We start from the raw sequence: 144,179 nt of genomic DNA on the forward strand, positions 1-144,179 counted from the left end.
TGAAACTTTGGATTCTGATCTTTTATAGTCTTGGTTCTTAGAGGGGAAATGGTTGCACCAAGGAATCCAACAAGATCATATTAATGCAAGGTTGCTGCTTGGCCACTTCAGTGGCCTTATCCCAAGAGACCAGGAGGCAAAGAATGTAGCCACTATACTGGCAGGGATAACCACTTGATCCACTTAGGTTGTTTATGGTAACTATTTGCCCGTTTTTGACAGCAAATGGACAAGTACAGCAACCATGACCTGAAAATCTCATAGTGACCAGCAAGCAGTTATTAGAATTGGTGGTAGAGGCAGGCAAGATGAATAGCCCTTACTGTCTCCAGATAAGTCAGTTTATATACCATTAATAATATATGAAGTCTCCTTAAAGAATTTCTGGCATTGGTATCTTGTTTTTTAAAGCTGGAAATTAATTTTTGTTGTCTAAATGTATTATGCAAAATGGTATGTCAGTTTTATTTAGAATTTAAAAATTAATAGCAAAGTTGAGAATACTCTTATATGTCTATTAGTTACACTTTTTCTTTTGCAAAATGTCTGTGGGCATAAATATTTTTGGGCCTGGCTTTTTACATCCAGTGACTATTTCCTTTCAGCTGTCCCTATTTCTTTCACATTGTTCCTAGAAGGGACAATTAATGAAGTTGTGCAGAGTATTGGGTTGGAAATATGCTAAAAATAAATAGGCATTTTCTAAATTAAGGGGCTATAAACATAATTCATGACTCCTCTTTGTTTGTTTAAGCTCTTCAAGCTTGTGACTTCAGCTTTTCCAGGCTGGGCTATTTTCTCTGGATGCAGGACTGCATATCTTAGGACTAAATGTGCAGACATAGCACTCAGCATCTGTGGTCCTGTACTGAGATCCTCTTCAAACAGACAAGAACTTCAGCTCTTACTTGCCTTCTTAGAAAAGATTGAACAGACTTAAGGATATTTGGAAGCCTTTCAAAAGTCAGAAACACTTTAATATCACTCCAAACTACCACTGACATTTTAAACTTGATTATGCAAAGAACTTCATCTCTGGGACATGGAATTACCTACTGCCAAAAATAGCTCAACTGAGACCTGGAATCTTTTCTAGCTCTAGGAGAACTGATGTCAGTGTAATTAGTTAACAGGCCAGAATCCCCATTTTGAGCAAAGATATTAAACATAATTCATGCTACATTTAGATACAGGCATCTCTTGACTTAAGATGGTTTAACTTGAGAAGTTTAATCTTATGATCCTCCTATCATAAGTAGGATTTTAACCACAATGAACAAAACTTTGCATTTATGATTGCATTGCCTCACAGCTGAAACTAAGGTGTTCTTAGAATGAAGACAATGCAAATTAGTGATAAGGCAATGTGATATGCTGAGTTTAGGGGTTGGCAAAAAAAAAAAATCTGATGGTATGGATTCAAGGTGGACTAAAGAACGTGTTCCTGAACTAAAGTATGAATTTTGGCATAGGCATTACTTGCCTCTTTTAAAAATTCTTACCAAGCTTGGGAATTCCACCAAGAAAAGGTGGTGAGTGCAGTAAAGGATGGTTTGATACTTCAGAAAGAGAATGGGTAGACAGATGATCAGACTGCAGGGAAAGCTGGAAGGGTTGAGTAGAGACAGGGAAGGCTTCTCCAGTTAGCTGGTCTTCGAAGGTGAAGGCTACTGTTCTGTTCAAGATGGATGTTTAATGTTTTTGAAAAGGGACCTAGAGATTATTCTTAGAGAAGTCATCTTTGAAGATTTTCCTGTAGAACTGATCATTCTTGCTCACTAGCTCACCTGTGGAAAATATTGCTCCAGGTGATCAAGGCATTGAACATGTCCAGATGGGTTTTTCTTTTTATGATTATTTGGCATTTTATTTGAAAAGGGTTTTCAGGAACAAGAATTCAATTTGTAAAGCTTCAACTTTTTCAGCTGTCATCCAGAAACATTAAAGTTATGTGGCAACGTCTGCATTTCTAGTTCCAGCTTCTCATTCCTACTGAGCACAGGGAAAGGAAGAGACCAGTGGTAATGTTTATCAAGCACTGTGCATAAAAAGTCTTACTTAGTCTTTATAAGCAACACTGCCCAATAAGTATTGCCATCTGCACCTTTTTTAGTGAAGAATTGGATCAAGGGCAACTAATTAACCCAAGGTCATTAAAGTTAATGCCTAACAAAGCTAAGACTTAATGACAGGTTTACTTTCACATGCTGCTTTGCCAACAATTTATCCAACAAGAAGATACAGCATGAAATTAGTAATTTGAAAATAAACAATGTAGTTCTTATTTCTTTTTATCCTAAAGTCAGCCTGGCTCAGTGCTGAGTATTCAGTCAATGACCAACAGGGATAGGAAAGGAAATGAGTGAGATATGAACTTTGGAACCATAGCATAGGGAATCTAGAGCCATACCCTTCGGTTCAAATTCTGGATTCATCACTAGCCAGATACATAACCTCAGGGAAGTCACACTTTCTCATCGTGTCTTAGTTCTCATGTATGGCAATATGGGATAATAATGTCTATCTTTTAGGATGGTTGTGTGACTTGAGTTGATAATAGTAAAATCCTTACAATAGTATTCGTCACATTATACATGATCAGCAAATATTAGCTTTTATTATGACTAATCAGACAGATTCTACCACATTGTAGCCGTGTTAAACTTGGGTAAGGTTTAGTGTTCTTCACCTGTACAATGAGGAAAATCATTATGTCTACTTTTTTTTTTTTAGCAAGAACACATCTTAGTAGTCCATAGGTATTAACTCATTTCACTTTCATAATAACCTCACAAGGTAGGTACCATTCTAATCCCAGTTTGTGAATGAAGAAACCGAGAAGTTAAATATTTTTTCAATTTCACACAGCTGGTAATGAGCTGAGCCAAGATTCAAATCCAGACGTACTAGCTCCATAGTCTCAGTATGTAATGACTACTTAATGCAATATACACAGTATTTTTAATAACATTTGTAAAGGCTCTGCCAGTTCCTGACACAGATCAGAAGGTAAGATGTCTGCCCTTCTCCTATCTTCTTTCGCTGTTCTCATAGAATACAAAATTATATGAATTTATCAGCTGGCCTGCAGGCCTTTCTAAAATGTCTAAGGTTGTGTAATAGCAGAGCCCCTGTAGTCTTTGAGGGTACTCAGAATTATGCAAACATATCTCTCTCTTATTCGGCCTGTCTTGGATCATCTTTTCTGTTGACACTTTGCAAGCTAGATAGCAAGGTATCAACAGACACTGGTGTGTACAGTGATGTCCTGTAGAGTGGCTGTCAATGATGACAGTTGGGAGCAGAATAGCTGGAGGGCAGAGCAATGCTTCTAATGACTGAGAACAGGTAACAGAAGTAAGGTAGCCCAAAGGATCTCATCTGACAGCACTGTGTACCTTCCCAAGCTATTGTCCAGGATTCCTTGATGGGGACACTATAAGTGTTTCAGATGAGACAATTCCATACTGTGTAAGGCTGTACTGAGCAAATCAACTGGACTATGTCATACATGGTAGGATTTGTAGCATTCGTAACCCCCAGATTCTGAATGCTACTGTCTCTACCAGTCATAGCAACTTCGAAAAGAGCAAAACCAAGCTATACTGCCACATTTTGCACCTCTGAAGGAAGAGGTGGTGTTATTACACTATTGAGATCCGAGCCCTGTGGGGCCTTTGGGGATCACCTAGGCTTATGAGTAGAAGGCTGCATCTTATATTTCCATGATGCTCAAAATCAGAGATGTGGGTGCCCAGCAGAAACACCATCTAAGAGCTTAGTACAAATGCGTAATCTCAGGCTTCACCCCAGACCTATGAGTTAGAACTTGCAGTTTAACAAGATTCCCAGTGATTTGCATGTGCATTGAAGTTGGAGAAGTATTTCCATATGAGAGAGAACATGGACTTTGGAGTTTGAAGGTCTAGGGTTGACATCCAACTTTGCCTCTTTCTAGCTGTATAACCATGGGCAACTCACTTAACTTTTCTATGCCTCAATTCCCTGCTCTCTAAAAAACCTTTATAACAGTCTCCTGCTTTAGGCACATAACAAATATCATTTGCCCTCTCCCCTTCACCTTCTATTAGATAACACAGTCAGAAAAATCAGTTCGGGTTTTTGGATGTCATTAGGGAATTATTGCCATAAAATAGTGTGGCAAGATAAAATCAGATTCTTCTTCTCTCTTTCTCTGACACTTTCTCTCTCTCTCTCTCTCTCTCTCTGGTTAGAGGCATCATACATACCAAATTCTAGATGGGACATGGCAAACACTGGAAGAGGGGAAAATCTGAGTGTGACTAGGGTTGGGAAAAACCAGTGCCCATGGTTTGAACAGCACAGTTAGGAGAAGGAAATTAAATTTCCAAGATGAAATCTAGGACTGATGACAAAGATAAATCTGCAAAGGGAGAGCTTAGAGAACAAGTTCAAGCCCAGGAAATAGATTGGGAAGACAGTGGGGGCATAAAAATCAGAGGAACATCTGGGAATAGAGAAGATGGAAATAAACTGGTCAGGGGACTCTAAAATCCTTTGGCTAATCCTCTTTGTGCTCCCAGAGTGCCCTGTTCATGGCTTTACTCAGGTGCTCGATAGGATCATAGATCAGACTGCTTTATAATTAGATGGAAAGAGTTTTGAGGATGGTTATTATCTGAGGAGATATGTCTTATTTCATAGTTCTACCTAGACTTGTCTAAGAAAGCATCTAGAATGTATAAATGGATACTGTTTGCTGAATGGATGGACAAATGAATGAATAAGTGTTTTGATTCCAATGTAATAATTCCACTGCAGTTGATTCCTTAGGAAAATCTCTGGGTCTCATAACAGGTAAACATTGAGAACATTGAGGCTGTCTGTGAGCAAATACATCCCTGTTGATTTCAAATCCATATGCCTCTAATCAGGTAGCAGCTCAGATTTTCTACCACCACTTTTCTTCTTGTATCTATTATTACAGTATGGAGAAGGAACCAAGGGAAAAAGGATATAAAGTTGTCAGAATTTCTACCTTGCCAGTCCCCCTTTGGTTTTGACTGCGGTTAGACTAAGAGCCTGTTACTTTCCATGTTTTTTGTTTTGTTTTTAAACCAAAGAGCCACCTGCAAACTCCTGGGATGCCCCAGGGAACCAGTGTCCAAGAAGCCAGCTCAAGGATTTACCTGAATTCTGATGGAAGAAGCATTGAAACTGGCCTTTGAGAGATGGATGTAAAACTGCCTGTCTACACTCCTTGGAATAGAAAAGTCAAGTGCTGCTGGGAACCCTTATGAGGGGACATGCAAAAGCCTCACATCTATACTCCCTTGAATAGGGCTGCCTGATGAGCTTGACTGCTTTCCAGAAATGACTTTTCATGAGGGGACAGGAGAAGCCTTCAAATAGTCCCTGAACCTCAGGACCTGAAATTAATTGTCTGGGAATTACTCATCCTATAAAAGCTAAATGCACTTAATTTCACTGCATATCAGCTTCAGAGCTGGTTATCAGCAACTCAGCAAAACCATCTGCAGACTGGAATTTCCCCATGGAAGGGGAATGAGGGGGAATTGGTGGGATGTGGTGGCAGGATGTGGAATGGTTTATGGTACTTATAAGTTGAAAGAGAATAAATTAAAGGAAACCCTGTTCTTACTGTCCTCTGCTCCCCCAAGCAGTTCTTTTTTTTTTTTTAAATTAAGTTCTGTTTTTCTGAAGAACGCATAGTTCTCAGAGGTCCACAAGCTTGTTCAGTATTAGCTAGAGTTTTTCCATGAGAGGTTCTCAGACAAGAAGAAGATATAAAAAGGATAAAGTCACTCTTCTTCAGAAAGCACTGCTGTCAAGTGTGTGGGCAGCCTGGTGAGTTTCTGAGAACTACTCTCTTTCTTCTTGTAGCCTGAGAAATGACAGTTTTCCAGAAACTCCAGAATTTGAGCAGCTACCTTCTGGTGGCTTCCTTAACTTATCTCTTCCTGCTCTTTCAGAGTTTGTATATGACTTTAAGTTCTATATGAAATTCTTAGCTTTATATTAAAAGTTTAGCATATATTCCAGGAATATGCAGAACAGTATTCTTGGTTTTGCTTTTTCCAATAGACCCTTGAAACAGGGCTGAATGTCCTGGCACAGGGCATACCTCCTGACAACACCCGAGTTAAGGCTGATTGAGCTTTTTGATACTCCTCTCAGAAGTGAATTCATGTGTTAAGGGGGAATGGTTGATAGGAGAACAAGACAGTGGTCTAGACTGTGTCACTCCAGGAACTATGTGATGTGGTGACAATGGCAGGATCAACCTAATACTGAGTTGGTGGTGATTAAGTTGGTAACTGCTATGGTGTGAATATGATTTTCTCCCCGGGTTAGTCAGCTTGCCATCATTGTAAAATACCTGATATAATCAACTCAGAAAAGTTTTTTTTAGCTTACAATTTTGGAGGTTACAATTCATGATGGGTTAGCCCATATGTGCCCATATGTGGCACAGGCAACATATCATGATGGGAGGGTATGTCAGAGTAAAAGTACTCACTTCATGCCAGGAACCAAAAGAGAGTAAGGAGGAGGCTGAGGTCCCACAATTTCCAGTCATGTGCCCCTAGTGACTTAAATAGCTCTTGTTAGGCTCATCTTCTTTAAGGTTTCAGCACTTTCTAATAGCACCATCCTGGGGACCAAGCCTCTATTGTGGGCTTTAGGGGACATTTAAGATCTAAACTATAGCATCCAATATGACTTCTCATCAAAATTCATAATGGAATTTGATCCTCATTGTGAGGTATACAGATGGTAGAAACTTAATCTGTCTATGGTATTTAGAGGTGGGGGATGATTTGGATTAGATAAGATCCTTAGGGTAAAATCCCCATGATAGAATACTGGTGGCTTTGTAAGACTAGACCAGAATACACAGACACACACTTCCTGTCTCTTGCCATGTAATGTCCTCTGCTGCCTTGAGACTATGGCAGCAAGAAGGCCGTCACCAGATGAGGCCCCTTGAACTTGTACCCTCCAACTGTGCACCAAAATAGCCTCCTTTTTTAATAACTCACCTGATCTGTGGTATTGTGTCAGTAACAGGAAGTAGACTAATATGGTGACCCTGACTGGAAGTTGCAAGATGTAGATAAAAGCAGTTCTGTCTGCCAAGTTACCAGTTCTGGGGGCTCTGCTATTTTCAAAAGATTCCAACCACTGTACCAACGATCATCACTACACAGGTTTTGCTTATTATAAGCGCCCTTATAATGGGCCACTCCAACCCTTCCTTTAGGGAGGACCTTGCTTTTGCATTGGGTGCCCAAGTATGCCTGTAGGTTGTCTCACATGGACAGGCCTGTCTGAGGGCTTGCAGAGTGTTTGTGTCAGGAATTTCTGGCATGGAGTGAGGATTCTGCATGGAAGTGGTCCAGAGCATGAACTCTGGAGGCCAACTGTCAGCACTTCATTTCTGTCCCACCACTTTGTGACCTTGGGCATGTTTCTTCACTTCTTTGGCTCTTAGTTTCCTGATGTATACTATGGGGATATTAATAATACCTACCTCATAGGGATAATAAGCTATGTGAAGTGCTTAGATCTGGCTTACAGTAAGTGTTATGTGAGAACAAACTTTCATCATTACTACCCAAAGAAAGGACAAGCTGGCCCAATGATGAAGCCACAGTGTAAGGGTGGTGATGATTGCACAAGCAATCGTCCCTAGTCTAGATTGCCATGAATTCACACCTGATTCCTGAGAAGCACAGAGAGGCCACATGTGGAAAGTAAGGAGATTCTTACTAAAATTCCAGGAGACCATAGGGCCTGGGCTGGTGTCTTAACAGGACAGGAGGGAAGGCAGTTTCCTCCATGGCAAAAAACATAGCCTGGCAGGCAGGAGGAGTTAGCAGAAAGGTGACAGTACTTGGCAGGGAACATGCTCTTGGGATGCTGAATGCCTGCCAGGCACGCTTGAGACTACCCAAAATAGTCAAGGAGGCCTTTGCAAAGAAAAGAAGCCCCATATTAGCAGGAGGTGAGAGAGTCTTAAGATCCAGCTTATATTTACATCAGATATCAGCTTCTTGGGTGAAAAAAGACTAAAGGCTCTAGTGACAGAGGAGCTAGTTTGAACGCCACTTACCAAACTATAAATTGGAGATCTTATTCATATTACTCATTATGGACTACATAGGGAGATTTATTATGGATGAATAAATTTTAATATTCTAGGACCTCAGTTTCCTCACTTTAAGATGGAGAGGGTGTAATGACCTCTAAAGCTGATGGAGACAATGCCCACAGACACTAAAATTCCCTGGTAAATTTCAGATTCATTTCTTTTTTTATGGTAAATATTCAATTTCTTGATTAAGTTAGAAACTCCATACATTTGTTGACTCAAACAATGAATAATGTTTCAGGATAGTAAATGGAATCCATTTAACATTTGCCAAAGAATAGATCCTTTAAGAGAAGTGGTCATACCTCTCAACAGGTTTCCTCCAACATGACCAGCGCTTTTCAAGAGTTATTTTTGACACAATGCTTTCTGACAAAGATCAAAACATTAGCTAGTTATTGGTGAGTGCTATTGAATTTTAGGAGAGTGCAAGATTGCAGATAGGATAGTAAATAATTGAAACAGATTATGATCTGACATGGAAAAGCTGTACTATAGTAAAAAATATTGACTTGGACCCAAGAATTTATAATGTGTTAACACTGCACACTCTTGTTTGACTTTTTTTTTTTTTTTGTGGTACTGGGGTTGCACACTCTTGTTGTCTTTTTTTTTCTGTGAACAGTTATAGTACTTTCTGATCAATTTTGTTCAGGCTAGCTTTCAATACTGGGGTCTTTAGCAGGTCCTCAGGGAAACTAAATGTGCTAGTCAATTTTCTAAGGAAGAAAATCTTATTTTGGCTCACGATTGTAGCGGTTTTAGTCCATGGTCAGTTGACCCATTTCTCTTGGGCTTCTAACATCATGGTGAGAATGTGAAGCAGACAAGCTGCTCACCTTATGGCAGCAAAAAGAGAATAAGGAGGGGCCCATATCTCATTATCTCCTTCAAGGTCATACTCCTAGTGATCTAAACTTCACCCCTCCCAACCCCAATAGTGCCACAGACTTGTGACCAAAACTTTAACATATAGACCTTTGGGGGACACTTATCCAAGCTACAGTGTTGAATAATCAATGGAAAGGGTTGGTTTCAAGTTTGCTTCATTCTGACTCTTCCTAGTCAATCCTGAATGCTGTGTTAATGGAAGCCAGGTTACTAGCCTTACTAAACATTCATTCATCACTTAATCAACAATTTCTTGTATGCAGGTCATTCATTCCTCCCCTATGGTGCAAAATGCATGTGATTTGCTGTTGCTATTTTCTTTAAAATCAGAAAATATTTGGTTAGCTTCTGTGGGTTGAAATTATATTCCAGATGACTGAAATTTCCTGTTAGTTAACTGCTAAATAAAGATGAGTATGCTGAGTTTTAGGTTTTGAGGGGAAGTGAGGCCAGTATCCCATGTACTGTTAATGCTAACATGCCTTAAGAGAATCTGATTAGGTATCACCGTCTAATTCATTGAATCAAAGTGTTTACTTTTACCTCTGCTGTATAAGGCACACAGAATATTTGGGAGCAAAATCCCTGCTTGGAAAGTTTCTTCATTGCTGATATTCTTCAATTCTGTTTCAAGATGAGAGAGAACCTTCCTGGTCTACCGAAAATATTATTTATTGATGTGGGATAAGATAAATATTCTTTAAGGACAAGTATTAATATGAGCGCTATTAAGCATATCATCTGAATGGCTTGAATTAAAAACATGTCAACATGTGAATCACCACATCCAGACACAAGCTTTTAACAACTTTAATTGATATAATTACAATTGATATGCAATATGTCTTACAACAAATATAGATACGATGACATCAAATATCAAAGAAGTTGTACATCTTTCTATCTTTCAATGATGTTGGCTAACTTACCCCAAGAAAGAAATCTGGCAATGAACTCTTGGTTAGCACTATTACCAATATCAATGAGCAATTTTAAGATCAAAGTTGAAATGGTACATTCATTTGCCCCCGAAAAAAAGGTTAAAGGCAAAGAAGGTGAATCAACGTGCAAATCAGCATCTGCCCCAGTTACATCACTTCCCAGATGCAAGGGATTGAGCCATGCACCCTTACAAGCAAGAAGGGAAAACAGATGACATCAAAACACAATCAACTCCACAGAGCGCCCAGAAGACCTCAGGATGATGAAAGCCAGAGGTCTACTGTTGATAGTGCTCAGGTACTCACTCTGTGTAACCTGACTTCCTAAATCCTGATGCAAGTGTCTGAGACTTGTGTCTTGGGCCACTTTTTCAGGTGGAGATGGAAACCATTCTGTATAAAACTAGGCACAATCAACTCTGTGTCAATCAGGTGCACGGGAGAGATGCTCTGAGCTTGAAAGCTCTCTGAGTGGTTGTAACATAACCATAGTTTTATAGAATAAGTAAAAACCACACACACCAATATAACAGCAAACAAGAAACTGAGATCACATGTGTATCTGTGTAATACTTGAAATGTCTATAAGTACTTTTCTCCAGAAACTGAAAACACATGATTTCATCAACCCTCACAACACATCTGTGAGGTGGAATGGAGTGAGCTCAATATGAAAACATCACTCCATTTTACAAATGAAGACACAGATGTGCAGGGAGGGCAGAGGAATCCCATTGGGCTTCAGGAAAAGAAAACAAAGTTAAATATTCCTCTGTGACCATTCGCATCTACTGAGAACAGACAGTCTGCTTGCCTCCCTCCTGCTCTGCCTTCATCTCCAGCATTATGACCAGTCCTATCCGTGATGGGATGTGGTTCAGATAAACTTCAGCCATCTCATTTGGGTAGACTTGAACAGACTCTTCCTGAGGTAAAGGACATCAGTTATTGGCATATATTTCAGATGTGGGTATCTGTTTTAAGCAGCATTTGGAGAATAAAGTTGCTAAAAATCTTTTGGCCAATTCAAAAGCAGAAAAAAAATATGGCAAAATGAGGTTCTACCTTTATATATTTTATGCTAATAAACATAGCGAGGAGTATTCTTGCACTTTCGTAAGAAGTTGTAACCTCTCTGAATACATCTGCTTTAGGTCCAGATTCCTCTCTTTGCCAGAGGCATTTGGAAGTTAAACAGAGCAATAAACCTATCGTGCTCTTGTACAGTAGCAGCCTTCAGTATGGAAAATGCTTGCTGCATTCTTGGTTTATAATAGGTCAGGGTTCCTGGGCGCAGGATTTATGATAGAAGCAACGTCTAGAAGCATATTTCTCCAGGGGTGTCTCATGACAATTTGTCAAAACATTTTTGGCTGAAGGAGGGCACAAAACATATGAACTATCCTGTTTTTATTGGCTTGTCCTTTGTTAAATTGAAAGCCCTATAAAGAAGGTAAGCAGGGGGAAAAGGGACAGTTATCCAGGCCAGGCATGACCGAAGGGGGCACCCTTTGTCATTTTCTGAGAATGTCCATTTATGTCTGTGTGTGTGTTTAATATTCAGATATCTTAATTCCTGTAAACCCGTTTGTCACTACTCACTCTGCTTATAGAAGACATCTGGGGTTGCTCCTCTCCTTTGGCACCTAAGGAGTTTATGAATAATGTTTTTCAGAGGGTGGGATGGCAGGCTGTGGGAAGGAGTGCTGTTCCTGGTCTATGGCATCAGAAACCAGTGTATGAAAGCACAGCAAGAGGAGTTATTCTAAACAGAGCAATGGCAACAAGATCCATGTTTAGAAATCTAAATCGATGCAGTTTTCAAGTTTTCTATGACATTGTAAGATGACATAACACATTTTAAAGTGTGTATTTTCTACTGCACGAAATCAGGACTGAAGGTACTGGTTGCTAATATATTTTTATTTCTTTTTATCAAAGAAATAAAAAGTCAACCGTGCACGCCAAAATCCAACCTGTCAGCCAATCCAAACTAAACACTTTTGAGATAAAAATTGGACATTATCATTTTATTTTGTTGAAAATAAAAAATATTTTACTAATCTTTGTGTCTTTTTCTGCCACAGTGGCATTATGAGAAATCAGGTCTTTTCAATCTCAGCACTATTGATACTTTGGGCCAACGATTCTTTGTTGGGGACAGTTGTCCTAGGCATGGTAGACGCTTAGCAGCATCCCTAGGTTAAGTCCACTGGTAGCACCCCCAACTTGTAGCAATCAAAAATGCCACCAGATATTTTCAAATGCCCAGGGTGGGGAGGTAAAATCACTCTTAGTTGAGAATGAATGATATAAATGGATGCCTTCAAAGATGAACAGTTATTTCTCAAAATTTGTTGCACAGGATTTAAGAGTACATACTCAGGGGTTATTTATTAAGGAAAGAATGAGTGACGTAAGTGAATAGGTGAATGAATGGATTATTCATGGTATCTGTTTCCCACGGAAATGCCTCATTAAGCAACTGTAGATAGACTAGTGCCTTTTTTTAAAAAACAGCTTACAGCCATTACCCAATGAACAGTACAATAGTGAACCAGCTGCTTTATGGTTATAAAACAAGGGTTTATATGGGCTCCTCCAAGCAATAGATATCTCTGACAGGTACTGAGAGCTGATTCCCACCTGCCCCAAGCAGGTACACAATGCATGTTAGCTTTGTTCCCTCCTACCTTTCTCCACCACCCAGTGTACTCTCACTCCACTGTGCCTCCCCCTTTATCTTCTTTAAACTCATCTCCCAGCCTTCTCTTTTGGAACTGCAACTCTGTTGAAATCTTTGGGCTAGGATCCCAGTTGCCTTTTGAGTGACCTGGCAGGGGAGAGCAGGTAGAGAACATGCAGAGATCCCACAGAGTCTGACACTCTGCCCTCAATGTGTGAGTTTCATCTTTCATTAATTAGGCAGTTAAGAATTGCAATCCAGCTTGCAGAGCTAAGTAGGCAGCCATCAGATACAACTAGAAAAACAAATTAAAAAAGAATTGGAGAAACCCCTGCTCCCTCCATGCAGGGTGAAATCTTCTGCAGACTTTTCCCTTTCTTTTCATTGAGACTTCAGGTAATTTCCTAGAGAGAAGTTTAAGAAATAACCAGACAAAACTGAAATTAACCCCAACATAACAACCAATCTCTCTTCCTCAGTCCTTCTTAAATTGGGTCCGGTGGTGGTCTGGCTTGGCTAGTGCAAGGTTGGCTCATTTCAGTTGCAAATCAGCCTCCATTGACCTTTAGATAATGTTTCTTTTGTACCAGAAAGGGGACATTGTAGCAGCCAGAGGAGAGAGGGAGGAAAACAAAAACAACCATACCAACAAAACAGGGTTTGAGATTGTCGTTCAGTGTGCACCAGGTACTTGTTATTAATTCTACTGGATAAGCACTTATAAATAAAGGACAGTTATTCCTCATCCCGGACCACCTTCCTTTGTTAGGAGTCATCATACAGAGGGTTATTGTAGTTTCCCCAGGACCCGTAGTCATGGTCATCCAAAAGCCTTCCGTAGGAGGAATGCCTGGGGAGGAAGAAGACAAAGGCTATGGTTACTTGGAGCAGTTGCCCATCTGAGGACAGTCTAATACCCTGTGTTCTGAGCTGGAGAGATTTGGGACCATTTAAGAGGGAAAGACATGATTCTCCCACTAAGAAAACCCTTGGCAACAAACCCACCAGCAGCCCAGGACCTGGCAGGCCCCAGTCTACCAAAACTCTGTAAGTCACAATCTATCCACATGAGACTTCAACTGGCACTTTCTGTTGAGGTCAGCTGAGTCCTCCTTTCTCAACTCCATGTCCAGTGTGGGAAATGGAGGTGGGCCCATTCTCTTGGGTCTTTAGTAAGAGGAGATGGGAACAAGAAGCTTGGATTCCTAGCACTGCAACTTAGGCCCAGGAGTTAATTTTCCCTGAAGTAATACTAGCACAACCACAACCATTGTTGCTGTTACCATCCCTCTTGGCATATATTGTGTTCTATAATTTACAAAGGGCTTCTATATTAAGCTTTTACTTGATTCTCAAAATAAAGCCAAGGGGGAAGGAACGGTTTATTCTTACTTCTCTGGTGAGGAAAATGGGCTCAGAGATGTTAATCGATATGCCCAAAGTCATCCAAATAAGCTATGAGTCAAATCCCTACCTCCTGGATCTAAATCCAGTGCTTAGAGCGCAAGTCTCCAGATTCTGTTTAGCACCTTATTTCAATGGTAATATGGTCTAAACAGGGTTTAGTGATGGGTCATTCTGGGAAGGTACATCTGTAAGAAACTGAAGTCAGATTGTCATCACTCCTTTTCTCAAAACCTTTGACTGGCTTCTCATTTCACATAGAGTAAAAAGCAAAGTCATTATAATGGCTTTAAAATCCCTAATGGATCTGGCCATTGCTACTTTTCTGAGAAAATTAATATCAAAGGCCCTGTTCTCTAGCTTCAACCACACTGGCCTCTCTCTTGTCATCCATGCCTCACACTTTGCAGGGTGTAAGACAACTCAAGCCTTGGCATGCACTGTTCTCTGGCTTGTTCCTTTCCTACCATACTACATAACTGACTTATTTGATTTGTTATTGCCTCTTTAATTAGCCTATATGCTCTAGGAAGGTATGGATTATTTGCCTGTTCTGTTCATTCTTGTTTCTATCTCTAACACATAGAAGAATATCTGGCACACAGTAAGTCATTCATAAATGTTTGTTGAAGAAAAAGTGACTGGAAAAACTACATCCTACATTCCCCCAAAAGCTAATCGTATACACAAAGTTCAGAGATTCCTGGAGAGGGATTTGGTCATTTTAAGGCTGTAATTTTATTTTCGTTAATTCATGACAAGATTGGAAGAACACCATAGAGTCAGCATATGGTAGTTCTGAAGTTTATGCTAGCATGTGAATTATTATATCTGGCCACAGGAAATCATGTCTGCTAGATACAGTGCAGGAAAATGTTTCCTTTTCCTAATCTTTCTCTTAGCTAAATAAGAAAATTAAACAAAATGAAATATAATCTAAGAGATACAAAAAGCATTTGCTCTACTTATATCTGTTGCTAAATAATTGCTATTGTTCTTCTGAAGCTTATTTATATCGGCCAGGTATTTGCAAAGAGATGATATTTTGCAAAGAACCAGGCCCTTGCTGGATTCATTTCAAAGTCTTAGCCTTCAGAATTCTGATTTAGGTCCTGAAAGCTGACTCAGCTGATCCAATCTATATCCCTGGACACTTGAAGATGTTTTACAATGAATGGAATCACATTCATTTCTGTGGGTATGAAATGAAAAGAGATCATAAATAGCAACCCAGATACACCACCACTTTTTTTAATCTATGAGAATAGCAGAGGTAATTTTGGAAAATGAAGGTCATAGACTATCTATGACCAACATCCCTCTCCCACCTCCAATTTAAAACCTCCAATTCTAATCAAATCCTTTATGAGGATGACTGAGAAATGGAAGCCATACTGTGAATAAGTAAAATCTCTGGCATTATAACTGGAGCCCTCCCTACGTCTCAGTATGACTTACTGTTGTAAGCCCGGCAATTATCTACCTAATAACATGAGCCTTCATTATTGATGTGATACTCTTGCTTCACCTTTCTAAGGTAATTTAACTTCTCACAGCATTTTAATATCTATCATATAATTTTATTCCTATAGTATGTCAGTTTAGTCAATAGATATATATCCTTGAATGTATTTCTAACTCCCTGTTTTTTCATCTATAAAATGAAGAATAAAAAATTGCATTAGAGTTGTTGAGAGGATTAAATAAAATAATGTAATGCATTTAAAAGGCTTGGCACACAGTATTGGCTGCTTTGTAATTTTTATCATAATGAAAATTTTAGGAGCAAATTCTAAATCTGCAAATGGTAAAACAGGGCATTGAATGGAAAGTGAACTTCCTTCCCACCAGGAACTCCAGTTTCTATTACTATTATTATTATTTGAGTTTTATAAGTTATTATTATGCCAAAGTGGAGTCAGTGTTAAAAATCTTCTGGCTGTCAAGTTTTACTGTCATGTGGTTATTTTAGGCAATGTTATTTGGTCAATACTGTACCTGACTCTGTTATATTGTAAGAAACAGCTAGTTTCTTTACTTTCATTTCTCTTTGCCTCCCCATTTGAGTGAAGAATGGGTTAAGCGCTGATAGGTGAGGAAAGAGTTGCAAGATGGGAAGCATACAGAGCCTGTGGGGCTTGTTTTAATATATTCGTGAGCCTGTAACAAGATAATTGTGTGTGCTGGGATTCAAGCCACATTTGGCTAAATCCTACACTATTGTAGAAAGAGAAAAGCGAACACATTTTGTGAATATGTGATAAGGGGAGAAGATTCAGTGAGCATGTTAACCTTCTCTCTAGGTCAGAACTTCTCAGATCATGGCACAATTTGGATGGAAATGGAAGGGTTTTTAGATTTGCATTTGGAGATCCTAAGAAGTAACAAAACCAAACCAAAACTTCAACTTCCATTATTAGGAAAGTGGGGCCAAGAGAATTTAGATGACTTTGTTACTTTAATTAATGGTAACACTAATCCTAAAACTGAGGCAGGAGAATAGAGAAGTACAGTTTGGCCAAGAAGGCATGGAGACTGACCAGGTAAAATGTCAAAAAGTCCCCTGTAGGACATACTCCCTTCAGGAGACATGGTTGGGAATGTCCTTGGAATCTCTCTTTTTTTTTTTGTTAACTTAATAACAGCTACATTATGATAATGAAGATGTTTGTGCAGAAGGGAAAGTCCTGGAGCTAGTGCGTGTGCTGAGGGCTGGGGAATTCAGCATCTTGAGACATCTCCCCCGCCCTGTCCACATAAAGCTTCATACATAGGGACTGCATATCATGTATGCAATTTTAACAGAATGCATTATGGACGGGACATGCACAGTCAAAAGTACGTTATGTAAATCCTCCTGTCAACCAAACCTGTCATTCACTGTAGCCTCTCCTGCAAAGACTGCCCAAATTTTTCCTGCCATTTACCCTTACAACCTATAAATTGCTCTTTGAACAAAGATCAGTGCTTCTGTGCCATCTGCCAGAGCCCATTGCTCTTTCTTGTGGAGTTTTCTCTTGTCTATGCTTTCCTTTTCCTTTCAATAATACTTTGCTACTGCTATGCAATCTGTGTCTGTCCAGTGCTTTGTTCTGAGGTGCAGGACCTCAGATCTTCTCGGTCAGGGTCATCAGAACCACCCACCAGTAACAAAACCATCTTCTGATTCTAAGGCAACATTGCTTCATCTAATTTCAAGCTAACAGCAATCTGTATGAATGATGTCGTTGTTAGGTCAAGGAGATTTTGTTTACTCAATTTCTTAATAGAGATTGGCACCTATCCAGCATAGCTATGTTTTCTATTTGCATGCCTTGGCTCCTTTTAGACAGTGAATATCTTAGGGGCAGACTATGCCTTGCTTTCTGTGCAACTATCTGAACCCCTACCTAATATGTTTGTTGCTCTTGATGCAATGGTTATAATATAAAGATTTGATGATAACTATTTACATAGCATATAATTTGTATATGGAGTTTGCCTGGTCAATCAGGGATTCATATGGCCTATAGCTGTTTATTATACAATATAACTAGCAAAGTGAAAAAAATATTCACTAAAGAATGCCAAAGGTCAAAGCCACCATTTTGACATTAAAGTCAGGAAGGGGAAAGAGAATTATGGCTAGATTCCCATGCAATGATGTGGCTTTAAAGCACTTAGCACAGTGCCCAAAATCCCCTTAATCAATGGCACTGCACTTCTTTTCAGTGATTCTACTGAATCATACAGTTTAGTTAGCTAAAAAACAGATCCTGAGAGGGTAAAATTAGGAATGATTTCTTTCAAGCCTTTCTCTCATTGCTCTCCTCTATCCACTTTGCTCTAATAAAAAGCAACTCTTCCTATCCCTGATCTGTGATGCCTTGATGGTAACAACTGCAAATTTGGTGGCATCTGTTTGAGGTCTTCACTACTACAAAATGTCACTTATTTTAAGATAATTGTAAGAATGATATTTAATTGTCTTTGAAAATGAGTAACTTGTTTCACTCTTCTTATGTTAAAAAAAATTATAGTTTAGAAAGGTCCATCTGGTCCTCCACCAAGTCTCTGCCTTTGTTTATGGCTGTGCCCCCAAAGTCCTGTCCTCTTTCCTCAAGCAAGTCTTGTCTTTCAATCATTAGGGATTATCACAGGCTAAGAAGAAGGGATACAAAGAGGATTTTGACTCGGAGTAGTGCTGGGAAAACACAGCTAAACATGCAGCTCCACTCACCATTAGTAATTGAGTGCTAGACTCTTATTTTCCATTAGTAAGGCTGTTTGGTGCAGCTGTCAGTGACTTTCTTTTTCTGATCATTTTCCTGTCTTGTTTCTTTAACTATTCATCAACAACTTACCAATTTAAGAGACCATATTCTAGGATCTGGGGGATAGTAAGCAGATTCAAATCTCTGTCCTCAGGAAGGTTACAGCTGAGAAGGGGGAGTCACGATAAATAAATTATAAATAATACTATGGTAGATGTCAATCAGTGTGATGGAAAAAAAAATTAAGCAAGAAAGGGGGATGAGGAATCCAAATGGGAGATGGGGAATCAATTCTGAATATGGTGATCAGGGAAGGTCTCATGAAGATGTCATTTATGCAGAAACATCTTAGAGGAGATGAAGGAATGAACTCCATGGATGTCTAAGATATGCACTACAGAGGGAGCAAGAAGGGGAAAGGCCTTGAAACAGGAGCAAATGGTCTGCTATTTTTTAAAATAAACTCTTTATACTGGAATGATTTTAGATTTACAGAAAAGTTGCAAAAAGAAAAGGTAAAAAGAGTTTCCATATACCCTTCACAGTGTTGCCTAATGTCAACATCTTACATAATTATAGTATATTTGTTCAAACTAAGAAATTAACATTTGTGAGCCACAATTTCAATACTAAGAAAATCGGGACCATATGGCGTCAATTACAGAAAGTCAGTGGCAGAGTTCACAACTTATGATTTCCTTCTCCTTTCTACCAAAATCCCAATGATGGGCACATTTCCAAACATTATTTTCAACATCCTCTTTCCATGGTCTGTTTTTAAAAGCTATTCCTTTAAACATTTCTTTAAATGGTCATCTCTACTTTGAAGAGGAGGTCAAATTTGTTTCTTTTATTTATTAAAGTTACCTGCTAGATATCATACTATTGACAGGCATTGATCACAGAAGAGGTCTGCACATTGGTGCATCTGACTATTTGTAAACAAGTTCAGTGTTAGGAGGTAACCAGGGAAAGTCTGTGTGGTTGAACAGATGCCCATGGCTTCCCTTTCCCCAAACCTAGTTCTTCCTGATATGGAATAAATAAGTATTGTTGCTGCATCCCAAACTTTCCTGCCTAGAATCATTCTCTTATACAATAAATAAAGCAGCTCTGACATGTCAGGTACTTCCAGGGGCTTCATGGGGTTCTAGTGGAGGGCACGTGGCCGAGAACACACTGAGTCTACCAATACAGGAAAGTAAGTGGAGCAAAGGAGAAATGTACAGCAAAGGCCTCAGAGTGAGTGGGGGAGAAGGAGGCTCCCAGGGAGGTCTCTCTTGATCTGGACAGCATGGAGTTGGCCAGATAAAAAGGGGTAAACCAAACATCTCGGACAGAGGAGTTAGCATGTTCAAGGTTAGAGGTATGAGCAGCAGGCAATATATCTTGGAATCTCCACAGTAATGTGTCTGATAGGAATATTAGTAGGTAAGGACAAAGCAGGGTTATTTGAAGTATGGTCCTTGGAACAGCAGCATTGGCATCCCCTGTGAGGCAGTTAGAAATGCAGATGCATGGGCCCCACCCAGATCTACCCAATCAGATTCTATGGGGAGATTTTGAAAATGAGACCTTGGAAACTGTTTTTAACATGTTCACCCATTGGTAATTGTTCACAACAGAGCCTGAAAAACAGTGAGGTAGAAAATCAAGTAAACTAGACCTGCAGAACTCCAAACGCCAGTTTGAAAAAAATCAACCTCTGATAAATTCTAGGAGATCTTAGTCTTCATATAGTTGTGCCTATTTCTTAAACCTAAGAAGGTTAAAACTGAGAAGAAACTCAGATGTATAAAATGCAATCACTGTAATATATAAAGCAAAACAGGTGAGTTCTAATAAGACACCTTAAAAGCCAGGCCCAGTTGTGTCTATAAATCAAGAACAAATTTATTTTTGTGAAGACCATTTTTCCCGCCTTGGTTACCAGCACACCTAATTATAGCAGCATGCACTTGTATGGCCACAGCAGATTCACTCTCTTGTGCAGGGAGATTATCTCGTAGCTGAAGTTTTGAGCCAACTTAAACAAAACAAAACTGACTTACCTCACTCCTCAATCTTCATTAATTAAAGACACCCTCTGCAAGAGGCAGGCAGGGCCTTTGCTTTCTTTTAAAGCTCTGGAATACAGACTGCCCAGAGATAGTTTCTGTTTATAAATGTATAACATGCATACAACTTCACAGGCATTTCAGAGCAGCACCACCAAAAAAATCTGCCAAAGTGGAATGAATAGAGAAGCTGCCACATCAATACACAATTAGAGAATTGAACTCCTGTGCCATCTTCCTCCTCCTCTCCCTTTCCTTTGAATCCCTGATGCCTACTGAAAGGGAATGGCAAGGGCAGGCTCCTCTTCCATCTCCACTTTGGAAACTACCATCTTGCTAAGTACCTGTGTACCATGCACAGCTGGACAACCACTACAAAAATCACAGCAGTCAGCACCTTTCCAGTACCTTACTTCTCCCTAGAAACTGACTGTGTGTGTGTGTGTGTGTGTGTGTAGAGAGAGAGCACTAACCCTTACAACAATCATGAGTTAGCCATTATTATCATGGTCCCATTTTTCAAATGAATGAACTGAGCACAGACTAATTAAGTACCTTGCCTCAGAATGCTGATGCTATAGTCTAGTCTCTCCAGGTACTCCGTGCAGTACTTCATTTCAACCTCAAACCAACCTTGAGAACCACAGTGGAAAGGTCAGTACAGTATTGAACTTGACTACAAAGCTCAAAGTCTACTGGTTAAAATGGGGTCGATAATAAGAGGACTCTAGGAGGCTTGGGGTGGTTCAGTTTTATAAGCCACATCCTAAAGTGGCTCAAGTTATAAAAAGATACAGCTCTCTTTGCAGGGCACACTGTGACCAAACTAGAGGTCATAGTTCCTTAGAGAACAGAAGTGTGAAAACAGACAACTAATGAATTTACCAATGTCTTTGGAGGAAATAATGTTTTGGATAGAAAGGTGATTGCAAAGCACACTGGTTTTGTTTTTGAGGTCATTCTTTCCCATGGACTCTGCTCTTGCATTTGTAAGAACACTGGCTGATCATGGTTGGAGGCCAGAAGTTAATGGTTTCCTTATAAGCTGTGAATTCAGTCACTTACTACTGCAGCCAAGTGAACTGAAAGTCCATCAGACAACAGAACTCTAGTCATACTACTGTTCTTAGAAGTATGGGATGAGAGAAGCAGAATTTCTAGCCAAGGAAAACCCTCCTCCACATCCCCCCCACATCAATAGTACCAACTGCATTTTTGATGAATGATTAGTGGGGTTTTCCAAGAATCTGGCAAAATAACTCTTGAGGGTGTTTTAGCATAGCCTTAAGATTCATGAGAACTCTTAACCTCCTTATGCTATCATTTTGCCAAAATAATTAATGGAGGAGCAGAAAGGGGCTTTCCTTAGGGGGTTTCTAAAACAGGGATTTGATTATTTCATCCATCTTTAAGTTTACAGTGCCAAATGTAAGTAGCATAATAGATAAATAGCAAACTTATATTTATACCACTGTGAATCTTTCCATGCTTAAGGGAGAGAACATAGATGGGAGAGACAATGATTCACTCAATTTAACCACTTTGCTGAATTTATGTGGTGTTAGGGCCTTGGAGAAATATAGTTTAAAATATCATTTTATATAATTTTAATCAGCACTGATTATAACAAAGTGAAATGGCCTACTAAAAAAATGGTGACAGGACTGTATCTCATTACCCAAGTGTTACCAGTATTAAAAGGAATGTCCGGCACATGTCTGTATCTATCTATCTATCTGTCAAATATCTATCTATGACTAAATCACTAAGGTTTTTTCCAATTTACCATTTTGATGATGATGGTGGTGGTGGCGGCAGTGTTGTGTTCTTGGGAAGCATTATTTATTAATCCTCCCAAAACTGCTATCAGGTAGTTAAAATTATTGCTATTACTTCATAAGTGATGGAAATGAGGCTCAGTATGGTGCTATAACATGCCCAGAATACACTGCTAGTGTGGTAGAGCTGGGATTTGAACTAAAGTCTCCCTGCTTCCAGAGTCTGCATTCTTGTTCACTGTTCTTGAGTTCCTGCCAGTAATCAGTGTTGGTTTGAGATAGTAAATTTGAATTCTTGATGAAAGTCAAGACAAAGATTCCTTTAGCTTATTTCAACACCATTTTTTTTTTTTTTTTTTGGTGTGGGGAGAGTATAGTGAGAGGATGTGTTTCTATTACATGCTACACTCCTGTCATGGTCAGGTTTTCAGTGACAAAGTTCTTCAGAAATCCACCATTGTTGAGTCCAAAAATGATTCCACAGTTTATCTGTAAGTTCCTCTTTTTGAACCCCAGAAACAAAATTTTCAACAGGTATTTTGTTCCAAAGTGGCAATGAGGTTCTCAGAGTATGTTCTTAAAAGCCAATTTAACTCATAATTAAAATGCAGTGATAAACTCATAATTAAACCAAAGGGGAAAAGGTACCATTCAGTAAGATATAATTTATAAAATTAAGTCTGATATTAAAGGAAATGCAGACTTAATGAAGACAAACATTTTTTAAAATTGGAAGGAAAAGTCTGGATGCTTTATGAAAGCTTTTAGATACAGGTCGCTTAGTCTTTTTGTTCCAATTTTTCTTTGGAAACTGGCCTTCCCTGTTCTTTGTATCCCAGGTGGAGGTGCTGTTACAGGCACTACCATATTTGGCACCATTATTAGATCGATTTGATGTACAGTTAGAACAAATGATAGAAGGAAAAGAGACAAGGATGTCTCCCTGGTGGCCACTGGACAGCTCAGGAGATGATAGAGGGCTTCAGAGAAGATGTGTGCATGGGCAGGAGAAATTATATACAAGCTCCACCTGAGGGAACAAGGAAAAAATGGACAGGTGTCGGGGGCGGACACATGACTGTTGAGGAAGAAGCACAGCTGTAGGGAAGACAGGTAACACGAGTATATGTGTGTGCGTGCACCACAGTGCCATGCAATTGCATATTATGTTTAATTTTCACTTATTCAATTTATTAATCATCGTCTTTGTGCCCAACACTGAGCTTACATATAAAGTCTGAGCTCATGGAGCTTAGATTTTTGTGGGGAAAAGAGACAATAAGCAAACAAATATATGAAAAACAAAACATAACAATGATCATTGATAACATCCAGGATGAAAGTACTGAAGGCACTAAGAGAATAAATAACAGGAGCATGTGCAAATTGGAGGGAAGTTTCTCAGAGGAATGTAGATGAAAGTCACTGTACTCTGCATGAGGAAGAGCTCAAGCACAGCAGTTCACAGGACAGAGGCTAGGAATAGCCAAGGGCCTGGCAACGACAGAAGCTGGTAAAGTTCTGAGAACTGGAAGGAACTGGAGCTCAGTGGTTGAGAAGGAGATAGAAATGTAATGAGTGAGAAGAGGTGGGCAGGGGGAGGTCTGTATACAACCTCCAGGACCAAGCTAAGAAGTTAAAATTTTAAGTCTAAGGTCAGAAGGGAGCTTTGGGGGAGATTTTAAGGGGAATAGTGGGTTGAGGAGCTCGGTCATGGCTGCTGGGAGGACGATGTGCTGGAGGCCAAGGACTGGCTATGCTCACCATTGCAAAATGTGTCCCTCTGTCCCTGGTTACAGGTGCTGCACAGACTGGTAAATAAGACTGCCACTTGCCATCCAGCGTTTTACAGGTGGAAAGACACTAGTGTGAGTAATATGGTTTTATATTCTTTCAGATGTCACAAGGCTATAGAAAACAAAAATTGGAGACTGACAGAATATTGCAACTTTTGTTTGGCTAAGAGAGTAAAATCTCAGCTAACCTCTACAATCACTTTGACTTCATAGAAGAAAAGATTTTTGTAAAACTAAAAATATAAGGATATAATTTCAGTTTTATAGCAAATGTTAAATTTTTATTTTGGGGTAGAACCTGAAAACCTCCTTAACAGATTGGGTTCAAATCCACAGATGAGTGTGCAGAATGTCAATGTTTAGGAACTATCCATCCCACCTCTCTATCCCCACTCACAGATGAGGAAGCCTGAGTTTCAGAAGGTGTGTGATTTCCCCAGGGCAATGACTTCACTTCAGGACAGAGCAAGAGGGTTTCTGTTTCCAGACTCCAGGTTAATTTTCATCCCATCACACCTTCATGCCATGGACTTCAATTTCTTTCTTCTGCTTGCTAAGGTTTGAACACTGTACCATTTGCTCCTGTCTAATGTGGAGTTCACCTGCAATGTTCACTTCCCTAACATTATTTTTGATGGCTAAGACATGTGCCAAGAATCAAGCCCTCAGCAAAATAGCACTCAACCTGGAATCCCACAAAATGGAATCACAATCTTTTTAAAGAAGAGTAAGGTGTGTCTCACCTGATCTTCAGATAGGCTGCAACTCCAAACACCAACAATACTACAGCAATCACTGTCACTGTAATGGCGGCGATGCTGCCTGTGAAGGAAGAAGGGCCCAGAGAAGAAGATGAAGGAATGAGTTTAATGACTCTGGAGTGCAATACCTACCCTTCTTTTTTCTGAAACAGGAAAAAGTTATTTAGTTCAGGCAATTCTTCATGGAAATCAGAACACAGTATCTTAATTCTGTTACTTGAATTAAAAAAAAATGCAAAGCAAGATTCAGTAATGGCCAGTATTTCTTTCAGTATTTATCAAGACCTCTTGCTAGCTTGGCAATCAGAGAACCATACATAGTGACATTTGATTACCTTTTTTAAGAGTGACAGGCCAGTTGCTGCTGCTGTTGTTTGCAGTGATAGTGTATTTTAAATCTTTTGATGTTTTCTTTTTTTCTTTTATAGGTTCTGGCTCATTTTTCTAGCACTTGTGAAATATTGAGAGACAGGATTTTTTTTTTATTCCAGGGTCACAACAAAGCCATGTGGTTGGTTTTTAATAAGCCAGAACCACAAAGACTTATCAGTAGTGTCCATTTCAAAAGGTCACTTAGGTAGGAGATGAGCTAATTTTAATTATGCCATCATATAAAAACATTTAAAAAAATTCTTTGGAAAGTGTGTCCAAATTTTATAACTAAATGGCAAGTTTGGTGTACAAAATAAGGTCACATGTACCAGGTAACACTAGTATAATTAGAAAGTAACATGAATGTATTATTCTGCAGTTTGGATCTTATTCCAAAAGCAACTACTAATGGGCTGCTAAAAATAAACAAAACTCCATAGCCTCACAAGAATGATCATACTGCCTTTAAATACTACTTTGGAGCACAACCCTCTTTGTATGAACTTTGAGCTAATAATGTGAATAGTTCAGTTTTATTCCACCTTAGAAATCCCAAGAATCAGTTGGGCTCTTATCCTTGAATATTTCAAGTGACTTTTTTTTGCACTACAGATGGTGTTAGGGAGCTGTTTATTCTTTTAGTACGGTGGGAAATTATTTACTATTTCAACAAACAAATAGGGCTCTTCTTAAACACATGGGAAAGAGCATAAGAGATTTGATGTTGAGTATGTGGATTGAAGTGTAGTTCAGCCATGATTAGCTGTGAGACTATAAGCTACTTACTTAACTCTGCCAAGACAGAAGAATAAGTGTGTCACTCATCTCACATATTTTAAGGAGGTTAAATGAGATGTCATATACATCATCTGAAGAATTATCCAAATATATGACCCTAGACCAATCACATCTTTCATACATTAGGTCTCAAATGTGATGAATCTTCCTCACATTTTTAAAGATTTACTTGCCCTATCCCTTTATTTTCTTCCTCAGTAGGAATGGCTTTTGTTCTTTGCATTATCCCTTCTACCAAAAGAATTAGAGCATAGCTAAGAAGCAAAGCTACTTACTAACTCTTTAGTAATTCCCCCAAAGTTTTGGGTGAAAGAAGACTACATCAGGTATTCATGCTTTCAGTGGCTATAATTTATAAGAGAGAGCCAAAGAGGATCATTGCTAATATGAAGACGAAGACCAGAGCTGTTGTATCCATGGAGATGGACCATATTCAACCATTTCAGAACCTGCATACTTCTGGGCAGCCACATATTCATTTCTTTGCTCCTAGATTCCTTTTGAGTCAGATTAGTATAATTAAGAGTATAATTCTCTTTCCCTTTTTACTACATAAAGATAGAATTGTGGCACTGATTTCTCAAATGTGCAGATTAGGTCAATCAGAAAAAGTTTGAGGTCAGATCCTCTTACAAATTCCCACTCTTACTTTGAAAGGAAACTCTTAGCTTCTTGGCCTCCAAACTGTGCTGAAATTAGAATAATCAAAGTTCAGTAAGCTTCATAACAGATTTTTTTAACAGCTTGTGAAAGGAGGATTATAACTGCAAAGGTAAGGTGATGGGGGTATTTTAAAATCAGAAAAGATTCAGTCAATGCAATTAGAAGCAGTTTAAAAAACTGACCTTTTAATTTAATCTCTCCCCTTTTTAAAAAAATGGAGAAGAGAAGGAATATAGCTGATTTCCCTACAAGACACTTTTTTCTTCCCCCTGGGATAGCTGAGTATAGGAAATCATAGATTTGACCTTTTGCAAAGTTTCTTCCTAACTCTAAGGAGTTGGGTTTCTTCCAACACTGTGGTTTACTGAGTTTATTTATATACCACTTCTTTCTAAAGTCATTCAGGCAGTCCTCAACTTAAGTGCTGTTCTTTTTGTTGTTGTTGAGACAGCAAGTGATAGTCACCTGCTTCTCCTTTATGTGATAGTGGCTGTCCAGCTCTAGGTGTAGCCCCAATCTTAAAGGTTGCCCTTCCTGGTTCACAGATGACATCACCCTGGATAACCAGAGTTGGAAATTGCAAGTGATTTTCTACCTGATAGGCACTTGGGAGCAGCTGGGAAAAGGGACGCTTTTGAGAGCTGGTACTGTTCAATATAAAGCCAAAATGTATAAGATAAAATAGTTTGTACTTAAATGTCTGGAACTCTTCATTAACTATTCTGCTACCCACTGGCTCTTCTAGAGGGTACTACAATCTTCTGAAAGCAGACCTTTATCATGCACCAGCCTAGGAGATCCTGTGTTTGATCATGCTCGCACCTCCCAGCAGCTGCTGCCTCAGAAGTTTCCAGTCACCTTAGTGTGGGAAGTTCCACATCTGAGGGCTCAGTGATTTGAGCATGTAAAGGTGTTGTCTAAGCCAACATTAGCACAATGTCAATGGTAACTGAAAAGGCTTTATTTCTTGCCTGTGAAAACAAGTGCCATTTCCCCCAGACTTTTGTTTAAACTAAGCTGGAATTTCCCTTGTCCTTCTATGCTCTCTTTTTTGAAGGTGGGGCAAGGAGAAGAAAAAATGAGGAAAGTGGGGCCAGAAGCAGGGGAGGCTTTGCCCTATGAGGAAGGTGCAGATATTTGGTGGGATGTGTGCTGGGAATGGAGGAGAATAAATGGGCTCAAGAATAATCATAGCTACTTACCTTTTGGAGGTAATTACTTTGGGCCAGCACTGGGCCAAGAACTTTACAGCTCTCATCTCATTTAACTCTCTATATGAGAGGAGTGGACTTATTCCCATTTTATAGATGAGGAAGTTGAGGCCCATAAGATGAAGTTGAACTCCTTTCTCAGCTTGGTCAGCCCCTATTGTTTCTTCATGACCTAACTAAATATCAAGAACTGTTGAGAAGCTTTCCCTGATACTCCTAATCAAGAGACAGTGCTGTTGTGTGCTCTGGTATATCTATCTCCTTCTTTCAAACACCGTTGTGTTTATGAGCTTCCCTAGTAGACTCTAATCTTGTCCATCTTGCACCTCTTCCATTTTTTTGTGTGCCCTTACTACCAGGCACGGTCTCTACCCATAATGGATCTCTAACTCTTTCATCTAATGTTGAATATTTGAATAAACAAACATAATATTGGTAGGAAAAAAACATAAATGAAGTTTTACCCCCACCCCCACCCCCCACCAATCTCTGTGCTAAGAAAATTCTCAAGCAACAGGCCCTCCATCTATTCATTCTGGAATCCCCTGTTCCAGGTCTTAACTAGTACCTATTCTAGAACTACATTATTGGTCCCACCACCCTAGTCCCTTTCCCTCCACACTGTGCACTTGACTGTCTCCATGGATGACTAAGGTGTTTGGCTGCAGTAGAGTTAATTTAGGAATAACTGAATAGAGTCAGATAATGACCATGAGCCAGCCATAGCAAACTCCTAAAAGGCCATGATCTGGTCAGATCTAGTCAACCACCAATGCAGTCCTAGAGTAAATAGTGAGGTTATTTTAATGGACCTCTCTCTCCATGCCTGCTTCTTACCCACAGACACACACTTTGTCCTTATCACACTCAGAGGCTTCTGCTCATGCCATAACAGCTTCCCCTCACTTGACCAAAGCATTCCTTCCTGTCTTCCTGGTGTTAGCAATATTCCCAAACCTTAAATGTCCCTCTTGAGGGTCTTCTCACTGAGAAATTTTCTTCCCTCCCCTTAAACATGAAAGAAACACTTGAACACTTTGGCAGGAAGACTTTTCAATTGTATCCAAAATGAAAATATTCGGATGTGATGGGGTGAACAGCTTTGGAAAGAAAGACCTTGACTAGGTGCTTCAAAAAAGGCATTGCTCTGAGAGACTATGGGTGGAGGAGTTGATTGTGGAAGGTAGAGGGTGAAGAAAAGGTGAGTTCCTGGTTTCTATCCATAGTTCTGACTTCTGAGCCACATGGCTCCTCAGCTTGTTGGCACATAAGTGTGAATGTCTGACCGAGGTCCTGGGCATGAACTCACACCTCTGATCTGTTTGAGAAGAATCCTTAACAACCCTCTTAACGGCTCTTCAATATTCTTGCTCTTTTCTTCCTTCTTCCTGGTGTGGAGATTTGGTAAGACATGGAGGAGAGGAGTAGGTGATCACTTCAGTGTGCAGTGACTCATTCAGCAAAGGTCACCAAGAGGAAAGGAACACATTGTCTCAAAAGAATCCTTTCTCTTTCATGTGTCTCTGCAGATGTATTGGAGGAGGGGAGTGGGCAACTGGGAAGAATATGTATGTGCTAAATTTCCATTTATTATATCAGGCCCTCCCTTTTTACTCCCAAGAGTAACCATGATAATAAGAGTAATAAACAACAATACAAATAATGGCAACTAATGCTTTTCTGTTGTTTACCCTGTGGGACTTTTCTGTGAGTTTTGTCGTTTCAATTCATTTAATCCTCACAACAACTTTGTTAGGTATCTACTTTTGCTATCTCCATTTTACAGATGGAGAATCTGAGGCACAGAAATGCAAAGACCCCCCAAAATCACACAACTGATAACTTATGAAAATGCTGACCCAGGATCCATGCTGCTACTCACTAGGCTCTTCTACCACCCTGGGTTCTAGTGTTAGAGCCAAGTCCAACTTTATATAAAATCTGCACGACTTTGCTATTGGCAATCTTGGAGTCAGGGCCTAATGGGACCATGTGCTGGTTTGAATCCTCTTGTAGGCATTGGTGAAGGTGGGTCAAACCTCAATAATTCAAGTTTATTTGGGAGTAGAACTAATTAGAAGTAGACACAGGTCACAGAACAGTGACCTGAGAAGGTCTACCTCATTTCTAGCATATGTGTGGTTCAAAATTGCTTAAGAGTGCTGCCAAATGCTGTGTATTGCAGTATGGCAAACCCTCAATATCCACTAGGCATTGGCTCTAAAACCCCCTGCAGATACCCAAACCCTAGGATGCTCAAGTCCCTTATATAAAATGGCATCATATTTGCATACAACTTATAAATATTTTCTGTGTACTTTAAATCATCTCTCCATTAGTTACAACAGCTAATACATTGTAAATGCTATGTAAATAGTTGTTGGATTGTATTATTTGGGGAATAGTAATAAGAAAAAATGTCATACATGTTTAATGTTTGACACAATGTTTTTGTTCAAATATTTTGGATGGGGGAATGAGTAGATACATAAGGCTGATTTACATACTAAATAATGCAGAGTATATGGTAACTTCCATTTGCTTTGGTTGTGATGGTGGTGGTAGTAGGGTGTGTATGTAGGGTTCTGAGATAGAGAAAAAAGAGTGAAAAAAAAAGAAAATCTCAAATCTTGGATACTGATTGGATACTAAATAGATCTTAATTTTGCTAATATTGAAGGTCACTTTGATTTCTGGCCTTGGATTCTGCTTGGATTTCACTATTTTTCTTCCTCCTCTCTTCCAGGCCATGGGAAGCCAAGTTTGTCTACTCCCTCTTACCCCAAATCAGTCCCACAAGGCTCTTCTGAATGAGCAGCATGGTTTTCCTCTTAGGCTAGGAAAGCATGGGCTTTAAGGAACAATAGGTTACCAATTGCAGAGACAAGACTCAGGCCCCAGGAACCAAACAGGAGAGTGAAGGACTGGCTGGAATCACAGGAAGGTAGGTAGGGAGATTGGGTATTTCTACCTGTGACTGAGAGAGGCAGGTCTATAAAAGCTGGAGCAGTCTTATGAAGAGGTGGGAATAAAGCTGTTCTCTGAAGGATGGGCAGGACTTGGTCAGATAGCAATGAATGCTTGAGGCAGAAGCCAGCTAGAGACAATGTTTCTAGGCTTGAGGGTCAACACTGGGCTTGGAGACCGAAGCACCACTACTGGAGCCCTTATCTAAAAAGCTTGGCTAACCCAACTCTCTACCTCTAGGGTTATAAGGAGGAGCAGACAAGACAAAGTGCTTTGTAAAGTAGCACAAAGGTAGTGGGGCTGTTGAACCAGTTGATTGGGTAGTCAGTTCCTTCTCTGTGTATTGGGACCTGAAGCACTGAAGACCCACTGGTGACTTTCCCAAGGTCACACAATTTACAGAAGTGACAAAACCAGGACCTCTGTCCACATAAAAAGGGCTAATGGAAATTACCAGGGACCACCAAAACAGTCTGTGTTTTTAGGGCCAAGTCATGGAGAATTCTGAAAGCCAGACATTGTGTTTGGAGACATGGTCCTTGAACTGGAAGAGGGATGGGATGTGCCTTTTTTTTTTTTTTTGAAAGAACCTTCTTAGGTCCAACCCTTGCTGGGAAACCATCCCCAGTACTGGCCAATGACTTGAGCTCTCTTCCTAGATGCTTGCTTTTACCTTGTGTGACCCCATTTAGTGAGTTTATTATAATGTCCCACTGATACTGACATCTGTAGCTGTGGTAGTTATGCATATAATACATTCAAGGCAAAGATGTATGAGATAGTCTGTTAGACTAAGGAGTTCACGTGAGCACATTCTGCCTGCTTTCCAAACTGGAAGACCCTGAAAGCCAGGAATACCAAATTTGGGCTCTTTTTGTTGTCTAGGCCCCAAATAAGTAATTCATAAAATAACTGCATAGCTCTGATCTTCTGAAGTGTAGCTATTTTTAATTGAACTTCATTGGTATTTAGGATGCAAGAGGGAAAAAGCTCCCTCATGTGCCATACAGCTTGCATGGAAATATAGTATGGAAATGTTTTTAATTAATGTAACCTAAGCTTGTCCATGGAAGTCAGTCCTTTTCACCACCAAACCCCATCAAATCTCCCCAAAAATCTTTAAATCACTAAATTGCAGTAATTTAGTGAAATGTGAAAGGTAAAGCTTATCAAAATTAGTTAACTGTTATCCCAACTGGAATATTTTACTTCCTGTTAATACTTTTATGTAAAAGTTAGTCACTGGGCAGAAATGGGATTCAAACTTTGGGGCAGGACTAATATCTGTACTTTTCCAGGTAATCAGAAGACCTGACTTGGGGACTAGCTTTACTTCTATCTAAAGTCACTTTCCCACATAAAGCATATAGCTAAAAGTGCATTCTAGAAATATTAATCTTGGTTGGAATAACAAAAGGTGTGCACTTTCACAAGTGGGGAGCTTGTTTCCTCTTCCTTCATTTCTTTTTATCATAGGGAGACATCAGCTTACTTCAAAGGTCACAGAGAGCACAGATTTGCAATTAATGCAAACCAGGGCACACACATTGGAACTATTCTAAGTTACCATAGTTTTAAGGTTTTTTTACTTACAATTACAGTCTATTCCAACACAAATGAGACCTCTTTCTCCTTGGAATGTATTTTAACTACCTGTTTAGGTTGCCTGATCTCAGTTGTCCTTTGATATCTGTAATGCGAACTATACGGGGTTTCCAAGAATAGCAAATGATGTTCCCTATCTCTTCTTTCATATTATCGTGCTGTCTTTCACATGGGAACAAGCCAATTGCCACACAGCAGTGTTGAGGAGCACTGCTCTCATTCAATTGGCCTAAGGGTGCTCCCTACATCAGAACCGCAGGAAATGAGGAACATGAAGGGCCAGCTGGGGAATCTCAATTACCAAGTCATGTCTTTGTGAGTGATACCTGAACTGAACAATGTATTACAAAAAACATGCCACCCTCTTGTCATGAGCTGCCATTTATATGAGAGCTGGAAGAGACTTTTTTTGTTGTTGGTACCATCTCCTTTATTTCTTTACTACTTCAATGATGAAAATGAGTTTGACCATGGATAAAACAATACTAAGGGGAAAAAAGTTGGCAGGGCTCTGAGGTGAAAATTACCTACTCTGCTAGGTGAAGGCTCGGTTTCCTTTGGAGCTCTGTAGCCTTTGTAAGCATAAGCACCCACTCTTGGTTTGGATGACATAAGCAAGAAGGAAAGGCAGAACTCTAAGAACCTGAGACAGTCCTAACCCTGTTTGCAAGCACTGTGCAAGTTTACTGTTTTTATCAGGAAATCCAGGTGGGGAGAAGAGATTTACAGTTTCAGGTCACCGGTCTCAAAAGCTTGGCCATGGGCAGTGACATCAACATAATTACTGCAGTCCTAAGGACTCAGGGATTTCCTAGGCTCTATTAGCTAAATTCTGCCTTGTCCCCATGTAATTAATCACCAAAGCCATGTAGAACCTGGTTTTGGACACTGTATTTACCAAGTTTTTCCAGATTCAGACCTCCAAGGTTTTAGAGTAAAAAACACTGGAAAGAAAAATAATTTCCACACTTTGATACAGTTATGGGAAAAGTATAGCTTCTAGGTATTAATGGGCCACTTTTGGAGGCAGTTGGGGCCTATGCTTAATCCTGTAGACCAGTTTTTGTTTCTCCCAGCTCCCCAAGACTGCTTTTCTCCCAGCTAGAAATCTCTAGGTGTTTGGACTCTTAAACCGTTTCCTTTAGATTTTCCATGTTTTCTGAAAGTGTTACTGTTTTAAATGTGAGCATAGTTATTTTTTTCCTTCACACTTTTTGGGTTATCCTTCTCTTTATTGTGCTGTAGGCAGGTACTTACACAGACTTTTATTACCTAATATTTACAGTAAGTATCCCTTTGGGAGTCCTAAAGTGTTTTACAAATATTCTAATTTTTCAAACTAAGAAAATCAAAGTCTGGAGAAGTCTATAAACTCTTGCTGATATCTACACTGAGAATTAGAGATTCAACTGTAATAATAACAACATTAATTTAGTGCTAACTATGTAAGAGGTAAATTATGTACTTGTCTAATTTAATTCGACTGAGAATCCTGTAGAACATGTACAATATTATACCTATACTCTCATCTTACAGATGAGGAAAACATGATGCCCAGTGATAAGTGAACTGGCACTCAAATCTCCCACCTAAATAAATGACTCTGGTGAGATTTGAGCCAGGCAGTCTAATGACAAAGTCTGTTCTATTGCTGACATTTCTACTGTCCCAGAGCTTACTTTTGAAATGACTCTATAATTTCTCCAAATGGAAACATGTCAACAGTATTTTTGGTGGTCTATTTTCATGGACTTACTGAGATTTTATGATTTTAACATAAGTTCACCTTCATCTTTGAGCCAATAATTCAGCTCTTTTAGGCCATGTCAAATAAAATGCCATATTTCATTGACCAATATTTTTCCTGGGACCCAAGAAATAAGACATATTGAAAACAATATCAACTTAGTATCTATTATGTGGTTTCCTAATACAATGGTTCCCTAGGATATTTTAGATCCTTTTCTGATAAAGATGATGAGTTGATGCTGATCTGCCATCATTTTCCTGACCAGCTATTTTGTAATTAAAAAGACATGCTCTTTTGAGTTGGAAGGCTAATGTCAGGAATTCAGTGTGGATGTGGGATCATGCATAGTCCAATCAGTTCTTCCCAATGAGGCAACAAGCTATAGATTCATTAAGATCAGCTGTGCTTAGAAGCTAAATCTCACATTCTCAGTGAAGCATTTCCAAAACCATTTTAACCAACTATATGACTAATGAAAGTCACATCTGAAACAGAAAAGAGAAATTGCTCCATGGGGACAGACACTCTCTAAATGTAAGAAAAGGTGACATTGGAACAATTAAAATGTATGTTGGAGTTGATTTGCTTCTAGCTGAAAGCAACTGGCAAATAGCTAATTTTATCACCTTCACATGTATTTATCAAAGATATTTTGGAAATACTTCAAAACCAGATTAAGATTTAAGTAGTAAAAGTAAGTCAAAAGAGAATACAATAAGTGGAGGCAAGAATTTGAATTATTTTTAACAAAAATAATATCTGACAGTTGGAGTTCCTTATGGGAGTTTTTATTTGGCTTTATCAAGCTTTGAGGTTTAGCACAAGTTTAAAGAACTGGGCACAAAAGAAAAAAATGTGGATGAGAGTTTATAATAGTCATCCTGGCATTCCTAAAGTCTACAGGAAACCCAAAACTGAGCATCAGAATGGTGGGAAAAGAGAGCTGTGGTGGGAATGGGGGTGGGCAACAGAAAGCCCTTGATGGTATGGCCACGGAAGAGCAGCAGAGGTGTCTTGGCATGCACAGGTGAGGGTGTTCACTTTTTCTTCATTCTCAATTCAAAGTTCAGACTTTTTGAGATTAAGAAAGTATGTGGGTTTATTATCTATCTAACGGTTGATATTTAGTCACTGAAAATTATTCACTCACTGATTCGTGTATTTAGTGAATATTTACTGAGTACTTACACTGTGCTAGGAATACATTTGTGAGCCAAAGCAGAGAAGCCGTAACCCTCATGTATCTTGAAAAGCAGTGAAGACAATGAACAAACTGTGGCACAACTAGGTGTATGGAAACACACTGTGAAGAAGAAGTACAACTGATGGGTGGCCATTTGTAATTGGGAGACAAGGACTGAACTGGAGGCCCCACAGTAAACACCCAGAACATATAAGGTTGGACCTCAGATCTGGGCTGGACTTAACCAAGTGAAGTGATGCATTGGAGAAGGTTCTATGCAGGGGCATCCACATGAACAAATGCCCTAAGTCAAGAAGGAGACCCGTAGGCTCACGGATCTGAAAGTCAGCCAGTGAGGAGTGAGGATGGGGTATGGATGACATGGTTGTCACGTAGTGGACACATAAAGTATAAGCTTGGGACAACCTCAAGAGACTAGGATATTGGTATTAATAGGTTATGTATGACCTGATTTGAGTTTAGTCATAGCTCTGGCTGCTGTTTGGACAACAAGCAAGATGGGGGAGGCTGGGACAGGAGAGGAGATAAAGGGGCTGGTTAGGAGGCTATTGCTATGGAATTATGGGAGCTTTGACTTGAGAGAGAGCATGAAAAGAAGTAGATGAGTTTTGGAGCTACTAACAAGCCAATATCCACAGTACTAGGTAATGGGAAGAAGACAGGGGATGGAAGAAAAAAAAGATGACTACACCATTCACTGTAAGAGGACAGTCTTGGGTATGTATGATGGTCTGATATTTGTAAATCTGAACCTAAAATACCATCCTTTGTAGGATTATTGCTTTCTGATACATTTTGACCATTCTAAAAGAATATGGTAAGAAAGTGTTTAACATTATTTTATATGGTCTTCGCATGCCTATGTTTTAAAATTAAAACTGTTTATTCTTTTAACCTATTTTAATGTTTTTAAAAAATATAATAGTCATTAATGTACTATGATATACATTTATTTACTCCTAAAACTTTTCTAGGTATATTTTTAAAACCATTCTTTCATCTTTCTTGTAAGTTAATTATTTTCTCAAGTCTTTATTCTTCCTATGGGCAATGGATGTCTTATAGAGCAGAGTCCCTTGTACATATAGAAACATATAGATCCCTTATAGATACAGAAATATACAGATGCCTGTTCTGCCTATTGCTCTTTATTTAAGGGTATTTATTAACACCGTTTACACTGAATAAAGATGAGGTTCCAATCAGCAATTTAAAATTCAAAGGACATCACCAATTTCCACAATGGGTGTCCTCTTTGTAATGGAAAATAAAGGGTAGCATAGGACTACTGCATACATGGATTTTACAGGCAAATTTTGCAACCAGCAGAGTGTCTATAATTTTAAAGTTTGCATATGCAAAATCCAATGACATTTTGAGGATAACTTGTTTTGCAATGTCACTTCATCCCTCAAGCATTTACTGAGTCCCAACTGTGTACACCACCATTCAATTTCTTTCAGGGAATAAAAAAACCACTAGTTTCTACATGTGAAAAGCTCTGATTTAATAACAAGATGACACAAATTTAACACATCACATCTTCCTCTCTTCCTTTAAAAGCCAAACAAAAGCTGAAAAATGAAAACCAATCAATATTCATTTCTTCAGCACAGCTGATTTCGGATGACTGCGACTACCACTTGCTTCTCCTCCAACTGGGCAGCGCCTCCCCTTAGACCCACTGGCAGCACCTGACAATATCCCTTGTTTATTCCAGTAGTAACTTCCTTAGTACTGGTTGATTGATTCTTTTATTCATTTATTCAACAAATAGTATTGAGGGTCTGTCATGTGTTAGGCTCTGTTCTGGGGTTGGATATATAATTTCCATCTTCTTTGTGAACAAGGTCATTACTTTCATAAAGGTGCTTTGACCTCAGTTATCAGTAATGATTCTTTCTGGAATATTCTATTCTAAGTTCATGCCTGTCACAGGAGCACCCAGGAAAAGGGCTTCAACTCCATTTCTCTGTTTACCTTCTGGCTATTCTCACCTCACTGGTTCTCTACTAAATAACCAAATGTTCCCATGAAAGCTTTTTCCCACTCAATACCTTAAAGTTTATAATTTCACATTGACGTCAGATACATGTGGCCTTAGAAAGGACACTAAATATTTTTCCACCATAATTTTCAAGATTGCAAAATGAAGATAGAAATAATACTAACTTTACAGGGTTGCTGGGAGAATAAAAACAAATGCTATGTTCTGCAATGTTTATTGTATTTCCCATGAAAGACATCACTGCTAACAAAGAATAAGCAAGTTTTCTCCACCTCCACCCTACGTTGGCTGGAGTCCAAGAGGTAAACATTGAATTAAAACACTAAGAAGAATTATAATAACTGACATTTCTTGAGCTCTTCTTCCCTATTAGGAACTGGTCAAAGCACTTCGTATGTCATCTCATTTAATCTCCACAAGGACATGGTGGAACCTATCCTATCCCCTTTTACAAATGAGGAAAAATAAGGGCACAGAGAGTTGAAATAACTTGCCAGGGTTAGGAGTCAGAACTGAAACTGTTATCCAGTGTACTGCTTAGGTGATTTAGCTGAATTTGTACCCTGCCCTAATCTTTTTTGCCTTTGAAGACAGAATACCTGAAGGCCAGAGTGTCCTTTTCAGGTAGGCTAGCCAAAACCAGTTGGATCCAAAATGGTTGCCAGAGTGACCATCAGACAATCTCTGACTTCATTATAATCTAATTTCCCTAGTAAGGAACACACTTACCAGCCACCATGACAGGAAGTACCAGACCATAAAAGAGGTTAAAAGGGGTAGTGGCTGAGATAAGGGAGAATTTCTGCCTATTCCAAAAAAAGTCATAAATATTACTCCCCTTATTATCCTATCTCTCTCCCTCATTTCTTTTACCCTATATCTATGACTTTCCCACCCCCAACAGATCAATAAGTTGATTTGTGAGTCTAGAGTTTTGCTTCTCCATTCTCTGGTCATTGAATGAGCTCAAGCTGTTGGAGCTCAGTCTTGATTCTGTCTTTGTCTTCAAAACACCAAACAGAAAAAGATCCCATTTCCAAGGGGAAGAAGCCAGCAAACAGTTGGTAAAAAAAAACTTAGGAAGCTTGAACAAAGGTCATGCTGCAAATCCTTTTACTACTATACAGTTTCACTCCTTTACAACCTTGTGATGTTATGGGAATAAAAATCAGACAGGTGACAATTGACAATAATGAGTAATACATCATGTGATAGTTATTAAGTGACTAAGGTTTGCATTTTTGTAGAAATTCTCTTATGAGTTACACTCCGTACTTTAAACTTAAAAATTGATTGTGTCTGGGTAATTTAACTAATTCTTTCTTCTCTCTCTCTCCCTCTCTCTCTCTCTCTCTCTCTCTCTCTCTCTTTCTCAGTATCTCACCATGTTGGCCAAGTTGGTCTCAAACCCTCAGACTCAAGAGATCTTCCTACCTTAGCCTCCCACAGAACTGATTCATAACATATCAGTGTAGTCAAGAACGTTAGTGTTTTTCAAGATGACTTACCTGAACTTAATGCATGTTCCACTTCCTGCATGATGAGGAGGGGGGTGGTGGTCTCAGATTCACAGATCACTTTGCCTGACTCGGTGTCTTGGGGTGCTTTCTCCTCGGGCACTGGCTGAACTGTGGTATGGGAAGTGGGTGTGTGACCAGAGCTGTGCTCCTCTGTTGGGGACTCAGGTGCAGTTGGAGCTCCTGTGGGCTGGGTCACAGTGGTGCTGAGGTCAGGGGTGATGGAGGCAGAAGGGACCTCAGGTGGGAAGGTCAGTAGAGATGAGGATGATGAGGCTGGAACTTGAGGGGAGAGGAGCATAGGGGACTGTGATCCTGAAGCTGGCATGCTTGTTTCAGGGCTGCCTGAGCTCTGTTCCTCAGGTGTGGGTGTCAAGTAGATGGAAACACTTGTTGACAAGAGCCCAGGAAGTGAGGGGTCTGTGTGTGTGCCTTCCCAATTTGAAGCAGGGCTGGTGATTGCCTCTCCTCCAGACTCAGTTGAATTGTCCTTGGGAAGCAGAGGTGTTGGGTTTGTAGATGTAACTGAGAGAACTGAGGTGTTGTGAGTGCTGCTGGCAGGGGAGGCAGTAATGGCAGCAGTGCTCTGTGGAGAGCCGGTCCAGGTAGCAGTGGATGAGATAATTTTTTCAGGAAGAGAAACAGGCAAGGAGGCTGACATCGGCACACTCTGTACCCTCAATCCTGTGAAAGAGCCAGGACAAAAGCAGTTAGCACATAAAACCACATACTATGTGAAATAGAGGCCAGGCAACTGCCTTGCAGCTGTTGTATAGTATTGTCATGGGTATTTCTCATTTGGCATTGTGCAAGTGACACCCAATTGTGAAGGTCACTTCAAAAAAATATTCTTCCTACTAATTGTTCCCGTTGCTATGTAACTGTCAATAGGAAACAGCCCAAAGGCTCAGTAAGAGTAATTAGTGGGTCAGTCAGTGAAGAACAGCAGATAAGAGGAATAAACTTTATCCTCAGCTTTCTTAAATCAGTGTCCTTAGAGAGTGAGACCCTCACAGGAATGTGACTTACTGGAATTTGTCTGGATGACTGAGATGGTGGTTTATAATGTCTGCCTGGATGCTGTGAGTGTGTGGTAGAGAGGGGAAGGTGTACCTGCAGGAAGGGAGGTGCAGTCTGCAGAGGATTTTAGTCTTGTCCCTCTTTCCTCCATCCCTACATCCTGCAAAGCCAAAGGAGCTCACTGATTGGCTGTTTCCTGCCTTTCTCCCTTCTGTACTGTCACAGGCAGCCCTGGGCTGCAATGAATATACCTGTGAGCCAGTTCCCTACCAAGAAGGAAAGGAGGGAGGTCCTAGAATAAAAGCTAGGAGTCATCTGAGGTTTGGGAATATTTTCTGAGACTGGAGCCCAGTTCTCTGAAATTCTAGCCAGGGATTTTTATGATCCTATCATTTTTCTAAATGTTCTCTGTCATATTTTGTAAAATTTACTTGTTCAGTTTCACTCACTCATTCTTTGTTTGATGAATGGCTTCCATGTGCTAGCATTGTGATAAACATGGGGTTTATGGTCTTGCCTTCCATGCAACACATCTCTTCATTGCCTTCTTGTGCTCAATACCATTCCCCAACTAGCTTTTCCCTCTGCTCATTTCCATCTCGGTAGATGGGACCCACATTTATAAGGTTGCTCAGTTAAAAACTGGGATATCATTCTTCATGTACCTCTGTCCCTCACATCCCACATCAAACCTGATAGAGCCATGAGAATTCTCCCTTGAAACTAATCACAATCTAACCCCCTTCTCTTCCCCTTTAATTTCAACATCACTGAGCCAGCATAGACAGCTCTCTCTTTCTCTCTCTCCCTCTCCAGTGCTGAATATCAAACTTGGAGCCTTGTACATGCCAGGTAAGTGCTTTAGCACTGATCCACATCCCCAGCTTGGCAGTGGTCTCTTCACTGGCCTACTGGCTCCCAGGTTTCCTCAGATCTACTTTTCATAGCCAGGAAGTTTTTTAAAATGGCAAAGAAGGTAATGATTTTTAATTAATTAAAACACTTCAAAGGCAGTCTGCTGTAGTTAGAACAGAATCCACAATCATGTCACTTCATCTCTCCTCATCGTTCTGGTCTACTCATCCACCTCTTGTTCACAGTACTTCCCAGACAGTACTAATTAAAACATTTCTACTCCAGCCCCTTCTCCATTTCTTTAAAAGAGTTTTAAAAAAAATCTTAATGTAAAATATATACATAATCTAACATTTACAATTTTTATGTGTACAGTTCAGTGGCATTAAATATGTTCATATTGTTATAGACTCATAACATTTATCTTCAGAACTTTTATAGCTTTCCAGACTCAAACTCAATGTCAATAAGCAACAACTCTGTTTTTCCCCCCTACTCCAGTCCCTGGAATCCACCATTTCACATTCTCTATGAATTTGATGCTGCATAGAAGTAGAAGCACATGATATTTGCCTTACAATTGGTTTATTTCACTTAATGTCTTCAAATTTTAGCTATGCTATAGCTTGTATCAGAATTTCCTTCCTCTTTAAGGTTAAATAATATTCAATGGCGTGTAGATCATATTTTATTTATTTTTTCATTCATTGATGGACACTTCACTTGCTTCTGCCTTTTGGCTGTTGTGAATAATGCTGCATGGACGTGGTGTACAAATATGTTTATATCCTTGCTTTCTGTTCCTTTGGGAATACACTAAGAAGTAAAACTGCTTGGTCACATGGTAATTCTAAGCTTAAGTTTCTGAAGAACTGAAATACTTTTTGTTTTTCATAATACTAGTATCTTTTCCTGAAATTCCACATTTATTTACTTATTTATTATCTCTTTTTTTCAGAATTCAAGTTCAATGAGAGTATCTGACCTTCTTCACTTTCCTCTGAAGCTCAAGATGGTACCCAGACCATAGCAAGTGTTAAATAAGTGCTTGGGGAAGTAGGCAGGCAAGAAGAAAGGAAGAAAGAAGGCCGAAGAACTGTCTTCATGAATATGCTACCATGTCTCCAGTCTTTTCTATGTGTTCTTAGTTGTGGCTGCATCCATCATAGCTTCCTCAGGGAGGGTTGCCTGTCTGATGTTATTTAAAGGCAAATAATACCATTCAAATTCCTCACTCTGTCATTCCACCATGAAATGTGCCTATGGCTGCTGTCTTATTAAGTCTTTAATTACTTAACCTTGCATACCCTGAGATTTCCTTTGAGGTGGTAAAGGCCAACCATAAATAAGATTCAGAATGAGCAGAGTGTGGGTTAGACACCAGCACAGAAGAAAGGAGGAAAAGAAAAGAGGGGAAATATTGAGGTACATGGAATAACATCTGCTTACTTCATCATTCTGCCACTTACTAGTTTTAGGAACTAATGGAAAGAGTCTATCTTTAACTTAATGTTTGAATTTTTCAAAATAATTGGTTTTATTTCATTTAAAAGGAATTGTTCAGGAGCTGGGGGCATGTTGGCACGATGAGGCCCTGGATTTGATCTCCAACACAAGGGAGAAAGAGAAAGAAAGAAAAGAAAAGAAGAAAAAGAAAAGATTTAAAAGGAGTTGGGAAAACTAGGAATACAAGGAAAGTACCTCAACATTATAAAAGCTGTATATGACAAACCTACAGCCAGCATTAGACTTAACGGAGAAAAACTGAAACCATTCCCTCTAAAATCAAGAACCAGACAAGGATGCCCACTATCTCCACTCCTATTCTACATAGTACTGGAATTCATAGCCAGAGCAATTAGGCAAGAAGAAGGAATAAAAGGAATACAAATAGGTAAAGAAACTGTCAAAATATCCCTATTTGCAGATGACGTGATCCTATACCTTAAAGACCCAAAAAACTATACTCAGAAGCTTCTAGACATCATCAATAGCTATAGCAAGGTAGCAGGATATAAAATCAACATAGAAAAATCATTAGAATGTCTATACACTAACAATGAGCAAACGGAAAAAGAATGTATGAAAACAATTCCATTTACAATAGCCTCAAAAAAAATCAAATACCTAGATGTAAACCTAACAAAAGATGTGAAAGACCTCTACAAGGAAAACTATAAACTTCTGAAGAAAGAGATTGAGGAAGACTATAGAAAGTGGAGAGATCTCCCATGCTCATGGATTGGTAGAATCAACATAGTAAAAATGTCTATACTCCCAAAAGTAATCTACATGTTTAATGCAATTCCCATCAAAATTCCAATGACATTCATTAAAGAGATTGAAAAATCTACCGTGAAATCTATATGGAAACACAAGAGGCCACGAATAGCCAAGGCAATACTCAGTCAAAAGAACAATGCTGGAGGCATCACGATACCTGATTTCAAACTATATTACAAAGCAATAACAATAAAAACAGCATGGTACTGGCACAAAAACAGACATGAAGACCAGTGGAACAGAATAGAGGACCCAGATATGAAGCCACACAATTATAACCAACTTGTCTTTGACAAAGGTGCTAAAAATATACGACGGAGAAAAAGCAGCCTCTTCAACAAAACTGCTGGGAAAACTGTTTAGCAGTCTGCAAAAAACTGAAACTAGATCCATGTATATCACCCTATACCAAGATTAACTCAAAATGGATCAAGGATCTTAATATCAGACCACAAACTCTAAAGTTGATACAGGAAAGAGTAGGAAATACTCTGTAATTAGTAGGTATAGGTAAGAACCTTCTCAACAAAACCCCAGCAGCACAGCAACTAAGAGATAGTATAGATAAATGGGACCTCATAAAACTAAAAAGCTTCTGTTCATCAAAAGAAATGGTCTCTAAACTGAAGAGAACACCCACAGAGTGGGAGAAAATACTTGCCAGCTACATATCAGACAAAGGACTGATAATCAGAATATATAGGGAACTTAAAAAACTAAATTCTCCCAAAACTAATGAACCAATAAAGAAATGGGCACGTGAACTAAACAGAACTTTCTCAAAAGAAGAAATTCAAATGGCCAAAAAACACATGAAAAAATGCTCACCATCTCTAGCAATAAAGGAAATGCAAATTAAAACCACACTAAGATTCCACCTCACCCCTGTTATAACAGCCATCATTAGCAACACCTCCACCAACAGGTGTTGTCGAGGATTCAGGGAAAAAGGAACCCTCTTACACTGTTGGTGGGAATGTAAACTAGTACAACCACTCTGGAAAAAAATTTGGAGGCTACTTAAAAAGCTAAACATGGATCTACCATTTGATCCAGCAATACCACTCTTGGGGATATACCCAAAAGACTGTGACACAGGTTACTCCAGAGGCACCTGCACACCCACATTTATTGCGGCACTATTCACAATAGCCAAGTTATGGAAACAGCCAAGATGCCCCACCACTGACGAATGGATTAAGAAAATGTGGTATCTATACACAATGAAATTTTATGCAGCCATGAAGAAGAACGAAATGTTATCATCCACTGGTAAATGGATGGAATTGGAGAACATCATTCTGAGTGAGGTTAGCCTGGCCCAAAAGACCAAAAATCGTATGTTCTCCCTCATATGTGGACATTAGATCAAGGGCAAACACAACAAGTGGATTGGACTTTGAGCACACGATAAAAGCGAGAGCACACAAGGGAGGGGTGAGGATAGGTAAGACACCTAAAAAATTAGCTAGCATTTGTTGCCCTTAACACAGAGAAACTAAAGCAGATACCTTAAAAGCAACTGAGGCCAATGGGAAAAGGGGACCAGGAACTAGAGAAAAGGTTAGATCAAAAAGAGTTAGCCTAGAAGGTAACACACATGCACAGGAAATTAATGTGAGTCAACTCCCTGTATAGCTATCCTTATCTCAACCAGCAAAAACCCTTGGTCCTTCCTATTATTGCTTATACTCTCTCTTCAACAAAATTAGAGATAAGGGCAAAATAGTTTCTGCTGGGTATTGAGGGGGTGGGGGAGAGAGGGAGGGGGCAGAGTGGGTGGTAAGGGGGGGTGGGGGTAGGGGGGAGAAATGACCCAAGCCTTGTATGCACATATGAATAATAAAACAATAAAAAATATAAAATAAAAGGAGTTGGTAAATACCACGAACTGTAAGCAGTTACTTTCATACTAAGCAGGAACAGGCAGACAGACTTCTCAACTTAGGCCACATAATATTCCAAGCTGTGCCTGTGGTCTTTTGATAGCAGTGAACTATCAACAGTTTCAGAATGAGTTCAGATCAAGAAATCCTTGAAATATGAACAAAAGAACAGTTGGAAAAAATACTACTAAAACACTAGAGCTTCATATGTAACTACTGAAGCCTAGATAACTGCTTTCTGGCAGCATCCATGGCAGATTTAAAGATTCAGAGGGCAAATTATGACAATCTTAGCTACTGTTCACAGTATCATATATTGCAGATGGAGGCAGAGTGAACCTCATTCTCATAGCTAAGCTAAAGGCATGCTGAACATCTGAAATAAATGAGAACCACTGAATGAAAACATTCATTCAAGCTTCTGTGTCCATGGTTTTGCCTTCATAGAGTTCACTATGTATTAGGACAGAAAGGGTATCCAACTTCCTGCAATAAAATGTGATAAACACTTTATAAAAGTTAAACCAAGTTTCAATGGGAGTCTTGAGAAATGATTAATAAATTCTGTAAGGGGACCACAGAATGTAAAAATATACAATGTCATTTTCAAATGACATTTAGAAAAGTTGCAGAAGAGGCAACACTTGAATTGGTTGTGAAAGGATAAGAATATACATGATGTTACTTAAGATACATGTTGCTCAGGGTGACACTTGCATTGTCATTTCCAGTGGAGCTAAAAGCTGTACTATGGAAAGCATTACAGTACTAAAAATGATACGCTCCAAAGGATTGGTTTTGTTGCTGGAGAAATTCCATTTCCCTAATTCTTACTAATATACTCCTATCCTGACTGCTTCCTAAGAGAACAGCAGATAACCACTGATTTTCCATGGCTACCTATTGAGTATTTGTTTAAAGTACTTTACAGTCCAGTTCAAGCAATTTCTACTCCTAACAAACCAACAATGCATGAAATTATGTGACAACATTCGTTATCATCACCTGAATGAGGCATTAAAAATCTCTGCTTTGCCTTATTTGATGTACATTTCCTATTGCCCTGACTGCCTGAGGGTGGGTGTCCTTTCAGCATGAATGTAGCCAAGGTTAAGATGCTGTAACTGTCATAAAGAATGCTGGTGTGTTAGTCTGCTGTAATTAAATATGATAACATGGGTGCTTAAACAACACAAACTCATTTCTTATATTTCTAGAGGCTGGAAAATCCAAGATCAAGATACTAATCAGTTGCTTCTTGGCCTTTTGCCTGAGATCAAGTGTAGTAAGATGCTAATCAATTCAGTTTCTGGTAAAAGCCCTCTTCCTGGTTTTAGGTGATTGCCTACTATCTCAGATGGCCTTTCAACAATGGTGGTGGTGGGAATATGGGGAGAGAGAGAGAGAGAAAGAAACAAAGAGAGAGAGAGAAACAAAAAGAGAGAGATAAAAGAGAGAGAGACAGAGAGAGAGAGAAACAAAGAGAGGTAAAAGAAAGAAAGAGAGTGAGAGTGAGCGCTCTCTAATACGAGCACTAATCCCATCACAACAGTACTACTCTCATGACCTCATCTAACCCTAATTATCTCCCAAAGGTCTTGTCTCCAAATACTATCACACTTGAGGGTTAAAGCATCAGCATTCAGAATCTCTAATACAAGTCATCTGAATGACTTGTATTTCCACAGGAATACCAAGGTGAATGAGTCTAATGGGTAAGTATACTTTCTTAGGATTTCAAGAAAAGGTTCTAGGCTAGAGAGCGCTGAGTACATCTCATTTGCAATTGAAGGCACAGACATGAAGAAAGGACATGATGTGATTAACTTTACACATCTAAGAAGAAGGACTGGGCAGAGTCTGCCTAGAAAGAACTGTGTAAAGAGAGTCAGAACTAGAGCTCCTCTGATCCTCATAGACATACTGTGCCCAGCCTCAATCCGGGTAATAATACAAATCTACATAGATACGTCACAATGAAACTTCCTGTGTAGCTATCTTAAACAAACAAAAATGTCTCTTTTTCAAAAATGAAGGACAGGAAGGTAGAACAGGTCCTGTCTGGGGATTGGCACCAGTGGGAGGGAGAGAGGATATAAAGAAAGGGTGTGGGAGGTGAATGTGGTGAAATATTATGTAGTCATGTATGAAAATGGGAAAATGAGATCTGCTGAAACTATCCCAGGAATGGGGGAGGGGATAAAGGAGCATGATGGAGGGGGTGAATTCAACTATGATATATTGTAAGAACTTTTGTAAATGTCACAATGTACCCCAGTACAACAATAACATGATAATAATAAAAAATAATGCAGTTGCTAGTCCCCGATCATGCATGCATTTATGTACACATTTATCTTTTAGCTCTAACTTCCACATATGGGGGGAAACATGCAACCTTTGTCTTTCTGAACCTGGCTTGTTTTGCTTAACATGATGATCTATAGTTCTACCCATTTACCTGCAAACAACATACTATTATTCTTCTTTATAGCTGAATAATACTCATATGTATATATAACATTTTCTTAATCCATTCAGCAGTTGTAGGGCATCTGGGCTATTTCCATAGTTCAGTTATTGTGAATAGTGGTGCAATAAACATGGGCATGCAAGTGTCTCTCTTGTATCCTGACTTATATTCCTTTGGATATATGCCCAGGATAGTATTGCCAGATGGTATGGTAGGTCTAGTTTTAGTTTTTTGAGGAATCTCCATACTGCTTTCCTGGTAGCAGTTGCACTAATTTACATTCCCAACAACAGTGTATAAGGGTTCCTTTTCTCCCACATCCTTGCCAGCATTTGTGTGTGTGTGTGTGTGTGTGTGTGTGTGTGTGTGTGTGTGTGTGTGTTACTGGGGCTTGAACTTAGGACCTTGCACTTGCTAGGCAGGCACTTCACCACCTGAGCTACAACTCCAGCATTGTTTGTGTTTTTGATGATAGTCATTCTGATTGTAGTGAGGTGAAATCTCAAAGTCATTTTGATTTGTATTTCCTTTATGGCCAGGGATGCTGAGCATTTCTTCATGGTATTTTTTGGTCATTTGTACTTCTTTTATCTGTTCAGTTCATTTGCCCATTTATTCATTGGGTTTTGGATTCTTTGGGAGATTAGTTTTTAAGCTCCCAGTATATTCTGGCTATAATCCCTTGTCATATATATAGCTGGCAAAGATTGTCTTCCATTCTGTAGGTTGTCTCTCCAGTCTTGTGACTGTTTCCTTTGCTGTGAAGAAGCTTTTTAGTTTTATTAAACCCACTCACCTCTCATTAGAGGTGAATAAGCATTGTTTAAAAACAAAGTGACATTTCTAGACATGATGTGCCCTGTCTGGACAGTGACCCACCCACATACATGATTTGGACTGATGCAGGAAAGAAACCTCTTAGACTTAGTCCAGATGTGAGGTTTAAGGGCACGAGGCCAATTTACTCTGAAGTTTCTCCTTGTAAGTTTACAAATGGCAATCATTCCTGAAGTTTGGTCAGACTCAAGCTTCTACATTGCAAGAAAAGCTGACAGATTATTGCTCTGAAGAAAAGCAGATTCTTAGTTGGATAGAAAATTATCTGTTTCTATCTGTAATTCCTTTATGGAGGAGACTAATACCACTGTTCATATCTCTGATATTTGAAAGAGCTTGTGTTTGCCTTGCTCCCTGGTTTCCTGCCTAATTAGGAGGAGAGGCTTAGGGACTAATGATTGGGACATATAGGCAAATTCTCCCAGTGAGGGAACAGTTGCAAGGCACCATAGGCTGGAGAGACTATGATCTGCACCTCCTGATGAACCTGTGTATCAAGAATAGGAGTCAGTAAGTCCTTGAACTCTCTTACTTGTCCTTGGATTTCATGAGCAGCAACCAGGGCCAGTGTCAGAGTACTCAGGTACACTCCGCTCACCTGTTTCTTTTTTCCCCTTTGGCCTGTTCTTCTCTGCCCTTGGCTTGTCAATAACCTGAGAAAAACAGGTGACAAGCTTTGGCAAATTTGGTGAAATTTAATCAAAACACAGTCAAACTTCTCTTGTGCCTGCCAGATCAGGCTGCAGGTCTGCCTGAGTCTCCTGGCAGATGTCCTAGCTGCAGAAGGTTTGTGGGCAGAGTGACTGCTAACAGGCACTTCACATAGTGATGCTGGGTGTGCATGTGCCTGAGTGCATGTAGTCATGTGCACACACATGCACACACACTGAATGAGTGAGTGAGCTGAGTGTTCTCCTCAGAGCTGTGTATTGAGCACTTTATGCTCATTTAACCATCAGATCAACTCTAACATAGACACCTTTTATTTCCATTGCACGAATGATCAATGGGGCTTAGAAAAGTAACATCCCTAAGGCCACAGAGGTACATGGAACAGCTGAAGCTTGAAGCTTGAACCTGAGATTGTCTTGCTCTAGGCCTAACTTTTTAAGTGCCCTATGATACTGAATTGGGATAATGAATTGACTGCAAGGCAGTCAATCCTCAGTTTTCCTCTGTCTCCCTAACAAATTCTCTAGTGTGGGTCACAAAAGTAATCTTAAAATGTTATTTGAATGTATGAACCCTTTCTCCCTCCTTAATCCTATCACTAACTTCTTCATGTCCTCCTTGGCACATTCTGTGACCCCTTTCATGGTCTCCCTACCTCACTCTCATGGGCCCTGTGATCTTGTCAATCTGAATCACTGAGTGTTCCTGAAATGTTCCAGAACCATCTGTCTCCCTGCTTTTGCCGCTGATGTTCTTCCTACCCTGACTCCTTCCTGCCTTCCTCCCCTCTTGCTATCCCAATTCTGAGAACTAGAGTCTGACCTCCTCTATGAAATATACTCTAATTCCATAGTGCCTTTCTCCTCTGCACAGTCACAGGACTTGATACAGACTGGAACTGCAGCATGTACTATACTGATCCATCATTTCTTTCTATGCTTGTCTTCCATTGAGCTGGGAGCCCTGCCAATAAGGACTGCAACTTGTCCTTTGTTTCATCATGCCTAGCACACAGAGGGTGCTCATTAAATATTGAGTAAAGTTTTAGATTTTCTACATTTTGAAAAACAAATATGTTCTGGCTTATTTGCTGCATCATGATAGCAGAAACGTATCCTCCCTTTGATTTGTTTGTAAGTTTCATAAAAATGATCAGCTATCATGAAATTTTGGGTGAGCCTCTAAACAGACTTTAGTTGCATTTGTTTGCTTATTTTTAGAGGCTGTAGGGATTTCTTCTCTTTATGCACGACATAGACTAGTCTCCAGCTGTTGAAATGCTGACCATCTATTATTGGCCCAAACACAGATACCTACATTAAGTGAAGTGAACATTAGCAGGAGAGAGAGAGAGAGAGAGAGAGAGAGAGAAAGGATCTACAGGGCTTTTCTATAGTATCAAAGCTGGACCTTAGTGTTTTTTAGGTTAGGTGAAACCACATCTGTAAAAGTTCCCATATTGTTTTTGGTTGGGGCTGCTAAGGGCATCCAATGCTCTAGAAGATTCATCTAACATCAGAAATTATTACTAATTAGAGCATGGTCCAACCATATGGTGTTTGAAAGCTATCATATGTCTAGACAGAATGTGTGTGCCCCAAAGCCATCAAACTATGTTTAAGAGGACACTTGTTAGAAAAGTCATATTCTCCTGAGTGTTTCATTTATGGAAATGAGATGTAATTCAGTCCCAAAAGAGGAAAGAGCTTCTATTTTCCAGTCACTGAATCAGAACCTGCAGACCTGGTGTATGACTCAATTTCTCCATCCATAAAATCAGTATTAATGATATCACTAGGCTCCCCATTGGTGCTGTGAATGCTAATGAGAAAATAACATTTGTGAAGCATGTGGTATGTCCTGCAGAAAAAATATATTTTCTTCTCCCCCACAATCTGGCATAACATCTGTCTTTGTCAATCAACAGTCCTCCAAAACCTTTTTCTAGGTTGGAAGGGACTGTGGTGGTAGGCCCTAGGAGGAGGCTATGCTAAGCAAGGATGCTGACAGATGCTTGAAATTCTGAAGGCACCATATTGTAGTTTCTCAGTGTGAGACAGTGTAGAGAAGGAGGGAAAGCAGGTTGTGTTTGGTCCTTTGCTGCTGAAGATGGGTACTAGCACATGCAGTGGATAGTAGCAAGGGAGGAGAAAGGCCCTACGGCTGCATTCAGTTGCCAGGGGATTTTCTGAGGGACAATGTCATTTTCTCTGGTACTTCCCTTCCATAGGCTCAATCCTAATATTTGTGGAGTCCGTGGCAAGAGTACACACAAAGACCCACACAGAGAATATCTGAATATGCAACTATTATAAAGCTCCCACCTGCTGCGGACCTCTGTAATTACTCCAAGACTAATGAGACCAGAGATCCTTTGCAATTATACAGCCCAAAGCCAAGCTTGAGTCCACCCAAACCCAGGATGGAGCCTGACCTGGAGACATTCCCCAGGCAGCCTCCCCTTCCCCATGCGTGACTTTTCTGGCAGGGTTTTTAGACATTGCTAGGCAAAAGGCAAAGAAGGAGGCAATACAGTTTCTACTTTGGGTGCTTTGCTAGTGACCAGCTTTTAACAAAGGCAGTCACTATGGTTCTCCCGAACTGAGGCTAGGGTTCTCCTCTCTCTCCCTCACCCTGGGCTGGAAGGTCATATCCTCCAGCTTGGGAACCCTGTTCAGCTGCCTGTCCCTCGCCTATTTGTTCAGTTACCAAAATTAAAAAAAAAAATCCTCATAAGATTGAAAGAAGGAAGTCTTTTGTTTGGGTGTTTGTAAAATGTGGGGATCTCTTGCCTGATTGAGGGGTAGCATACAGTTTCACCCATTCCCTATAAGCTGAAGTCACAATGAAATAATTTCTCAATCCTGTAGGCCGGGAAACAGCTGGAGCTTAACAAAGCCTTGTAGCCTGCCTTGCTTGGAGTCCCAGTTTTTCCTCAGAGGATCTTTTCAGGTTTATGTGACTCAAATGGTTGAGGCAGCCCTGGAGCAGTTGCACTACTGCCTTTGGAACCTAAATGTACCTTTCCACTTCTTTTGCCACCTTATGGTCTCTAGCTCAGCTGATTCAGCCATTCATGACTTCTTGCTCCATAAGGAGCTAGTGCCTTTAAGGTTCAGCTCCATGGCAGTCTGCTCAGGAAGGGCAGTTCTCAGAGGCACCCTGGGCATACACATCCTTACGTTACTACTGGCAAATCAGCAGGCAGTTTGAATGCTACAGGATAACATCTATAAAAGGCATTAGGCTTTGGATTCCTGTGGGCTTCACCATCATGGTCCACCACTCACCATCCAAGGCAGGCAAGAGGGCAGGGATAACTCCAAGACAATGACTCAGGGTGTTTCTTCAGAGGTGGGAAAGGGCAGCTGGGACTTTCTGAGAGAAGACTCAGAACGTGTGTCATTGGTGCACCCCTTCATTTTCCTGCTATCATTGCTTGTGTTATGGTTTTGTTCTTTCTTTCCTTTTATTAATTTTTAAAGTTGAAATATTAAAAAATACAACTTCCATGCAGCAAAATGCACACATTTTAAGTATACAACTCAATGAACTTTTGCATGTGTCCATTTTGTGTTACCACCACTCAGATAGATCAAGACACAGACCCTATTAGCTTCAGAAAAGTTCTCTATGTCCTCTTGTCACATGACTGTCCCAGAGTAACTCTTAGTCTGACTTTTATTACTTAGATTTGCTTTGCCTGCATTTGAACGTCACATAAATTGAACCATGCAATGTGTATTCTTTTATGTATGGATTCTTTCACTCACCAAAAGACTAACCTGAGTCTTTTTGTGCATTACCAACTCATTGTTTTTTCCCTGCTGGATTGTATTCAACTGTATTATAGACCTCAATTGATTTACCTGTTCTACTGAAGATGGACTTTTGAGCTGTTTTCAAGTTAGGGCTACCACAATAAAGCTGCTTGCTTAATACCTTCTGATTTAATACTTTTCTAGTATCTGTTACATGCCAAATTCTGAGTAATTGATAAGTCATTAATCTTCACAATAAATCTAGGGTGAGTATTATCGATATTCCCATTTTGGGATATCATTTTAGGAGTTAAATAACTCCCCAGGACACACAATTACATTCAAATTCTACACAATGGTCTTAGACTCAAACTCAAGAAAGCAGTCTATTTTTATGGCTTGCTCTCTTAACCACCATGCCATACAGTTGCCTACAATGGTTAAAACTATAACCTAAACAACTTAGTTGCCATGTAACCTTGCACAAGTTTCTTCATCACTCTGTTTCTTTATCTACAAACTAGGGATAACTGCAGTATCTCCACTGAAAGGTTATTGTGAGGATTAAGTAAATAACTCATGTAAGACAGTTACTGTTGCTTCGCTAATTCAACATCTATTTTAAATTCCTTTTTTGCCTATCTTCTTACAGAGGATATAAAAACAAAATGCTGCCTTCCCAGCCTCATTTGCAGCTAAGGAATGTCAATGAACTCTTGTTCTATGCATGACATGGATGGAGCACAGGCTAAGAGACTCCTAGAAAAGTTTTTGCATCCTTAAAAAGGAATATGTAAGAAGGGGGAACTGTCTTGGTGAGTATTCTTCCTTTTCCTGCTTGTCTTTAATGCAGATGTGATGTTTGGTACAGTGACAACTGGCTTAGGGAGTCAAGAATGAAAGTCAACCCACTAAAGTGCAAGGGGAAAAGAGCCTTTTGTCTTTGACAAAAGGCTGTTGATCTGTTTAGGTGGCCCTGGGGTATTCTTCTCCAGACTTGCTGATAAACAAACAATATATATCTTAGAAATTGTTTGGTCAGGGTTTCTATTACACGCAATATAAATGGAAGATCATTTAAAAAAAAAACATACCACAGTGTCTGGCACAAAGCAAGAGTTCGATAAATATTGGGCTATTTGTTGAACTCTGTCTAATAAAACCTGAGTCCAAATGCTCTCAGCCCTTAAATCTGTTAATGATTTTCAACAGGTGTTTTTAGTACCAGCAGAAGGAGATGCTTCCTCCTCATAGCAACAACTGAGAACCCCAAGGATAGAATGCTTCCCATGTTTTTTAACAAAGCAGCATCCGGAAGTACTCTCTGGTCTGATGTCTAGTGAAAGCAAGCTGCCTCCCACATTCAAAGAACGTATCAAAAAAAGAAAAAACAAAACCAAAAAAAACCCACTTAAATATGATTTAAGTTTTCCACCATCTTAAAAAAAGTTCAGAAGCTTCTGGGGTGGTTTTCAAAATGAATCTTGAGGTGACACGCACTAGGTTTAAATGACTCTGGGCAGCTGAGGAAGCAGAGGAAACAACACTCAACAACAATCAGGGGCCCATACCTTGTTATTTTTAGGTGGGCTGGCCTGCTTTTATTAGTGCCATGAGGTTGCAAGCTAGAGCACACTCACTAGAAAAGCATCTTCTTATTATTTAAAAAAGGTAAGTATCACCTAGCATTTACATTTAAAAAATTCTATTAGATTTGATTTGTTTAGGTCTGACTCAACAACTGTTATGAGTGTCTGCTATGAGCAGGGTACCCAGTGTCTAAATCGTGTGTTTCATAGTCATACAGTCTTCCCGTTGGCTACTTCCCCTTCATGTATGTGGATGCATATTGTCTCCTGCACTTGGCCTTCTTGTGTAAAAGCCTCTCATATTAGGTCAGCCATAATTCTTCCTCTACCACCTTTGTTTCACACAGATTGTCTATTTTGTCCAATATCCTAGAAGAATAAACAAGTAGGAAAGGTGATTAGTAAGTGGCTAAGTAAAATGGTAAGATGTGTTAATTAATTATGATTTCTGTCCTTCAGTTCTTTTTTTTTGTTTTGCCTGATAAACTCTCTCTGAAACTACATGCTTAAAAACTGAAATATTGTCAGGCTGTAGTTCTTAGAACAAGAAGAGCACTGTCTTCCACAGACATCTAAATGAGAATGAGGTTTATTACTCTCTTGCATCTTCTAGGCTGGAAGTGACATAGCAGAACTGGGAGCTCTGAAGTCTGTCTGTCTGTGTGGGTCCCAAGGCCATGGCTCCTTGGATGAGCTGGTTCTCCTCTTTGAGACCTAGCTCCCTTTACCATCAGGGACCCTCAATACCATCAGGTATCCAATGCACTTGGATTCTCTGCTGACAGGGGTCATTTTCAAAACAAGGATAGGTTGAATAATGTAGGCTGTGGACAGAAGTATACTGTACAGCAGGGCCTTACTTGTCATAAGAGACCCCAGAAGATTTGGGGCTGTATTTTCTCATGGAGTGTTTCTAAGTCCTGAAATGCTGTCAGTGATAGAGAAACCATCTAAGGGAACAAAAACCTCATACCCATTCTGTCCCTGAATAAAGTAAGGGGCTGGAGAGTGGGAACTCATTCCTCGGGTTACAGGAGCACGAGCATCTTGAAGGTTGCACAAAGGTGTGAATAGTATATAGTGGGGCAGAACTTATTACTTGCTGAAATGCAGTAGAGTTTGAATGTGTCCCCTAAGGTTTATGTGTTGGAAAGTTAATCCCCAGTGCAACAGTGTTGGGAGGTAGAACCTTTAATGCTATTACTGGCTTAGTTATGGTGGAGGGGGTAAATTCAAGTACAATATATTTGATACATTGAAATAACTTTTGTAAATGCCCAGGGTATTCCCACCCAGCACGACAATTTAAAAAAGAGAATATATTCAGCCTCTTTCCTGCTGTGCTCTCATTCTTTCTTGCATGTGACTGCACATAGATCTAGGTGTGTGCATGCAAACATGGTCTCTTGCCCTACCACCTTCCGTCCTTCCCTTGCTGGATGCCGGCCCCTTGATTGTGGACTTCCCAGTCTCCAGAACTATAAGAAATAAACCTCTGTTCTTTATAAGTTCTACAGTCTATGGTATTCTGTTATAGAAGCACAAAACAGACTAAGATAAGGTGTTCTACGGGAGCCTATTAATTTTGTTGGAGTGAATCCCCTCTCCAAAAATGTTGCACATAATGAATTTAGTGAGCTGAAATCAACATGCAAAATCATACTTTATGTAAGAGATGTTGTGAGTAATGAATTTTAATCAAATACTTTAAGTGACAAAGGGAACTGCTGTTTGAAGAAACTCCACAACGAATCCTCACTTAAAGTGATTAATTATCTCCCAATCGTCACCCATGGAAGAAATGTTCGACTTTTTAATTTGCCTAAAATTCTGGACTCTCATACTTTTGTTATTTACCACATCAACTACTCCAGAAAGATGCTGCTTCTCCTTACTCACAGAGTTTGCATCTCTGCTAAAACAACTTAAGTTGCTACTTGGGTATCCACAGCCACACACATCATCAGTGCTCTCTTTGATAGCCAGTCTCCAACTGCTACTACCCTCAGTTTGTCTCAAACACCTGTGGCATGGCCACCTCTGCTAAAGAAAGTGTCGGCATTGTCGACTGGGAAGATGTCACTGGCACTGTGATTGGAGTACAGCATACTCTGATGAAAGTCTTTGAGATTCATTAAAATGCTGTTCTGCAGCCATTGCTGACAAATAGTTTTAAACACATAAATCTGAAAGGACAGAATCTGGGGACATGAGCTAACTTGGGCAAATTATGGAAACTATATAAAAATTAGTTCTGTTGCTAAATTAACTCAAAGAATAATTTTGCTTTGGATATACTTACTTAGAATAATTTTGTAAGTGTGGCTGCTTAGAAAAAATTATTCAAAAATAACTCTGCCCATTTTAAACCTTACAAATTGCTTCTTTAATATATTCTTATGTTCCTTCTGGCGTTGGATTATATAGTGACACCCCAAATACATGCAATTTGAGGCAGAGTCAGTTCTACAATACGGCTTTATTTTAAAGGTGAGTCCCAGTTCTAAAAATCTGGCCCTGTGCTCTCACCTGTATTCCAGTCCTCTAACTCCAAGTGTATTTTAAGATGTATACTCAAAGTGAGTAAGTCAAACCAGTTCCTCTGGGCTTCCCTTATTTCTGCCATCACCCTCCTCCTTCAACTTGCATGTAAAAGGAAAAACTGGGGTTTGGGCTCACGTATATCTGACTATTCCAGTACTTCCTCAGGTCTTGTTGTGAGGAGGATGCTATTCTGATAGCTTTTAAGGGAAATGCCTTGCAGTAGAGTGAAATATTTTCCTACACATGAACACACACACACACACACACACACACACACACATAGAGATACTCATACACATACCCCACATTCTTCTAAGAGATAAATCAGAAAGGTAGAACTTTTTCTATATTGCCAGGTAAACTTATATAGTTACCTAGAAGGAAATGATGAGGTCATTTTTTAGGTCATAGTACAGATGATCACATGTTCTTTTCTAGCGACTATCTGCTGGCCAGACTATCAGCACGCCTTTGCTGTAATTCAGAAGTTGCTTTTAGCAGGACAGATCCACATCTCACCCTAAAAGCACTTACTAACTGCTCATCAGGTCCCTGTAGGCTGAAGCATGAGCACTTTGGCTTGGTGTTACTATGGGACCATAATTGCATTCACAAATCTTCATCCAGAAAATCTACCTTTTACTAAGTCCTTATCAAATAATGATATATAGAAAAGCCAAAATTATTCTTTGCAAGATCAGAAATAGCATTTCTATTTGATATGTAATTGAATCAAGAGCATTTCAGCCTTTGCTCCTATCTCTGAAATTCACCCTTTCATTCCCTATTCAAGCAAGAAACCACATAATATTAAAAAAAAATGCAAGCAAACTTTCTGGAAGATGCAGAGAAAATTAATTCTCCCTTTCTGTATGATTGCACATATAATCTGGGAAGGGATATGCCTGATAATAATTTTAGGTTTCTGTTTCACAGTTATAAAGCAATAATCAGTCTAGATAAACACTATTGAACAAGGGAGGAAAGAAAAATTCTCAAAGAGAAAAGTGGTAAAATCTCCATGAATGAGCAAGTTTGCATCTCCGGCCTCATCTACAAATAAGCCCATGTCCCACCATTCCAGCTGTCTACGGGGCATTTCTTCCTAGATGGTATTTATCACCAAATTCAGTAAGTTGATCTATACTGAGCAATTCCCCACTCCCACCTCCAAAACAATTTTCCTAAATGCTCTAATTCTGCCAATGATTCAAGGTATTTAGAGAAAGTTTGGTTTCTTTCTAAATTTGTTTTCTATCTTCTATTAAACCCAATCCTCATTTACTCTTCAATTGCAAAACAATTCATCAAGAGTTCACCAGGTACCATGTGCCATGGTCAGTGTTGGAAATAAAGCAACGGACAAAGTCACTGCCTTTACAGAGCTTAATATTGAGTGGAGCAACCAATCATTATGCATGAGGTTAGAATGCAGTATAAATAGTGAGGGTACGGGGTACTGTCCGAACATGTTGAAGGGGACCTGGGATAGATGCAGCGCAAGGTGTTAGAGAAGATTTTCTGGAAGAAGGGACCTCTTAGATTAGCTGGGGAGTTAAGAAGAAGTTAGTTTGTGAGGAAGGGTGAGCAATGGTAGAACAGTATCTCCAACTCAGAGAGCACCACGTGCAGTACCCCAGAAATGAGAGAGAATATGTGGTCTTGTGTCTGGAACCTGGAGTGCCAAACAGGGGAGATATAAGGCTAGTGAAATCCCCAGGTATCGGACGATGGAGGGCCCTGTAAAACACAGATGAGTGTTGGAGAGAGGGTGATGTGGCCAGTATATGCTTTGGGAAGATCACTGGTAAGAGCAGACCATGGAAGGTGGTATGTCTAGCAACAGGGAAAGCAGCTAGAGTCTGCTGTAGAGAGGACCCCATCTTAGACCAACACAGTGCCTGTGGAGGAGAAGTGAAAACACTCAAGACCACTTTTGGTCTTGATTCCTTCCTTAATGACACTTTCTGTAGCTGTCACAGAGCCGATATTAAATGAATGCTGGAAGGCTGCAGAGCATACGTGGAACTATGAAGTCAGACTGCCCCAACTCTGCTCCTTGTTAGCTCTGGGACCATGGGAAAGTTATTAAAGTTCTTGATGCCTCTCCACTTTTTCAAGTGTAAGATATGGATAATAATGGTACATGTTTCAAAGCAAAGATATAGTACATAGATAGTTAATACATGTAAGTATTTGAAGCATTTCTGGGCACATTAGAAACACTCAATATATGCTTTTTATTTTAAATGTGTTTTGAATTGGACTGCCATCTCACCCAACCTACTTCATGAATGCATCTTAAATATTTTTCTTATGTCATTTTCTTCTGCCTAACTCTACTCTGTACATGACTTCTAGGCATCTTTTGCAATGTCACCCTACTTTCCTATATCTTAGTAGCCTCCCAATTGAGTTCAGAATCCTTAATCTAACATTCAAAACCCTTCCTTACTCTTGTCTTATTGGCGCTTCTCTAACCTTCTTTCCTATTATAATTATGCTTCAGGGTGTGCCCTTTTGGTTTCTAAGGACTTAAATTTGCAAAAAGTTTCATGCACTATCTGCATTGGCTTAGGATGCACTTACTTACAACTAGGAGAACTGTTTTGGATTATGTGTACTTCTCAAGTAGCTAAGAATCAGGAAATGGCAGGCCCTCTGAGGTCATCTTTCATAGTATATTCCCAGTATATTTGGTTTGCAAGTTTATAGCACTGACAGTCTGCTACATCATTTGTATTGCTTTTATTGATTTACTTTGTCTTTGGTGGGCTATAAAAGGGTAGCAAAGGTTTAAGTATATGGTATTCAATTGGCATAAATAAGCTAGACTAAAATGTTTAGTCTCATCATAGAACAATAGAGAAATTGCTTTGGAAGCCATGCTATGACAACTAGTGTCACCTACAACACAACAGTGTCCATTTTTAGGAAATTTGGTATTGTTTTAGTATAAATGGCTTAATTTGGGGGCTCAGGATTCATTGACATTTCTTGAAATCAACAGTAATTGTGTTTTTGACTTATATGAATTTGCCTCTTCCTACTTTTCAGGAAGAAATTCCCTTTGAAAGATAAAAGAAGTCTGTTTTCTCTGCTCAATGCTGGGCATCAACTTGTTCTTCTTTTCCACACAACAGACCAATTCCTGCTTCTTGACTTTCCAGGACTCCTGCCCTCTGCCTTAATTACCTGATCGCCTTTCTTCTGCTCCTTCAGCAAAGCCTGAGTCTACTGCTAGGTCCTTTGTGTTCTGGGAAGTCTTTTGTAATAATTGCAACCAACTTTCACTGTTCTTTTCTGTTGTCTGATCCTTATTCTTTTACCTATCTTTAAAAAGTATAATTGGTATTTAATAAACATGATGTATTTAAAATGGAGAGCACTGCTGAGATTTGTCATTTTTTTTTACTTCCATGAAATTCTCACAATAAAGATAATGAACAAAGCCTTCACCTTCAGAAGTTTCCTCATGCCCCTTGGTTATCCCAGCCTTCACAGCCAGCCCCATGCCCAGACAACTACTCATCTGCTTTCTGTCACCAAAAATCAAAAACTGTCATGCATTTCATTTCTTCATGTTTTTAAAGTCACAATCCATTGTTTTTATTTTTTCTTCAACATTCTTTACCTATCTTCCAAAGATATGTAAAAAAGAAAGGAAGAGCATTTTATATTTATTACCACATATACTACCATTTCCCTTCTCCTGTTGTATCAGTTATACATTGCTGCATAACAAATCATCCCCCAAACTTAACACAACATTATTTCACAGTTTCTGTAGGTTAGAAATTTGGATGCAAGTTAGCTGGATCCTCTTCCAGGATCTCTCACAAAGCTGTAAACAAGGTGTTGGCCAGGGCTTCCCTCTTAAGGTTCAAACAGGGAAGGAGCTGCTTCTAAGCTCATTCATATGGTGGTTGGCAGGATTCAGTCCTGGTGAGTTTTTGGACTAAAGACTTCACCTTCTTCATGGTTCTTGGCCAGTGGCTACTCTCACTCTCAGTTATTTGTCACCTGGGCTTCCCCATAGGGAATCATGTGATGTGATAGATTGCTTCATCCCAGTGAGCAAACAAGAAGAAAAAGAGAGCAGGAGCTGGATGGCAGTCAAGTCTTTTATAACCTAATCTTGGAAGTGACATCCTTCACTCTTGCTGCATTCTAATCACTTGAAGACTTTAGGTCTCTCCTACATACAAGGGCAGGGGACTACACCAGAAGTAGGGGTTCTTAGTAGCTTTTTACAAGCTGACTGCTACTCTGTCTTGTTTGTTCATATGTTTTAAAGTTCACAGCACCATGCTATTATATTTTTAAGACAATTCCTGGAGCACTTCTCTCCTTCATTTAGATTCAGTTTTTCATCTTGATATCATTTTCCTCTGTCTTAAGGATCTCTTGCATTGTGTGTCTGCAGATGGTACAGTCTTTCCAATTTTGTACATCAGAAGTCTTTACTTTTGTTTTTTTCTGGGTACAGAATTCTAAATGAAAGAGTTTTTTTCTTTCAGTATTCTAAAGTTGTTGTTTTGCTGTCTTCTCATTGTATTGCTTAAATGAGACATTTCTGAACTTTGTGGCTTTTACTGTGTCTGCCACACATTAGCCATTGGTCTTAAACAATTTGATTAAGATCTTCCTCAATGTAGTTTTCTTCATGTTTCTTTTATTTGGGTTTGTTGAGCTTCTTTGATTTCCAAATGTAGACTTTTCATCAAATTTAGAAAAATTTTAGGCAATAGATTCTCAAATATTTTTTCTCATCAGTGTGTCTGTGATTCAGGCCTATAATCCTAGCTACTTAGGAGGCAGAGATTGAGAGGATCATGATTTGAAGACAGCCCAGGCAAATAGTTTGTGAGACCCTATCTTGAAAATACCCAACCCAAAAAAGGGCTGGTGGAGTGATAGAGCGCCTGCTTAGCAAGTGTGAGGCCTTAAGTTCAAACTCCGTACCACCTATTTATATATATAGTTATATATATAAATATATATATATATAATTTTTCTCATATGTGTTTCGTGGAACATATATATTAAGTCTACTTGAAAGTGTGTCACAACTCATCGCTCCTATATTGGTTTATTTTTTTATGTTTTGTCATTTCACCCTGCTTTATTTTGGAGAGCTTCTATTGCTTTGTCTCCAAATTCACTAATGTTTTCTCATGCAATATGCAGGTTCCACTATTCACAATCTGGGTATTTTTCATACTAGACATTGTAATTTTCTTCTCTAGAGGCTCAATTTTGTTTTTAAAAATCTCCATCTTAGCTGGGCTCTAGTGGCTTATGCCTGTAATCCTAGATACTCAGGAGGCAGAGATCAGGAAGATGGTGATTGAAGTCAGCCTGGGCAAATAGTCTGTCAGATCCTATCTTGAAAAGCACCCAACTTAAAAAAAGGGCTGGTGGAGAGGCTGAAGGAGTAGGCCTGAGTTCAAGCTCCAATACCATAAAAAAACAAAACAAAACTCCATCTCTTTTCCTTAACGAGCTCATGCATTCCTCTATCTTTTTGAATATATGGAGTATATTTACCATAATTATTTTAATGTTCTTTTCTATTAATTCTATCATCTGTATCATTTCTGGATCAGACTGTATCAATTGTTTTTTCTCATTATGATTCATATTTTATTGCATATTTTTGTGCCTGGTAACTTTGGATTAGGTGAAACGCATTATAATTATTTAGGTTTGTTTACTTATTTATTTATGTTTTGGATTATTTCAACTGCTTTAAACTTTGTCCTGGGACATAGCTAATTTATCTGGAAACATTTTGATCCTTTCAGTTGCAGTTAAGCTCTGCTATGTTAAGGCCATAGCAGTCTTTATTAATTTGGCCCTTCTTAGGCAACACTCTGAACACTCAACAGAATGCCCTATACATTATGAGTTTCTCTCCTCTGGCTGTTGGGGACATGAATTGTTTTCAGTCTTGAATGACTCAGGAACTGCTCTGCCAACCCTTTGTGGTGATTCTCTTTTCAACTTCAGAAAGTCTCCACACAAGTATGTGCTTATCAGTGCTTGGCTTAGACTAGAAAGGAATCCTTTGCAGGTTCTAGACCACGCTCTGTGTGTGGCTCTGGTGCTCTGCCTTGAGATTTGTCCTCTCCTAAAAGTCTCAGCTCTGCCTGCTCAACTCAGGGACACTTCCTGACTCTGCCAACGTTCCTGTAAACTCTAAGTATCAAGCTAAAACAACTGGAGGGCTTACTTTGCTCTTTTCACTTAGAGATTGCTGCCCAGCTTCCAATGTCTGAAAACCATTGTTTCATTTATTTATTTTTAGTTGCTTAAGGTAGGAAGTTAAATCTGGTCTCTATTACTCAGTCAAGTTCAGAAGCTGAAATATGTTCCATGCTGAGGTAATCTGTAACAGTTTACTCCTATAATTTTCATATAACCCTTATGCTCTGAAAAAGTACTCCTGCAGGGCAAAACCCATGTTATCTGACTTTTTAACACCTATCACAGTGCTGTACTCACACTGAAAAAAATACACATAAATAGGTTTATGTTACATATAAACATATTTTCAATTATTTATATGTTTAAACATATAAATTTATGTCAATGTGTTATGCTAACATATATTTCCATTAAAATATATGTTATTCTTTTCATGATCTCTTGGAAAGGTTGGCTGTGAGGTCTGTTCCCTTTGCTTCTAAAATACTGCAATCCTTTTGTTCCTTCTTGTACACTGTCTACTCCATATCTAACTTCTTAGACCACTCTTTAATCACAGGACCTCCCCTTTGCAATATCACACAATCTGATGGCTTCATCTATTATCTTTCTCAAATACTGAGTGGCAACCTTACAACACCAGAGGGTCTCAAACTGGCATTTACGTGCCAAATAGTTAAAAAGTGAACTCAGGTGAAAAATTCTGCCACCTGGCAAAATTAGTCTTATTATCCTAATTACAGTATTAAGCTTTGCTGGCATTCCTTCTTTTGGCCTACTCCCTACCTTCTGATCCTAACCTTCTCCTCTCTCCTGGGATCCTCAATGTCTTTCTACTTCAGCTAGTAGCAACTTGTAACTTAAAGATTTTCCCTGGATGGTCCTAAATCCTTGTCTCTTGGAAAGGACAGAGCCTGAAGTACATGTGCTGTTTCTGATACTGTTGCTGCATGTCTGAGTTTCATCTCTGGCCAGATCTGGGCTGTGTGGAGGCCAACAGAATTCTGGAGGAAGTCATTAATCCCTAATTATACTGCAGCTACAAAACTCTTCCTTCTCCCAGCTGGAAAAACTGGTTTTGTAGATGAAGATATTGGTGAAATTATTATTTCACAGGTGAAAGTCCTGTGTTGTGAATGTGCTGTGCATTTCCATATGTATACTCTGCTCTCACATGGAAGCCTGTAGGACCAAAATTTATCTTTCCTGCCGAATGTCTGGTCTTTATTTTCGTTAGTGATATCTTCAGTCATTTAATTAGGTAAAAGTGGAGCTCAAGAGTCATCTTTGACATTTTGATATTTTCCTATTTTCACATAATGTATGCCCCAATTCCAAGATTTTTTTCCAGTTTTACATTTATGATGTCTCCTATATATTATGGATTCTAATACTCCAATGTTTCTCATTTTCATCTTTTTTCCTCTCTATGTTCCAATTATCCTCTCTTGCTACTAGACCCCATTCCTGAGGCCCCTACTTCTAGCATCACAAATGCATCCTAAATAGCATTGTCAGCTGAATCTCTCAGTGATATTATGAAACAGATATTTGGTTTTTGTCCCATTTCCTGAGATAAACTTAAAACCTAAAACCTTTGGACTCTTTGGAGTGGTAAGAATATCTTCAGCACAATAATGGATAACTGGTGGCTAGTAAATATAGATGGCATCAGCATGAGGGATGGCCACCAGAAAGATGATTAGAAGGTTTGGACTTTCAGCCCCATTCTCTAATCCCCAGTCTCCAGGCTGAAGGTTGAACTGGTCACCAACGGCCAATGATTTAATTAACTATGCTTACATAATGAAGTTCTCACCAAAGCTCAAAAGGGCATCGGTTTTGGGATCATCCAATAAGTGAACAAGTGGAAGTTCCTGGAGGGTAGTGGGCTAGTGAGGGCATGGAAGCTCTGTGCCCCTTCCCACATGCTTTGGCCCATGTATCTATTCTATCTGGCTTTTCATCTATATCCTTTATAATAAACTATTAAATGAAAATGCTTCCCTGAGTTCTGTGAGCCACTCTAATTAACCAACCTGAGGAGGGAGGTCATGGAAATCTCCATTTGTAACTAGTTGGTCAGAATTATGAGTGACACCTACCTCTTGCAATTGACATGTGACATAGAAGGCACTCAATGTGGGACTGAGCCTATTAAGTGGCTTTGATGCTTCTACAGGTAGATGGTGTCAGAACTGAATTGAATTAGAGGACACTCAGAATTTGTTTGAGAAAAGAACTTCCCAGTTGCTGGTGGGGAGAAATCCCCACACATTTTTGTGACTGTTACATTGAATGGGGTAAGAGAGTAGGAAAAAAAACCCATTTTTTTTCTATACATACTTAGACCTCCTCAAAGACTATCTGCTAATAGGATTTAAAAAATTTCAACAGCTCCTTAGTCATTTTGGCTTATGCGTCCTTTGTAATCCTTGCTATCATGTCTCATCTCATCCCTGCCATCTCTGGCCAAACTGAACTTGTATCTTCTCTTGGAATCCTCCCAATTTTTGCCTGTTTAAGCCTATACACCTGAACTTTGAGATGTAGCACACAAGTGAGCTCTTCCATGTCATTTTCTCAAAGTTTTTAATCAGATACAACAGCTATGTCTTATGCTTAAAATAATGTCTGGCACAGAGTAGGAACACATGAAGTATGCTTAACAAAGAGTTGCTCTTTCTTTTTATACTGCTATAACATTTTGTACTTGCCCAATACCACTTTTCTCTTTCTGCCTTGTTGCACCAGTTAGTTCATTCATTCAATAAGAACTGACGGAGAAACCATGATGGGGAAGGTTCCACCCTACAGAGTTCATTGAATACACTCTCCCATGTCTCGCTCAGTAATGGTCATCTCTCCTAACTACCTACTAGACCATTGGTTCCACCATTGTGCAAATGTGCCTATTGCATACCTGGTCATCTGCCTATAATTGTGTTTCCACTGCATACATAGCTGTCTCTTCCACAGTTGTGTAAACGTATTCATTGTATATATGGTCCTATTGCCCATAGTTGTATAAACGTGTCCACTGTACACATGACCCTATCACTCACAGTTGTGTATGTCCTCTGCATCCATGAATATATCTCCCATACAGGGTAAATGTATATGCCTATTTCTCTCACATTGTATAAATGTCTCTGATGTACACACAACTATCTCTTTTACAATGAGGTCCTTAAATGAATCAAACATATCTCACTCCTCCTGTCTTCACTCACAGGTTTATCCCAAGACTTTGCATGACACATAGTAAATTGTGAATTGAACAGAAATGGATTCTTCTCTGAATTGATAAAATAGCATAACCCAACAAGAATCAGAAGGATATTGATAATCTGTTTATGTCTCAATAACTGAAAGGAGGACAAAGATCATTCAGTATCCCCAGGAAAAGTAAGTCTTCATCACTTCTTTGTATTTGATTTTAATCCTTTTTGAAGTAGAAAATAATTCTATCCTTACTAATCAATCATAAGAAGACACCATAAAAATCTGTCAAGGTTGGTTTTTCTTCAATGTAATCAAGCTAATTGAATGGCAAACTTTACAACTTCACAATCTCATCCCTTGACCTTGACATAACCTGTCTTCAATAACTTCTCAAATATTTTAACTTTTAATGTACAAAATGAATTTGTGTACCTACTATTTCAAATTTAAAAGGAGTCTTTACAATTGATCCTATTAAATACTGTTTAAGACTTATACATCTTTCCTTATATTGTATTTCCTTGTATTTGCAGACAAGACTACTAGAACATTCAATCTCACTTACAACTATTAACATTTATAATTATTTGAAAAGTGTTATGAAAGTGCTGTGTTTCTTCTTTCCTAAGAACCCACATCCCCAACTCACAAAAGAATGCTCCTTTGTGGTCACACCCAGAAACTGGGTACTTGTCTTCCAACCACAGGTAGAGAGTTTATCCAGGCTGAACCAATCAGGTATTATCTACCAAGAAACTGTATTTGGGACTGATACACTAAAAAGAGAGGGAAAGCAATTTGCAGATTGAAAGAATGAAGCAAATATGAAAGAGAAGTACCAATAATATTGAGCATTTAGTCTGTTAGGTACCATCTTACTTAATCCTTGTAGAACACAACCTACCCAAGCATTTATATTCAAGGAAACTGAGGCACAAAAAGGATTAGTGGAAGTAGCATAGCAGGGATGTGACTCTGGCAGCCTGACTCTGGAGTTCAGCTTATTAACCATGACCTTGTACTGCCCTGGAGTGACAGAGCGGGAGAGAGACACAATGTAATCATACAAAACAGAGCTGGCTGCTATTTTAGCAAGACTTTCAGAACTTGTCCAAGATTTGTTCTTTTCATGGATATTATGAGGAAGACCAATAATTTTTTTTTCATTAAATTCTTCTCCCTTTGTTTAAACAGTCTTACTTACCTACAATCCCAAGTCACCTACAACTCTCCTATGCCCTCGTTTTCAGCCCATAAAGGGGTATAAATGGCCACTGGCTTTTACCTTCATTTTCATACCCAAACTCCTCTGCAGTTTGTGTTAATTTTCCATGCATACGCAAACATGCACAGCACATTTTGCACCTGCTTCTATGCTATCCATACAAACCAGCCACTTATTTGTGAAAATGTCAAGAGAATAATGCAAAGAGTGTGGAGGAAGATTTCTGAGATTTTATTTAATTGATGAGCCTCTTTAAATTATGAGGAAATATTTTATTGTGAGTTGTTCATAATATCTATGATTAATGCTTTTAGTGTAATTATACAGTTTGAACATTAGCTACAGAAAGATAATTAAATCTGTGTTTTGTCTTTCATATGGCAAAAGAAACTTTTCAAAACAGTCAACAAAGGTAAAACCTAGCCAAGTCCATTTAAAAAAAAAGGCAGGAGAGTTTTTGGCAGGCTTTGCTGGCATCCAAGTACATATAATTCTTAGAATGGGTTATCATGCATTGCAGGCCCTATGCATTATAAAAATGCCATCTCTCAGCATAATTGTTATTAAAAGAAGGCAAAAGAATGGATGATTTTTTAGGTATATACTTTCAATCTAGTCCTGTGGCTCTTGGCTTCCTGCTGAATGAAACAAAAAGCAATTGTTAGGTTGTTAGTGCATTGCATTCAGACAGATCAGGATTAAATCACTGCTCGCTTTACACTAGTACGGCAACCTTGAGCCACTTACTTTTGATCTTGAGCAAATTACTTTTGACCTTAAGCAAAATACTTTGTTACTTTCCTTTCTCTGAGCCTCAGCTTCTTCAATTATAAAGTGGGATGATAGCAGTAGCTCCTTCAAACTCTTGCGTTGAGGATGAAAAGAAGAATCATTGTGAGCAAAGATAGTCTGCTATGTGCCAAGCACCTGAGCCCATCCTTGTGGAGTATGCCAAACTGTCCTCTGATGCTTGAGTCATTTCTATAGCTAGTCAGGCAGCCAATGAAGCAGGTTATGGTTCACTCAGAGCAACTATCATATGACTCTCCGGGGGAAGGAGCCTGGCCTGTTTACTACTTGCTATAAAAGGTGCTGTGCCCTTGGTCCTAGATCCTTCAGCTGCTTTATAGCTTCCTGATTCATAGTTTCATAGCTTCATAGCATCTGGACCTCCCTGGTTAGAGAAGCTGGCATGGCATGTGATGCTCCTGTTGGCTCCGTGCTACAAACAGTCTTGCTCTGACTCATTGAATCTCACAGTGTATCTTTGCAATCTATGGAGTTGTGGTGAGCCAGCCCTCCTGCCTACTTACTCATGTCCTTTGGATCTTTTCTATAGTACTGTTACCACTTGCCATCCTCTGTGTTAGGGGTTGGCAAATGTTTCCTCTGAAGAGCCAGATAGTAAATATTTTAAGCCTCGGGGGTCACATATGATATCTGCTGCATATTTTTCATTGTGAATTTTTTAAGCATCTTTTAAAAATGTAAAAACCATATTTAATTAACAGGTTGAACACAAATAAGCTAAAGGTTAAGTTTGATCATAAGTCCTCCTTGCAAAGAACTTGAAACAACATGTGCTATATTAATGAAAATTCAAACATTAGCTGTTTTTTATTTTGTTAATCTCTAAGTCTAATGAAACCCCATTGGTGCTCCAAATAACATTCCCAAATACTGGAGAGCTTTCTGGTGCACAATCATGCATAGTGTCTAGTTCAACCAGCCCTTTGAATTCTGTCTTGAAAACAGAACAATTTTTTTGTGCGCTATGTTTTCCAACATGTTGCTAAGAATTGGTTTCTGGTATGAGTGAAAGAACTGAAGCCCTGGCCTTCAGGACAGCTGATCACCTCATCTGTACACCCTAGTGAAAATAGTATCACTTTCTATGTGAGCCAAAACATGTAAAAGGTAGTTAAGCCTGGCTTCAAGTCATTAAGTTACTGCTTAGTAAAGTACAGCTTTGTGTATAATAGAGACGGTTTTCAATTTTCAGGCCATTATTTTCAACTAGTGGTGTTGTTGTGGAGCTCAGAGGAGCATATAATTTCCTTTACTGAACTAGGTGACAGCAGAATGGTTTCTCCTCACCCTCACCGGACAAGAAACACTAGTGAGTCATGCTAAATGATTACAGCTTCTGAAGAGAAGCAGTCAAGAAGACAACAATGTTATAAGAATAAGGGCAACAAGAAGTCTTAGAAGACTGACTGTTCAACTAGAAGGTGAAGGAGGTGGGCGGGGGCGAAGGAAACCAACAGGAACTAATAATTCAGTGCTCACAAATGTCTAGACATGGGTTATAGTTAAGGCAAACTCTTTGGGGCCTAACCTAAGAAGAGAGGAAAGGTAGAGGAATAATGAAGTAAAAGAGGAAAAGAGAGGGAAACTGGAGGAGGAGATTGCAGAAGCAGCAGAAGAGAGTAGAAGCATTGGCAGGGATGATACAAATCAGGCCAAGTGGACCTGTCTTTTAGGACAGGAGGAGAAACTCCTACATGAGTTTCATGGCTCATAGTGCTTGCTGTCCACTGTATCACGCCCATGGGCATTACTGTATCACTCAAGTTCTGTGGCAATGACCTCAAGTCACCTAGAGATGCTAAATATGCAGTCTTTTGTTTCCCGAGTTAGGAAACTACATACGTCAAGAATTTCCCTCAAAAATAGTTATAATATTTTTAAAACAAATCTTCCATAAGTAGATAAAGATTTTAGTTTTCCAAAAAGCCTTATCCTCAGACCATACTCTGTTACCAAAGGCACAACAATCTACTAAATACTGAGATCTACAAGAAGCTCAGAGTATAGGCAGGCGGAGCAGAGGAGGACTCTAGACTGACCTTGTGGAATCTGTCCTGGTCCTGATCTGGAGTCAGTTTTTCTAGTTTTTCCTCTAACTTAGTATAAGACGATGAATCATCATCATTGTAGAAACCTGACATTGTCTGGTCTCTGGAATAATTATTTATGGTGTCAGTGGTGAGGTAAGGCAGTGGGGAGCTGATTTTTTCCTGTTACAGTGTTAATGGAAAAGTAAGGCAAGATGTACAAGACTAACAAGTGTACATTATAGGGTCAGAGAGCAGAATCCTCTGAACAGTGAGCTGATTGACTCAAGGGGTGATAATGATTTTCTGTATAAAAGGAATTAGAACTAAACTGTGCGTGTCTTAGAATAATCACAACTTAATCCAGAAATATCCTTGGGGTAATCGCTTTAGAATTTTTTCTTTTAATGTTAGACTGAACTTATCTAAAAATGTTCCTGAGGGAAACTGCTCCTGAAAGTTATCCTGGAGATGCAAGGTCATTTCCTCTGGTGCAAATTCACATTGGTCAATGGGCTTAGGGCTTCTTACTGTCACTTCAGGAGTCAGTGTCTTCATTTGAAAAAAAGACAAAAGAATTAAAGTTGGACAATGATGATTGTTGGGTGGCAGGAAGAGGAAGTTGCTATTAAAAATGTATGCTTGGTTGAATTGTCTGATTTTCTACAATATGTATAAATTGTAACTGAAATAATGCAAAGCTCATTAGAAAAGAAAACAATAACCCAGCCACTGTGATGGTTGATTAGATTATACAGAGGTCATCAAACTACCAATTTACTTGTCTAACTAATTTAACCAAGATAATAAACTAACAATCTAACGATGGAATTAAAGGCAACTCAAATCTTGTACAGACTTCTCTGAGGTATAGATTCCTGTAAAGTTTCTGAGATGTCCAAACCTAGTAAGGAATATTCCTTCCTTGTATCTGCAGCTGCCATTAAGTCTTTCAACAATACTTCAACTCACAAAGTCAATAAAGGAAACAGAGACCACTGAACTACTTCTGGATGGAGTGTTGTTTTGTTTTCCAGGAAAAAAGTCACTATCTGGCATAACTGTGAAGTGCAAAACTCTCATTAGCTACTTTGTCTGGTTGTGTCTAATCAGAACTCATTTAACTTTAAAGCTAGGTTAGTGAGGAATTTTTTTTTTAATGATACATCAGAATTTAATGCATCAAACAGGAACTGCAATCTTTCAAAAACTGGATGTCAGGGCTGGGGGAGTGGTTCAAGTGGTAGAGCATCTACCTAACAAGTATGAAGCCCTTGAGTTCAAACCCCAGTACCACCAAAAAAACAGAACAAAAAAACAAAACAAAGCAACACCCCCCCCCCCCGCCTCCTGCAAATTGTCTATCACATGCTACTGAGTCTAGCTTTACAATGGCTACACTGACACATATATATATATATAATTTTTTTTATTCATATGTGCATACAATGTTTGGGTCATTTCCCCCCCCCACCTCCTCCCTTACCACCCACCCCACCCCCTCCCTCTCCCCGCCCCCTCCCTCTCCCCTTGATACCCAGCAGAAACTATTTTGCCCTTATCTCTAATTTTGTTGAAGAGAGAGTATAAGCAATAATAGGAAGAACAGGGGTTTTTGCTGGTTGAGATAAGGATAGCTATACAGGGAGTTGACTCACATTGATTTCCTGTGCATGTGTGTTACCTTCTAGGTTAATTCTTCTTGATCTAACCTTTTCTCTAGTTCCTGGTCCCCTTCTCCTGTTGGCCTCAGTTGCTTTTAAGGTATCTGCTTTAGTTTCTCTGCGTTAAGGGCAACAAATGCTATGTAGTTTTTTAGGTGTCTTACCTATTCTCACATCTCCCTTGTGTGCTCTCGTTTTTATCTTGTGATCAAAGTCCAATCCCCTTGTTGTGTTTGCCCTTGAAAATTATGTCCGCATATGAGGGAGAACATACGATTTTTGGTCTTTTGGGCCAGGCTAACCTCACTCAGAATGATGTTCTCCAATTCCATCCATTTACCAGCGAATGATAACATTTCGTTCTTCTTCATGGCTGCATAAAATTCCATTGTGTATAAATACCACATTTTCTTGATCCATTCGTCAGTCAGTAGTGGGGCATCTTGGCTGTTTCCATTACTCTATCTTCTATACTAATAAATATATATCTTCTTTGATAAAAAAGATATCTTCTATGCTAATAAACCATGACAGAGAATGCAAAAAGTTCTGACAGGCTAGTATTGGGAATAAAAGTCTTGTAAATCTTCATGTTTCCTGAGTTTGAACAACAGATGTATATTGGCATAAATACGGAAGTCTAACAAACTCAGCAAGTCCTGTTTTGGATGCCATTCAACAGTGCTCTGTGGCCCATTCCCTGGGGTACCCTTGCTGCATCTATAGTAGCTGGTAATCCGTGATGGCTAATCCTGTGTGTCAAATTGAGTGGGCGCTGGAGTGCATAGATTAAATATCATTTCTGGGTAGTTCCAGATTAAATCAACATTTGAATTGGTGGACTCAATCAAATAGATTGCTTTCCTCAAAGTGGGTGGCCATTATGCAATTCGTTAAGATCATGACTAGAAAGAAGGCAGAAGAAGGAGGAATTTTCTCTTTCACTGATTAATCTGGGACATCTCATCTCCTTCATCCCTTAGACTGAATTATACTCTCAGCCTCCCAGGTTCTCAGCCTTCAGACCTGGACTGAATCATACCACTGTCTTCCTTGAGTTGCTAGTTTGCAGTTGGCAGCTTCTTCTTAGCCTTTGTAACCACATGAACTTAGTCTTCATAATTCTCTCTCTCTTTACACACACACACACACACACACACACACACACACACACACACACACACACAAACACTACAGAGTCTATTTGTTTTCTAACTATGACTAATACAGGATCCTAGTGTCCTGAAACTTGGGGGTGGTAACCTGAGCTATCCAGGCCATATTTCAAGAACTTGTGTGTCAGGAGGGAGGAGACAGAATCTGCACAGCATGGACTATATAGATTTTCTGTCCCTGGAAAAATATATATTCAGCTTCATAGCCATCCTGAAGCTTGTGCCCCTGTAAGAGGGTCCAGGGAAGAAATGAGGTTCTTTAGCTTCCCAGGGCAGGGCTTTGTGTTTGCCTGGACTCCCTTCCAGGACTTGGATACAGATGAGGACCTGACCCTCTAGTGGTTTCCAGCAGACAGAAATGTCCTCAGCTCCACCCCTGGACCATGCTTTGTTAATTCTATTGTGTGTGAATGTTGGAGGGGGGTTGTTCTTGGCAGTTTTCAAGATGCTGAAATCATTACAAAGGAAATAAAAGTATTTCATATTCCAAGACCGTTTATTCTTCAAAAGTCTGTCCATATGTACTGGGGGAAAAATGTGACTCTCTTCTGCATATATTCTCCAGCACTGCCTAGATGTCAGGTTTCATTAATTTTTCTGTTTGAAGTTTATGCTGTATACAATGTATATGAAAAAAATCTAGATTTTACACTTTGTTGATTAAAAAAAAACCCAAAAAATCAAAATTCAAACTAACAAAAATATTTTACAAGAATCCTAAAAGCACTGTGGAAACGGGAAGAAATGAGTTTAAATACCTACTAAGTGATGGAATTGCAGAGGTGCCTTCTTACTTGATTTTGTTTAATCTTCAGAATAACACTGTGGGGATTATGCCCTCTTTATTTACAATTAGGAGAATGAGGCTTTGAGAACTAAAGGTTCTATGATGCATATGGGCAGAGCCAGCAATTTCAACCATCATATGTGTGAAACAAAGCTCATTCCTCCCGTAATACACAGCACCAGCTTCCTCAAGCCTCCTGTCCTCACATTGTTAGCTTTCACTGTGCCTCACTGTCTGCATCCAGGGGGCATCATCAAAATTACATCATCAAGGACTTAGCGTTTCAAATAAAAGATTCCATAGAATTTAGAGCTACGTGTTATTTGGAGCCTGTGTTGCTTTCTTGGGGTTTCTGTGGACCAGATGAAAAGTGTTGGAGTACGAATTTGTGTACTTACCAGCAGAGTTTTCACAAGGGTGTGAAAGTAAATGACAAGTCTCACAAGTCTCTCAAATATAACTCTGGATTCTGAGAAGCTATTTATGGAAGAATGTCAGAGCTTGTATAATGTTACTGAAGAACTGCCTTCAAAGACAGAATTTGGGGAATATTTAGATTCATTTGTGGATGCTTAAAAAGGCAAAGATTTCAGAAAGGTTGTGCTTCTTCTGAAGTTGCCTTATTGCTATGAAACACAGAATTACACAACTCAGTGCTAAATGGAGGAGCTCTGAAAGAATCCACAGAGAGTTTTCAAAACCAAGTGAATGAGTATGATTGAAAGGGAAGGGTTGTCACAGGCATTTTTTTTTTTACATTGTAAAAAAAACAAAATTAAATATACGCAATGTTTAGGGAAAAAGCATAGATCCCCAACAGTAGATCAAGGTCTTACAGATGCTCTGGTGACTCCAGAGCCATGTGGCACTACCTGCAGCTCATGTGCCCTCAGCCTCTGTCATTCCCCAGGAAGTGATGCTCCACCAGGCATGACTCAGAGATGTCAGTGTTGCTTCCCTGCCCAGCTCAGAGACAAGACACAGATGTCCATATTCTTGCTCATCCTTGCACAACCTCAGCCACACCATCACTACCAGTACCTTCAAGGAACCTTATGGGAATAAAAAGTATCTGTGACATAAAATCATTGTGCTCATGGCTGCACAGGCTGTCCTCCTGCCCTGCCAGAGGCAATCACCATCCATTTACTCTGCACTGCAGAAGGAGTGTGTTCCTATACCTTGGACTTCTCAGAAAACCAGGGGATTTTCTCCTGGAAAGAAAAGGCTAGACTAGGTTGGGATAAGATTTGTATACATGGCAAGGTTATTTGATGGAGAAGCCTTGAAGGTCAGCTCCTCATCTACTGCACTACAGAGGGAGGTAACTGAGTGGTCGGTTCAGCAAGGCAGAAGAACCTCAAAGAGGAAAGAGACCTGAAACCTGCCTAGCTCACCTGCTTTATTTTCAAAAAAGCAATCCTAGCCCAAGAAGCAAATTTACGAAGTATCTATTGCCAGACACACTGCTATTTTATGTACCTTTCAGAAGACAGGCAAAAGGCTGCTGATAAACTATGGTATATTCCTGATTGAAACACATCTTAGTTTCAGAGATAGTGAATGTAAAAATAAAAAGTATAAAAGCATTTTACAATGGCTATCTTAGAATTGGTGATCTATAATAACCAATAACTTAGCCCCAGTTCTTAGGTCTCTTTGTATCCTACTATTCTTTGCAGCTTTATTTCCCAGATGAGAAACCTCCAAGCCACAGGTTGGATGATTTATCAAAGTCACAGAGCTAAAAATTAGGAGCAGAACCAGGACTTGGACTAGGCTCCTGATGCTTGCATGCTGGTTCCTACAACTCTGTGGCTTCTGACTCGAAGGGATTTATCTCTGGCTCTAGAAAGTAGAAGTAAATTAATCAGTAGAACATTTGCCTCCTGATTAGGTTTTACTTATGATAACATAAAAAATTAAACTGCTTCCCTGAACACATGCAGGCAGATTGGAAGCAGCCTGGGTAGACGTCTGCCAGCATCTCTAGGTTGGAAATGTGCACAGTGAAATCTGTAAAGCAGGTAATCCACCTGCTAGGCCTTGAATAGCTTGGTCACAGTTGGATTTGATGTTTTACTAGATCTAGACCTACTGGAATGTGGGACAGAGGTGAGGATGGTTTTATTTTCCCTGGCTTGGCCTTTCCTTCTACTGAACAGCTGGAGCACTAAAATCCTTCCAATTCCCTATGCCTCTGCCTAAATGGGGCAAATGTGACGTGCCTGGAGCTAAATGGGGCAAATGTGACGTGCCTGGAGCTAAATGCCCTAGCGTTGACATGAGGCCTCTCCATCCCAGATGGCCCAGAGCTCCTCATACTTGGGAAGAGGGTCAGGATTACACATTTTCTCTGCAGTGCCTCCTATGTCAGGGTGGCATCCAGGGACAAATTTGGCTTGGAAAAGAATGTTCTGGAATGTTTCATCTGGCTGGGGCCCCCAGAATATCCCAGATATGTACCTCCTGTCCACATATCCTTACTAGTATTTTTAGCTTGGGAAGGTGCAGCCTCTTCCTATGAGGAGGAACTTCCTTTAACTTCCAACCCCTGCATCCTGGCTGGAGGCCACAAATGGAGATAATGTCACCACTTTCCCAGCACCTTGGCTGGGCATTTGGCTGTGAACTTTCTTGGCTTTCTGAGAGAGACTTAGACAACAACAAAGAGGTGTGGCCAAACTCACCTGGCCCTGGGAGGAGGCCTGGGAACTCAGCTGACAGATCTCAAGAGTACAGTAGGATCAATTCTACAATCTCAAAAACAGAGGAGACAAAAGTCCCACCACTCCCTGGTCACCTCTATTGTTGCCTGTTGGCTGACAGCAAGATGTTGATCACATGAAAGAGAAGAAGCAGCTGAGCTGCCCACTCTGGGTGATGAACAAAGGCACCTGCCTTCTCAAGAGGGATTTGGTTCCATCATACCATGCTCAGTCTTCCCACCTCTATTTTCTTTGCCTTCCCTATCTGAAGAAGAAAGGAAACAGTCTCAGAGCTGTGTCTTCAGAGCAGGTCCTATGAAAACGCCTCTTTCCTCTGGTCACATTGGCTGTTTTCACAGCAGGGGTGGGGACTTCACTCTCCTGATGAAATATGAAGCCGTGCACCCTCTCTGCCTTCCTCTGGCTGCCAGGATCACTGTGTGAATCTGGATGGGAAGACACACGTGCCACACTGATATGACAGGTCAGATTCAGATTTGGTGTTTGCTTGTCCACACTCTGGACAACATTCTGAGTGTTGTGCTGTACTCCTTGGTATTCAAGTCCTTTATTATATGTTAAGTAGGAGTTTAGGTTCCTGCTGTCTCTATGTGCCTGCAAACTCTCTTGGAAGGCAGCTTGGATACTACAATACAACTGCCATAGGCCTGTGAGTCAGGAATCTTCTCCAAGTGAAAGGGAGTAGCAGGAGGACCTCAGTGGTTTTTCCCCACTCTCTACTCCTCATCATCACAAGCCCTATGTATGCACAATGGCCCACCTTCACAGTGGCCACCAGCCAGGAGCAATTGGCAGCATGGTGTATTGTGTATCTCTACTTAGTCCAGTCTGGTTCTCTATCTAGAAGGCTATTTTTGTTTTTGAACATCAACCATCCCATAAACTATTGTCTTTCCAAACAGTTCATCAGTATAAGGAAGTACCACTACTTTCAGAATGACTAGAAACCAAACATCCTACAGATATGCCCATATTTCTAGGATTCAATTTTGACACTTTCCCAAACTCAAGCTTTGCTTAATTCTGTCAAATGAAATAATTCTGGGTATTTTGCTACTTTTGAGTAATGGGAAAGAGAAGTAAATGATCATAAAGAAAACTTCCTTTTTGTGGAATGGGTGAATGAATGATTTAAGGTAATGATTGTCAAAAGAAAGCACAATACACAACTGAACTCAAATTGCATTTTCCCTGAAATCACAGGACCATGTCAGGGGATCAAGGCTAGCTTCATAATTTCTGTTTCAATTAATTTAAGTGCCAGTATTATTTTTCTTCCTCTTTCCTCTTTCTATAGTGACAAGTAATGAGGGTGTGGCATATAAAATTTCCAAATTTTATTTGAAGTTGAGATGGCATAGAATTCAGAAATGGTGAAGTCTTATTACAGAAATACAGTACTCATATAAAAGGTAAGGCTTGAAACCAGAATAAATCAACTTCTTATTTCCTGACCTGCACAAATGTAATTATCTAGACCTGATGTTTTAGTAATCTGATTTTCAAATGATACAATGTTCTTTTCTCTTAATTTTGTCTTGAGACAAATGTCCTAATTTTATTTGCAGTGGTTGGGGGAAAGTAAAGTTCAATGTCTAATTTCTCTGATATATTTAGAGCTCTTTTCCTCTGCTTTCCAGGAGACAAAATAGAGGAACAGAAACGGGATCAAATTCTATAAATAAATGATGGTTGGCTTGTCCTTAAATATCATAAACTGCTGAAAAGAAATGAAGTCATAGATATACATTAATTTTATTTTGAAATCTGGTTAAGACATGGTGTTAAGATTAAAGAATTTTGTAGGGAGGAGAATGAAAGGAGAGGAGAAAACCTCTCCTTCAGAAAAAATGAAACACCTATGTTTTCTTGCCAGTTTCTTCCAAGAGAGCAGAATTCTGTGTTCCCTACTATCCACTTTAAGTAACCCACTGAAACATTGAAGGGCTGTTTGACAATCTAACCATATGTTGCTTGTTAATAATGGTTACATTTTGCCCAATATTCTAGTCACTGTTTCACATTCTCCATAAATTAAAATATCTACCAAAGCAAAATAAACACTAGATAAATAACAGCAGAACAAGAAGACTTTATAGGTAGGCTTATATTTGGTTGGATTTTAAGACCTTCTTTCATGTCCTTTAGAGTATTTATGGAGCTAGGAGAGTCAGAATGTGTTAGCCTATGACATTTTTTTTGGAACTGAAACAAACAAACAAAAAAACCAAAAAACCAAAAACCAAAAAATAAACCTTTGAACTTGAGTTTTCACCTGCCCAGCTCATGTGCCAATGTCAACTTCTGTTGGCCTTCCTATAAGCCCTCTGCATTAATGTTCCCCATGATACAATCTGTCTCCCTGCAGACAGAATTCCATGGTATCTTCATAGCCTAAACTAGGTGGAGAAATGGAGCTATTGTGCAGATAATTTTAGGTCAGAATGCAAGCCAAAACCCCAAACCAGTCCAGTTTGAAATTGCCTGGCTGTCCTCATTTAATCACTTGGCTCCACATGGAAGTTATTACTCCAGGAATTACCCAAATGACAAACAATCATGACATCCTGCACCAAGAGTACTGCAAAGCAGAGACTGCGCTCAACTTTTGCAAAACCCTCTACACCTAGATATGTGCATGTGATGGACTTCCTAGACTAGCACAGGACAAAAATAGTCCTCCTGTCATTAATCTTTACCTCAATTGGTAGATTCATGGAAATGTGTTTGCACTACTGTAAAGTTCTTACGTCTGTGTAAGCATCTTTTGACTGGAAAGATCATTGTGTTTCAAGGCCTTTGGCTCTAGAAAAGAACTAGTTGATGGTGGATTCTGCTACGCAGTCATCAGCAAAACCACATACCAAATCCCCAAAGCTATAGGCCTATAAGCCAATCAATTTGGGAGGAAATTGGCTGACCCTAGTTATGCCAACCCCAAGATCTAGATCTTGGATTCTAAGTCAGGTAGAATCTGCTCCCAGTCTACACCATGTCAAGCCTATGGATGCAAAAAAATTATCCAGGTAGGAGTCAAGCTATCAGACAAATGCCAGTGGTGGAGATGCCACTCAAATTGGAGTCAGATGGTATTAGTGTGACTGATGATGACAAACTGTCTCCTTCACAAACTTCAATCAGGCTTCCCTAAGCCTCCAACTCTGCCTCCAGCTTGGCCCTTGTCCTACCTGGCCCAGATTTGCAAGAATCTCCTCTCCCCTCCCCTCCAATCTCCACCCTGCAAAGCTGATAAAGTTCCTCAGCCCCCATGCCTTGGTCTGCCTTGAAGGAAAATCCTGGCATTTGGCAAGAATCCCTTTATTTTTGATGTCTTCTTTGTGATTTTCCACCCACTGACTCTCCCTATGCACCTTGGCTATAAATCTCCACTCTTCCCTATGGCTGTATTATCTGTCCTGCTCTCTCCCCTCTATTTTGATTATCTTGACAATAGTCCTGAGTAAAAGTCTTCCTCATCATTTTAACAAGTGTTAGGATAGTACTTTTTTTTAAATCAGTGATGACTATGCTGCAATAGGAGCCAAATGTCAAAGAACTTCGATGACAATGGATGCCACTATCCACTTAGCAGGGAGCTTCAGTTTTCCTTTTTTTTCTCCCACTTTATTTTATTTTCTTTCCCTCCTAGTTAACAAGGAGCCAAACTATTTCAGTTTTGTGATATCACCTTTAAATTCTCGATTTATTTTGAAATTCTTTTAGATTTACAGAAAAGTTGTAGCGATAATACAGAGAGTCATAATACACCCTACCACAATTGCTAGCATCATTCTTTTCTCAAAACTAAGAAACAAACATTGGCACATGGCTGTGGACTAAAAATCCAGATTTTATTTGGATCTCATCAGCTTTTCCATTAATGTCCTCTTTTTGTTCCAGGATTCAACCTAGGTACTACATTAAATCCAGTTGCTGCATCTTACCAGTCTCTTCTGGTCTGTGGCAACTTCACAGTCTTCCCTTGTTTCCATCACCTTGACAGTCTTGAGAACACTGGTGAGTTACCTAGTAGAATGTTCCTCCAAGGTGGGTGAGTCTGATGCTTTTCTCATGATCAGACCGGGCCTATGGACTTTCAGAAGGAACACCATGGACGTGAAGGGACTCTTATCTCATGATCATGTGTTTGAGGGGACCTTGGTCTGCATATTGCAAATGTGGCTGCCTTTACTCACTCATCTCATAGCAGGAGTCTTCAAATCCCACCACTGCCCAAACTGAACCCACTACATAAGCATTAGAGAAGAATTTTAGTAATGATTTCACCATGAAAGGTGGGTTTGAGGAAGGAGGAGAAAGTTACATTACATATAACAGAGCACAAGTTAAAAAAAAAAAAACGAAAACCTCCTTCTTTCACAAAGGAACACCAGCCCATGCATCTTCCACTTGCTCAGGCAGCTAAAATCCACCAACTCCAATCCACCTTCACCTCAGGCATCTGCACATCCATGATTCAGTGCAGCATGGGCCCATCTGAGTCCATCTGCACAGAAGACTCATAGGGACAGTAAATAAGAAATATTTTTTCATCACAAACAATTTTTATTTCTTTTACACAAAGCAATATTTATTCATTTTTTTCTACTCACATCTGTCAGCAAAAATTGACTTTGATACAGCATCCACTCATCAAAAATGAACTGGAGAGCGGTGGCAAATTGTCTTGCCCTTTGTTTCCGGGGCATGAAATAACTTAAGAGCTTACTTTGCCCAGATGTTCAGAATTGAACTTTCCTAACAGTCACACTCACAGGTAATCACAAATTCATTAATAACTTTTCTTTGGTTCTTTGCCACTTAATCTCCTTCTCTGTGTCCTAATTGTCTTTAGTCAAGTCTACTTCTCCCAGAGAAGTAAAAGCTAACTAAGCTACAGTCCTCAGAAAGACAGGCAATTTGTTCATTCCCTTAGCAACAAAAATTCTTTGTGTTTAGTCGCTAAAGCAGCTAGTCCCTATGCATTAATATTTTTTATTTATTTATGTTCTAATTCAACAGATATTTACTAAGGATTTGGGACTGCACAAGATCCTAGAAAGACAGCAGTAAATGAAATAGACTTAATCTTAATCTCACTCTCATAGAATTGATAGTCTAAGGAGGAGAGGATATTAAACACAATCATAAAAATAAAGTATCATTACAAACTATGATAAGAATCATAAAGAAAACATCATGAAGGATGCAATGACTGTGTGTGTATTGCACACACAATACAGGGGAAGTTGGTTTAGTTTTTAAGGGTGGGGTCAAGGAATACTTATCTGAGGTAAGTGACATTTTCAGGAGACATAAAGAATGAGTACGCTAAACTGGCCAAAGTGCAGATAAGGCTGAAAGCAGGGCCTGTTGGAACATTCTGTGACTATAGACTACAGTGTTTTTGGAGTGGAGAGATTAATGCAACTTCAGAAATCATGCATGGCCAACTTAAGATCAAGTTCAAGATTGTGGATGCTGTCCTCCAAGCAGGGCATATTGGGAAGTGCTCAGTAGGACAAGTTAAGTACTTCCATGATGTCATGCAAGAATGCTGTTTATACGGTGAGTAAAGTGCTCACTGACCTGTCCCTACCTCCCTTTAGCTACGGATGCTTCCACACCCACACCTATGTCTCAGGAAGCAGGAGAGCAAGGTAGCAAGCCTGCAGTCACCACCTGCCATTTCTTAACTACAGCCACTTGTAGCTAGGCTGGGATTTCTCCCTACAGAAAGAAACTTAGGTACCACAACAAGGCCACAATGCATCAGCATATTGGCCTCTTAGTTCAAAGGTAACTAACTACACTGGATGCTGCAGACTTGTGTCTGTACCTGATCAGTCATCTCTCTGTCTTTCAGTCTCTATGAATTGTCTCCTTCTAATACCTCACAAGTGGAATAATTCAGTTTATATCTCTTTTTTGTGCGTCTATATTAGGGACGGAATTCAGGCCCTCACGCTTACTAGGTAAGTGCTTTACTACTTCAGCCACATCCTAACTCTAGTATTTGTCTTATTTGTCTTTTTGTGACTGTCTTTATTTACACTACCTCTGCTCTCTTCTGATGGCCATCTGCATGGAATATCTTTTTTCATTCTTTTTACTTTCAACCTATTTGTGTCTCTAAATATAAAATGTCTCTTATAGAGAGCACAGAATTGATTCCATTCTGCAATCTCTGTTTTTTTCATTAAAAAGGTTAAGACATTTACATTTAAGGTAATTATAGATAAGGAGGGAATGATTTCTGCCATTTTGCTTTTCTTTTCTTTATACCTTATGCTTTTTTGTGCCTTATTTCCTTGTTTTTTGCAAGCTAATGTTTCAATTCCATATATATGTACATATAATATAGAGAGAGTATATATATGTGTACATATATATATATATATATAGTATAGCTATTTTCTTTGTGGTTACCATGGGGATGGCATTTAACATCTTACAATTGTAACACTCAGATTTATACATACAAAAAAACTTGTCTATTGTAATAACATATAAAAATTTGCTTCTATGCAGCTCTGTCCCCACCCCTTTCAGTTACTGATATTACAAAATTATACCTTCATACATTGTGTGCCCAAAAGCATAAATTAATATTTTTACATAGCAATCTTCTAAATAATGTAGAAGACAAAATGAGGAGTTACAAACCAAAGTTACAATAATACTAGCTGCTATACTTTGGATGCTGAATATCCCCACACAGGTCAGTGTTTTAGAGAGCTGGTTCTCAGGGTAGCACCATTGAAATGTGCTGGGGACCCTTTGGAGGTGTGGCCTCATGAGAGGCTTATAAAACCCCCTCAGGTCTTACAGGGCCTCTGTTGGCAATAATGGCGCTGATAGGTTTCGGTTCTTATTGCACCCTTAAGCTTCTGTTTTCCTGGGTCACGGTCCTGCCTCAAGTCTAGCTTGAATTCTCCTTCTGCACCAACCTCCAATCAGCATGAACCATAAGATCCTAACCAATCAGATCATGCCGAGTCTCACTGAGGGGTATTTAAGCCCCTGCCCTTCCTACTTCTCTCTCTTGGCTCTCTTGGCTCTCTCTCTCTCTTCCACCCGGCAATAAAGAATCTCTTGGCTAGATCACTCCTCTCCATGTGGTCACTTTTGGGGCCTATATTTCCTTACATTTGGTGCCATGATTCGGATGGGGGCTCCCCACTAATCCTGGTGGGACCCCCATTCCAACTCACCCCACGACCATCCTGAGGAAGTGACTGGCCAGGACTCATCCTCCCGATTGCTCTGCTTGCATCCAACACCGAACATTCTTTGGTGAGTCCACATACCCTTCTCGAGCTCCCTTTGGTGTCTCCGGGGTTTTCAAACACTCCCCGTTTGGCTATCTCTGGGTGGCTCAGGTGGCAGAGGGATTCCCTCAGTTGTCGGGCTTGGATCCATTTTGTCATGGGTCTCAGAGACCCCTTGTCAAAAAGTCTGGGCCTAGGTGACCCATAGCCCTCGACCACTCGGCCCAACATGCCACTAGAACTCAGTGATGACTGATTCTCGTGGGTCTTGTGCTGTTGTTGGGTATTTGTGCTGCGTGGGGACACCCCACAGTACATAATATCCTCCTCTCCCATTACGGGACCAGGTCCCACACAATGAGTGCCTCTACATCCTCTTTGCTGTCTGAATCCCCATTGAGATGCCTTCTCAATAATTTAGACACCTTGGGTTTGATTCCAGACATAAAACCAAAAAATTTAATCCACTTTTGCACTCAAATCTGGCCCATTTATCCTTTAGACAACCAAAATCACTGGCCCCTTTTCGGGTCTTTAAATCCCAACCTTTTACGGAACATATAACTACTGTGAGTGATCGGGACAATGGGGAGGGATTCCATTATGTCCAAGCCTTTTCATACCTCCGTCTAAATCCGGCTCTCTGACTTCAAACTCTCCCTCTGTACTTTCTGTTCCCCTGCGCAGATTCTATCAGCCTGTAAACCAGTTTCTAAATCAGCCAATTCCTCTCCAAACCTCCTCCTTCCCCACATGAACAGACTTCTTGCACTGCTTACCATACCTATCTCCTCCTATCTTCCTGAAAAACTTCCCCTGTCATAGAGTTAAGCAAGCCACTCCTTGCCAATTCCAGCTCTGGGAGAGCTCATGCTTTATTCGGTGACCAGAGAGTGGAGGTTTCATTTTTGCTGAAAGTCTGCCAGTACCAATCAATGGGAGCAACCAGGAGACACAGGTGATGGCTAATCCCTTAAGCATGTGTCATGCCTCCAGGCTCTGCCTTCCCCTCCCTTACCTAAGATGTCAGCACACCTTTTCTGCCTCCTCCATGGTCTCACCACGTGTCCTTTGTCTCTGTCTGCCTTCCCCTCCCTGGGCTTACTGGGACCCTGTAGCATGGTACCTTATGACTTAAGTTATTCCAACTAGTTTGCCAGGCCTCTCAGTCTAAAGTAACTTTAAGTCAGCTGCTTTACAAAAGCGCTTACAAAAACCTGCAGCTGCCACGCTTACGCTCTAACTCCGCCCCTACGAGGGGAAGAAGGAAAGCAAACAGACGCACCTGTGCACAGGATGCCAGCTTCTGGACACAGCAAAAATGCCTGCCATAGCTAAGAAATTCCATAGAGAGGATCCAGCACATCCTGGGCTGCCAGCCACATGTGGCCATGGCTGCAGCCCGCCACCACTTCCCCTAGAATAAACACGCACAGAGTACACAGGAAGGAGGGAGGGGCTGGGTCATTTGTCCCAGGTGTGTGTGGAGGGAGTGGCACCTTGCACAAGTCCTGCTCCTAGCCCAACCTCACACCTTGGGGCATCAGACCCAGCCCTTGTAAGCCAATTGTTAGCTCAAGGTTATAGTTCCAGAAATAACAAAATAGACATTACTGTGGTCTCTAAACTTCTCATTTAGAATTTTCTATACCTTTGGCCTCAGCATAAATTTTTCCCTCCAAATATTAACACTAGTTGTCTCGTACAGCACTGTTATCGGCCTGAAATGCCCTCTGAATGCCCTTCTCTAACTGTACAAATGATTTCTTTGTTGAAAAGATATCTTTTTATTAAAGAGGCTGCCTGCTTTTAGCTAAAAGATGGGATCCTAACATTTTGTTCTTTCTAGATGGGACCTGCATCTTCCAGTCTTCTGGCTGGTAGATGTTGGAAGCTTTGTACTGAGGTCGGCCTCAGTATGCCTTGGGTGACCAAGAGAAGTGGCCTTCACAGGGTTCCTTAAATTACAATACCATACTCCAATTAGACCTTTTCTATAAAAGTAAAAAAGTAAACTGAGGTCCTCTATACAAATTTCTACCTTCTAAGCCACCCCAATACTCAGAACCTCTTAATGAGTGCTTCCCTCTCCAACAGGCAATGGTAGGAAGAGGGCAAATTGTATGTCCCCTTCCAGTTATCAGATCTAAGGGAAATTTAAAAACATCTAAACAGCTGTACTGATGCCCAAATACATTCAAGCCTTTATCTCTGTGATCCAAACTTTTCAACTGACATGAAAGGATATTATGCTTCTACTAGACCAGACTTTTACCTCATTTGAAAAGCAATAGGATCTGGCCCAGGCCACTCAGGTTGGAAATGATTATGTGGTTCAAGCAGTAGAGTGCCACTTTACAAGCATAAAGTCCTGAGTTCAAGCCCAGTACAGCCAAAGTAAAAAATAATAATAATAATATTTGAGACTGAGGAAGTAGCTCAATGGGAGAATGTCTGCCCAGCATGTGCAAAGCCCTGGGTTCAATTCCCCAGCATAACTAAAAAAAAAATTAAAAAATGGTAAAGAAGATAAGTGGCATTAATGTCACTTCAGCCATCTCATAGTAGAAAAATGTAGTTTAACCTAGACCAGATCCCTCATTCTTCAAGTGAGGAAACTGAGGCCCAGAACAGCTCAGAGACTTGCTCTCCAGAGTGTCAGGTGTCAATGTAAAATAACAACTTTACTTTACAGCAACAACCTATCAGAAAGCATACCACGGTGGACTCAGAGTCACAGGTGAGAGAGGTTCTCCTCAAAGATAAATTTCTAACAGTCAGCCCCAGATATTTGTAAAAAACTCAGACTGTGGCTGAAGGGAAAAGTCATTGAGCCAAGTAATACAGCTAGCCATGTCTGTATTTATGGCTATGTCTGTATATCCAGGACCTTCCTAACAGGAGAGAAAAAGATAAGAGACACCATGGCCTCATTGCTGCTTTCAGAGAGGGTCCCACCCAACTGGGGCCTGTATCCTGAACTTGCTACCATCGTGGACAGGAGGGGCACTTCTGCAGAGAATGCTTAAAGGGGGACAGCCCGGGAGACAGCCCCGCCCCCAACCGAGACCCTGCCCTCTGCAAGGGTAACCACTGGAGGTCTAAGTGCCCCCGTCACCAGATGGAAGGCGAGGTGCCACCTTCTATGGATTGATGGGTCCAAGCCTCCTGGCCACACTCCACTTCTTGGCATCAATGTTGAGAAGCCATAATGGCAGAAAAACAAAAGGTCATTTTCCTCCTAGACAGTGGAGCCCATTTCTCTGTTTTACCTTTTTCTCTTGGTCCCTGGTCCAATGACAAAAGTTATCATTCAGGGCAAATCTGGCCAGCCCCTAGAATGCTAGTTTACCTGGCCTCTGGCCTGCTCTTGGGGAGACCTCCTCTCCTGTCACTCTTTCTCCATAGTACCTAAAATTCCAGTGTCCCTGCTGGGACAGGATTTACTATCTCAATTAAAAGCTCAAATTCTCCTCCCCCCAGGCAGCTATCTCTGCTGCCCCTTCCTTCAGGAACAAAGAAGATTCCACAGTGTGGACTGATGAGATGAGTGTAGGGGAAGCCAGGACGGCCCTCCCTATTCAAATAAAACTCAAAAATCCCTCACAGTTTCCACACCTAAAACAATATCCCCTCAAGCCTGAGGGACATGAGGCCTTATGCCTATTCCTTAAAACAACAAGGGCTACTAATTAGTTGTTCAAGCCCTTATAATAAATTTAAAATTCTTATAAAAGTTAATTTTAAAATACAAGTTACAAAGTAAACAACTGGAAAGGGTATAGATAGGTAATAAATGTATTTTTGGGGAAGTTAAAGGAAAAAGGAATGGTTTTTTTGGATGAGAAGGGATCTCGGAAAGAAGGGTTTGTCCTAAAGATTGTTTCAAATAGGAAAGATAAGGACAAACCATCAAAGGGTTTAGTATGTTGTGTAAAGGTTTAAGTAAGTTTTAAAAGTGCATAATAAAAAACTTCGATGTGTGATAAAGTTAAAGTTGAATGTAATCTAAGAGTTGCCTAAAAGATTTTTAGGGTCATGTCAAACTAAAATCAAATCCTCTATGTCTATGAAATAACAAGGTTATCTTAATATTGTTCTGCTCTGAGTAACATCTACAAAAAACCATTACAGAGAAAGATTTTATCAAAGAAATTATTTGTGTTTTCTGCTGATCTTGTCAAGCTTTAAGTACTAGTAAATCAGAGCTCATTTACATATTTGCTTATGTGTCTTAAATGACCACCTTGTAACAGTGTTATGTTATACTTTATCTAAATATGGAACAAACATTTAAAAGGTTAAAGGTGTCAATTTATATAAAATAATGAGCTAAAGCTCTCTTTTATCCAAGGGTGTTACATTTAAATCCTGACAGCCCCTGCCTCCCACAGGTCACCTACCTAGGTGTGGCCTTAAAGGGACAGACTCACTCCCTGAGTCATAAATGCATCAACCCAATCTTCCATTTCCCAACCCACATACCATAAGACAGCTTACAGCTTTCCTGACAGTTACAGGATTTTGCAGAATTCAGATCCCTAGGTATGTAGTCCCTGAACAGACACCTTTTTATGCTCCTTGTAATATTCCTATTTGGGTCTTAGATGATGTATGGCCACCCATTTCTCTCTCTGTAGTTGGAGGACTCTTGAAATTGTCCAGGGAAGAACATTTCACAGTGGTTCTCCTGGCCAATGCCCATCCCAATGCCTATGTTCTTGCTCTCCTATTCTTAATCTTCCTCCCTTGTATCACACTGCATGTCTCTATTGCTAATCAAAAGTTTAACCAGTTGTACCTCCAGGGATACCAACCTCTCCAAAATGCCAGGATAGTTGGCTGATACCCACCATGAGGAGGTTGGAGGAATGGCTCGAGACTATGACCTGTGGCTACAAGGGACCTTCATCAACTTCAGGGAAGAGGAAATCTTCATTTTTGGAGCCTGGGTGTATGCCATCATGAGGCTCAGCACCCCAACATTGTTTGCCAAGTAACCCTCCCTTCCCCTACGCCACCCCTTGCCAGCTCGAAGAAGCCAGAGCGAACACAACGCCCCCCTTCCTTAACAAACAAAAAAGGGAGGAATGTTGGCAATAATGGCGCCAATAGGTTTCAGTTCTTACTGCACCCTTAAGCTTCTGTTTTCCTGGGTCACAGTCCTGTCTCAAGTCTAGCTTGAATTCTCCTTCTGCCCAACCTCCAATCAGCATGAACCATAAGATCCTAACCAATCAGATCATGCCGAGTCTCACTGAGGGGTATTTAAGCCCCTGCCCTTCCTGCTTCTCTCTCTTGGCTCTCTCCCTCTCCCACCCAGCAATAAAGAATCTCTTGGCCAGATCACTCCTCTCCACATGGTCACTTTTGGGGCCTATATTTCCTTACAGCCTCTTTCTCCTTCCTCTCTTTCCTTGCTTCTGGACTTGTGAAGTAAGTGTTATACTAGTCCACAAAGATTCTGCCACGATATGCCACACCTGTTAGCAGCCAAAAGCAAAGGGGCACTCAGTCTTGAACTGCAACTGCTAGATCCATGAGCCAAAACAGTTCTTTTCTTTTTATAAGTTAAATTCTTCAGGTGTTTCATTATAGTGATGGAAAGCTGACTAATAAACTAGCTTTTAAAACTTTCTTTGTGGTACTAGAATTTGAACTCAGGGCTTAATGCTTCCTAGGTAAGTTCTCTACCACTTGAGCCAAGCCTCAAGCCCTAAAACTATCAGTTTTTTAAAAGACTATTATTCTTTTAAGTTGGGTAGAATGCAAAAAGAGGAGTTACAAATGAAAGTTAAAATAACCCCAACTTTAAAATTTTCCCATGCATTTACCTTTACTGAGATCTTTTTTTCCTTCATATGATTTAAAGTTACTGTCTAGTATCCTTCAACTCAATCTGAAAGACTCTTTTTAGAAATTCTTTCAGGTTAAATTTGGTAGTAATGAACTTTCTCAATTTTTGTTTTTCTGGGAGTGTCCTAATTTCGCCTTCACTTTTGAGTTTTATCCAAAAGTGAAGTTTTATTCTTGGTTGACAGATTTTTAAGCACTTTTTAAAGCACTTATGTATTAGCCTACTACCTCTGTGTCTCCAAAGTGTCTGAACTAATGAAGGATTTCTTGTCTATAATGGGTCACTTCTCTTTTGTTGATTTCAAAATTCTCTTTGTCATTCAACAGTTTGATTATAAATGTGTTTTAGCATGGATCTTTTTGAGTTTATCCTACTTGAAGTTTGTGAGCTTCTTGAATGTTTATATTAATGTCTTTCATTAAATTTGGGTATTTTTTAGCCATCATTTCTTTCAGTACTCTAATTGCTTTTTTCTCTCCCTCATTTCCTACTGAGACTCCATAATGTGTATGTTGGTCTACTAGCTGGCATCCTACAGATCCCTGCATTCTGTTCACTGTTCTTTGATATTTCTTCTCAGCTTCAATAATTTCTGTTGTCCTATCTTCAAGGTCACTAATTCTTTCTTTACTCTGCCTTCATCTGCCTTTGAATCCCCTTTAGGGAATTTTTCATTTTAGTTATTTCACTGTTCAGCTCCAGAATTTTTGTTTATTTCTTTTTAGGTTTTTCATTTCTTTATTGATATTTCCATTTTGTTTCTTTGACTTTATCCATATCTTCCTTGAATTCTTTGAGCACTTTTAAGATAGCTGCTTTAATTTCTTCATCTTGTAAATCCTCAATCAGATATTTTACAGGGCAGTTTCTATTGGTTTTTTTTTTTTTCTTGAACAAGTCATACTTTCCTTTTTATTTGTATCTCTTGTGATTTTATTTCTGAGTTGAGAATTAGACATTTGAATCTAATAATGCAGTAACTCTGGAAATTAAGATTATTTAATTTTTTTTATTAGTATAGGCTGTGTCTACACTGGTGATCATCCCGAGGTGTAAACAAAGTCTTCTCTGGGTCTTTTGCAAGCCTGTGCCTTTCTGTGGGCATGTGTCCTGATATCCTGATATACTAACTTTCCCACATAGGTGATTGCTTTTGACTATTTTAGGCTTTAAATGCTTGTCCCTAAGGGTAAAAAGAGAAAAATTAAGGGGGGGGTTAAGCAAAAAGAATAGTGTGCTGGTCCTTTAGATTTCATGGACCTGCTTCAGCCAGTGGGAGAGAGGTTTACAACAGTGAGGAGAGGGGTGAGTTTATGGCTGACCCCAGGTGTCTGCACCTCCAAGATCAGAAGCAGTAATTAGTAATCAGAATACAGATCTCTGAAAAGGTATTTCTTGACAACTGCTCCTCAGCAACTATGAGCTGACATTGACTGAAATTCACCACAACTTACCATCCAGCCCTTCCCCTGGAAGTAGAAATCCTTCTAATAGACTCAGAGTTCAAAAATAGTTGAACCAGAATCTGCCAGTGCAACTATCATTTAGATGAGGAGTCTTCACCTTGATCACCTTTTCTTTTTTTTTTCTTTTATTATTCATATGTGCATACAAGGCTTGGGTCATTTCTCCCCTCTGCCCCCACCCCCTCCCTTACCACCCACTCCACCCCCTCCTTCTACCCCCCACCCCCTCAATACCCAGCAGAAACTATTTTTCCCTTATTTCTAATTTTGTTGTAGAGAGAATATAAGCAATAATAGGAAGGAACAAGGGTTTTTGCTGGTTGAGATAAGGATAGCTATACAGGGAGTTGACTCACATTGATTTCCTGTGTGTGGGTGTTACCTTCTAGTTAATTCTTTTTGATCTCACCTTTTCTCTAGTTCCTGTTCCCCTTTTCCTATTGGCCTCAGTTGCTTTTAAGGTATCTGCTTTAGTTTCTCTGAGTTAAGGGCAAGAAATGCTAGCTAATTTTTTAGGTGTCTTACCTATCCTCACCCCTTCCTTGTGTGCTCTCGCTTTTATCATGTGCTCATAGTCCAATCCCATTGTTGTGTTTGCCCTTGATCTAATGTCCACATATGAGGGAGAACATACGATTTTTGGTCTTTTGGGCCAGGCTAACCTCACTCAGAATGATGTTCTCCAATTCCATCCATTTACCAGCAAATGATAACATTTCGTTCTTCTTCATGGCTGCATAAAAATCCATTGTGTAAAGATACCACATTTTCTTAATCCATTCGTCAGTGGTGGGGCATCTTGGCTGTTTCCATAACTTGGCTATTGTGAATAGTGCCGCAATAAACGTGGGTGTGCAGGTGCCTCTGGAGTAACCTGTTGATCACCTTTTCTTAACCAATGACTGCTAAAATGTTTAACAATCTCCATTTTCTAATGATGGAGATTTTGGACTCATTTTTCATAAGTATAAAAAGGCCTGCATTTTTGTTAACACAAGTTTAACACTCAAGGAAAATAACACAAATAATAACAATATAACAACAAAAAAATGGTAGTTATGAAAACAATGAAGCTTAGCACTTCGTACTAAATGTTCTGTTGCCAACATATGTTTCCATTATTTTTGCCATTTTCCAAATGTTTGCCAAAACTAGGGTACTAAATATCTGTCAGTAAGTAATGGAGATAGGGCTACTGAAAGCAACATGTATATCATATCTGGAACCAAAGGAGCAGAAATGTGCCTGGTAGGGGAGGGAAGGAGAGGTTATCAAGAGGGACCTCAGATCTCATGATGCTTGGGCAATAGCACTTTTTAAAGTGGAAAAGATAATCAAACCCGACCTCAGGATAATAATTTTTTTCCTAGGGAATGAGAAGAGCTGCTGGGTTCTAATACCAGGTTTGCCATTAACTAACTGTATGACCCTGGGCAAGATGGGGGAGGAGGAGGGCTTTCTATCAATCTCTAAGATCTCTTACAGGTAAAACATTTTATGTTTCCACCACTCTAGACATCCACTATCCAATATAGTAGTGACGGAGGCTGTGTGGTTATTTAAATTAAGTAAAATGATACTTTAAGTTCTTTAGCTGTTCTAACCACATTCCAAGTACTCGGTAGTCAGATGGAGCTCAGGGCTACTGAGTAGGACAACACATAGAGAGAAGATTCCATCATCACAAACTGGCCAGCCCAGTCTTACACCTTTTCTTTAAAAAGACCTTGAGAAGTTAATGGAAACACTATTTATGTTCTAAGACAATGTTATTAATTTTATTACAAAAGTGACTATCGATTCCATGAATGCTACTAAAAGGTGACATTTATGGAGCACAACTGCATGCTAGCATTGTGCTACCATGATTTAATCCTCACAACCTGGTGAGATAGGAACTGTTCTCATTTTTACAAATGAGAAAACATGATTCAGCATGTCTAAGTGAGTTATTTGGAACCAAATAATAGAAGTGGCAGCTTGAGCCCATTGACTCTCATAATGACAAGCCCCAGACATTTTACTCTGGTTCCAAGATTGGTCTCTGAGCTCACTGTCTTATGGTCAAGACTCACAGATTCTTTTTTACAGTTCTCTTTATGGGTACTGGAACTTTGTAACCGCTTTGCCTAGCATATTCTCCCTCTCCCCTTTGATTGACAACTTCTTACTTACCCTTTAAAAAATAAATTATTAAAATAAAAAAAAATAAATTATTACTTCTCCACCAGGTAAATAATTGCCCTGTCTATTTTGGGCTTCTACTACATTCCATTCACACCTCAATTGCACAGCCTACCAGGCTGCATTACATAGTTTCTTTATAAGACTAGTCCCCTACAGACTGTTAGTATATTAAAGATGAAAGTTGTGCCTTAATCATTTTTGTTTAAGAACTAGTCAATGTTTACTGAATGGAACTATCAAAATATCTTTCTAAGAGGAACAGTCATTACCCTTTCCAACCATTCTGGCTTACTTATGTGCTTACTATTGTTCTTTTTGTGTTTGTGTGTGGGGGTACTGTGGTTTGAACTCAGAACTTCATGCTTGCAAAACAAATGCTCTACTGCTTGAACCATGCCTCCAATCCATTTTGTTCTGGTTATTTTGGAGATGAGGTATCCCTAACTCCTTGCATAGGCTGACTTTGAATCATAATCCTTCAGATCTCAATATTCCAAGTAACTAGGATTACAGGTGTGAGCCATGGGGAGCCCAGTCTTACTGTAGCTCTTATGCCACTCTTTATCTGCAAGCAGAGTACTCTAGCACCTTTAAGGAAGAGAGTAAAGCAATTTCTGGATAGTTCTTCCTAAGCTCTGCAAGCATTTTATCAATTATAGGCAACAAAATACTGCCAATTCTACCTACCAATTCTACCGATTCTGCTGAAGTTCTTCTGTCCACATTTTCTACCCTGCACCAAGCTTGGACAACACTGCCCACAATGACAAAACAACTTGGAAATACTATAGCCCTATTAGAGTGCAGTTTGGTTGTTGTCTCGCTTCCACTCCTCTCTGAAGCAACGGACTGCAGCTGCTTAAGTAATGGATATTAAAGCTATTCAAAAACCTTGTCACACAGTTGAAAAGACACCTGGTAGTCCTACATTCTCTAGGGAGCAGACAGCATCACCTTATTCTCTCCCCTGTAGCTCTTTGCAGCTCCTCACTCCAAGTAACAGAAGAACAAAATGTTATTCTGTCCTCAAAAGTCATATAGGTACTTCTATCTTAGGTCATCCTTTTTGCTTCTGCCTCTTAGAAAAAGCTGAGGGAGGGTTAAATGGTAAATAAGAACAACAAGAGCAACATAACAACCTAATCACTCAAGCTAGCAAACAAGCAGCAAAATTACAGCTATTACCAAAACAAATTGCAAGAAGAGGTAATACTAAATATGGAAGATCGCCTGTATTTCAGGACTGGTCTAGGTAAACTAATCACCTATAATAATTCAACAATCCTAAAAGGTTAGCTTAGCGATCTCACTTTACAGATAGAGACCAGACAAAAAGCACCAAGTAATAGAGCACAGATGTAACGGTAGAGAGATTTCAGTTTGAGTATGGGAGCCACTTACTCTGTGGCTTCTTCTAAGCTGTTGGCAAGAACTTTAAGAGGTTTTATACTTTAAGAATTCTTATGCTTGTGGGGGAAGAGGGAGGACTGCTACCCCTTCAAACGACTGCTAACGTTCTTTCAAGCTGTTTTTGTTGTTGTTTGTTTGTTTTAAATAAGGCTCTGCAAGGAAAACTACAAGGAACTAGTCAAAATTGATGACTCATGCTGAGTCACTCTTCTGTGGTAACCTGGGGTAATATTTGTTAATTATAATCTCATTTTAATTCTAATTTTAATTCTAAATTCTCTGTCCCCAGGAGGCATTCCGATCCGCTGTTCAGCATGCAACATATGAGGAAGGATAATCTTGCATATGAAGGATAATCTCGAACTGAGCACCTCTCCACTCGATGATGAGTCTTTCCTGTACAAATAAGCATGGATTTCCCCCAGTAAAAGCTCCATGCTTTCTTTGTTTCTGGAGACACTATTTTGGGGGGTTATCCTTCATGTTCCCATTACTCATACAAGTAATAAACTTCTTTTAACTCTCTTTTCTGCTAGTTGTGGTTATTTGCTTTGCTTTCACCAAGGGGTCAATCTATTGTGTTTTGTTACAGTTTTGGGCAAATTATTCTTCCTCAGTAAATCTATTTTCTCAAGTCGAGCTAGAGATCAGTTGGACCAACCTTCCAGAGGTGTCCTAGAATCAAATATGGTAATGTCTGTAAATTGACCAACACAATGGCTGGCATCTTATTAGATTTAATAAATGTCAGTCTCCTCTTCCCTGGCCTGTTGCATGGCAGAGTTGGAATTCAAAGAGCAGGGTCATCAGGGTCATGGGCCTCCCAAACTCAGGTTTTCTGCAGATCTGAAATGAGGACTTCTCTAAGCTTTCCTTCACCACTGTGGAGATTCAATCAGACTGACTGAACTTGAATGATTCCTTTGTGCCAGCAAACCACTCCAATATTTTATGTGTCTATACTCAGATAAAAATGTCTTAGAAGTCAAAATTATAATACATAAATCATGCATTTCCAAATGCATTCTAATGAATCTTCTCTAGAGCCTGATCATAAAAATATCTCTGTCAGGCACTTACTGTCTTAGACCTATCTGGGAAAAAAAGTTTGAAGTTGGCAAAAAATAATAATCACTGTTTCAGTTTCTATGGAATTTACAAAAAGCCAGTAAAGACATAAGGAATAACTTCCTTCTCCTACATCTCTCTTGCCACCCCAGTTTTGAATCAGGCTGTGTTTTCTTCTGGAAGGAAAAGAAAATGAAAATCCACAAAAAATATTCTTGTAAAAAGTTGTAGACTACATTTCCAACTGGAGAAGATTTCATAGGTATATTTATCCTTTGTTTGCTTGATATGGAGAAAAGACTGTATACTTTTAGAAAAATTCTTCAAACTCAAACTTTGGGGAATGCACTGTTTATCTTAGTGTTGAATTTCTTTTTCAGATTGCTCCTTCTCTAACGTACAAGTCTATAAAATTGGTTTCACCTGGCAACATACTCTGCAACCTGTGTGCCCCTCCCCAACCTAGGTCTGATGCCCTGAGAACACTGTAGAGATAGGCATGGTGCAATGGAAGAGCATAAACTTGGAGTCAAGAGATCAGCATGAGTACTGCATCTTTGACTTTGTACATGTCACCTCAATTTCATATCCATTTTTCTCATCTCTCTAATGGATGCATTATAACTGACTACCAAGAGCTTGGAGGATCAAGTGTCATGTTGTGCCTGTAAGTTCTGAGGAAACCACTGGCTGTCTTATGCATGTTTCCCTTTATTACTAGAATTTAAAAAGCAGGAGCCTGAAGAACTATATACACTGGGTAGTATTTTTAATTTTTAAATTGAAATTCATCCTTGCTACTAGTTTGATTTTTTTTGAGAACCTAAACTTTGGAGACCTTTGTTAACATAAGTGGTTTCTAAAAATACTGAGCTTTGTGCATTAAAATGGAGATTTTATGACTCTTCATAATGTCCTATAATGGAAAGGACACAAAACCAAGAAGCCAAAACATGCATGACTGACTCCTGTGCCCAGTGACACATCTTTGAGCCATTCTTTCCCTCCACTTCCTCATCTGAAATTGAAGAGGTCAATTTCTGTCTTTGAGGGTAATCTGAGGGCAAGATGACTGCATACAAGAACAATCTTTATGAAGAAGCCATAGCCCAAATAAACTTGTGTTAGTACTGAAAGATTTTAAGGAGATTTATGAATATTCAAAGAAAGGCCAAAGCATTTAATGGTCAAATTAATCGCAGAATGAACAACAGTAGAGGATTTTAACCTTATTGAGAGCACAAAGCTCAGATACTGGATAAAATCTATGGATCTTCCAAGGAAAACAAGGCACACAAGTACTTACACACAATGTTTAATGCAATTTCAAGCATTTTTGTGAACTTCCTGATGCTCCTTTATGGGTCATTGAAGTTTTGGCAGACCACAGGTTAAGAATCTACTTTAGATCACAAACAACAGATACTAATGATCATCATTTAATAGTTTTATTCAACAGAAGACAATGGAATCATGGACATTATCAGTGTGACCTTACCACAACTGTTAAACAAACTTTAAATACATTTTTCTTTTTCATTTTTCAAAATTTGCAACCTACATTATGCAGACTAAGCTTAGTTACTGGACTATTTCAGTTACCAGAGCATTTCATTCATGTTTCCTATTAAATCAAAACAAGTTTTTGCATATCTTACCTATTTTCTATAGTATAAACTGAATTTGTGCCTCAAAATCATGCCATACAGCAAGAAAGCACAGATTGAATTAGTCTAGTGTTCCTTTTAAAGCCACATTGCTTAATGCTTTTGAAAGAAACTTTATCCACCTTAGCTTATGTCTAAATTCTCAGATGAATTTTGTTCTGTTAATCAGGTTTCCTGAATGTACGCAGCTAATTGCCTGTGTTCTGCCAAATTCCTCATCACAAAGAAAAAAATCAAGTGTTACTTAGGCATGATGTTTAAAAATGCATTTTTATAAAAATAAAGTCAAGGAAGCACATAAACAGAATAATTTGCATTTAGGAGCCTGAGTGCTGAGGCTCAACATTACCATTGCAGATTGGATTTAAGACCTGCCACCAGTTTCCTTCTGTCATCACCAGCAATGGAAATTGCTCTCCTGCAGGTGCAGGGTTGGAGGGTGTATTCCAAACACGATAGTAGAATGTGTTTCAGAACCAAAAGTGAGAAGGAAATGAGCAGGTAGAATCACTGGGTGTACAACAAGGTCGGAGCTCTACATTGTTCTTTGTGTAATTTCAAGAAAGCAGCAACATACTTTGTTAGGCATTAGGAGTCAAACCCAGGTCAAATTTGGGTTGTTAAAACCTCGCAGTCAGTACTCAGGAAAGAACATGGCACACTTCCAAGTCCAAGCTGCCACTGTTGGTAAAGTTTGACTAGAATAGACACAGCTTAAGAAAGAACATAAATGTCAACACGCTTAGCAAAGTGAAGTATCAAATGGCTCGGTGCCTCTCTAGTTCAGGTTTTCTGTGCCTTCCCAGAAACCCACAACCCAACCCTGATTAAGTCTAGACAAAATTAGCTCTTTTCCTTAGAACTTCTGTCCCTTCACATACAATCTCAAGGGCTCTTGGTTCTTGTTTAAATAATACATGTTCCCTCCCCACTAACTTCCAGAAGAATTTACTTCAGATGTTGAGACTTAGAGCTTCAGAGGATATATTCCAGATCTACTCCTACTTTGGGCATAGGTGCCACATCAGGTCTTAAGCTGTAACTCATGCAACCTTTGAAGAGGTGGCCCAGCCAGCCACCTCTTCAAAGCAGTCAGCTTGACTTGCCAAGAGACACTGGTTTCATCAGACATGACCCACTTCCCTTCCTTGTCTTGTCAGGGTTGGAGCCCCAGCTGGCTCATCCACTTCCCTTAGTCAGGTATCTCTGGAGAGGCAAAGATGTTCTCAGATGTCAGTGGCAGTGGGGATCACTTTTCAAACTTTAATGTTTCTTGCGATTTCTTTCATTCTGGAAGAATTATCATAAAGTGCAATCTTCTGTGGAAAAGTTTGGTCATTCCAAGCATGTGCCCCAAGCCAGATATATGAGCCGGCTGACCTGCTCACCCCTTATGCAACCCCAGATTTCATGATTAACTCTTGTAATCTTAATTGTTTTAGAAAAACAAATCTCAAAGCTTCTAAAACTCTTTACCCCTGATCTCCTGGGCACCAACTTTGAGTCTCAGGCTGTCTTACCACATTGCTTTGGCAATAAAATGTCTCTCCCTAGGATTTAAAAAAATATAATGAGGCTGTTCTCTTGCTTTACAACTTTCTATCTCAGCTTGAATCCAGTTCTCATCAAGGAGCTTTGTTTATAATATCAGAGCTTTACAGCTTTTTAAAATTCTGTTTTATTAAGGTGTAATTTCTATCCAACAAAATTTACACATGTTAAATGCACAGGTTGACACCTTTTGACAAATGTATATACTGTGTACTCACACCTTAATCAAGATACAAAATACTTCTGAGTCCTCTAGAAATTTCCTTCCCTCATGACCGCAGAAGCACTAATGTGGTTTCAATTATTGTAGATAAAATGACCTGTTCTAAAATTTACATAAATAGATCATACAAATAAATACTCCATTGTACCTGCTTTCTTTTCTTCAACATAATGTCTGTGAGATTCATCCACGTTGCTGCATGTATAAGTTATTTGGGGCCAAAAAGCTTTCCACGCTACAGTTTAGCTATCTCTTTGCATGCTGATGAACATTTGGTTAATTTGTAATTACGAATGAAGCAGCCATGAACATCCAAGCACACCTTGTTTAATAACTGATGCTTTCGCTTCTCTTTTGGAAATACCTAGGAAGCAGGGTTGCTGACTCATCAGGTCATTATGTGTTAACTTTTCAAGAAACTGCCAAATGGTTTTCTGAAGTGACTGCCCCTCCAGCAATGTGTAAGCTTTCCTTTCCAACCCACCCTACAGTCAGTTTTTTTCCATTTTAGCCATTCTGTAAGTGTGAAGTGATTGATTAATTGATTGATTTTGCAGTACTGGGTTTAGAGGCTTGCTAGGCAAACCCTCTACTACTTGAGCCCTGTTTCCAGCATTTATTTATATTATTGTTGTACAAAATTTACAAAATTTCTTACAGGCATCATAGATGAATTCTCCTCCTCCATCATTCTCTTTTATCTCCTCTCCCTCCGTTCCTGGAATAGTTTCAACTGGTCTCACCTACTTATTTATTTTTGTTTTCTTATTTTGATTCGAGATGCTTGACTTTGAAACCAGACCCTCATGCCTGAGAGGCAAGTGCTCTACCACTAAGCTTCATCTCTGACCCCTTTCTGTGTTTTTTTAAACAACTTTGTTGAGGTATAGTCTATAATAAAAACTCACTATTATAACTGTGCAATATAATGATTTTTACTAAATTTAGAGACCTGTGTAAACCTCATTACAAACCAATTTTAGAATTCTGTCATGCCAAAAAGTTCTCCCTTGCCCATTTGCAGTCAGTCTCTGCAGAACATTAATTTTTTTATCCTTTAAAGAATAACTCACATCAATAAAGGGTTTAGACAGAAGACCTCTCACTTTTCTTAGAATAGTTATTTTACCAAAATATGCAAGCTATTTAATTAATTATATCTCCAATGAGTGCAATTATATTTTTTTTCAACAGAAAAGTTTCAAATGCTGATTTCCTTTCAACTTAAAGGACAGCCATAATTCTAAAAGAATATTGAATAGGTAGGATCAGAACCAAGTAAATATCCATATTTACCTAATAAAGACCTTCGTTAATAATCAGAAGAGATGAGTGAGTATGATTATGGCTCTTAAGTATATAAAATATTCTACTTATTTATGGGGAGAGAAAGTAAATTTTAGGTACTCCTGAAAATGTATGAATCCAATGAATATTAATTTTTCCTAAAAGGATATTCTAATGTTATTTGACTTCCCACTTGTAAAATTCTTCTGATCATTTTAGTAAGGAGGGAAGTAGGAAAAGAAAGAAGGGAAAATACATTCTACACACGTACTTTTCGCAGAAATTGACTGTCCTAGCATGTCATGATTTTATGTATTTTTTTCATGAAAGACTCCTGTGACCTCTTATATCCATACATGTAATAATATATTATCTAGAACTAAGAAAAACATATTTTTAGAAAGTAGATCCTGTCTCACATGAACAGAAGAGAGGTATCATTTCTATTTTGCAATGAGCTACACTAAAGAACAGGGGGCTATTTTCAACTCTTGCAAACTTTTGCTCTGTTGTTAACAGCAATATAGTATTAAAAGTAGCAGAGTAGAAGTGAAAAACAGTGCTTAAAACTTACCATAGGGATCCAAAATAGTACATGAACAAACACTAGCCTTGTCTAAATCAGAATGCTCTTGAATTATCTAGACACTTCTCACACTTGGGCAAAACCAGTGCTGCTGTTGCTTAGTATAGCCCATTCTGTGTAGAGCTTTAAGGAAGGACATTAAAAACCTCATTGATTTAGACTGTTTTTAATGAGTCTGATTTTTTTTATTGTTGGGGGATGGATGGGGGATGCCACAATATGTGGCATTTACAAAATTTCTTACAGTGTAGCAAATATACTTGAAGTCACCCTCTCCACTGCTCTCTTTTATCCTCCCTTCCCCTGTTCCTGGAATAGTTTCAGCAGGTATCATTTCTGCATTTATATACATGTGTACACAGTATTTGCACTGCACCTACACCCTCTCCCCGCCATCCCCACACTATAACAATATCCCCCTCCCCTTCCCCAGGCAGGACCTATTCCACCCTCCTGTTCTCCAATTTTATAGAAGACAAAAGAAAAAGGGAAAAAAGAAAAAAATGACATTTTTGCTTAAGATAAAGCAAAGGAAGTTTCCTTGCGATATTATAACCTTAATTGGTTCATCTTCACTATTTTTCTTCATTCTTCCTTAGTCCCTTTCTGAAAGGGACTGGTTTCAGCTGGTTTAAAAATTCTATATTCATTCTTGTATAGAGAGTAAATCAACCATATCCACCTTCTTAGTTTCCTTCTTTTTCCCTACCCCTCTCGTATGTGACCTTGCCTTAGTGTGACCTGTTTTTCATAATATTGCAATATTTAGATCTATATTCCACAGGTGAGAGAAAACATTTGACTTTTGACCTTCTGAGCCTGGTGAACTTCACTTAAGATGATGTTCTCCAGTTCCATCCGTTTACCTGAAAATGACAAAATTTCATTCTTCTTTGTGGCTGAGTAAAATTCCATTGTGTATAAATACCACATTTTCTTAATCCATTCATGAGTAGTGGGGCATCTTGGCTGTTTCCCATAGCTTAGCTGTAGTGAATAACGCTGCAGTAAACATGGGTGTGCAGGTGCCTTTGTTGTAAGCTGACTCACATTCCTTCAGATATATCCCTAGGAGTGGTATTGCTGGATCATATGTCAGTTCTATTTTTATTTTTTTGAGGAGCTCTCATACTGTTTGCCATAGTGGTTGTACTAATTTACATTCCCACCAGCAGTGTGTGAGGGTTCCTTTTACCAAATCTTCACCAACATTTGTTATTGTTTGTGTTCTTGATGATAGCTATTCTATCATGAGTGAAGTGGAATCTTAACATGATTTTGATTTGTATTTCCTTTACGGCCAGGGATGGTGAGCATTTTTTCATGTGCTTTTTAGCCATTTGGACTTCTTTCTTTGAAAAGGCTCTGTTCAGTTCATTTGCCCATTTCTTCATTGGGTCATTGATTTTTTTAGGAGTTTAGTTGTCTGAACTCCCTGTATATTCTGGTTATCAGTCCCTTGTCAGATGTATAGCTGGCAAAGATTTTCTCCCATTCTGTGGGTAGCTTCTTCAATTTAGAAACCATTACTTTTGTTGTGCAGAAGCTTTTTAATTTCATGTAGTTTTATTTGTCAATTGAGTCTAATATTTTGAAAGTGTGTGAAGATACTACCTTCCTCTAATTTTTCCTCCTTTCTGTTTTCTTTTTCCCAATTTTTTTTCTTGCTTTTCACAATGTTGCAGGATGTTACTGTTACTTAACAGTCAGGGGCTAGGTAGGCTGTCTCCATGTGTTCAAGAAATGTCACCTCCAAATGCCTATAATACTCAGGTTGAAAAACACCTGATTTAAGCAGTCTCAACCAGTCTTCTACCAGCAAGAGCAATAAATAAACAAGTAAATAAATAAACAAAAATGTGAACTGATAGCAATGCCTGTCTAATTGATTATTAGCTCCTTTTATCAGTGGGAAAAGGTCTTTCAAAACACGATGGGCTATAAAAATAATATAACTGCTCTAGGTTGAACTGTGCCTCCAGCCCCTAGTACTCATGATGTAACCTTGCTTGTAAATATGGTCTTTGCCAATGTGATGGAGTTAACATGGGGTTACACTGAAAGAGGGTAGGCCCCAATCCAGTACAACTGGTTGTCAGGTATCCTTATCAGAGGGAAATCTGGACACAGACAACATTGTAGGGGAGAGGTCACGTGAAGTGGGAGTCAGAGATTAAAGTCTTGCTGTCAGAAGTCAAGGAGTGCTGGGGACTATCAGAAGATGGAAGAAGGAAAAAAGGATCCTTTCCTGGAGCATTAGAGGGAGTATGGCTTTGCTGAAGCCTTGATTTCAGACTTATAGCTTCCAGAACTGTGAGAGAATAGATGTCTGTTGTTTTAAAAACCATCAAAGTTGGTGGTAATTTATTATGGTGACCTTAGGAAACTCAGACAATAGCTAATCTATATTTATCCCAACTTTGGCAGGTTGGCACTGTTCAAGAGGACAAGCAGTTTACAGCAGTTTGCTGGGAGTAATGTTTAGAGACGAGACACCTTTGCTGCTGTGTAACTGAAAAGATGAGAAAATGTGCTCCCTTTCTACCCAGGACAGCACACTTCCTTCTAAATTCCTCCAGTATTGGTTGATGACACCAGGGTATATTTCTAGAGTACCAAGTTCAAAGGAATAAGAAGAGTGTCCTTCTGGTGACATAAAAACACAGACAGGGACATGCAACTTCCCTCTTTGTTACTCTTTTTTTTTTTTTTTTTGTAGAAGTTCATTATATTGGAAAGAAGAAAGGGGCCACCCATAGGTATGTACCTTGATGTGACACTATGGTTCATGTGTATGCCATCATGAAATTACTTTTATTGGCCTCCTTAGGCTGTTTTGACAACACATTTCAAAGGTTAAACTGTGGATAGTAGTGTTAAAATAAGAAAACTAACACAACTTATGCCTTTTTCCAAATAGATGAGGTTTTCAGAGGACACACATGGACTGTCTCATTCCTGTAGAAGTTGCCACTGCTAGCTGTGATGGTGGAGTTTTAAAAGATAGTCTCATTGCCTTCACTTGTCCAGAGTGAAATTTTATTTCATAAGGATGTGTAGATAAGGGTGGTTGCCCAAATATAACAAGCTTATGTGGAAAATGATTATAATTCCTTTCTAAATTTCATTTGCGGATGGACAGTCATATGAAATAAGCCATTTGGATCACCACAATCTCCTGTTTCTCCCTTATCGGCCCCTTCTGAGGCTTTCTAGTGTCCTGTGAAATCATACTGGCCCTCATTGTCCCACTCTTGATTCAAGTATTGTCACAGGCCGCAGACCATTCTCTATTAAGGCATTATTTGTCCTGTAGGCCACTTCCTCAAGGCTCTGTGCTCTTCTACATGCTTAGACATGGCAATAGATAATAACTTTTTGATACTTTAATATGTCACTTCTCTCACAGACCATAAAGCCTTTGAATCTTAACTCTTAAGAGAAGAGGGCAAGGTTGAAGGTGATTTGGAGTCTCTGAAGTCAAGGGACACAAGTTTACATGACAATTTTAGTCTAAGTTCAGCCACTAACTACCTGTGAGACCTTGGGCTCCACAAGTTTAAGCTTCAGTTTCTTCAGTCCAATTTGATAAGCAGTGAGCACCCACCACATATGTGTTCCTGCATAGGAAGGGGAGATTTGAAGCTAAGAAATGATCCCTGCTCTCTAAAGGCTGAAAAATGGGTAGTTCTCACATGTGCAAACAACTAAAGGAGAAATTTGAACTTATAAACTGGAGAATTTGGCAGTCTAGAATGAGGAAATGGCATGAGAAAGGCAGAGAGGCCATGCAGCAGATGTTCCCTTCTTGGGGAACCAAGAATGACCTATTAGCTTCTATGGCCTTTCTTGCAATAATTACCTATTCCACATTTCTTTTGTTTTGGCACTAGTTTAGATCCTAAGTCAGTTGCTAAAAAGAGTTTGGACTTGTTTCTGTAAGCAACAGGGAGTTCTGGAAGACTCTTTTTAAAAAAAAATCCTTTTATAATAGAAAAAGTGGAGAAGAGTATAACGAATCCCTATGTTTCCTTCACTCAGTTTCAACACCCATTTACTCACAATAATTTTTTAAATAATAGCCCCTATTTTATCATATTTGACCATATTATTTTGAAGCAAATCCTAAGAATCATAGCATTTCTTCTAGTAAGTGTCTCTAAAAGATAGAGGTTGTTGAAAACCTAAGGTCTATATCATTATCGTGGTTAAAACATTAAGAATCCATTACTATTATTAAACACATAATCAATTGTTCTAATTCACAATTGCCTCATAAAGGCCATGATTTGTTTTCATAGTTTTGGTTTGATTCAGGATCCAAAATCAGTCTATAATTGTGATTGTTTGCTGTTCCTAAAGTTCTTTTTCAGTCTGTAAGTTTCTTCCTCTTCTGTCCATTTTTTCTCTCAACCTCTTTCTTTTATTCCTTGCAATTTATTTATTTATTTTGTGATACTGGAGTTTGAACTCATGGTCTACAACTTGAGCCACTCTATCACCCATTTTTTTTGTGTGTGTGATGTGTTTTTTTTTTTTGAGATCGAATCTTGTGAATTATTTGCCAGGACTGGCTTTGAGCCATGCTCTTCCTGAGTAGCTAGGCTTACAGGCATGAGCTACTGGTGCCCAGTGCAATTTATTTATTGGAGAAACCAGGTTGTTTATCCTATAGAGTCTTTTGCAGCTTGGAATTTTTTATTTCATTCTCCTGGGTTAGGAAAAATATAAATGATTGCAATTTCTTGTTAGATCAAAGAGCAAAGGTATTCTCAAAGATTACCAAAGTCCTGTCAAAAGGATTCAGAACTTCTTAATTAGGCTCCTAGTGACTAACAATGGTGAAATTTGACCATTTTGAAGATAATAATTGCAGCTGACTGAAATACACAAAATATGTTTAGTCATGAGTTCAAAATGACTCTAAAACCAAAGCAACAAATTAATATAAATGTTACTGATTTTCTTTGGAGGATGCTAATAAATCAAGACATTATTCTGAGAATTATCTACTTCTCCAAGAAGTCTTCATTCTTTTTAATGGAAATGGAATTTAGAAACTAAGATTTGAGCACCTCAAAAGGTGCTCAAATCTTAGGTCCATTTCTCCTTTGGAGGGGAGCAGATAACTGGACTGGCCTGAATGGGTCCTGCAAGAGCCTTTGTGAAGAAAGGCTGACAATTTAGGAGCTACTGTTGTCACTTAGGAAGAGGTGATATAAGGTTGCTTCTCAACCAAAGCTGTAGTTGTAGAAGACAATCAAAGCTGGAAACACAAAAGGATTTAGCAAGTGATGTAGCAGTTAAAGGTAGTGGGTCCACAGGTGGGTGGACATAGGCTCAAAGCCCAGCTCTGCTACTTATTAACCATATGCTCTATGGCTTATTACATAATTTTGGAACCTCAATAACCTGAATTACAAAATGGGAGTAGTTTTGCCTACCTCACAGGGATGATGGGAGGATTGATAAAATTGCAAACGAATCAAATATAGCATAGTACAGCAACATGCAGTACACTCAGAAAGACCAAAAATGTAAAAATGGGAGCCTCCATTTTTACTAATATATTTAGTTTTACCTATAACAGAGGGGTTGAACTGGGTCAGGCCAAAGCTTCTTCCTGTCTTATCTGCTCCAATTGTCTCCCCAGCTTTGCCTGTATTATTTTCTGTAAAGCCATAGAGGATTAATAATGGATCCTCCAGCATTTGCTTAAACCACATTTTATTGATTATTTTATTAAAAAGATGACATAACAAATTTAATGTTGGCAAAGGAAAAAAAAGCATATGTAATTTTGAGGACTAGTTTTCTTATTTGAGCTCTATGCTGGCAGCTTTCAATTTGAGAAACAGAATAACGTGTTAAGAAATTGCTTCCATAACAAATGCTGAAGAGCTATTTTTAAAAAAGAAAAAATCCTAACAGTATCCTTTGAATAGTGATCAGTTAGCTCAGAGCCCCTTAAAATACTATACAAGATGGCCATCCCAATCAATAATTTATACAGCATTCTAGTTTTAGAAAAAGTAACATTACTTTAAGTCAATTCTTTCCCAGAACCTTTCCTGCCCCTGACATCAGTGATGCCCTGTAAACCTTCCTGAGGTTATTTGGTTTCCTAAGATCTTATTTTTGAGGGCTCCATCAGACTGATTGTTGAGTCAAGATTGTGAGGATGGAAATGTTATCTAGCAGTTACTAGAGGCACATTTAGCTGTTGCTAAAGAGGGATTTAAAATATTCATAATATCTTATAAAAACAGAGAGGGGGCAGGGAGAGAAAATCTCAGACAGAGAGAAAAGTGAAACTGACATAAAATTCCCTTGCCAGACAGAGCCACAGGACCCTTCTAAACCCTTCCCTTTAGGCACACACATACACATAATGTGTCAAATATCTTATAGCCTACACTCTGTAGCTTGCTTTTTCCTTGGGAAATATAAAGCTACAATATATTAGCTTAATATATTGTAACCATGTTTATATCCAGTACATAATGAACCATGTCAATCTTTTGAGCAGTTGCTTATATTGTATGAATTTTGCATGTATGCTGGTTTAGCAGATAAGCACTGTTCTCAGTGACAGAACTCTTCTCCTTCAGCAGGCACACACTGCCTTTGAGATTTGGGGCATCACAAGCCTTCTCTTGTTGATGTGAGATAGATACCAGGCTCTGCTTGTCCTCTCACTTGGGGAGCATGGTATTGGCCATGAGAGAAGTGGGGGGATGGCCACCTGATCTTCAGTACCACTCTCACAACACCAGAGTGCCCAGGGGACCTCCAGCACAGAGTCAAGGCTACTTGCCCTTGCCACTTCTCTGTTTACAGTCAGGGTTGTAAACAGAACCTGCCCTCCTCAAGAATGGACAAAACGGACCTTGTGAAATAAGCAAAGCAAATCTTTTAAAAGAAGTGTTATCTTTTCCTTTCTTTGAGGTATTTGTAAGCCGCTCCTCAAGTTATTATAAACAAGACAAATATGTTGTTATTTTTTCCAAGCTCATATTCTTTCTGGCAGCCACTAAATAACTAATCACTCCTATTTTGAGAAAGCCAGATAGTAGCAGGAGTATTTGTTGCATGATTAAGTTGGGAAATGTGCCACTCTGGGTGATTTTAACACCAGCCAAGTCAAGGACTGTCAGTCTTCCAGAGTAGATAACAAGTATTCCTCTCACTATGGGATATAGGTTTGAGTTGATTCAAGACTTCACCACCAGTTCTATCAACTTATATTTCAAAATCATGAAGGGAGGCAAAATGCAAGATCTCTAAGGCCAAGAAAACTCCCATCTGTCCTAGATCTTATCAGTGACTAATTTATACTTTCAATGCTCAGGGTTGGAATTTACTTAACGTTCTTAGACTTTACTGGGTAGCTGCCAGTTGTGCTTCCTTTACTTTCACCAGCAGGCTATTTTAGTTATTCAGAAAATTTTCAAAAAAAAAAAAATTCTAGTAGAGAGGTATCTTTATCTTTTCCAGCTGAGCTCAAAGGTGACATTTTCTTAATTGGCCAGAGAGTTTAAGAAGTTTCAGCTACTTTAAAATGATGTCCATGGCAAAAAAAAAAAAAGGCTTAAGGTTTACATTTTTAAAAAAAAGAGTTTGGCATGCCAATGTCTCATTTTGGGGTTATCTAAGGAAAAATTTGAATTAACTCTTTATTTTTCCATCCCTCAGAAATCTATTTTAATCATCCAATTCAGCAACTAGATTTGGAGTACCACTATGTGACACATAGAGTTTTAGTGCTAAGGAATACCAGAGCAAACACGACAGACAAAATCCCTTCATTTTGGAGATGTATTTTAGCAAGAGGTAAGGGGGAGGAATAGAGGGAGACAGAAATTTAAAAAAGTATAGAGTCAGATAAGAGGCACTAAGAATACAGTGTTGGTAGGTGGAACACACTGATATTTTAAGATATTGGACAGGGTAGGTCTTATTGAGAAGGTGACATTTGAGAAAAGGTGCTAGTTTTTAGAAATGGAATGTTTCCCAAGGGCTCATTTGTTAAGGGCTTGGTCTTCTGTTCACTGTTGCTGGAAGATGATAGAAACCTTTAGGAGGTGGGCCTCCATGGGAGTTTTTGTGTCATTGGGAACACTGCCCTTGAAGGAGATTTAGACTGTGCTCTTTCTCTCTTTTTACACTCAGCCATGAGGTGAACAGGCTTCCTCTCTCATCTACTCTTGCCATGATGTACTGTGCTGCCCCAGGTCAAAAACCATGGTCATGGACTGAAGCCTCCAGAACTATGAACCAAAATAAACCTTTCTTTAAAAAAAAAAAGTTGATTATCTCAGGTATTTGTCACAGTTATAGAAAACTGACTAACACAAAAGGCTTTAAGGAAGTCAGGGAGTTAGCCAAGTGAATATATGGAGAAAGTAGATTTCAGATAGAGAAAACAGTCACAGCATGCTCTAAGGAAGCAAGCATGACTGGTGTAAAGCCAGGAAACAGAAAGGGAAGAAGATCAGACTCAAGAACAAATGGAGCACCCCTTATGCAGGTCTTGGCAGTCACTTCAAGGTCTTTAACTTTTACTCAGTGTGAGAAACCATGATAGAGTTTAGAACAAAACACTGACATACCTGTCTCCAATGGATTGAATGTTGCTTTGCATAAAGTAGACCTTAGGAAGGAAACAGAAGAGCTGGCAGGTTTGGGAAGAGGTCACTGTGGTATTCCAGGAGAAAGAGGATGTTGGCTCAGTACAGGATAAGAGCAAAAAGTGGTTGGATTCTGTATATATTTTATAAGTACAACAAACATACTGCCTTGAATGATCTAGTGAGGGATGTTGAGAAAGAAAGAAGACCTGCGGATGACACTTGTTTAGCATAAGCAGCTAGAAAGCTGCCATCATTGAGATGGAGGAAGCTTCAGGTAGAGTCTATGGGGGAAGGAAGTCTAGGAGCTCAGGTTTGGACATGTTGAGTTTGAGATGAGTATTATTTAAATGTTGATTTTCTTTTGACTAAGTCAAAATTCATCAACTTCAAAGAATATAAATTCCCCAAGTCTAGAGCTTTGTCTTTTTTGTTCATTACTGTATCTTGAGGTACATGCAGATTATCAATTAAAAATTAACTGAATATTTATTAAATGTCTCACTCTGTTCCACATGCTGGAAACACATTGAGATAAAACAGTTAACATTTCTGCTTTTACACATCTTACAATCAAGTAGTAGAGGGTAGAAAAGGAAAGTAGGTAAAATAAAATAAAGTTCACTTCTGTCTGTTGCTGTATGTGCTTGGTAGACATGGCTAGATGGTTACTCACATGTCACTCTCCACATCTTATCATAAGGGAGGAAACTGAGATTCCAGAGTTGGCATTCTATGCCATTCTTTTAATCCCCAACCCCTTCTATCACACTATGCCGCTTCTTATATGTACAATAACACAAATCTCATCCTACCACAGTAAGGTTGTGTTTCTCTTCATACAAGCACTTAAAGTTATAACAGGACTCTCTCCTTAACTGATTCAAAGCATGCACTTGAATTCTTCTTGACATCTCAGGGCATTTTCTTATTCTTCATTCCCTTGTACAACGCTGAGGGTACCTTAATTACCTGTCTTGAGGGCTGCCATAATGTCTCATCTGAAAGGCACAACTGTAACCTTTTACAGAACTAAAAAGATATATATGAAAGGCTGTATATTCATATAAATTGGTGAGGTTATTCAATACCCTTTCAAAAAAGAAAAATGATTCTCAAAGAATATTCATTCCAGAAGCAGCATCAAGGGGTAGATTAGACCTATGTACTTCTAAGTAATTTTAATTATCATCCTCCTTTCATTCAGGCATCTGATAATTTTCTTGTTTGCATGCCACAGTATGCCCTAGTAGTGCCTATGTAGCCTGGGTAGATATTCTGAAAGAGCCTGTTCCCTACTGTTCATTTCTTACTGCTTCCACATGTAATTTGATATCACTTCCCACCAACATTTCCTAGAATGTAAATATGAGTGATCATTTTAGCTGATAATCCGTTTTCCTACTTGGATATGTTTGGTCAGCTCTTCATAAAAGGATAATTTCAGAGCTCTTCTCCTGAATACCATCTCCACCAACATTGCAATTTTAAAAGCAAAACATTCAGAGTTCCTTGTTAATTGAATGTGATGACATTATAGGTTTTGACGCCTCTCACACAGCAGCAAGAATTCCTATGACTGGCAAAGTGCATGCTCCACCAAGGATTGCCTCTTTCCCAGGCCAAGAAAGAGGTATTCAGTCTACCAAATTTCTTTAAGACCCTCTGCTAAACAAGTAGAGAGAGATCTCATATTGTAATTCTGAGATATACTAAAAACCCCTCATGACACATTACATAAACTCAACAGAATAACTAGTATCATAAACATTTTCCTAAACACGTTGTGAAATATTACTTTTACATAGCATATAAAGAAAACATTCTTTTATCCTTGTAATATTTGCCACTGTTCTTTCTGAAAAATCTAAATTATAGTGCAAAGCAAGAGTCATGTAGTATGGAGTGTTCAACAATCAAATGAGTATTTCATACTCATCCAGGACACAACAGTGAGTGAATAAGCCCTCTCAGTAATGAGGTAATGTTTCTGGACTATAAAAAGGCTATTACAATGTAAACTATACCTATTTTACTAATTCTATAAAAGGAAATATAATGTAATCTAAAGTGCTGGAAGTCTGAATGGTAGCTCTAGGTTTATAACCAAGGACAAAAATAAATAAAAACAAAATCACCTCATCTAATTCCTTTCACAGTCAACACCTGTATGAAAATGGCTATGTCCTTATTTCTTTGCTCAAGCAAAAAAAAAAAAATCAGGTTTCAGAATTTGGAATAGAAGTGGAAGATATTATCATCAAAATTGCATTCCACTACTTACCTTTTGTATAAAATAGACATGTTTTCTAAATATCACACCTGGTAATTTTCCACAATATTTTTCCACTTAACAGCTAGGTATCCACAGATTTTTTTCCCCCTAAGGTATAAAGGGTGAAAATTTCTACCACAGTTCAATTGCTTAAAAGATTTTTTAAATATTTGTCTTAAAATCTGCCTAACGTGTTGCTTCAGGCTCTATATAGCCACTGCTTTTAAGTTATACCAATAAATCTATCCAGCAGGAATTACATAAAACTTATATAATTAATATTTGTAAAATGTCTTAAGATCTTGGCACAAAAAACAAGCACTGAAATCCAAAGCTATTCTCTAACTTTCTTGTTAAATCTTTTGCCAGCTAAATTCCAGACAGCTTCTAATTCCAGCTCCTAAGCAAAAACATTGCTACTATAAGAAACATATAATTTTTTTCTAAAAAAGTAAATGCCAAAAGGGGCTCATTAATGTACGTCAGAGAAGACACAGAAATCCCACCAATTATTCAGAAGCACATAACAATGCATAGTTAATGGATATGAAATCAAAATTAAGTTTTCACTGGAGTGAAAGCTGCTCCTAAATCCTCATCTATGCAGTTGCTAACCAAGAGAACCATTCTTAAATCTCTGTACGTTGCCATGAACAGATTACTTTTTAATGAAATGATGGAGGGCAACTAAAGCCCCATAATGCGAGGTTCAAAGTGAAGCTAATTCTATATCCAGCCCATTGCATGGATGACCTACAGATGAAAGGCCAAAATAGAGTCAGCAGATAAAAAACAGGACACCTGCTGAATTTTAACTTAATTTTGTATGTCATACTTAGAATCATTATTTATTTGAAATTCAAATTTTACTGAGCAACCTACATATTTATTTGTTAAAATAAAAGCACTGACAATGCTAGCCAAAGGAAAATCAAGACAATGAATTTTCAACTGACATTATACCACCCCACACCAAGGGAAAGCACAGATGAAAAGAATTCTATAATTGTCTACTTCATTTAGTGATTTCTGTTGCTTGTAAGATGGCAAAGATTTCAAGATATGTAAACAATGTTAAAAGAGGTGAAAGAAACAGACTATGCTGGTATAAAGGGTTATAATAAACATTTAAAGATACACGTATCAGAAAATATTGTGCTACATCAATTCTTTTCATTGAAACAGTTCAAGATATAAGTAAAAAAGAACTGTTATAAACTACTGATACACATGAGTCTTATTTTGTTGTCAGTGTGCTGGCATGGTAACTAAATAACTTATTAAGTCCTGCATTTCCAAGGAAAAAGTAATCACTGGGTAAAGAAGACACTATCTGTCCACTTCTTAGAACTACCATTGTCTTCTATACAAAACATTAACTTTTTTGAACCTTTGTTTCATTTGATATCATGTAAGCAAGGCAAATACTTGATTCCAAGCTAACATGTTCAATTTCAGTGATAGATACTTTCACAAGGAAGCACATAGTTTTAACTGCTTCTGCAGGATTCCTTCCATGTATCACAGTTTTCATTTAGGTCATAAGAGAGCCAAACCTTAAAAACATTTTTTTAAGTGCATCTCTCCACTGCTTACAGTGGGTACTGTACCCCCCGAGGGTAAATTATTGCTTAAGAAAGTCAGCTTAAACAGTACAAATAGTTGGCTAGTATTTTCCTCATAAAACATGAGCATAATTAAACCAGGCCCAAATCCTGACATTAAATTGGAGATCTGGCAATTACTGATGATTCTGGGTTCTGGAGAAAGACATTCTGGAACCATCAGACAAAATGATCTGCCTTTCCTAGGTTATTTGAACTGAATTATCCAAAATTTTGTGGCTTTGAGGATCTGACCTTTAAGATTTAGCTGACTTGGCTTTTTAAACATACTAGTTTGCAAAAGTCCCTGTGGAAGAAATAAAGTCCTTGATGAGACTTTACTTTTATTTGCTTTTGAGCATTTTTTGGACTATTGTGCTAAATCTGAGCAGGCACATTATTAACGTTTTTAGATTAGACATTTGGTAGGCTCAGCTGAATATTTTCTTAATTTTCACATTAACCTTGCAGCGGCAACAACTGTCACTGAAATACTAGATGAGATCTTTGATGTTACATGGTCCAAGTGCAAGCATATAAACTCTGCTTTCAGTGAGGATGACCTATTCAGTGCAGAAGATAGTAGATGAGCTGTGCACACAGTCTTTTTGTTTGGTTTTGAGATATAATCTTTTAAATGGTTTTATTAGTATATAATAGTTGTACAGGAGGATACATTGTGATATTTACATATGTACTTAAAATATATCTTAGTTGGATTTACCCCCTCTATCATTCTCCCTCTTCCCGTCTCCCCTCCCTTGTTAGACCAATTTCAACAGGTTTCATTCTTCTATTTTCATATATGGATACAAAACACACCCACTATATAAACCCTTCTTCCCCCTTTCCTCGTGCCCACCCTCTTTTACTAACCTCTGGGAAAGATTTATTTTTCTCTCCTGCCCTTCATTTTTTTAAAATTAAGTGCATATTGATAATCCAAAGGGGTATCGTTTTGGTACTTCCTGTCTGTATATATCGTGCTTTAACCACATTAATCCATTCTCCCTATTACCTGCTCATTATCTATCACCATGCTCCCATAATATTCAACATAATATAATAGTACATTATATTATATTCATATATAGATGGGTTGTTTCAGTATTTTTCATTCTCTAACATTTACTTATCTCTCCTGCCTCCCCTCAGATGGACTCATTAATACAATTTTTTTCTGTCTCTGAGATAGAATCTTGCTAACTTTGCCCAGGTTGACCTTGAATTCACAATCTTGTTGCCTTCACCTCTCAGGTAGTTTGGATCGCAGTTGTGCACCAGAACACCTGGCTACTTACGCAACATTTTTATGTCCCTGGCATCTTATACTTGTAGGTATGTTCAGTTATTTAACTCAACAACCTTGCAAAATGATTTTTTCCAATTTTGTAGATATGAAAACTCAGAATGGTTAAGGTTCTTGCCTTAAATTACACAGTTAGTAAGCAGTAAAGCTTACTATGCAATCCAGTTGCAGAGTCTGTATGTTTACCACTTTGAAACCCTGACTCTGAAAAATGCATCAGATAACAATGCAGAGCTTCCACTTTTCAGGTCAGGGTTCATGTGAAGGAACTGTCACTTCTTCAACTGTGACCACAGATTCCAGGGGAACAGAAGCTAATCAGCCCAAAGGAATGCAAGTAACTCTCCCCTATGATCTCAAGAAATCACAGGCTAGCAACCTTGCTATTCCTGTAAACGTGTGCGCTTTCATTTTGTTGTTATATTTGTGATAAAGCTACTGAACTGGTATCTGTCAGGACCAGTAGGAGGCACAAAGTGGAAAATGTGTAGAGAGAGGTCTTCCTTCAAGAATAAAGACATTCTACATTTTAGTTACCTAAAGAAGAGGTATTTGACAGATCTGGAACACATATAGGATCCCTCTTTGGGTGGCAGACTGGGAAGAATCGAGCTCTCCTGGTCTTGCTCACCAAGGAGCCAATAAGTATGCATCCAGTACGGTACTCTTCCTGATGGGAGATCAGGGGCAGATGGGGAAGGTCCAGGATAAGTGAAGTACAATCATGGGGTTTGTTTCTTTCTTCCCTATTATGTTTCTTTTGCCTCTGCTAGTATTTAAAGGACTTTAAAAAGTTGCAGTATATCTCAGATACCTCAATGATACAGTTTTTAAATAAATTGGGTCATTGAATGCCAGAGGGCAGGGATTTAAGTTGTGGGAGTGAAAGAAGAGAATCCAGAGGGGAGCCAAGAGAGCTGAAGATGGAAGCTACTCAGTGGTTTGCTGTTCTCCTTGTGCTGGTGCTGGTGCCAAACCTTGGGGATTCAGGCTTGGATTTTAATTGAGAGCAGTACTCCCATATGCCATAAGATAAGAGGTGTTTGAGAGTAGTCCGGAAAAAAAAAAAAGGTGCTAGTTTTTTACCATAGTGCTCCTCAAGAGAATTGAAGACCATCCAAGGTTTTTTCTCTTCCTCCTTTTAAAGATACAAGATCAACATAGAGCAGCCCTAACTGTACTGTGACAATGCACACATATTGTCTAGTACCCCTTACACATACTGGAGAACATACTATGCATAGATTGAGAATATTTTTGAAGCCCTTGCCCAACACTGTTCCTGGTTCAAGAAGGTATCACTTTAAGAATTGTACAAAAAATTTCTTTGAATTCTCTAAAAATGGACAGAAAATAGAGAACAGAAAAGAAGCAATTCTCTTGTGAAACTAACTACATCTTTGTCAAAGGGGCTCCAAAATGAGTTGTGGATTAAAATGTAGCCCGCCACTTGCAAGAACCCTCATCCTTTGCCCCCTTAGCTACACATTTGTTTCTTCTAGAAAAATACTTTAAACCTTGAAAACATCTTACTGTGGAGTGCAGGGAATCTTTCTTTTTTTTTCTTTTTTTGCTAATTTATATATTATTCTTCTGACAATTTATTGCAAGCAGCTCTAATGACGGATACCTAAAGAGAGTCTTTCAGAAGCACAAACTTCAGAGCAAAGGATTAGCTTCCCTTTGCTTCATGCTGTCTGTTTGGGATAGAGGACAGAAGTAGGGGAAAGAGGCAGTCTGTCTTCCTGAGCCTCAGAACTGGAAACCTGTGATCTTAGGGCTCTGATTCCAACAGAAGTATGTGGGTATCTGTGGGGTTGCTTAGTCAGTCCCTGACCCACCTGTCTCTGGTGGTGGAGGACTACAAATATTCCTTCTTTCCCAAGAGCAGGGCTAAACTGTTAAGACTAAACAAAAAATAAAAAGTAAAAAAAGTTTTGAGCTTCTTAGAGGGTAAAAAAAAACCCCCAAAACCTTGTAACTACATGTCAGGGTTAATCCAGGTTTTGCTAACGGCCAGAGAAGTACAAAATGGTAAGTAAACCGCTAAATAAATAAATGAATAAATACAAGCTATGAAATCAAATTAGCAAACTATAACCCATTAATCCATTAACTGGCTCAGTCATGGTTTTCTGGGCCTCACGAAGAAGGTAAAGATACATTCCATGTCACTGCATAAATATCTCTTGCATATAAGATTAAGGATTGCCTTGCCAGACAACCCCGGGGCAGAGCTGGGATTACCGACTACACCTTCGGATCCCAGCCCTGGCAGCCCTGCCGAGCCTGCGCGGTTGAAACCGCCTGACGGTTGGGGAACCATCCGCACACGAATCTCCAACCCACGCAGAAACCAGAGCAGCAAGGGTTTTTCTCCGTTGTTAGCAAGTAGGGGAGAAAAGCCGCTATCGACTCAGTTGGGAAACTTTTCCTTAAAACAGCTGGTTCTTCCTGAGCGTCCAGGAAGCTGCTGACTTATGCTTATTTTTTAAGGAGTTGTAATGATTTGAGACCAAATGAACACGAATCCAAGGAACTCAGAGCAGGGGGAAATATGTGAACTAAAGCTCGAATCGAATAGGCCTGTACTAGGTGGCTTTGGATAGTTCTTACCTAAGCAGATCAGTGGCCGCGCACGCAGGTTACTTTTTCTACCTTTATCTACACACGACCCTTGTTAGGCTGCATTTTCCAGAAACACCGGGGACCCAACTCCAGATTCAGCGTTGTCTGACTCTCTCCCCAGCCTCTTCTAAGCCGAGCTCAAACCAATGGCTCCGCTCTCCAGGCACCCCTGCCTGAGGTCGCCGCTGCTGGTAGCCGGAGACTCCCGAGGCGCGCCTAGGCCGGGAGCCAGTGTGCCAGGGGAGAGGATGGAGGACTGGGTGGACTACAGAGGGAAGGATGGTAGCTTTAGCCAAGTTACTAGTTTCTTCATGGGGAGCATTTTTGAAAGGCTCCGAGGTACAGGGTAAAGCTGCAAAACCCTGAGGGGCGATCGCGAAGTTGACCCCAGTTGGGCTGCTGCTCCTGGAACTATGCCGCACCACCCCCAAGCATATCTAGAAAGAGAGGCTGGAGACCCAGCAACCAACAAGTCTCCGAATGCAAGTCACCCCGCCGAAGCCTTCCTGGATGGGACTTCCTCTGACCCCTACCCGAGGGTTTTCACCCCTCCTCGGATCCAACTACTGCAAGAAGTCTGGTCCCGGACTCTCTGGCAGGTGTGCTCCGAGACCTGGGCGAAGAACCGGAAGCCCCGGGGAGCAGTCAGGGTCACTACTGCGGGGCTCTAACGCTCCAGGCTAGCCAGCCACCTGTTCCACAAAGCCCGAGTTTGGGGCGTGGGGGGAAGACTGTCTCGAAGGGACACTGCCATCCCTTCCCTCCACGCCGCTCAGGACCGCCAAACGCGCACACGCCATCACCCCAAATCAAAGTGCGCACAGATCTGCGCGCGCCCCGGGAAACGCACCAACCAGTAGGTTCACCGCACACGGCGACTTATTTCCCAGTCTCCCCACTTCAGATGGGGCCCCAGCGATGGCCACTGGGACCCAAACCCAGTGGGACTCCTTGAAGGACCGCGCCAAGTACCTGCGGTGAAGATGCATAGAGCGATGAGAATCTTGCAGACCATGGTATCACGGTGCTTGGTGCCGAGGCCGGCGCGGGCGGCTAGGAGTTTGTTGGAGCCGACCGAGCGCTCCGGGCGCGGGCAGCTTCTCTTCTGCCTGTTAGGCTGTGGTAGGGGGCTGGAAGTCAGCGCAGCTCTGGTGACAGGCGGCGAGACCAGGAGAGGCAAGGCGAACGCGGCGCGGCTCACTCAGCTGCTTGCTCTTCAGCGTCCAGCACACTTCTGCTCCATCCGATCAGCCAAAGTCCGGGGCCGCCTCCTCCGCCACCAAACCCCTCCCACTCCGGCCCAGCGGTGAAGAGAGGGCCACCCCCTGGCTTTCACTCTCCCAGCACTCAGGTCCCTGGAGCCCGGCCCAGGGCGGCCTCTGCTGGACAGTCAGGACTCGAAACCAGAGCTTTAAGTAGATTCTGTAAATGCTTGGAACGCTGGCACCGTGCTGGGAGCTAGAGGTGCAAAGTGTGGGTAGTCTCTGCCCTCAGGAATCTCAGTTTTTCCTACTTGAGCTTATAGCATTTACAAAGGTGACAAAGAGGTCATCTCAGAGAGCCATCACATTTCTTTCCGAGTATGAGGACCTATTTTTCCATTTCCCCAAACATTCCTCTGTGTACATTAAACCTTCACCCACATTGAACTCCACGGCACTTCCTGGTGACTGAGCCAAGGTGTCTGCCGCCCTATTCAGGTTCTTACCAGAAGAAATATCACTGTCAGGTAACCTTGATTATGAGATAACTGAAACAGGCAGGCACCTTATTAGGTGTTTGTTGTGACTCCTTCTGTTTTTTTATGTCTTTTTATTTTTTATTTTATTCATATGTGCATACAATGTTTGGGTCATTTCTCCCCCCTTTCCCCCCGCCCCTTTCCTCTCCCCCCCACCCCCTTGCTACCAGGCAGAAAATATTTTGCCCCATCTCTAATTTTGTTGAAGAGAGAGTATAAGCAATAATAGGAAAGACCAAGGGTTTTTGCTAGTTGAGATAAGAATAGCTATACAGGGAGTTGACTTGCATTGATTTCCTGTGCATGTGTGTTACCTTCTAAATTAATTCTTCTCAAACTAACCTTTTCTCTAGTTCCTGGTCCCGTTCTCCTATTGGCCTCTGTCCCTTTAAAGTATCTACATTAGTTTGTGACACCTTCTAATAACTGTGACATAAGAATCATTAATGTCCCATTTCTCTGGTGAGAAAACCGAAGACGCAGAGAAGACAAGGAGCTGAAGGTTGCATGGCTGCACCAGGCCCACAGTAACAGAGGCTAACATTTGCTGAGTAATTCCTGTGTGCTGGGTGCTGGACATCATGCTATTCAGGTGTTATCCAAGTCCTTTACTCCCACAGTGGTCCTTTGAGATGGGTACTATTTCAGGGTGGGGCACGGCAGCACAGAGAAGGTTTAGTACTTGTCCAAGATCACACAGCTGGTCAACAGCAGCAAGATGTATGCCCAGACACCCTAGCTCATTCTCTGTGCTCTCAGGCCTCTTCAAAGTCCCAAGCTTCCCCAAAGCGTACCTCAATCAACCCAGAGGCCAGATCTACTCCCATATCTATATTATGAGTCTGGTGGTCCCCCAGTCACTAAAGCAGGGAACTAAGGAAACTTCCTAAAGAATTGAATTGTTCCATACCATTGGTAGCTCTGGAGAACAGCTTCCTTTTTCTCTGTGGCCCCTTTCTCGTATACCAGGGGCTCTTTTCTCACTCTCTCAGGGCTCATTTTATCTGTTGCAAGGTCTTATTCTCTGCCTGACTTCCCCATTGCCATTTGCAGCTCTTGTTTATACTTCCATGATCAGATTCAACTTAGCTCGTATTTATCTTTAGTCTTCATAAATTTATCTATCGCTGTTGGGATGAGAACCAAAAGATACTACAAGCAAGTGTCCATCCTCCTTCTGCCTCCCTGGCTAGAGAAACTGAAAATCCAATTTGTTGAATGCCTTCTCTGAATGCTTTCGACCTCAAAGTCCTTCTGGTTTCTAGTGTAATCAAAGTGATTATGAAGATTTCTGCATCTGAGTTTTGGTTGTCATGGAGGCAGGGACCACACACAGATGAAGGACTTCAGGGTTATTCTATAAGGCACTGGTACCTTTAAAGGGGGAGATTTAAGTAAGTGACTCTATGGCAGCTGTGAAGGTTTTTGAACACTACTTCACAGACAAATTTACTCAATTGAAATTCAACAAAACTTTAATGCAATCCCTCTGGAGTGCAAAGCATGTGCAACTCTAACTTTGATATCAAAGGTTAGATACTCAAAGGATGGTGATCCTTACATAATAACCAGTTAAAATTTCCAAGACTTTTGATTGTACACAGAATTAAGTTGAAATAATTTCTTTAATTAAAATAATTCACTTTAATTGCTGATTAAAACTTTTAAATTTGTTAGTCAACACATATCTAATTGCTTACTTGTGCCAGACCTTGTGGTAGGCTGTGGGAATATAATGATTGTCATGTTCAATGGAAACTAGGTTATGCTGCTATAACGAACCAGCTCCAAATCTTGGGGGCTTAGGCAATAGCAGCTTAGTTACAGTCAGAGTTTCCTGTGGGTACAGATTACTCCTCGGACTCGTGTTGCTCTATGTCAAGACTCAGTGTTGTAACACCATAATGAAACATGCTGCTACATTCAGTGAGACAGGGGAAGAGAGAAGTGAGAGTTAAAGGCAGCATTAAATCTTCCACTTAGAAGTGACATTTATATTTATATTTCATTGTTAACACAAGTCAATGACTGTGCCCAACTTCAAGGAAGCTTAATCTCCTGGTGTGGCCCAAAGGAGAGGAGAAATGAAGAGCAGGGAACAGTTGTAGTATGTGCCACAGTGGGTGACTGTCTGTGCCATCAGGAAGCTTTGAGTCATGGGGAATCAAACATTGACTGAACAATCACACAAAAATACATGCAATCATTTATTACATGTATGCTATAAATAACAATATTCATTAACATTTATTGAGCTTCTTCTACATGTTAGGAATTGTTGCAAGCATTACACACACACACACACACACACACACACACACACAGAACCATTTGTTTAAACTTTATTGTATGAGGTAATACTGTGCAAGACCAGAATATGCCACCCTAAAGCATGGTTCTTTGGTATAAAGATTATTTTGAGAAGCAGTAGTTATAGAAGTTCTGAGAAGAGTTGAAATTACCCCACCATTTTTGTTTGTTTGTTTGGTTTGGTTTGTTTTTTTTTTTGGCAGTACTGGGATTTGAACTCAGAGCCTCATGCCGGCTAGGCAGATGCTCTACCACTTGAGCAACACTCCCAGCCCTTTTTGCTTTGTTTATTTTTCAGGTAGGTTGTGTTTATGTCTGGGCCAGCCTGCAGCAAGATCCTCCTACTTAAGCTTCTGACATACTTGTGATGACAGGTACATACATCATGCTTAACTTTTTCAGATAGGGGGAGGGGGGATCTTGCTAACTTTTTGCTAGGGCTGGCCTCAAACCAGGATCCTTCAGCATGAACCACCACACCAGGCTAGCAGTAGATGAAGTCACCCTTCTTTTGTAAGAGGAATTTAAATTTATGAAAGAAACCTTCATTTGCAAGGGCATTTCCTTAGTACTAAGAAAAAGGATGACTCAAAATTGCTAGAGACACTTGCCAATGGAAAAGGCACTGATTCAAATCTGCATAAGAGGCTTTATACTGTTTTACCAAGCTTTTCCTGTCACTTACTTACAACTACCTCTCAGCCCAACACCACCTTTGTTTATTTTTTTCGATCAAAGATGGCAATTAAGCTTGAGTTCAAAGCTTCCTCTTTGAGAGTTACATATCCCATGGATAGCTCCAATGTATTTATAAAAAATACCTGCTCACAAATCTTTGTTTTCTCTTGTTAATCTGCCATTCATTACAGGGGATCCCAGCTGAGATCTTACAAAGGATAGAAAGAAAATTATTTTTCCTCCCCTCTGATGCTACTCATCTAATTTTACAAATATAGAAATCAAGAAATACTTGTAATGAGTTTAACTATGAAGGAAACCAAAGGATGCTATGAGAAATAATAGCAGAGAACACATCCACTTCTCAGTGCAGAAAGGGATGGAATTTGCATGTAACCCGTTAGTTGTTCCTTATAGCAAAAGTCAGCTTCTTCACAAGATTCTCTTGGTTCTTTTTAATATTCCATTGGGATAAAAGTCCAAGAAAAATCTGCCTTTTATGGACTTCACTCTTTTTGATCACTGTTAAAATGAATTTCTAGTGTTATGGACTTTCAACATTTTACCAAAATATTGCCCTTGGCTAGCTTAGGTTTTGACATCTTGAATTTACATATTTTATAGACAATGTTAGATAAGATATATTAGGTTATATAATTTTGGGCTGAAGAGAGAGAAAAAAACTTGGTTTAGGTGAACAGAGGTCACAGGTGGGGTTCTATCCTCTGTCTTCCATCTATTAAATGATTCAAAGTACAGGCACCTCTGCAGTTTCTGTTTTATTATTCTAGGTCTGCTATACTAGACTGAATGTCTATTATAGACTAAATGTCTTAAACAACAGAGATCTATTGTCACAGTTCCAGAGGCTGAGTGTCTATAACCAAAGTGCTGGCAGAGTTGATTTCTGGTTAGTCCTCTCTTCGTGGCTTGCAATGACTGCTTTTTCCCTCTGTTCTCATACAATATTTTCTCTAGTGTACACTCTTGTGATCTTTTCCCCTTATCCAGTCCTATTGGATTAGGATACCTCTGTTATGACCTCATTTAACCTTAATTATCTCCTTAAAAACCCTTTCCGGAATATAGTTGCACTAGGAGCTAAGGCGTCAACATATGAATTTGGAATTGGGGAACAAAGTTCATAAATTTCCACTTTTGAGCTCCCAAATTCATACCCTTTCACATGCAAAATACATCACCCTATCCCAATACACACAGAAGTCTTAATCCATTCCCCAAACAGCTCTAGGTCTCTAGAGCTCAAAGTCTCATCTAATTTTCATCCAATTCAGGCATAGGTTAAGACTCAAGATACCCATTCTGAGGCAAAATTCCCCTCTTACTGTAAAACTGTGAAGCCAACAAGTTCTGTGCTTCCAAAATACAGTAGTGGGAAAACATCAGTACATAGATCACATATGTGAATAGATTACATATATGAATGGTTTGAACATCATCCATTGCTAGAGGAGAAATTTGGGGTGTATAAAAATTTGGGGGGTACAAAACATAGAAGAAAAGCATTAGTACCTGCTGCAGCTATTCTTTTCTTAAAGGCATATATTACTTGAACAAAGGGATTTCATTTGACATGTCTATACAAACATGTAATGGACTTTGATCATATTAGTCCTCTCTATTACTCTTTCTTACGCTCCCCCTTTAAAAATAACTTTAATAGGTTTCATTATGCTATTTTCACATATACATATTATTATGTATATAATGTACTAGGACATACTTGCCCTCCCATCCCCAAACACTCCCTCTTTTACATTCATGTCTTATATTTTTAGGTCTTGATTCTGTGTATCAGGGGAAATATTCAGTATTTGTCTTTCTCAGTCTGTTCTCCTAATATGATCTCTACTTCTGTCCATTTTCCTGCAAATGACACCATTTCATTCTTCTTTTTGGCTGAATAATGCTCCATTATGTCTATATACCACAGTTTCTTTATCCGTTCATTGGTTGATCGGTACCTAGGCTGATTCAATAGCTATGCTTTTGGAAATAGTACTGCAATAAACATGGGGCACAGGTATCTCGATTGTATGTTGGCTTACATCCTTTCACATATATGCCAATGAGTACAATGGCAGTTTTACTTTTAGTTTTTTGAGGAACATCCGTATTGATTTCCACGGTGACTAGACTAATTTATATTCCCACCAACAGTGTGTAAATGTTCCTTTCTCTTACCCATGGCATTCTCATTCTTGCCAGCATTTGTTGTTGTTTGTTTCTTTGAAGAGCCATTCTGACTGGTGAGATGGAATCTTAGTGTAGCTTTGCCTTTCCATTATGGATAAGGATGTTAAACATTTCTTGAGGTATATATTGGCTATTTATAAATTTTTTTGGCAGTACTGGAGTTTGAATGTAAGGCCTGTACTTACTGTACAGTATCTGTACCACTTTAGTCACACCACTAGCCCTTTTTTTTTGGTTTACTTATTTTTCAGATCAGGTCTCATGCTTTCTATCTGGAGCAGGCCTCAGACCTTGATCCTCCTACCTATGTCTCCTGCATCTCTAGGGTTACAGTTATGCATACCACACCCAGCCTGTACTTCTTTCAACAAATGTCTGATCAGTTCACTTGCCCACTTATTTATTGGATTATTTGTTCTTTTGATGTTTAACTTTTTGAGTTCTTTATATAATCTGGATATTAACCCCTTGTTAGATGGATAATTGGCAAAGATTTTTCTCCATGTCTGTAAGTGATCTCATTCTGGTAATTATTTCCTTCAATATGCAAAATGTTTTAATTTGATAAAATTCCATTTGTCAGTTGTTGCTATTATTTCATAAGCTGTTGGTAGCCTCCTATTCAGAAAGTTGTCATCTGTGCCTATATTTTGAAGTGTTTTCCTGTAGTAGTTTCAAAGTTTTAGGCCTTACAGTAATCTATTTTGGATTGTTATTTGTACAGGGTAAGAAATAGGGATATAATTTCAGTGTTCTACATGGGTATATCCAGTTTTCCAACACCATTTATTGAAGAGACTGTCTTTTCTCCAGTATATGCTTTTGGCACGTTTGTCAACAATCAGAAAGGTGTAGTTTGGTAGGATTATTTCAGGGTCTTCTATTCCATTCCACTGGTTGATGTGCCTGTTTTTGTTACTCTGGCTCTGTAGTACAATTTGAAGTCAGGTATTGTGATTCTTCTAGCATTGTTCTTTTTGTTCAGGACTGTTTTGACTATTTGGGGTCTTTGTGTTTATATATGAATTTCTCAGCCTTTTCTTTATTGGTGTAAGGACAAGCAACTGATTTTACATGTCAATTTTGTATCCTACTACTTTGCCTGCTATTCTTTTTTTTTAAAAACACAAATTGTAAAGAATTTATTAATTTCATCCCATCATAATATTATATCAAATGAGGTCAACAGGCAAGGAAGTGATGTAGAGAAGACATTTGCAAAAAATAAACACAAAAATACAGACCACACAAAAGGATTTCATTCATTAAAAAAATACAAATTAGTTACAGGCAAAATATTAATGGACAATGCACCAAAGAGAAAAAATAATTGACTAGTAAAGGGGTGAAAACATGCTTATCCTCACTAAATGATTAGAGAAATGAAAGTTAAATTAGCTAGTGATATTCCATACTCATCTGATTGTTCCAAATAAAAATATCTAATACCACGTGCCAGCAAAAACGTCTTAAAATGCACAGCTATGTGACTTGGTCTCTGTCCTTAGTAATTCCATACCTGCTACAACCAAGCTGCAGTAGAAAGCTCACAACTGTCTCTGGCAGCCCCTTCCCTGCCTGTCCCTTCTCCCCAAAGGCAGAAATGCAACAGCCTCAAGACCCTGGTACATTTTATCTTCACTTCATTTGTCTTTCCATAAGCTCTACTGAAAAAATATTTCCTTTGGGTCTGCCATACTTGTCCCTGTCCCTTTGTTGTCTCAACTACAATTCTCTTCTTTTTAATATTAATGGGAAAACAACTGAAAGTGGCTATGGAATGCATGTAAAATATAAGTTTGGAACTTAATTAAGAAATATGTGCTTGAACTGGGCAGTTTTAAAAGGAAGTGATGCAAATGATTGTCTCTTTGATTTGAATAATGTTGTTTGAAGCTGCATGAGCTGTTTGGGAACAGCAAATCATGTGTCAGTAATTTTTAATTACAGATTAAAGCTCTGACTATTTGAGGAAGGAAGAATCTGGCTTCTTGGAGGTGATGCACAAATGAAGCCCACTTATTTGAACTAATAAATACTATTAGACCGGTGTTGTCCAATAGCAATAAAATACAAGCCACATACACAATGAACATTTGTAGTAGTCATGTTTTATTGTTTTGCTGTGCTGGGCTTGGAACTCGGCCTTGCATAGCCTAGGCACTCACTGTATCACTGAGCTACATCCCCACCCTGTGCCACATTTCAAAAACAGAGAAACAAGTAGAAATAATTTAGTAATATATTTTACTTAACCCAATATGTCTAAGATACCTATCAGTTCAATAGATGTTGAATACAAAAGTATCTTCATATTTTACATTCTTTGAATTCTTTGCAATTCTTTGAGTTCCAGCATTGATTTTACACTTACTGGAACATCTTAATTCAGACTAGTCACATTTCAGCTCTTCAAAAGCCAAATGTGGCTGGTAGGTATCATAGTGAGCAGTGTTTCCACTGGACAAGGCCCAGACCTGCCTGCCTTTAGGATGTGTTCAGTTAGGAGCCATGCAAATGAGACTTTCTTGACTGCCTGATAGTGGAAGGTTGAGATTTTTCTGGTTGCATGGTACTCCATCTGTGAAATGGGGGTGGTAATAGTACCTTACTTCAAAGGATTTGTGTAAGATTAAATGTGAGCCTAAATAAAGAAGACTGTCAACAAATATTTGCTGTTATTTTGGTAGAAATAATTATGACAGTGATGAAAACCATGGTTAATAGTAAAAGCAGGCCAAATATCACTGTAGTGGCATTTAGAAGAATTAAAGTCTTTACTATTCAGACACACTAACAGTATAACTTGTTCCTAGAGGTCTGCATATACATACTTTAGAGCAGCATTTTGGACTCAGTCCCCCTTTCCACTCCCCCTTTCCACTCCTCAAGCTTATTAAGAACCATTTAAAATGTCTACTTATATAGGAAAAACATTTTAGGAACCCTTTAGGTCATTGTGGGTTTTCTTATATATACTGGATTAGTATTCAGCAAATAGTAATTTCTTAAAAGTTAACTGTGATGTAGCATCTCAGAACATATCAACGTAACTTTTGCATTCTGGTGCATTACTTTCAATTTATCTTTTATCCACACATGATTTTGAAATATGTCTTGACCACACAGAAAATACACATTCACTGAGTTAGGCAGATTATCCAAGCTTTAATACATTTCATTATACAATAGAAAAATTCCAGATTTGTTAATATTTTTAACTGCATCATCAGAAAAAAAAACATAAAGTTTTGGGAAACTGAGACACTAATCATGAAAGATACAAGTAATTTTAATTTTCTCCCAATATCCCAATTTTCTCCCAATTTCAACTGTTTCTTTTGGTAGAACAAGCTAACTTCATGGAGACAATGCCTCACAAGTAGCTCACACGTGTAATACCAGTTACTTGGGAGGGGAAGATCAGGAGCATCACAGAGGCAGGCAAAAAGTTAGTGAGACCCCATCTGAACCAATAAGCTAGGTATTCGGGAGGTGAAATGATCATGGCTGGCCCTGGGCAAAAAAATGAGACCCTGCCTGAAAATAACTAAAGCAAAGGAGCTGGAGTGTGGCTTGAGTGGTAGAGCACCTGCCTAGCAAGCATGAGACCATTTTCCAAAAAAAAGAAAATGTTTCATAAATACCAAGCCTAAACAATGATAGTTAATCTGTCAGTCATTCTTCCAAGTAAAAAAACAGTGTTTCATGAAAGTGTGAGTACTTTACTTTGCAGCTAAATGATCACAGAGTTGCATTTCCCGAGACAACTATCTTACTTAAGTATGCTGGAAATAGGCCCTCTGCACTCTTGTCCTTTATTTACACAGAATACAGAAAAATGGAAAAAAGATGTAGGTTCAAGATCAAGATTTAATAAAGTTAACGTTCTGTAGTATTCAATCATGGACATTAATAAATGAAACATTTTTCTCCTTTAAAAGTGAATATGCTCCATGGTGAATAATCCAACTACATCGATGTATTACTAGTATAGTTCGTTCTACAGCCTTCATTTGTGCTACGGCACCAGAAGTTTTATCTACAATTACTTTTGAAAAAGTTAAGTAACATCCTGGTATTATTATGAAAATTGCTTTGACTTTGCAAATCTGAAAGAATCTTGGGGATACTCATGACCATGAATTATACTTTGAGAACCACTGGTTTAGGGAACCATCTTAGAAAATTGCTGAGGACATTGATTGTTACAACTGAAGCCTTTTCTTCAGGGAAGTGTTCTTTCTCCTGCTTTAAGCAAGTTGTCCCAATGGTGCTCACCATCTGTTTGCAGAGGATACTTCTCTTCCCACGGTAATTGGTATATAGTAGATCCCAGACTCTGTTTGCCTTTTTGTCATGCCCATTTCCAGGATTCTTAAACTTGGAATCAGAAATGATGTTAATAATTGCTCCCCAGGAATGGAGTCATGGGGTCTGGCACCCTGATGGACCTCACCAGCATTCCGAAGAAACTATTTTGAAATAGTATAGAGAATCCTGATTCTCAGAAGCAGAAATATCAGGAGGCTTGGTAGCATTCAAATCTTTTGTTCCACTTGTCTCTGAGGCCCAAACACATCACACTGTGAGCACTTTGATAGATGTATCTTGCCTTTAAATACCTTACATTTGCACAGTCTTTGTAAATTTTTTCAATTGGTCTCTTTTGTTTTGCACATTTTCACCACCATAACTTATAGCATAGTAGATTCCACTTTAGGTTTTACTAAACTCATTTTTTCTTCAAGTTCAAAATATTCTTGACTGTAATATTACTCAGACAATTCATGGAGGCCAGTTTTTTCATTCACTGAAAAACTCAGTATTGAATTCTCAAATAAACAACACATCCAAACAGTACTGGTAACATCAATCAACTTATCAAGAGCCAAAGAAAAAGCATTAAAAATTATCTTCTTAAGTTCACTATTGACACTGCTTTCATATGTCCTCAATCTATTGAGCAAGAATTCTATTCTCACAAAAAGATTGATACTCTAAAGAAGTTTTATTTTCTCTGGACATCCTTTTCTGGTGACTATCATCAAAATTTAGCAAATTCACAATTGGTAAATGACTTTTCTTGCTTGTCTAACAAATGAACTTACTTTAGTTGAAGATTCATTTTGATTTTTGAATAAATTCTCCCCTAATGGGACTAAAATTTCTAATTATCTGGCTATTTGGGAATATTATGCATTGTAAGGCATGTGTGATGATTATTTAGTATGATACTAAATAATCGTTAATACAATATGTGAACACATTCTATTAACACAAGAATGGCATATTAAAGTATATAAAATATGTTCATAGTTTAGTTAACAAAATAGCCCATTTTCCATTTTGCCTTAAAAGTGTAATATTTAAAGTCTAGTTCCCTTTTCATTTTCTTTTTTGTTTGTTTTGTTTGACATGAAGGATGTGCAAAATATAAAATAAAATGCACTGATACGTGCTATGATTCCAATATGTCCTCTAAAACTTAATTCCCTAGGTAGGTGGAGCCTAATGAAAAGTGCTTAGGGCATAAAGACAGAGTGAAAGAATAAATTCTGTGAATGGGGGAGTGAGTTCTTTACAAATTTAGTCTCTCTTTGGCTACCTTTTTGCCATGGGGTGATGCAGCAAGAAAGTCCTTCCTGGATTCTGTCTCATCAGTCTCAGACTTCCCAGGCTCAGATTCAATTTGGTCTGTAGAATTCTGTTATAGTGGCATGAAACGCACTAAGACAGTGTGGCAAAATGTGTGACACTCAAAATGCTTCCAAGCTCTGACTTTATCTCTGTGATTTATAGTGTACTGAGAGCAGTGTGAAGCCATGGAAATGCCACATCTGTCCCTATTCCAGGTGTTTAACACTGACACTGCTGTTACAGTGCAAAATCAGCCATAGACAATACACAAACCAATGAATATAGCTATGTTTCAATAAAATTTTAGTTATAGATGTTGAAATTTGAATTTCATTTTATTTTCATGTGTTATGAAATATGCTTTCATTTTTTCAACCATCCTGAGATCACAGTTGACAAAACAAATTTGGCTGTTGGCCATAGTTTGCCATCCCAGGCTTGAGACATTTTGTTTGATTCTACTACATATCCTGGATTGGTGCAAACTTGTAACAACTAAAGATTATTAGCCTGGGGTTTTCTGAACTAGGTAATATATATTCAAATTCCAAATTCATGTGCGTTTAGGGCTAGGGTTCTGAATTATGCAGGAGAATATTTTAATTTATTTTCTGCTATAGTTTGGATGTAGTTTGTCTTCTAAGGGTTCAGATGTTGAAGGCTTTGTCCTCAGCAGGGTGTGTTTGTCCTCAGCAGGTTGGGACCTCTTAGTGGGGTCTAGTGAAATGTGGCTAGGATGCTGAGGGTGCTGGCCACAGAAGAGATTAAAGTGGTTCTCATGGGATCCTGGCTAGATCCTACAAGAGTGAGTTGCTCTAATATAGTGAATCTGACCCCTGAAGCATTTTCTGACTTCCTGTCTTATCATGTGATCTCTCTCTCTCTCTCTCTCATAAATTTCCTCCATGATGCTACTCATCATGATGCAACACAGTCAAGGGGGCCTTCAATGTGAGACTGAGCAAATGGGGCTGCTCAATTTTGAACTTTATACATTATACTTTCGGTATTTTGTTATAGCAATGCAAAGTGGACTGATACATTTTCTTCCTTTATTCACATGAAACTGAGATGAGGTTCTTACAAATTACTTCTTGTCCCTCTCTTTACCATCAAGTGTGTGTGTGTGTTGTGTGTGTATGTGCTTCTAGCCTACTTTTTTTATTTAAGCACTAGCCGTCCTTCAAAAGCCTTAGCTTTACATAATGAATTCAATTCCTTGTCCAACTTATGTAAGCCAAGTCCTTATCTTTTGTTCTCCATGTGGCCACCAAACCTGGGGCATCTGTAGCTTTAAAAACTTCTGAACACTCTAATTACAGCTGAATTTCCTCTTTTTGGGGCCCCTGAAGTTTTCTCTTACTTTCCAAGTCCTACCGTATATTTATAAAAAAGATTATAGTAGTTTATCCAGCATTTTAAACACAGTTTGGAGCAGTAGGTGGTTTTTCAAGGTAACTAAACTCCCAGATTTGTGGAAGTGGAAGTACCTTATATTTTCACTTCCTTCACTTTTCTTTTTATCCTTTTTTTTATTTTCTCTAATTCAATGTCTAATTTAAGTCTCCCGTCTTATTTAGTCTGGTGGAAAACTTTAACTATGTCACTGTCAATTAATTTCCTTTCTGGATTTTTTAAAAATCATAGTCCCAAAATCTTATGTAATGTTAAAAGTTTGTGTAGGAGTGAGACCATTTGGTTAATTGAGTCATCTGTCCATTCTGAAACTCAGGTTCCTGCTGAGAATCAGTCATTCCCTGCTACATGACTCTTCAAAACCAGTTATTCCCTGCTAAGGTTAAGGTGTGGGAATTCTTGCAAGTTATCTAGATTGCCACCAAATAGTAAATTCATTACTGAAGGATTTCAACTCCTTGTGTTTGCTACACCTTGGAAGAAGACCACAGGCCTCCTCTATATTTAGACCCCTAGATTCCCTGTGTTCATTATTCAACTTATCCTCCTAACCTCAGGGATTTTTTTGTTTCAGAAAAATCATATTCTTTTCATGATTCAGACCTAGATATTTTTTCTATCGTAATCTTCTTTGAATTTCAGGGACTAGGTCTTTAAAAGCAAAGGCCCAGAAGACTATCAGGTAATTTTTAAAAAATTTTTTGCTCTGCCACAATCCTCTTCTTGTTCCCTCCCCTCCAAGCTGGCCTGGCGATAACCACTTTATGATCCCGTTAATTAATCATTAACTGGATTGATTATTTTTTTGAATGGAGACAGGGTAAGAAAGAAATACAAGAATATTTTAAAAATGGATTAAATGACTTAAAATATTTTCCTGCTGCATATTTGAAAGGTAGTGGCAGTAATTCATAAAAGGTTGATGGTGTTTCATTTAGAATAGTGATAGTCAAAATGGAAGGGAAAATAGATTTGAGTGCATTTTAAGAGTAAGAGCAACTGGACTACTAACTGTTGATATGATGTGTAGTTGAGGGAGAGGCAATGTGACTTCCATATTTCTGCTGGACCAATTCTGGCACACTATATATTGAGCTGTGGCATTCTGTAGAAATAATTTGGGGAATCTTTTCATAACTACTTTTGTACTTGAATATAGGTCATATCTGTTAATGAACAGAATGTCTGAGTTAAAGAAATAAAGAACTAAACTGTATTATTACCTTACACTATCTCTGGTCCTCTATAATGTCTTGACTTAACTGGGCATTTCTTTGGATTTTAATACAGCTATTCATCTTTTAAAGTTGGCAGACCTTTTATATTTGCCTATTTGGTAGAATTTTGTATTTAAACTGTAAAAAATGACATATCACTGAATTCTGGAGATCTTGTGTCTTTGGGTGACTATTTGATTATAAATTTTAGAGTCTTTTCTATTGTTTGGTTCCTGAGTTTCAATCCATAGAAACCAATTATAGTTAAGTTAAGCAAAGAATGAGTTATTTTGAAGGATATAAGTAAATCAAAGTTGAAGGAAAAGTTAAACACTGGGCATCAGGAACCAGGGAGTCTCTAGAGATGGTATAAGGAACTGAAGGACCATTTCTTTAGCAAGCTCTTCAGGATATCCATGAAGAATTAGCTCCATCCATTTTTAATTAGTTAACAATTTTGAGTGAATGGGTCTGATTGGTTTAATTCATGCTAAATGCTACTCCTTAGCTATGGAGGTGCTCAAAGGAAAACATCCACTGCCTTAAAAGTAGGAAGCTAAGGAGCTTAAAGAAAATGACATTACAGTCTCCCAAGGGTAGAAATTTTTTGGATAACTCGATTTTCCTCAAGAAAATGAGGATGCATCCTTTTGGTTAATCACCAGATGCCAGCAGTTTCATTAAACTAATCTCAATATGTAACCAACTTTGATGTTATCATCCTCCTCAGAACTCATGGTAGAAAGCAAACTTAGAACATTGTAACTTTTCAAAAAAATATTTTTTTACAAAATTTGACTCCCATATCACTTAATCCTTTATTTAGCAATATATCATCCGTTTGGATGAAAAATAAGGTCACATAAATTATTAGGTAGCCCATCTGCCTTTGACTGATGAGCATGATAAATCTACTTGCTGAGGCAATCAGGCCACTGTTGGCGAAATGAATCACTCCTTCTTCACTGTATCCATCTGGAACATTAAATAGGAGGATATTGATTATTTAGGACAGCAGAAACAGTCATCATAGTAGCCACCGTCATAGATGTAACATCACACTACATGTCCAGTTTAAATCAATTTGCCTTCACAAGGATGTCATCCTGTGGAAATATCATTCTGTTAGCTTTTGCATTAAAATAGGAATCTGTTTCCCTTAGTGTGTTCAACAAGAGCCCAGGATCTTCAATACCTTTGTTTTTTATTATTACAGGTAATATTTTTCCATTTATTTCACTTGCCATTTGTGTACACATTTTCTATTATTTAGATAATATTTTGTTCTTATAAAACATCCAAAGAGATTAAATAGTAGTACTTGTCTTTAGATGTGGGAAAATTCACTAAAATCAGTTAGAAATCTTTATTTCTTCTCCATTATACTAATGAAAATACACTGGGCTACTGTGCTGACCTATTTTAATTATGTATATTTAAAAATATTATTTTAAGGCTACTTCTGGGTATGCATTCATACTACCTTAGAGTACAGTACTGATAATTAAATAAGGGGAGGCTTGGTGATTAGAAGAGAACGCTAGCCGTCAAAGCCACATTGACAATACTTACGTTATTTAGTTCTATGTAAAATTCATACACTCCATTTAATAAAGCTATATAATGGCATAAGAAAACTATGAAAGTTTCCAGGAAGTTAGAAAAAGCTTTGTAGCCTTTACTCTTAACAATTCAAAATATCCTTCTTAGGGCCATGATTTCACAGACAAAATGAAGCAGAAATTTGTATAAATAGCAAACCATATCAAACTGGTAAACTAGGGGCATTGCTTTAGCTTATGTATCTGTACTGAAGTTTTACATGCTGTGGTCAGTTATGTTAGCTGACCACGAAAAATCTGAACTCTCCTTTTTACACGGGGTATTGTTACTGGAAAGATCAGGGCTCCATCTATTCACATCTTCTCCTTGCTTCCACATGTGGAAAATGACTACTTTCAACTGGAGTGTGACCAGAAGTCATTGGTGTCTTTTCCAAGCTGGTGCAGGAAAGACGTAAGTAGGGCTACTCTTCTTTCTTTCTATCTCTAAGACAGAAAGAGCCTGGATTGTAACTGTCCAAAGAGGAGAAAGCTCCTTCCCACCAACTAAGAGTACATTCAGTAAATCATGTCAACAAAAGCCAATGTTGATCATGTTAAGCCACTGAACTTTTGGGTTTTGTTATTAAGCTTAATGGTACTCTGAACTAAATATAGTATCTTTTGAAGAAGTGTCTCTTCTTTAATCTGTCTCTATATACATCCGTCTTTGTTTATCCATCCATTCACTCAACAAATACTATTTTGAGTTTCTATTATATACCAGGCTCTGTACTAGGCATAGAGTAATGAAAATATAAACAGGATCACCTACTGTTTGTAGCATAATCATTGGAATGATTGAGGGGAAATGGCCTGGAGAAGACAGATAATGTAAATGTAATGAGTGAAAGGAGAAGTACAGGGAGCCTCATTTGATCCAGGTAGCCAGGATTACACTGAGATTAGAAGTTTGAGAGGAATGAGCCAGATGAAGACTGAGAATTGAGGGGTGGGAATAGAGGTGAGGATACCAAAGAGCATTTTAAGCACAGGCAACAGTGTGTGTGAAAACCCTTGGACTAAGGAAAGAGTATGTCATTCAGCAACCAAAAGAATATAATGACTAATGCATTAGTTCATTTATAGTGTTCTTTAGTAGACAAGCAAATTAAGGTTCTAACATGTTCATAGATGCCTAGCATAATGACGCTTTTGAGTTATACTTTGGCTTTTGTGCTACCTGGGGTGTCAGCTAATGAGAACAGCTAGGATGGCTTGATTAGCTGTGTCTTTCTTCTGTAAACTACCCTGTTGCTGTGTCAGGAGAGGAACATGCCAGCTAATTATGAACAGACTTTTAGTAGCTATCCTTTATTGGTGTGACAGTGATGTATCTCTGATTCTACAGCGGAATCTGTTTTAAATATTTTTTCTTGCTATTTTTAATAAATTCACTTCCAAATCAGAAAGCAAATTGGTCATTTTAGTCTCACTTTCTTCTTCTCCTTCTCTTACCCTTTCCCATTCTCTTCTTCCTTCTCTTTCTGAAAAGCAGTTACTGTATTTCTTTGGGAAAAAATGAGTACAAGCGAAAAATACATTGAATTACTGTATTTTACATGTACTGAAAATCATGAGGAGAAAAAAACTAGTCAACAATGAACCTTAGACATTCCCATTTTACCTAGTATCTAGGAGCTATGGATAACCTTGTTCTAGAAATATTTATCATATCAAAAATACTCCTTTTAGAGATATCTGTCTCTCTGACACTCCCCTCTTCCCACTCATCAGATTGACATATCTTTCTGGGCCTTGCTTTCTTCCTATAGAAATCAGGCATAAAACCAAGGTGGAAGTAAGTCCATTTGGCAAATATCTGTGCTGAATTACACTAAACTTTTGAAATCTCTAGAAGCACACAGCAGCTGAAATATTTCCCTCTTAGAAGAGAGTCAAGATAAATTTTCTTAAACCTGGATTAGGTTTAGTTAAAATGAGGAGAAACCAATTGAATACCTACCAGCCTATATAAGAATTTCTTACCTGCAAGGTGTCTATTTCTCTCTGGTTCTTTGTGTAAAACAATGAACACAACTGTTGTAACAGGGACTATGATTTCACTCCTGTTATATTCCAGCTCCTGTTGTGTTTATTTTCTCCAACAAAGCAGGTTGTTCAGACAGCACTGCTTTGATGCAGCTGGGTCAGGAACAGGCTGGGGGCCAGTGACAGGATGGAATTTGTTGCTTTAACTACTTCCAGTTAATCTATTTTTAATTAGATTTAAAAAAACTTCTTTGGTTTTATTATTTCTATTTCATAGATGAAGAAACTAAAACTCAGGAAGGTTAAATGGCTTTCCCCAAAGTTAGACATGTAGTGAGTGGCAGAGCCCAGAAAATTCTAAGCCCTAGCTCTTTCTGTCAAAAGGGCTGCTTCCTAAAGGTGTCATTTATCAAGGGCCCCTGTGCCCCTGTCTGTCTCTCTTTGTGTGTTCTGCAACTTGATTGAATTCCTTTTCATATGGAACTGCAAGAATTGTATGAACCAAGCACTGACCACACTCCTCAGCTCTGACGTTACTCCCTTTTCATTGTGCCCTCTTGCTGCACTCCATGACCAAATTTCTTCATTTGGCCACTTCAGGTTTCTCTCCCTGGGATTTGGCAATCTGGCTTCCACCTGAGGTTCTTGGACCAGAAATCCATGGTGTGATTGATTTGGATTTAGTTTTGGATTCCCTACTTGTGGTTCAGGTAGCCTGATTTCACCCCAGAACTTGGAGGCAAGCCTCCGCTTCTGACTTCAGTCCCAGGTCACTGCCCGATCTGGCTTCCTGCTCACATAGACCGAGAAGTCCAACTCCTTCCTTCACTGGACTTACCAGAAAGGGAGCAACAGGGCTGATAAAATAGAATGAGAATGAGCTTGCGGTAAAGGGGCTTAATCTTTCCAGAATTCCATGACTAATTTATAAATAGAGAATAATAGTATCCAATTTGTCAAATTGTTTTGAGGATTTGAAGATTAAAGAGGTTGTAATTTAAAATGGATCCAGTATATAGCAGACACTCAATAAATGACTATTCTCACCAGAATCACATCAAAGGGGTTCACATTTTTTAAAGTGCCTAGAAAAGTTGATCTGTCAATTAAACTCTGGACACTAAAAGAGATCTTTACGATAACCAGGTTCAACTCTTATTTTATTATACTGGGAAACATTCCTTATTTAAATCTAGCTGCATCCTTTACTTCTGTTTATTGTTTAAGTTTTTATAAATTTTTTTTTCTTTTTAATTGACACATAATATTTATGGAGGACAGTGTGATATTTCAATACATGCATACAATATGTAAGGATGAGGTCAGGACAAATGGAATATCTGTAACCTTCTACATTTTTCACTTCTTTCCTCTCTACTAACTGTTTTGAAATATAAAACCAATTGTTATTAATCATAGTTATCCTATAGTGCTACAGTGCATTCTTCCTATTTATCTACACCGCTGTAACCATCCCCACCTTCTTCACATCCTTCCCAGGCTCTGGCATTAGTTATTATACTTCTGATTCTTAGAGAACAATAGTTTTAGCTTCCATATGCAAATAAGAACATGTAGTATTTGCGTTTCTTGGATTATTTAGTAGAAATGTTCTCTAGTTCCATCCATGTTGTTGCAAATGACAGAATTTCATAAATTTTATTATTGTTTATTCCATTATGTGTATATACACTTCTTTTTTTATTTAGTCATTATAATAAGAAAATGCTTATCTGTTGAATAGAAATGCCTATCTGTATATTTCTATGAAAAAAATCATACCAACTTGTGGGAATTTATATTTATACTAAATGCAATAGGATTTAACCACCCCAATAGAAACTATCCCCATCCTTTTATCATTTAATCATTTAAATCTCATGAAATTTCAAAGTGTTGTTTTACTATAGTTGCAACATGTCTTATTTATAAGTCCTTTTTTATTTAGACTCGTGAGGTTGGTAGAACTGATCAGCATTAGCCAAAGTTCTGATTAATGAATGACTCATTTGAAAAGAACTATAGAGATTTGACTTATAGGCATAAATAATTATCTACTTAGCAAATAATCATTTCTTTGTTAGTAAAAAAAAATCAGTATTTCCTAGCCTGAATTATAACATTTTCTAAATTTACAAAGCCAGTTAATGATGTTTTATTATATCTTCTTAAATTTGTTTTTGCTGTGACTAACCCCAAATTTTGGCAATCACAACAAGAGATTTTAAAATTAAGAGCTTCATTTAATGAAAATCATGCCAGACGGCTGATCTTCAGGGTCAACTAACCTGGCCTTTATTGAGGCAGGTAGACATGAGCATCACAAAAATGAAGATCCTTCTTTTAAAAATCCCATCTCATTCCCACTTTAGCTAGTGCTCTTAATAAATGGCTTCTCTGCTTACATGTGATGTATGTGTCATGATACAAATTTTTTTGTGTGAAAGTTCAAGGGGGCTATACAAAAAAATAGAAACATTAGCTTTGAGATACTGAAAGTACAAAGAAACAATGGCCAACTCATACATGAGAACAGAACTCTGATCCACAACTTCTTAGCAAGCAGCCAGAGCAGTCTTGATTTGGTTAATGACCCAGCTTCTTTATTTTTTGTCCTGATTCCAACTCAGATCTACCCTACTAAGGAAAGTCAATGTACTCCCAAACCAATTACATACAATGCCTCAGTTTTAGTTTGCCTCTCTACAGTTTTCCTTCCCAAACAGTTCATACCTGAAGCTGTCTCTTTTTGTCCACTGTGAAACTTTTCTATTTCTTTTGCTTGTCTTTGTATCTCTCCCAAATACAAGTCATAATACCAATTTCTTTGCTATAGTCAGTTTTGAATAAATAGCCTCTGGTCTTTATTTATGTTTTCCTTGGTATCTTACCAAGATATGGTATGCACCACTCAGTGCTGTGGACTGAGCCTTTGGCCAGGTTCAGAGCCCACAGAGGGTCTTATGCCTTGCTGCTAATGACTTGTCAAGTCCATGGCTATAAGTCTGCACCAGGTCTGAACTCTGCTTTCTTTGCATTGTTTTCCTTGAATATTTATTCCCAGTTTGATATCTAGGTTTTCTTACTGGTTCTCATTTGGTTGGCATTCTTGACAGAATTGGGCCATTCTTTTTCATTCTATTTTTGTTCTCTTTCTGTTTCCTTTTTTGTGTTGTGCTATCTAATGGTGTTTGCCTGGAAAACTTGGCTTTGATTCACAGAAAGCATTCTCTCTATTTTTCCACCTGCCAGTGGGGGAGGGAGAGTCCCAAATTGACAGATCTGCGTTCAGAGATGGTGTGAGGGTTCATTTAATAAGTCCCCCTGACTGGGCTAAGAAACGTCTAGATGCTTGGTCAAATGTTATTTCTGGGTGTGTTTGTGATGGTGTTTCTGGAAGAGATTAGCATTTGAGTAAAGAGCTCCCTCATCAGTGTGGATGGGCATCATCCTGTTGTTGAGGACCTGAATAGAACAAAAAGGTGGAGAAAAGTAATTCACTCTTTTCTTGAGCCTGGACATCCATTTTCTGCTTTTTTGTTCTAAGGTCTTTGACCTTAGGGAATTACAAATCCCGACTCCCCCTATATCCATCAGTTCTTAAGCCTTTGGACTCAGACAAAGTCATGCCAGTGGCTTTCCTGCTTCTCCAGCTTGCAGACAGCAGATTATGGGACTTCTCAACATCCATAATCCGGTGAGCCATTTTCCATAATAAAGTCACACCCATACACACACACACACGCACACTATTTGTTCTGTTTCTTTGGAGAATCCTGAATAATTCAAGTGGCCAACTCTTAGATTGCAGACTCAAGACACAAAGTACATAAAAATCACTTTAGGCTGACTGTCTCTTGGTGTCATTGAATCGACTATATCTAAATTCTATTCTCTTTTAGGAAGAATTCCTGCATCTTATATGTAGTCTCATCACCATCATTACTCACGCTGTTATATTTCTAACTGAATTGTATAACTTCATAAGATGATTTGGGCCTTTGATAACTATTCTGGGGAACATTTGACTTGAATAAAATTGTTCCTTTGAAAGGTACCTTAGTGGATGGAATTGGAGAACATCATTCTGAGTGAGGTTAGCCTGGCCCAAAAGACCAAAAATCGTATGTTGTCCCTCATATGTGGACACTAGATCAAGGGCAAACACAAGGGGACTGGACTTTGAGCACATGATAAAAGTGAGAGCACACAAGGGAGGGGTGAGGATAGGTAAGACACCTAAAAAAATTAGCTACCATTTGTTGCCCTTAACGCAGAGAAACTCAAACAGATACCTTAAAAGCAACTGAGGCCAACAGGAAAAGGGGACCAGGAACTAGAGAAAAGGTGAGATCAAAAAGAATTAACCTAGAAGGTAACACACATGCACAGGAAATTAATGTGAGTCAACTCCCTGTATAGCTATCCTTATCTCAACTAGCAAAAACCCTTGATCCTTCCTATTATGGCTTATACTCTCTCTACAACAAAATTAGAAATAAGGGCAAAATAGTTTCTGCTGGGTATTGAGGGGGTGGGGGAGAGAGGGAGGGGGTAGAGTGGGTGGTAAGGGAGGGGGTGGGGGCAGGGGGGAGAAATGACCCAAGCCTTGTATGCACATATGAATAATAAAATAAAAAATAAAAAATAAAAAAATAAAAATAAAAAAAAAAGAAAGGTACCTTAGAAAAGAATGGGAATAAGATTTCACAAGCACAATGGACAGTTTTTTTTTGTTATACAAAGGGCTTCAAATCAAATTCTTTTGTTTTTTTGCCAAAATAAAACCTTTGTTTAATAAATTTATTCCTGAATAAAATTAAAAAAATTTGGTTCCTGATGTAAATCATGAAAGTACAACTCTAAAGCTCACAAATTAGAGCATTGTCTCCTCCTAAGATTCATCTTACATGTTCAGTTCTAAGTCACCAAGGCAGTTTTTAGTTCATTTGGGCTGTTATAATGAGATACTGGACTAGAAGGTTTATAAACAACAGAAATTTATTGCTCATGTTTTTGGAGGCTGGGGAGTCCAATATCAAGGTACTGGTAAATTGAAAATCTTGTAAGGGTCTGATTTCTAGTTCATAAATGTTGCCTTCCATGAGGGCTTTGCCCTCATTTCCCAATCACCTCCCAACATCACCTATGACATCATATGCATGGGGGAGGGTGCAAACAGAGCACAGCAAGCAGTTCTCTCTAAAACTATGGCAAAAGAGTCATAAAGGGTCCACCTGCTCCATTCTCATTGTGCGCATTCTTCCTTTCTCTGAACATTTACTTTTCAGCAGGAACCATAGTCTGATGTCATAAGAAAAAAATACTTCACTAATGTAGAATAACACCAGTCAAAGCATGCTGAAAACAAAAGGCAAGTTTTAGGAATTTATATTTAGACAAAATATATTACACTTACTACCATTAAGGAGTACTTGCTTGATATTTCTTGAATAAATTCCAAACTCCATTATCACAAATGTTAAAAAAGAAGTATCTTATTAGTTCTTATGATATATTCAATTTTAATTACAATTTCATTTTTAATGTGGTAAAAGCACTTGAAATCTACCCTTGTTAACACATTTCAAAGTTCACAATACAGCAGTAAATATTTCTAATCAAACTTTAAATAAAATTTATTTTACTAAAGATTTCTTAGCCAAAGCTGATGAGAAGCTTGACAAACTTAAGCAACAGCAAATCAGACTTATTCCCCTTATTGATCATCCCTCTTCTCCTCTTCTAGTTATCTCTCTGTACAGGATATGACCAGTCTAAGAAGGAAAAGCATTCCGTCTTAATAAACACTATCCAATTTATCCACAAAGTGACAACTGAGAGGAATCCTAAGTTGGACTGGATCTTGCAGACAATAGATCCAACTTTTTCTGAGATTGTGATCTGTTTTTTTGAGAAAAGGTCTTTTCGTGTAGTTCAGGTTGGCCCCAAACTCGCTATTGTCCTGCCTTAGCCTCCAGAGTGCTGGGACTTCAGGAATGTGACACAATGCCTGGCATTGTGTCAGTGTTTTATGAATTGACTGAGTCCTTAGTAAGAGACTGTCTCCCCGGGGAGACCAAATATGAACAGATCTGTAGCCTGAAGAAGAGTCTTTAATAGCTGCCTTCTTTAGGCATCTGTTTAGTTTCCTAGAGTAACAATAGCAAAATACTACAAAGTACTTTTTGTAGCTTAAAACAAAAGAAATTTATTGTTTCACAGTCCTGGAGGCTAAAAGTGTGAAATCAAGGTGTTGTCAGGGTATGCTCAATCTGAAGACTGTAGGACAGAATTGTAACATTTGTGCATGGAAGCAATGCTAGGAATCTCTCTGTATCGCTATCCTTATCTCAACTAGCAAAAACGCTATGTCTTTCTTATTATTGCTTATGTCTTCTTTTCAACAAAATTGGAGAAAAGGGCAGAACAGGTTCTGCCTGGAAGCAGAGGGGGAATGGGGGAGAGGAAGGGGGCGGAGGTAGGGGAAGAAATAGCCCAAACAATGTATGAACATGTGAATAAATGAATAAAAAAAAGGAATTGTTCCTTTGTTCTTCCTAGCTGCAGTGTTTACCAGCAATTCTTGTTATTACGTGGCTCTTACATGTATCAGTCAGTTTTTGCCTTTGTTGTCACACTGCTGTCATCTCTATAGGTACATCACTCTCAGTGGATTAGGAGGCCCCCTATGCACATCACTCACATTGGATTAGGGCTCACTTTATTCCAGTATAATTTATCTTAATTTAACTAATTATAATAATAATGACCCTGATTTAAAATAAGGTCACATTCTGGGGCCAGGTATGGTGGCAGGCCCCAGTTAGTTGGGAGACAGGGACAGAAGGATAGTGGTGGGAGGCCATCCTGGGCAAAAGTTCGTGAGATCCTATCTGAAAAACAAACTGAAAGCAAAAGGACTAGGGTGTGTGGTTTAAGGGGTAGAGTGCTTTAGCAAGTGTGGAGGTCCTGAGTTCAATCCCCAGTACCATAAATAAATAAGCAAACAAATAAATAAGTAAATAAAGTTGCATTCTGAAGTATTGGTGGGAGGGCTTAAGATGTCAATGTATCTTTTTTTCTGGGAGAGAGACATAATTTAAGTCATATCAGTATTCCTAACTACAAAAAGCTCCTATTTGTGAATAAACAAAATGCATGAGCCCTTGTGATTTAAACTCAGCATCATGAGAACCATCTAAACTGTTCCTCAATCTTGTCAGGCTTCACAGGCCTTATCTTAAGGCAACCACTACCACTACAGACTCCGTGTCTGCTAAGTGAATTTTATATTCCCTGCTTTGTCCTCATGTGATCTACAGGTTACACTGACTGGAGATCTGCTACTTTCACCCACTCACGTCACAACTCACTGTTGATATCATGGTGAATTCTGCCACTCTACTGCCTCTGTCAGAAGAGAGGAATCTCATGATTGTTTAACCTCAAAACTGAAAACTTTCATATTTCATTCAGATTTATTAGAGTAGGATAGATATGCTTTTATTAGTTTAAGTTCTCTTCTAGAATACAGTCCTCTGAGGAAAAATTAGATTAGATGGCAGAACATATTGTATTTTCTAGAGTTTGTTGATTAGCCAAAGACTACAAAGAAAACATTAAATGTAAGTATATAATGTAATGTATATATGTGTGTGTGTGTGTGTTGTTCCTCAGCTTTCCAAATACCTGAGATAATCAACTTACAAAGAAAAAAGGTTTATTTTGGCTCACAGTTTTGGAGGTTTTAGTC

At 39.0% G+C, this 144,179-nt stretch overlaps 1 protein-coding gene and 1 long non-coding RNA gene across 2 annotated transcripts; one reads left to right on the forward strand and one right to left on the reverse strand.

Annotated features, from left to right (window-relative positions):
* Positions 1–9,843: 9,843 nt before the first annotated feature.
* On the reverse strand, positions 9,844–118,901 carry Parm1 (prostate androgen-regulated mucin-like protein 1). The gene is made up of 4 exons (XM_020156545.2): positions 118,584–118,901; positions 38,812–39,504; positions 24,708–24,786; positions 9,844–13,526 (listed from the first exon to the last, which is right to left on the reverse strand). The coding sequence occupies exons 1-4, from the start codon at positions 118,624–118,626 to the stop codon at positions 13,442–13,444; spliced, it is 900 nt and encodes a 299-aa protein (XP_020012134.2). The 5' UTR covers positions 118,627–118,901; the 3' UTR covers positions 9,844–13,441.
* On the forward strand, positions 80,512–95,266 carry LOC141410949 (uncharacterized). Its single transcript, XR_012435762.1, has 3 exons — positions 80,512–80,609; positions 82,538–82,567; positions 95,073–95,266. It is a non-coding gene; the product is annotated as an uncharacterized lncRNA (long non-coding RNA).
* Positions 118,902–144,179: the final 25,278 nt, after the last annotated feature.

The sequence above is a fragment of the Castor canadensis genome, chromosome 9, assembly GCF_047511655.1.
Source record: "Castor canadensis chromosome 9, mCasCan1.hap1v2, whole genome shotgun sequence".
Taxonomy (NCBI): domain Eukaryota; kingdom Metazoa; phylum Chordata; class Mammalia; order Rodentia; family Castoridae; genus Castor; species Castor canadensis.

What these genes read in the sequence shown, in the direction of transcription:
- Parm1 (XM_020156545.2), bottom strand. Translation starts at nt 118,626, where the DNA reads ATGGTCTGCAAGATTCTCATCGCTCTATGCATCTTCACCGCAG. An exon ending in TCTATGCATCTTCACCGCAG is followed by an intron (nt 39,505 to 118,583) that starts GTACTTGGCGCG and finishes GCTCTTTCACAG; the next exon opens with GATTGAGGGTACAGAGTGTG. An exon ending in GCAGCCTATCTGAAGATCAG is followed by an intron (nt 13,527 to 24,707) that starts GTGAGACACACC and finishes CTTCCTCCCCAG; the next exon opens with GCATTCCTCCTACGGAAGGC.